Raw genomic sequence first — 133625 nt, 5'->3', positions numbered from 1 at the left:
CTATATATGTATATATATATATATATATATATATATGTATATATATATATATACACACACACACACACACATACATACATACATGTATATATATATACATATATATGTATGTATGTATATATATATGCATATATATGTATGTATGTATATATATTGGTTGTTAAAATATGAAGGAAAAACAAAATTCAGGAGAGTAGACTGCAGCTGGATAATTGCTCTTTTAAGCCTTGGAGATATAGGGCTTGCACTTTTAAAAGAAATTGTATGTTTATACTCCAAAAACATGTATTCTAATGTTATTTCTGTTCTTAAAATATTAAACATTAAAAAAAATGAACCCAGCATGCCACACAGAAAGGGCTTTTGTGGTCAGTACCAAGGAAAGATAGGAGGGGCATGAAGGGCACTCAGGTCAGTAAGGCCCAAGAAAACGAGCTCAGTGTTGGTTTGGGGGCAGTGTGGTGGCTTAAGGTGATTTGTCCCAGCAGATGTTCAACCCAACTTGCTTAGGTTCCAAGGTTCCATCATGGAGGAGAGACCCTCAGGGGTACAGAGAGACCCTCTCTCCACAGCAGGGTCTCCCATGCCCTCATGGGCCCTGGTGGCCACTCCCTAGCTTCCCATAGTGCACCCTTCACGCCTCCAAGTGCATCATGCATAGATCAGAGCTAGCTCATGCTCTCAAGTCCGGAAATTAGGATGTTGGAGGGGGAGTAGAATTGCTGGATGACCTGGTCCCAGTCTTCCATGCGTAGATCAGAAAAGAGATCCAGAGAGGGAAGGAACTGACCCTTGGTTGTAGGGTCAGGGGTAGGAATTCCCTGCTCTCCTCCTCTCACCCACTTCCCTCAGCACTGCTAGTCTTGGCTCCCCATGCCAGAGTTGCCACAGAGCACAGTGTCACCTTTTCTGTGTCACCTCTGAGGCCCTTCCTGCCTGGCTCCAGAATTCCCATGGGAGAAGCTTATCCATGTCAAACCTCCATGGCTCCAAGCAAAGTCTCCTCAGAAAAAAACCACAGCACCGACCTGGAATGACCCACACACCTCTGCCATCCTTCAGGGCTTCAGAGGTCCTGGAACAGCCCCTTTCTCTTCTCCGGATTACAGCCAGTAGCCCTACCTCGGAGTGATCACTCCATGTTCACCATGTGCTCCCCAGTCCCACTGGTCCTGTCCTTTCAAGAGCTCTGAATATCTTCTAGCTGGCAAACCAACAGGACAGGTGTTCATGGGAAAGTCCCACCAGACACTCAGGGCTCTCACATGGTTTGCCATTGTTTCTTCTTTATTTTTTCTGTACAAAAATCTTTAACCTGTAAAAGAAAGAATCATAAACATTTTACGTTATTAGATCCTCAGATCTTACCCATAGCTGTATTTTGTGCATTTTTACCAACCTCTCCCCATTTCTCCCTACACTAGCCCTCAGCAACCACTCTTAAACTCTCTGTTCCTGAGTTTGCCTTTTTTAGATTCTACATATAAGTGATAGAATCCAATATGTGTCTTTCCCCATCTGCCTTATTTCACTTAGCATAACGCTCTCAAGTTCCATCCATGGTGTCACGAATGGTAGGATTTCCTTCTTTCTCGTGGCTGAATAGTAATATTCCACTGTATATATGACTCATTTTCTTTAGCCATTCATCCACTGATGGACATTTAGGTTGTTTCCATTCCTTGGCTATTGTGAATAATGCCACTGGTTCTTCTTAATCAGTTTTAGGTTAGGGACTCTTACACATCTGGACATGTGGGTAGTTTTGCATACAATTCCACGTGCTCATCGATCCCTTAGGAATCCTCAGGTCAGAAGCTCCTGCTCAGGATGGGAGTATCTGGCCAGAGGTGGTATTGGGGGTGGAGAGGGGCAGAGAGAAGGAAGGATTCTCCTGGGCAACTGATGGCTCCCCTCCCCGCTGTCTGCAGCACTGGCCAGCGGTACAAGCTCAACAGATGCTTGTGTAACGAAGGCCTGATGGCATACACAGTTCTCAGCCTAGGATAGTCAAGAACAGTACTTTAGGCCAACTGTTGAATTATAATAATATAAAAATATACCCTATCAGAGCCCTGCCATCAGCCTTTCTGCCTTGTGCTTTGTAAATGGGAGTGAGACTAGTACCTGCCTCATGGTGTGGTGAAGGTTACATGAGTTAATACCAGAACCCATCGGGGCACCTTTGTGGCTCAGTCAGTTGAGCGTCTGACTTCAGCTTAGGTCATGATCTCACACTCCGTGAGTTCGAGCCCCGCGTCGGGTTCTGTGCTGACAGCTCGGAGCCTTGAGTCTGCTTCAGATTCTGTGTCTCCCCCTCTCTCTGCCCCTCCCCTGCTCATGCTCTGTCTCTCTTTGTCTCAAAAATAAATAAAAACATTAAAAAAAATTAAAAAAAAATACCAGAACCCATCTACGTGCTCATGGCCCTCAAGTCCCTATCTCCAACCCATATTTCTGCCTGAACCACCCCCCGCCCCCCGCTCCTGGCTCCATGTGGATGTTACTCGGGTACCTCAGACTCAGTGTATCATAAGCCACACTTAAAGTAGTTCTCCCAAAGCTCCCCACCCCCACATGTGCCCAAACTTCTGCTTCTCAGTGATCCTGGTCTCAGTGAGTTGTTGACTTGCCCTTGATTCCTCTCTCTGTCCTCCCATGTTCTATCAGTCCTCAGACCCCTGCTGGGTCTGTCTCTGAAATGCCTCCTCATTTTTGCAACTACACCCCTTGACCAAGTCAGCATCTGGCTTGACTTGCATCAGGCAGTTGCCTTCGTCAGATGAATCCATTTTCCAACTGTAGCCAGAAATGAGGTCACGCTCCTCCTCAGCACTAAAACAGTAATGGCTTCCAATTGCCCGGAACACAGCATCCAAACTCCTTTGCTGGCTTCCACAGCACGGCCTCCAGCTGTGCTGCTAGCTTCCACTCCTTTGGGTGGCCTGTACTCACTCTCATGACTGGGCCTTCCCTCCTGCTGGGAACTCCTTGGCCCCGGGCCCTGTGCCCTGAGGCTTCTCATTGAGGGCCCAGGTTGCACATCACTTCCTCCAGATGTCCAACCCCCCAACGTGTGCTCCAACATCAGCCCATCTCCACTGTCAGCACCTGTGTGAGTTACTTGTTAACTGCCTTCCTGCTAATACAAGTTCCTCCCTTGCTACATCTGGGGTACCCGGTGTGCTTCCGGGCATGCAGTTGGTGCTCAAATGTTTGTTGAATGAAAGCTGGGAACTGGGGAGATGGCCGAGACTGACCTCAAGACCGTGCGAGATCTCACCTCAATGGTGCAGATGCACTCCTGCAACAGATGCAAGATACCTTTCAGACCATGTCTGACCAGGTCATTGGAAGAATTGGTAACACGAGTAGTCACATTGACAACCTGGAGAAAAATGTTGCAGACCTCATGGCACAGGCTGGGGTGGAAGAACTGGAGGGGGAGAACAAAATTCCTGCCACACCAAAGAGCTGAAGTTTGTTAACTTGCCCTGAAACCCGGGACACCATTTTTACAAGCCAAGAGAAGAACAGATGGCTTAAAAAAAAATTTTTTTTAATGCTAATTTAGTTAGAGAGCGAGAGGGAGACAGAGGATCCAAAGTGGGCTCTGTGCTGACAGCAGTGAGCCCAACACAGGGCTGGAAGTAACAAACTGTGAGATTGTGACCTGAGCCGAAACCAAGAGTTGGACGCTTAGCCTACTGAGCCACCCAGGTGCCCCCCAAATGACTTTTTGAAGCAACTACTATATATAGACAGGATTTCTATTATAATGTGTGCATTCTTCCTGTCACATACTCTTATTAGTTTATAGAGTGATTCACACCCCCCTCCCGGTTTCTTGAACATGGTAACTTCACAACTTGGACCAAACACTACAGCAGTTCCTGCATAAAACTGTCAAAGTTTTTATTATAAAAAAAAAAAAGTCAAATGAATGCCGAACTCATTAAGCACCTACTATGTTCCATGGGCTGCACTTGATCCTTAATTCAGGTTTTCCCATTTACTCCTTACAACTTCTGTGGTCTTAGGAAGAACCAGAAGTCTGGCTTCCAGTGGGTGTTGGACCAGGACTTGAACCAGGTCTGGATGACTCTACGCCTGAATTCAGCATATCCCAAACCTCAGGCCTTCACACACAGGTCACCAATTGTCCCGGTTTGCCTGGGACAAGGGGGTTCCTGGGACATTGGACTTTCAGTGCCAAAACCAGGAAAGTCCCAGGTGCGTTGGGACAACCTATTGCTCACTGCATTAACAGACCACAATGTTGCCACATTTGTGTGTTACTTAGAACTTCCTTTAACATCATTTTTACCCACCTGCTTTTACATGGGCTTATCCTAAAATGTAAATCACACTTGTGATGGGATGGTTATTTATAGTTTTGCTAATGTGCAGTAAAACGAAAGCAGTCTATCTGCATATCACGTAAAGCTATCTCACAGAGCTCCAGGGGTGAGCGTGGCCTGCTCTGTGAAACCTTATCCAACCCTGCGCTTCCCCAGACCCAGGATCTGTCCTTCCTGCCTCTGAGCTCCCCAGGAAGCACTGAACTTGCCTTCTTGGAACTCGGTCCAAGAGTATCAGTGCTCACTAGGATGTGGAGGTTATCGCCTTTGATACACAGCCTCCTCATGAGGGCGGTCTCCCTAAGCCACCAGCGAATGAGTATCCTATTAGTGACATCTGGACGTGTGTGTGTGTGTGTGTGTGTGTGTGTGTGTGTGTGTGTGTGTTGCAGGGGTTGGTAAGCAGTGTGTCTAGGCCATAGCTGGTACACTTGTCCCAGTCAGGGTATGGACCCAGGTGTGCCGGCTTATCTCAGGCAGGGCCAGAACATAGGCCCAGCTCCTTAGGAAGACTTGGTTGATTTGGTCTTGGGACCCTCTGCTCCCTTATCAAGCTGAGGGCTGTGTCCTGAGTCCTTTGACCTCTGCCTTGACGCTTCCTGTCATTCAAGAGCTGCCTGCATCTAAATGGCTCTCCCCACCAGTTCCACAGGGGGGCGCTGCAGCACCACAGTCAAGAAATAGAACATTGGCAAACCTAGCCGGTCTGCCCAGATCCCTTCCCAGCCCCCTCCCTACCCACAAAGGTAACACATCCCTTTAGGTACACATCCCTAAATAGCAGAGTTTAGATTTGTCTGCTTTTGAATTTCACATAAATAGAATCATACTGGATGTATTCTTCTGAACTTCTCCAACTTTGTGTTCATCAGTTCACTCAACGATTATTGACTGAGCATCTACTATGTGCTAGGGTCCCTATTAGATGTTCAGTACACAGCAAAGAGCATCTTCCACAACAATTCTGCCTGCACGGAAATTCCATGCCAACAGTGCCCTCCTCAGTGGTCCCCGAGGCCATGCTGACCCAATGAGGCTGATAGTCCTGCCTCCAGATATTCTGGAGCTGCCTTCTTGGTTCTGCTCAGAGTTTTGGAACTCCCTCCTCCATTGCCCCAGATTAAGATACCACAAGAAGAGAAAATTACAGACCAATATCCCTGATGGATATAGATGCAAAATCCTCATCAAAATACTAATAAACTGAATCCAACAGCATATTAAATGGTTATACACCATGGCCAGGTGGGTTTTATCCCAGGAATACAAGGTGGTTCAACACCAAAATACCAGTGTAATACAACACATTAATAGAATGAAAGAAAAAAAAATGATCATCTCCATTAACACAGAAAGGCATTTGACAAAATCTAACACCCTTGCATGATAAAAAACACTCATAAAACTAGAAGTTCAAGGGAATTGCCTCAGTGTGATAAAGGCCATATAAGAAATAACCACGGCTAACACCAAATTCAATGGTAAAGCACTGAAAGATTTCCTCCTGACATCAGGAACGAGATAAGGATGCCCAGTTCACTACTGCTGTTCAATATATACTAAAAGTCTTAGCCAGAGAAGTTAGATAAGAAAAATAAAGGAAAGGCATCCAAGTTGAATCAGAAGAAATAAAACTATATATGCAGATGACATAATCCCATACATAGAAAATCCCAAACTGTCCACAAGAAAACTACCAGAGCTAGTAAGTGAATTCAGCAAAGTTGCAGGGTACAAGATCAAGACACAAAAATTCACTGTGGTTCTATACACTTGCAAAAGCAATTAAAAAAAAAAAAGATATTAACAAGACAATTCTGTTTACGATAGCATCTAAAAGAATAAAATAACTAGAGATATGTTTAACCAAGAATAAAAACTTCTACACTGAAAACTAAAAAAAAAAAAAAAAAAAAAAAACCAAACAAACAAACAAACAAAAAAAAACAGTTGAAAGATAAAGAAGACCTAAGTGGAAAGATGTGTTCATGGGTGGGGAGACAATATTGTTAAAATGTCAAAACCACCCCAAAAGATCTATAAATTCAATGCAATCCTCAACATTCCAACAGCTTTTTTTGCAGAAATGGAAAGTCTATGAAATTCATAAGGAATTTCAAGGGACCTTGAGTAGCCAAAACAGTCTTGAAAAAGGACAAAGTCATAGGATTCACATTTAATGACTTTAAAACTTACTACAGGGCATGTGGGTGGCTCAGTTGGTTAAGTGTCCTAGTCTTGATTTTGGCTCAGGTCATGATTTCGCAATTTGTGAATTCGAGGCCTGCTGTGAGCATGGAGCCTGCTTAGAATTCTGTCTCCCTCCCTCTTTGTCTCTGCCCCTCCACCAAGTTTTCTCTGTAAATAAATAAATAAATAAATAAATAAATAAATAAATAAATCTTACTTACTACCTACAAGGCCACAGTAATCATAGTATGGTACTGGCCTAAGGCTAGACATACAAACCATTCAAATAGAACTAAGGGTCCAGAAATAAACCCATGTGTCTATGACCAACTGATAGTTGACAAGGATGCCAAGACCATTCAATAGGGAAGGCATGGTCTCTTAAGTGATGCTGGGACAACTGAGTTTCCACTTGGAAAAGAATGACACTGGATCTCTACCTCACAGTGTGCACAAAAATGAACTCAAGTGGATCAATGACCTAAATACAAGAACTAAACCATACAGTTCCTAAAAGAAAACTCAGGTATATATTTTCATGACCTTGGATTTTGCCATGGAGTTTTAGATATAATTCCAAAAGCATGATAAACAAAAGGAAAATGGATAAATTCAACTTCATAAAAATTAAAAATTTTTTGTCTATCAAAGGACATTATCAGCAGAGTGAAAAGACAATCCAGAGACTGGGAGAAAATATTTGCAAATCACATACTTGATAGGGAATTAATATCCAGAATGTATGAAGAGCTAAAATTCAACAATAACCAGATGCATAAACCAATTAGAAGATGGGCAAAGGACCTGAATAGACATTTCTCCAAAGAAAATATACAAATGTCCAATAAGCACATGAAGAGTTGCTCAATATACTTATCATTAGGGAAGCAATCAAAACCACAAAAAGATACCATCTACTGGGATGGCTATCATAAAAAAAATAAATAAGTGTTGACAAGGATGTGGAGAAATTGGAAGCCTTTTACATTGCTTGTGGGAATGTAAAATGGTGCAGACACTGTGGGAAATAGTTTGGCAATGCCTCAAAAAGCTAAAGAGAATTATCATATGATCCAGCAATTTCCCTTCTAGGTATATACTCAAAAAAATTGAAAACAAGGACTTGAAGAGATCCCTATGTGTTGCTGTTTGTTGCAGCCTTATTCACAATAGCTAAAAGCTAGACACAACCCAAATGTCCATCAGTGTAGATGGATAAACAAAACATGATCTATCCATATGATGGACTGTTATTCAGCCACAAAAAGAGTGAAATTCCTATAGAAGCTACAACATGGAGGAAGCTTGAAAACATGCTACATGAAAGAAGCCAGATACAAAAGGATAAATGTGCTATGATTCCACTTATCTGAAATATCTAGAATTGGCAAATTCATAGAGACGGGAAGTAGAATCAGGGTTTTGGGGAGTTGCAGAGAGAAGGGAATGGGGAGTTATTGCTTGATGGCTACAGAGTTTGTGTTTGGGATAATGAAAAGGTTTTGGAAATGGATAGAATGGACGGTTGCACAACACTATGAGTACGATGAGTGCCACAGAATTGTATACTTAAAAATGGCAAAACTGGCAAATTTTGTTTTATACATTTATAGACGCAATTAAAAAAAGAATTCAGGCCAATGATGTGGAAAGAAACGTGCTGGAAAGAAACGTGCTGGAAAGCTTCTGGGAAAGGTTTCCTCATTCTCAGCAGAGAGTCAATGGATGAGATGCTCTCTCTCATTTCTCTGGACCTGCCATGGCCATCTTGCTCAGTGGACTGAGGATGAAGTCACTACGGAAGCAGATGGAAAGACGTAGGTCCTGGATGATGTCATTAAGTGACTGAACCAATGGGCTATGGAGTCAGCCAGTCCTCTCTTGGGATTCAAAATTATGTGAGATAATAACTTTCTTCTTTTTAGAAAAAGGAAACACAAACACCCAAGACAATAAAGAGCTCTTGAGCTTAAAATAGGGAATTTTCTGGGGTGCCTGGGTGGCTCAGTCGGTTGAATGTCTGACTCTTGATTTTGGCTCAGGGCATGGTCACATGGTTCATGATATCGGGCCCTACGTCATCGGGCTCTGTGCACGGAACCTGCCTGGATCCTCTCTCTGCCCCTCCTCTGCTTGTGCATGCTCTCTGTCAAAATAAATAAACTTTAAAAATAAAACAATAAAAATGAAATAGGGAGTTTTCCGAAAGACCTGGAAAATGAGAGATTGAGATATGCAGACAAGTTGGGGTAATGGCTTTGCCCCACCAGAAAGATGAAGAAGATGGATGAAAACACATCACCTTTCAAGTAGCTGCAGCCAAAACAGCTTGCACAATCCATCAAACCAAAGAACAACTGTAGAGAACAGTAGAAGATGCTTGGAGGACAGTTTTCCCCTTTGGGGAAGCAGAAGGAGCCACAGGATGGAGAGGAAGTGTGAGCAAACTCAGGACCCAGGAGGGTGAGCAGGTGGGTGTTTGGGACTGGGTGTTCCTCTGGAGACCTGGAAGGTGAACCAAAGGCAGTTTTAGAGAAATGAGTGTATGCAGCTGGGTTCAATACTTATTGGAAAATTGTTGAAAAAGGAGAAAAGGAAAGGAATGCACACAAAAGTAACTGAAGAAGATAAAATAATGGCTCACTTCAAGATTGTATTAAAAACCTCCACACTGAGAAAACTGCACTGCAGTGAGGAAAATCACAGCGAGAGCGGGACAGGCAGAAACTGCTCTGGCAGAAACCAAAGTCCTTGAACTCATTGAGTTCAGAAAGGAATTTTCATGCAGATCCTGTCTTTGCAAATCAGCAGCGCCTGCCCTCCCTGAGGCCATGGGGGAAGTTGCAGACCACAAGTGCTAATGGTAAGTGTGGGGAGTCTTTCGAAGGGAGCTCCAGGGCACGTGGGTGGAGGGAGGGAGGAGGACTTCCATCTCAGAACTGAAGGACACAGTGGGGATTGATGCAATATCGTACCTTCCTGCCTGGCACATCCTGGTCATTACCGGGGCCCCAGGCTCCGGGACGAGGCTGGTGTGGGAGGGTAGGCGCCAGGCTGTATCCCCACATAGAAATTGCCAGTAATGGGAAGTCAGCCCAGCCCCCACCTGCCCCCAGTCACTGGGGCCGAAGGAGCTGTGTGCTGACCCGTCGTACTTCCTGCCTGGGCTCGTTTGTCAGGGCAGGCTGGCCTCTCCTTCCCCTTTAAGGTGCTGGCCATCACTTTCCCACGCTCTTCCCAGGCCTTTGACTTGAGCCCAGCTGGCACATAAAGACACGGCTCAATGGGGCACCTCGGTGGCTCAGTGGGTTAAGTGTCTGACTCTTGATTTCAGCTCAGGTCATGATCTCACAGTTTGTGGGATGGAGCTCGGTGTCTCCATGCTGGGCTCCGTGTTGACAGTGTGGAGCCTGCTTGGGATTCTCTCTCTCCTTCTCTCTCTCTGCCCCTCCCCCACTTACATGCATGTGCACGTGCAGCTCTCTCTAAAAAATAAATAAGCTGAGAAAAAAACCACAAAAAACCCACAGTAGGATGGACCCTGAGCCAGAAGAGGTGCAGTGGGGCCCCTTGAGGTGGCATGGTGGCGGGGGAGGACTGCTGGGCCGGTCCAGGTCCCCGCACTCCTGCACTGAGCCCAGGCACATGGGGGTATTCTGCTGATCCTGGCGTCTCCGTGCTGCGGGGATGAGAGGACCCAAGAGGTGAAGCTGGGCCGGCTGCATGAGCCCTTGTGTCCGTCCTGGGAAAGAGGAGGGCAGAGAGGAGCTGTGGGGTGGAGGGCAGCCATGGTCCCCAGCTGAGGGGCCCAGGGCCACCCTGGGCCTGGATTGTCCAGGAGGTCTCACCATGGCCCACAGCAAGACAGGTATTCAGGAGGTGGGGACTGCCACCATCAGACTGGCTCATGGGCTCCAGCAGAGGTAGGCTGTAGTCAGAGGCCCATCCAGGCCTCGGCCCCGCCTGCACCTCCCTCTGGCTGAAAGGCTCTGTGTCCCCGAAGCAGGGGCTGCTCGGTGCAGGACACACTGACAGGGCCGGGGCCTGTTCGCCCGCTGGGGCCTGGAACGGAGCTTCTGGTCCCCGGTGGGCCCCTTGGGAGTGGAAGCTGTGGAAGCCGGGGGCCCTGAGGCACTGGGACCCCACCTGCTGCAGCTCCTGGCTGCCCTCCGACCTCAGGGTTAAAGGCATGGTGAGGTCCGCGGCTGGTGCCTGGCACATTGTGTCGGTGGCTCCAGGCTGACCTTTGCTCACCTCCTCCCGGGGCCTCGGCCCCCGAACCTTCGCCCTCCTGTTGCCACTCCCAGTGGCGGCCGTGCCCGGCTGCTGAGGCCACCTATCTGCTCAGCGGCTTGGGGTGCTTCTCACCACCTGTGCTCCCCGGCCCTCTGCCTCCCTTCTCTCCTCTCCGCTCTGCCTTCTCACTTCTTACCCCTTCAGACCTTCCAGGAGCTGGCAAGGATGTGCTCGTTCACTCGCCCGCTTATTCTTTTATTTTGGGGGTTTGATTTTTTTTTTTTTTTTTACATTTTTGTCCCCATGATCATCTCTTATTTATTTTATAACTGGAAGTTTGTACATTTTGATCCCCTTCATCCATTTCACACAACCGCACCCCACCCCCACCTCTGGCAACTACCTGTTCTCTGCATCTATGAGATGTTGTTTTTTTGTTTTTTGTTTTTTTTCGATACCACATACAAGCGAGATCACACAGTATTTTTCTCCGTTTGACTTACTTCACTTAGCATAATACCCTCAAGGTCCGGTTTATTCTCCAACTGACAACGTGCGGGACCCTCAGAGATCCAGGGATGAAGGTTCAGCCCTGGAGGAGGTCCCCACTCTGAAAGGGGTCACGTGTAGAAACTGCTGGGGATCCCGTTAATGCAGCAGAGTAAGGGGGAGGGGTGTCAAGGAAAGTGGTCTGGAGGAGGAGGGGTGAAGCTAAGACTTAAGCAGCTGCGCCTTTTCAGGGGGACCCAAAGCAGAGTGTGCTGGGGTGAGGTCTGCATGTGGGGCCTGGGCCTCAAAGGAGTGGCTGGATTTTGGAAACTTCAGCACTAGCAGAATTAGCATTATCATGAGTGGTAATACCATAGAGGAAGAGCTCTGAGGTCGCCTCCCTCACCTGCCTGGCCAACCGGATGGTGGGGTGGTGTGGGCACCCCCCCAAGGCCCTGAGCTCCAGCAGACAAGCCCGAACCTACCACCGACCACCTTCCTGGGTCACACAGAGCCCTGCCTCTCCCCTTCACTAGCTTGATCATTAGACCAGAACTTAACCCGGGGAGGATTTGAGGAGAGACTTCCTGACCCAAAATAGTTCTGCTGTGGCAGCGCGGGGCCCCAAAAGCCCCCCGCACAGAAATGTTCCTCAGGTGAAGGTGTCCCACCTGCAGGGGCCCTCAGGTAAAACGTGAAGTCTCAGAGAAGGTGACCAGTGGTGTTTGAGGCCAGCTGTGGATTCCTCTCAGTGCTCTGTGAGCAGATGCCATCCAGGGAGTCTGGGTAGCGGAAGGGCCCTGGTCACTGTAGGGCAAGCAGACCATCCCTGTCTGTCTCACCTCACCCTGACCCCAATGCCAGGGGGAGAGATCCTGAGTGGGAAGAGGCTCCCCAGACCAGACAGGTATGGAGGGAGGCTCCTCTACTTGAGAAAGTCTCCCCCACATGGCAGAAATCCAGCTGCTAACCATTTAGGCTCACTCATCCTGCAAAGAGACGAGGCCACCTACTGTGACCCTTCTTATTGGGGTCGAATTGTGTCCCCCCAAAAGAGCTCTTCAAGTCCTAATGCCCTATACCTGGGATTGTAACCTTATTTGGAAATGGGGTCTTTGCAGATGTAAGTTAGGGTGAGGTCCTACTGGATTTAGGGTGGGCCCTAATCCAGTGACTGGGGTCCTTATAAAGGAAAGCAGAGGGAGATTCAGACAGAGAGATGCAGACACACAAGGAAGAAGGCCATGCGATGATGGAGGCAGAGATTGGGGTGCCGTGCCTATAGGCCAAAGAAGGCCCAGGATTGCCTGAAGCCACCAGAAGTAAGGAGAGTGCTGAGGATAGATTCTTCCCTATAACCTTCAGAGGGAGCATGGCCATACGGATACCTTGCTTTTGGATTTCTAGCCTCCAGAACCATTAGAGGATAAATGTTTCAGGTCACCCAGTTTGGGATACCTTGTTATGGCTTCCACAAGAAACTAATACACTTACATCCAGAGCGAGCTACCTTTGGCTGTGCCTCGATCCCTTGGCCTGACAGCCAGGTTTGGGGTGTGTCTGTTGGTGAGTCACATGAGGCGGCAAGATGGGGGCCTGCACCTGGACTTCCCTTCTCTCTCTCAAGAATTATTTGTTGATCACCTACTGGGGTCCAGGCACAGTAGTGGGGGATAGACATGAACAGAGGCATGGCCCAGCTGACACTCCAGTCTGGGGAAAGAGTGTGGGAAAACCCGTAAGGTTCATGGCCTAGGCCACAGCCCACCATGTGGGATTCCTGTGAACAGTGCAGGGGTGCTGTGACCCAGGTGGTCATGGATTGCCAGAGCAGCTGAAGGCCAGCGAGCTGGGGGTGGGGGGCATGTCAGGGCCGGTGGGGTGCTTGGTGGGAAGCTTGCCGGGCTTTCCAGCCCCACTTGGGGGACACCAGAGTTGGGCTGGCTCCCTGTGTCTCAGGCCATCAGCGCTCACAGTGGTGACCACCTTGGTGACCTTACAAAGTTGACCCCAAAGGCTCAGAGAGGTCAGGAGGCTGTCTGTCTCAGGTACAGTGTGGATGACTCAGTGGTCTTCCTGCCAGAGGAAAGAAGGCCCGGCTGGGAGCCGAAGGGGAAGCCAGAGACAGGGACCCAGAGGCTCTGGGGTCTGGGCAGGGGCTCCCCCCGTCATGAGGTGGTCCCTGCCAGAAGATCCCTTTGCTTCCCACACCACGAAGTGTTTCTGAATTGTCTGCCCCACCTCACCACTTGGGTCACATCTCAAACTAAGCATGCCCTACACCCCACCCTCTCAGCACATCTTTCTCAAAGATGCCTCTCATGCCTTTCCCTTCCCCCTTTACTCATGGTCCCCGGAACAAGTGCACTTTGTCAAAATTCAAACTTGCTCCCCTTTCTGAAAGATGACAGTGAAACACGTCCATCATAAAAAAAATGATTGAATATGGAAAAGTAGAAAGGACAAAGCACCTGTACCACATGGGTTTATTTCCTTTCAGTCTTTTTTCTGTGAATTAAAGTTTTTAATGTTTTATTTTATTTTTGAGAGAGAGAGACAACACAAACAGGGGAGGGACAGAGAGAGGGGGGTGGGACACAGAATCCAAAGCAGGCTCCAGGCTGTCAGCACAGAGCCCGACGCGGGGCTCGAACCCACAAACCGCCAGATCATGAGCTGAAGTCAGATGCTTAACCGACTAAGCCACCCAGGTGCCCCTTTCCTATGAATAGTTTGACATTGTTTTTATCTTACATTTCCATCCCTGCTCTCCCGAACTCAGTATAATATTGCATTTTCTTGGACCCTGAAAATTCTTTGTAAAATATCTTTTCAAGAGACTGCTCAAAATCTGCTTAAATCCCTTGGCAGTTTCCATGGCTTTCTGGGTACTAAAATTTACTAAAATTCACCGTTCAGCTCTCAAGGTCAGTCATGACCTGACACCTGCTTCCCTCCCTCTCCTTACTCTCTCCTGAACGCCCTGGATCCCTCCCAAAGGAGCATGGACACACGGTCCCGAGTGCCCCTCTGCCCACCGTCCCCCACAGGGTACTCTGCTGTCTCCAGGGTCACCTCCGTGGCTCAGGAAGGCAATCCTCCACCCCTTGTTAGGATGGGAACTGGGGCAGGTCTGTACCCTAGTGGGGACTGCGTCCATCCTCTCCAGAGCTTCCGTTTGTGTCCAGATGCCACCCAGTGGAATGAAGGAAGGACCTTGGGATTCTGGGAAAGAAAGCCTTCCTCCCCGATGCAAAGACACATACAGGGGAACTGCTGCTCCTCTCGGGTGACCATCACTTCGGATGGATGTGACACCTGAAGCTGTGACCGGTGACCGTGGGGGCAGAGATCACGAAGAGTTGAGGATGAGAGTGGCACGGAAGCAAGACGGAAGGCTGGCCTTCCTTGATGAATTATTGAGCGGGGCACCCGGTTCGCTGCTCATTCTGCCTCTGGATTTCTTGTGATGTTGCTTATTGTTTAAGTCACTATTGATTACCACCAGGGCACCCAGACTGACCTTTCCTCCTTCTCTCCGTGGTCCCGGGCCAGCCCATGCTATGAGGCCTCCACGTCTGCCCCAGGAGGGCCCCACTCATACTCCAGCACTGCCCCAACCCCCTCTCCCGTGCCCCCTACCCCCCACCTGCGCTGAGGCCCTACTGGGTTCCCTGCCACCCCTTGCCACACCCTCCAGCACTGGTGTCACTCTATCACAGTATCTCTGTCACTGGACACTGTCAGGCCTGGGTGCCCTGGGGGTGACTGGGAATTTCTCAAGGGCAGTGGCCATGCCTCATTTGGGGTGAGCCCACTGCACTTGGTACACAGTAGGTGCTCAGGAAATGTGAGCTGAGTGAACATTAGTATTGGTCCCCTGCCTTTGAGCCTTTTGTGCTTAGTGTGTGCTATGGACTGAATTGTGCCCTGCCCCCCCCCCCCCGATTTATACATTGAAGCTCTACCTCCCGATGTGACAATATCTGGGGATGGGGCAATTAGGCTCTGATGAGGTCATGAGGATGGGGCCCCATGATAGGATTAGTGCCTTATAAGAAGAGACATGAGAGGCATCTGGGGGGCTGGGTCAGTTAAGTGTCCTACTCTCTTGATCTCGGCTCAGGTCCCGATCTCACAGTTCGTGAGATTGAATTCCACATCAGGCTCTGCGCTGACAGCATGGGATTCTCTCTCTTCCTGTCTCTCTGCCCCTCCCCTGCTTACACACACATACACACACACACACACACACACTCTCTCTCTCTCTTTCTCTTTCAAAATAAATAAACATTAAAAAAGAGAGAGAGACACAAGAGACTTGCTTCCTCTCTCTCTGCCATGTGAGGACACAACAAGAAGGTAGCCATCTGCATGCTGGGAAGAGGGTCCTCACCAGAGTCTGACCACCCTGGCACCCTGGGCTTGAACTTCCAGCCTCCAGAACCATGAGAAATAAATCTGTGTTAGGCCATCCAGTGCTTGATGTTTTGTTATGGCAGCCTGAGCTAAGACTGTGTTGTTGGCCATGGCCAGCTGTTGCTTAACATTGTGGTGTGGGAGCATGCTGTTCTCTTCAGGGCAGGGCCTGAACCTTCTTCCTTTCTAGGCCTCTCCCTCCCATGGACCCCGGGGACTGGCCCAGGCCACCGGTGGAACACTGGATGGCCCACATGGCCTGCTCTGAAATGACCCCTTTTTACCTGCTAAGGGGTCCCAAGTGGGGTGTATGGGTAGACAGGACCTCGGGGACATCCCAGGCAAGGCCCCTTGTCCCCATTCGTGACTTCTGCCCAAAGTCTTTTGGGAGGATGGTGGCCAACAGAGACAATCCCAGACTGGACGCCTGGCCCTGTTTGGACTCCTGAGGCCTGGGCCTGGGCCAAGGTGGCCACAGCCCTGATCTCCCAGCTCTTGGGAATATGCTTGATATTGTTAGAGCTCCTGTGAGTCACCGCGAGCACCCCCGGGTTAGGGCAGAGTCTGGCCCAGTCCTCAAGGTCAACCAGGAGACCAGGCTCAGGTGTCCCATGCAGAGGGACAAGAATGTGGTCAGGGACCAAGGACAGAGTGGGAGGCTAAGTGGAGGTGGAACAGAGAGAAGGCAAGCCAGGGCTTGAGCAGAGAAAGGGGCCTTAAGTAATGTTCAAATGACCAGGACAGCAAGGACAGCAAGGCCCCCTCTGTGCCAGCCAGGGAGTCCTGTCATTAAACATGCTTCACAGTGGGAGGTTGGTGTATCTGGGGTGTGGCAGGGCAGCCTGAGGGGTGGGTCAGGGGCAGCCCTAGCTGGACATCAGCACTGGCCCGGGGCAACTGCCACCAAATGTGGGAAGGCCCAGACTTTGTTCTCATTGGCAGCTGGTCACCCAGCAGGCGGGGTGGTGGGGGGCTGGCTTCCCGGAAAGGTCTAGGCTGGTGGGCAAGTCTTTGAACTTCCCACCCCACTCACTGCCCCTGGTTAAAATCTGGAAGGGCAAGGTCAAAATGCCAGGGTGGCCTTGAGGGATGAACTTTTGCCACATGTCACGTTTCAGCTCCAGAGAGTGGCTCAGGCCCCAGGGAGGCCAGAGGGGAGGGTCACAGCGTGGTGAAGAGGAAGGAGGACTGGTGTCACTCGTGGGTGGGTCGGGTGAGGCACCTGTTCAGGAGGGCAGGCCCCTGTGACAGACAGGGTGGGGGAGCCAGCAGGGCTTTGGCAGGACAAGAGTTGTGATGGACACATGGCCCCCAAGATTCTGCACAGGAGTGTTGCTCACGTCTCAGGAGAGAGCTTGAGGCCCAGGTCGGCTATGGCGGAGGCCTGGTGCAGGGTGAGAGGACACACACATGGGAGGGGAGAGGTAGGGGCTGTGGGGAGCAGAGAGCTGAGCTGCTGTGGTGGAGAAAGGCTTCAGAACCCACTTCCCCTGCCCCGCCCTTCCGCAAGCTATTTAACAAACAGGACATCCTACAAACGCAGAGAGAAGGTGGCCTGTGCGCTCTGGGGAGTGGCCGTCTATCCCCGTTTCCTCCTGGAGGTCAGGACCAACCACCCCAGCCAACACAACTGCCCTTTGGAAGGACTATCGAGGGGAAATAGCGTCGCTGCCACAAAATGGAGAGAGGCTTGTGGCCAGACTCGGGGAGGTCCCCTAGGCTCCTCTTAGTTCTAGGGAAATGAAAGCCAGCAGCAGGGACCAACAGTGGGCTCAGGTCCCACGGTGTGAATGACCCCACTGGGTTAAGTAACCCAACTAACCCAAGGGCCTGCAGAGGACAAAGGGAGTGTGGAGTCACAGAGGGGGCAAGCCGTCCCGTGATCTGTCACGGAAAGCACAGCATCTGTTCTTTTGCAACCCTGCTGCGTCATACCGATTTTGCTATACTTCACTCATTTTAATGTTCTTTCCTCTCTTTCCCCCACTATAATACAGGGCAGCTGTTCTCAAAGTTTGTGGCCACAGAACTCCTTTAACTCTTAAAAGCTGTTGAGGACCCCAAAGAGCTTTTTGTTTGGGTCCTGTCAACATTCACCAGGGAAGAAATTAAAGCCAAGAGCTTTAAAAAAATATCAATTCTATTTAAAAGCAATAAATTCACCATGCTAACTTTTTTTTGATGAAAAATAACCATATTTTCCAAAACAAAAACTTTTTTTTTTTTTTTTTGATGAGTAGGAGCGCAGTAATTGATTTTGCATTCTGCAGACGTTTAATGTCTGGCTTAACAGACTGCATTCCCACGTCTGTTTCTGCATTCAGTCTGTCTCAGTCTGTCCTCTCGGTCCAAGATAGGAGAGTTGGTTTCCCTGCCCTGGAAGGTGCAATTGGGAAAGGGAGGACCATGCTGTGGTAGTGGACTTTAATCCACACCTTCTGGAATAGATGGCAGCACAAACCAGAGGGCGGAGCGACACCTCCCAGGGTAGTTGGTAAGCAGCTTCGGATAGCTCCATGCTCCCTTGGGGGGGGGGGGGCACCGTGTGGCAACAGGCACAGTTGTGGCAGCTGGATGGCAACATGGAAAGAGGGTGGATGTCAGCCAAGGGATTGGTGGAGTGGACTTTTGTCATCATCTTTGGTGACCCAGCATCAGAGGACCCTTCCTTTTTGGGCCAAATCCTTTACTGGGTGGGTTCTGCAGAGACTGGCCTCAAGGAGCCAGATAATCTGTGAAGAGGGTGAAGGTGTGCCTGAGGGTTTACCTGATCCTCTCCCTCCTGGCACTTGAATCTTGAGCGCACGACAGAGACAGCGGAGAATTACTGTGGCAGTGGGGTGGCACGTACTATTTTGGTGGCAGTGTCATGTGGCCGACGCTGGGGCCACATGACATCCTCCCCAAATGGTCCCTGTGGCGTGTCCCGGCCTGGGTCTGGGGCAACACTCTCCTTGACCCCTGTGCGCTTGCTGACTGGACCCCAGGCCTCCTGTCAGCCCGAACTACCCGTATTCTCCTGACCGTTGTCCTTCCCAGCTCAGTCCTGTCACTGCGGACCACCCAGAAGCCTGGAGAGAGCTGGCCGCGGGGGTCTGCCTCTTCCCTCTAGTGTGCTGCCATGGTCCATCTAGACTCTGTTTCTTCCTGGGTTCCCAGCACCTCCCACCTGCCTGGGTTCCCTGTGCCCTGTTTTGACCTTTCCAAGGGATCCTGCAGAAACCCCCGGGGGAGGCCGACGGGGTACAGCACGGTCATCAAACTGTCCTGGGTGGAGACTCCAGGGACCTGCCATAGCTTAGGAGGGGTCCAACCGCAGAGTCCCCATCTCCCCTCCCCTCCACATTCCCCAATTTTTTATTACAAACAATTAACTTTTTAAAATGACAGGCTGTTTGTAAAAGAGAGGAGGAAAATGATCTACTACAAATTTTGTGATTCCTTTCCAGTCTTTGAAACTATCTTGCGACATCTGTGCAGGCTGTCATCGTTCCCTGGGCGTGTACCGGCCAACCCCCACCCCGAGCTCAGCTTTGTGCTCTGACCAACGGAACGAGTATGCCCGACACACACGTGTGGGCAGGGGCTGGGTTGTGCTTGCAGGGGTTGGCTTGGCCTCTTGTGCTTCTGCCATGAGAAAGAAGAACATGCCCCAGGGAGCGCTCCTCCTTCACCTGGGACCCAGAGCAGAATAAGGGACGCATTGTGGAACAGACCTGGATCAGACCCAGGGCCCAGCGTGGAACCGCCACAGCTGACTTGTAGACCGGAGAGCGTGAGTCTGCAAACCGCTGAGATTTCTGAGCAAAAGCTAACCCATCACCTTACAGGAGGAACTCGTTCCAGAGTTTGACACACGCTAAATATTGTGGAGAGTCCGCATTACGAGGTAGTAAGTCCCCAGGCACAGCTGAGAGAGCATATTGACTGTTACAGTCACTCCCGCTGTCTTTATCTAATGGTTTGAGGCCGGAACAGGTACCTGACAGAGGACAGGGAGAAAGCTTATCACCTTCAGACCCTGGCTCTCCAACTCCGGGAGGGAGCGGGGGTTGGGTGAGTGTGGGGAAGGTCGGAGGGATTGTACCAATTGCCAACAACCCCTAGCCTGATGCCGCCCGTAGACAGGAGGGGCTGGCCATCCCACTGCGGCCCCCAAACCCACCCCTCAATTCCTCCAGCAGCCTGCTCCTCCACTCCTGAGTCTTCCTGAAGTGCAAGTCCATGTCTTTGAGATATCATTTGAGGCTGGGAAGGGTGGTCAGGGGCTCTGTGCTCCTGAATACAAAGATGGGCCCGAAGTTCGAGGCAGCATTTTGCACACCCAGCTCTTGCTATTTGCTTGTTATCCCCCACGGCGCGTGCTATCTTGTCACTGTCACTCTTGTGTACTTTGTGCACGTGGGGAGGAAGCACAACTGAATCATGTCTGGCTCAGGGTAGGTCCTCAATAAATGTTTGAAAAAAACAAATGAATCTTTATGAAATGTTACATCTACTGCTGCTCGGGGCTGCTTCCCACATCCCGCGGGCTGGTGGAAACGGAGAAGGTGTCTGTGTGTGTGTGAGCGCACGAGCGAGCTTGGCACGGTCCTGGGTGACTGGGGTGCCCTGAGGCTTTCAGGCACGCGGACTCCCAGGACTGGCTTTTGTTGCTGGCATGCCCCCTCGCTAGGCGTTATCAAGTTGTTTACTTAATTCACATCGCTAGCAATTTAGATCATATTTACTAAGTTGCTAATGACAAAAATGGATTCCCTCCTTTCTTTTCTCCAGTAATAATATCACGACGCCTTTTTGTTTCAACCTCCTTTTCAAAGTATTCATTTGTTCAGCCGTAAGAACATTATTCTCCCAGAATCTGGTTTTTGCCTGGTTCCCTGGTCTACCGCTAGTAGTACCTCAAGAAACACTGCACTTATTGTAAAATTAACCTCTTCTTTTTCTGTTGCTGACAGATCAGTTAAGTTTGGACCTTAAAGTAATACCTGAAGGTTTTGGCTGTCTTTTGTTTAAGGCTACTCTCTCCAGCATCCTGATGATAAGTAACACTTTTTATCGTAGCCAAATAATATTCTAGGACTCTTGGCAATGAACAAATCACTTGTTGCTTAGTTTGGTTGTTCCTAAAGAGATGTTACTACCCATTTGGGAAAATTTCAGGTTTACTTCATGGCCTAGTATCACACTGGAACACCTGTTCCCAAAGACGGTGGCTCCTCCCTCTACTAAAAGAGACCTTAAAACTCTATAGACTGAGTCATCTAATACCTGAAAATTAAGACCTATGGGATTTTAATCCCATGCCTAATACTTTGAGGAGCTCCTACACTGGGTACATATTAACATTTTAAGCAATCTTTAAGCACATCTGCAATAGACGTGTATCTTCACATATAAACTTAAAAAAAATACTTTAATACGTCGTAATACACAGAACTAGAATTCAACATATCACGTTGCTAAAACATTCATATAAATTTCATATATGCGTGAATTCACTGCATTAGAAAAATTCACCGTTTATGATGTTGAAGACCAGCATCAGCAAAACCCAAAGGAAAACTATTTTAACAGTAGGAACACTAAAAATAACAACTTGAAGGCTTATAAACAAGTGGCAGGAAAAAGAATTCTTTACATTTGCTATTGATTATGTCACAACAGGTACAATCTGAAATACAACTTTAGACTAGCAGTGTATAAAAATACTTTCAAACAATACATCTGATAGGCATAGTACCATAAAAAAAAAAAACCCAAACAAAAAAACAACCCAGCTGTATAGTTACTTCACTTGAAGACCTACTATTCAACTGCCTGCTTCCAAGCTAGCTTTTAAAGCATCAGCCTGGAAAGCATATTCTCTCGCACATGTGCACACCACACCACACACACACACACACACACACACACAGCCGTATATTAAAATCACCTCCTCTATCTATGGTGCACACTGATGAGTAACTGACAGGCATTAATCTCAAGGCATGAGATGATATGGTGTTTGGAGCCTATTTTCAGTTCCAAGATTGGGATGGATGAACAAAGAGGCAAAAATAAGGTGGATTGTGTGTGTGTTTATGATTTCTGTTCCACATATGGGTGCTCTCTGGAAGAGGAGTTTAATCTGGCATATCAATATTTAACTTGGGAGGCGGGGGAACATACTTTCCAGGACTCTGGGTTATAACTACCCTGGCCTTCTTTCCAAACATCGGAGCAATTTTAGGAGCATCTGGGACTGATGTGTCTTCAGCTTCTTCACTATCTTCATGATGTAGATCATAGGAAATGTTCCCATATTCTCTTAGAAATGGGAAAATTTCAAGCAGAAACTGACAGAAATCTCTGCGAATCCCAAACCACCAATGGTTGCCTCCCTTCCGCCTAAACGTCGTGGCCATTAAAGTTATTAATGAAAGCCAAAGGGGGACAAATATGGAGATGTAAGAGAATGTATTGTGGCCGTCCAATCTGTGAACGAGCAGAACCTCAAAAGTGAGCAGGGGCACGACAATCGTTATCCAGCTGATGGCCATGGTCACATGTGTCCTTCGCTGTTCCGCAACGACATCCAAGGATCGAAGGAACAGGAGGGACCAGACGATGTAATAGAGGACGACTAGGCAGAGGAACGACATGAGAATCCACAGGGGCACGAACACCACCAGCCACGGCCAGTGGATAATCCTGTCCAGCCTTAGGGCGATGAAGATGAACTGCAGGATGTTGACAGAGCACAAGATCTCCAGCTCTAGGGACCTATCGTGTCGGAAGCCCCAGACGCAGGCGGCCACGGACACTGGGGATACGAAAAAAAGTGGCATGAAGACCAGCAGCCAGAAGTGGGTCCCCCTCTCCACCCTGTCGCAGACCAGGACTTCGAACATGAGCAGCAGCAGGTGGATAGCCACGGCGATCAACATGGCTTTGAACTCCACGCAGGCCTCCCCCTCCGTGCGGTATCGAGGGTTGCGGGCCCAAACGCCTGCGCCCACTGAGGCGCCGGCGATGACCAGGAGCTTCCACAGCCATATGGGGGCGAAGACCGCCCAGTAGCTCCACTGGATGACGCCGTCCAGGCGGAGGGGCAGCAGCACGGAGAAGAGCAGCAGGCAGGCGTAGATGAGGAACTTACTCGGGTTGAAGTCCTGGAACAGGCCCCTAGGGTTCATGGCGAAGCCGCCGCCAGCCCACCGGGCCTGCTGCTCAGCCCGGCTGGGCGGACGCCGCGTCTCCGCCGCTTCCCGGGCCCGCCGCCTCCCCTCCGGGCCTGTGGCGGCTCTAGGCTGGCAGCCGCCGGGAGACGCACCGGGAGGAGGTTCGGACCCCAGCGCCGAGTGGCCGGAACACGTGCACGCGCGGTCACGTGGCCCGGCCGGAAGCGCGACGGGGCCGAGCGTGCGCCTGCGCGCCCACGCTCTATCGGCGACCCTCGGCCGCGGGCGGCGCGGCGTCTAGGAGTGGGGCGCTGCCTCCGCCCCGCCGCCCGCCTTTACTCCGTACCCATCCGGGAAAAAGCTACCGCGTATGGCGCCGAGAGAGACGGAACCTGACGCGCCGGTGACTCCTCGGCCAGCCCGTTGTCAGACTTCGGGCGGACGCTTCCTGGCGGCGCAGGGGGGAGGCGGGAGTGAGCTCACATCCTCCCGGCCCGCTCGGGGGCAGGGCCCAGGCGGGGGCGGGGCCGTGGGCGGGGCTCGCCTGGAGTCCTCCCCTCGCTGGCAACCCGTCCCGGGACTGGGGCACCGCGGCAAGGTCCGCCCCTGGCGGCGCTGAGGGGCCACGTTGTGGGCACGAGCGAAGGCGGGTGGTCTGGACGGTGTGGGAGTTTGTGAGCGAGGTGGTGCCGGGAACCATGAATGCACAGGGGGGCGTGTATGTGTGGAAACGCGCGCGCGCGCGTGTGTGTACGTACAGTGAGGCCGGCGGTGGGCTGGTCCCTGTCCCCAGGAGGGAGCCCCGCGTGGGGTGGAGTGTGGGGTTTTGCCTGGAATAGATGACTTCCAGGACCGTCTGCCGGGTGGGGCAATGACAGTTCTGAGGCTGCCTGTGAAATGGCTGAGGCACAGTGCCTAGGGGGCGGCGGTGATCTCATACCTCCCCTTTCTCCTCGGAGGTGGAGGGCCAATGCTGGGGAGGGTGTTAGACCCACCAACGGCCCCCAGGCAAAGTCCCCAGGAGAAAGTGCTTCCCGCCCCAGGTCACCTGGCAGGTTCGGAGCAGAATGGAACTCAGATTCAGCGCTCTCCACTTTTAAGTCCCGAATCCTCAGTTTTACTTCCTTGGGCCTGCCTAACTCTGATTCTCACAGATCCATGTTGTGAAAAGGGCACTGGACCAGAGATCAAGAAATCTCAGTTCTAGTCTAGGGTCTGTACCACCCCCCACCCCCCCCCCCCCCCCCACCCCCCCCCCGCCAGCTGAGAGACCTGAGCAATTCACCCCGGTCTGTCTCAGCCTCAGTTCCCTGGGCTGTTGAGTGGTTTCCAAGGGCCAGCAGGGTTGCAGCGGCCCTGTGATTCGGAGCACTCCCCTCTCTTGCCAGCCGGGCAGGCCCTAGAGCACTCCTCCCTCTCTTCTCCACTCATCCCCGGGTTGCTTATCCTTTCTGCCTTGCAGCCCTCCACCCGTCCCATGCAGTCCGTCCCCTGCGGCAGGAATGGAATGCTGACTCCAGTAGTGGGCTCGGAGGGAAAGGTCATCAGAGGAATTGTCTGGTGGCAAGGTCTCTCCCTGGCGTAACAAGGAAGGGCTTCCTGAGAGAGGTAGGGGCCGCGGTCCAGATCTAGGAGCTGGCTTTTCCAGGTCAGCATTAACAGGATGCTCAAGTGTGGTGTGATGTGGACAATCCTGGGCCTCAAAGATCTCAACTTCACCAGCTCCCACCTCAGCTGGGGGCCATTAGGTGGTCCTGGGGGAGGGACTCCCGACCAAGTAAGCCCTGCTAGGCCTTCTAGATGTGTCTTCAGGACCCCTTATTTCTAAAGAATCCCTCAGGAGTCATTGGGGCAGGGTGGGGGGGAGGATGTTCCTTCAGTGGGGCTCTAGCCTTTCTCCGGTCCACAGTTGCTCTAATCTGTTTTTCGTGTTGGTTTTTCTTTTGCTGTTTCCTTTCAAGAAGGGATTTGTTGGTTAAAAATTTAGAATTCAAAACACCCATCCAACTATGAAATTGGCTAATAAAAACATGAAGGGTTGTTCTGAGGATCAGATGAATCAATGCATGGAAAGCACTTTGCATTTAAAGACACGTGAGCTATGAATATTACCACACTGGAGAATGGAAAGCCTGAGGAGGGGAGGGCTTGCCAGCAGCTCCGGAGCAAGGTGTGGCAGGGCCCTGTCCTCTGGTCCCTGTCAGAGCCGTCAGAAGTCCTCCGCAGCCTCCTCCCTGGAGCCAGAGGACCTCAGGGCCTCTGCTGCCAGCTTTGTAGTGAAGACAGGAGTTTGGAGTGGGTTTTCCCACGTCTGGAGCTCATGTAAGACAAGCGCCTGGTTCCTATCTGGGAAGGGAGTTTCGAGGTGGCCTGTCACACGGTGCGATGTGCCCCTGCTGCCCCAATGGATGTCAGAGCCTGCTTCTAGCTTTGTGCCAAAGCTGCGGGTGGAGGGCTGCTGTCTGCCATCCCCTCAGCTGGCTTTCCAGGGCCCACAGGCCGGGACTCCCAGTTCTGTGCCCTAGACACCCCTCCTTTGTTGTTTTCCCCGATGTGGTCAGTCTCTTAGGGCCTTGCTGTGGTCTTAATGTGTCAGGTGCTGATGACTTAGCCACCTGGGAGGCTGGTACACATACAGAGGGCATGTGGGTGTTTTAGTCCACCAGCTCAGGCCTGCCTATCCCGAGTCAGGGTGAGTGGGGTCCTGAGATGTGTCCCTACCCCACAGCCTCTCCCCTGCTTAGCCTTCTCAGTCCAACTTCCCTTTTTCACCTACAGGCCTTCCTGAGCTTGCCCTGGCCCACCTGCTGGCCATCCCCTTTCCTGTGGTCTGCCAAATCTGCTGCCCTTCCAGAATGTGCCACGCATGATCTCTTCATTCTGTGGCCTTGCTGTTCTCAGAGTGGCCCTTACCTGACCTCTTTCCCTCCTGGACCACCAAGATCCAGGATGGCTTCAGGCCTTGGGAAACCCCGATCTCTAGGGGACTGGTGACCCTTCTCTGACCTCCCATGGCCTCAGGGAATTTGTTCCTTTCACAGGACTCATTTCACTGGCTTGAGTCTGGCCCTGGCTCTCCTCATGAGATTTGAGCTGCAGACACCCTGCCAGTGCTTGTGTCCTAGCACGTGCTTGAGAAGTGCTGGTCGAGTGTGTGAGTGAACACTTTGGCTGGAACACTCCTGCCCAGACCCAGTGGTTCCTTTCCCCCGTCTCCTCTGAGCAGTGTGGAGCCAGCATCTGGAGCCCGCCCTCACTGCCAGCACCCCAGGCCCTGTGCCGTCCACTGCTGGGCCTGGGTGGTCTGTCCTCAGCTCACGTAGGAGTCATTAGTTTCCAAGGCTGCCGCAACAAATTGCCACAAACTTAGCGGCTTAAAACAGTGGCCACTTACTGCCTCACGGTTTCTGTAAGGGGTCTGGGCACAGGGTGGCTCGGGCGGCTCAGCCGGTCTCTGTTGGGGTCTCACGGGTGTCGGCAGGGCTGCTTCCCTTCCGGAGGCTCTGGCGGTCAATCTATTTCCAAGTTCGTTAAGCTTGTTGGCAGAATTTGTTCCCTTGGAGTTGTGGGACTGAGCATCCCGTGTCCTTGCTAGCTGCCAGCCGGGGTCATTCTCAGCCACCTTCACTTCCTGGCTTGTGCCCTCCCCTCCTCCCTGCCCTCAGAGCCACCTATGGCGGATGGAGTTCTCAAGCTTTCCAGTCCCCGACTGACACTTCTGCTGCATTTCTCTTCTGCCGCCCTTTTCTGTTTTTAAGGGCTCATGTGATTACATCGGACCCAGCCAGATAATCCAGGATAATCTCTCTATTTTAAGGTCAACCTATTGGTAAACTTCATTCCATCTGCAAAGTCCCTTCACAACAGCACCTCGATTAGCATTTGAATGAGCAGAGAACCCATGGGAATACTGGGGCATCTTTATTTTTTTTGTAATTTTTAAAAAAATAGGCTCCATGCCCAATGTAGGGCTTGAACTCATGACCCTGAGATCAAGAGTCACATGTTCTACTGACAGAGCTAGCCGGGGGCATCTTTAGTTCTGCTCAGTCCCAGCAATCAGGCCCAGTGTGGCTCTTCCTCCTTGGAGCTCCATGAGGGCCACTGCTCTGGGAGAGCCGGGGTTTCCACAGGGAGCACTTAGCCAAGTGCCCTCCTCACACAGACCAGGATGACAGTGCTGGGTTCCCAGGTTGCCCTTGGAGACACCTGGGTGTGCTCCCTGTCAGACTGGGCCAGTTCCCCTGAGCAGCTGGCGCCCACGCGGGAGTCAGGATTGGGCCGTGGTCCCCTGGCCCTTTGCTGAATGTCCTCTGAGTGGGTAGCTTAGGGCAGGGGAATGACAGCCTGGGGACATTTCACTTTCAGACCTATTTGTGGATTTGCTCACATCAGCTTTTTCACAGGAAAGCCCTGGCACATCTGGCCAGTTTGTGTCCACCTCAGCGCCCACCATCCCCCCTTGGCCCTCAGTCCCTAAATGCAACAGGCTTTCACCTCTGCCCCCCTCCCTCTGCCTTTCCCACTGCCAGCCACCCTTCTCCCCCCCCCCCCCCAGGGTGCTATGTGCCAGGGACACAGACTCCAGAATCCCTCAGGCCAAGGCAGGAGTTCTGCTGCTGCCTCCAAGCTCTGCGACCTTGACCATGAATGGAGCCTCTGGCCCCCATCTTTGCAATGGTGATAACCTGGCAAAGTCCTGCGGAGAAAATGAAACACTGTACAAAAACCCAGAACAGGCTCAATCCCCCCCCCCCCACCCCATTGCTGGCCATTGTTTCTGCCTTGGCAGCAGGTGGAGTGACCCTGCTTTGGCCTGTTTTCCCCGCTGTGCGGTCAGTCACACACCAGGGGATCGTGACCCTCTGCTCATCTGGCTGCCCCAGGTGCACCGTGACTCTCCCAAGGGCAGGGCCTCGTCTTTCATCTCGGGATCTGCAGCGGCCAGCACAGGCCTGCACTTAGTAAATGTATCCGGGAAAAGCACAGGCAGGCGGGAAGGTCGGGGCTGATGTGGCATCTTTTCCCCTTGCTGAGTGCAGAGCGAGGCCAGCCCTGTGAGACAAAGCAGCTTATCTAAGGCCACTGGGTGTCGGACTTGCAAGGAGCTGTCTCTGGGCTCTCACAAGGACCTCCCGGCACATGCCAGCCCCTCATGCCTGCACTGCACTCGATATTTCAAAGCACTGTGTCATCTGAAGCTAACTTCGAGGGGCTGTGGCAGCAGGGGCACTAACCTCATTTCCCCGGTGGGGGAAACTGAGGCCCAACACCGTGACCATAATTCCCTGCTAAGCCCTGTATCCCGGCCCTGTTCATCAGCCCGGTCTGGTGAGAATGGCCCCACTGAAGAGCCACACTCTGGTGGGGACCCCTTGAGATTTAGCAGCTATTCCTTAATTCCTGTATTCATTTCACAAAATGTTTCAGGTGCCTGCCCTGTGACCCAGTGGGATGCAGCAGTGAGCAGTTTCTACAGCTTCCCCCGCGCTGGCCCATCTCAGTGCAGGTATCATCTCCTCCACGGTGTCCTCCCTGATCACCCTACTTAAAGTTGCCCCTCCCTGCTTATATCACCCTGACTTATTTCTTCTCTGTTGCCTCTGTGGTCACTAAACACATGGTTACTTTAGGAAACTCTGGGAAATGTGAGTCATTTAAAGAAAAAGCTCCAGTGTTACAAGCTACAGAAAAATCCCTGTTAACATTTTAGTCTATTTCCTTCCACTTGGCCATCTCTACAAAGACCAATCGATGCCCATGTGCATTTCATTCTGCTTTTTGCTTAACACGAATCCTAAGACGGGCTTATTTTCACATGCTAGCATCTCCGGATCTTGCCCCGCACAACCGATGTTTTACCGGGACTGTCAGCCTGTTGCAATTCCCCTCTTCCAAAGTGGGTTGTTATTGCTTCTGACAGTGGGGACACTGCCAGCTTGAGAAGACTTTACATTAAACGTAAATTTAGTTTCAGCGTTTGCTTGAGGTGTTTTCAAACCATGTCTATAGTGCAAATTCCGACTCTGACCTGTGTGAGTACAGGCTTCTTTGTATCCTCAACGGTGATTTTATTCCCTCCCTGCACCCAGGGCAAGGCTGGGACATACCTTCTGCCCAACAGTGCTGTTTTTCATCACCCTTACATTTAGGGAATAGCCTTTCGGGGTCCTAGCTTTACTTAGTTGCCTCTTGTTAGGTAACCCATCCTGGGTATTTTTTCTTCCTTCCTGATACATGAAATAGTGGCATTTCTTATAATCAGTAGTTTCTTAAGTGCGATGAAATACCATCAGTAGAAACATTTCTCAGACCACCATAAACACGTTGTGAGCATCTTTTTAATGGCTCTGCAAGGTTACGTCACAGCGTAGCTCACTCGCCCGTCCCTTTGCTGTTCCTTATTGTGGATTGGGATTATTTCTGTTCTTTTCCGAGATCAGGAGCTCTGTGGGCTTTCCTACTACAAACGGCTGCTTTCTCATTCAGATGATTTCTTTAGGATAATTCCTGGAAGTCAAATAGCCAAGTGGAAGGAATGTATATTCTCACACATAAAGCCGAGTGTATTTGGAGGCTGATTTTTTTTCCCCTTTTGTCTGTATTGTCTTTGCAGAAATGGGGTCATTGCTGTCACAAGTTAGGGGTGTGAATCCACTTCTTCTGATCGTGGCTGGTCCAGTAAGGGTAAAGAATTAACTAATGTTAAAGAGGTAAAGAGGCTGAAGTTAGAAGCTTACTTGGGTATAGACGGCATAGAATTAAAAGCCAACTAAAGACCAGGGCTGGTTTTGACGTGTGAATGTGCCCATGTGGGGTCAGTGGTCTCTTTGGGGTCGATCACAGTAACCTTCAAATGTTATGAATCGATAAGCTGAGCACTGGGATAATTATTATTAATTCAAACTAACTTTGTATGTGTGTGTGTGTGTGTGTGTGTGTGTGTGTGGCTAGGGATGGGAAACTTCCTGAATTATGGAATATTGTTGAACAAATGGTGGGTAATTCATGTATCAATTGTTTGCATTTAAATTAGTGCCACTTAAATATTTTAAGCAGTTTGCACGTGTGATTTAGCCTTTCTTCTCCAGTCTCATTTGCGCTATTAATTTACTCAGAAAATATTTTTGTTTTACAAAGGCGATCCTCAGTCCTGCTCTCACCTGGTTTTGTTGTAAATTCAGAGACAGTGTGCTGTGGATGAATGATGTGTTTACTGGGACAGGAATGGACATTTGTGAAATTTCAATCCTAATTTCACTGTGGATTGCCTTTCATTCTTTCATTGACTGGTGCAGAGTAGCAAACACATGCTTCTGTACGTCATTCAGGGCCAGGCCCTGGAGTTACCCTGTGAACAGTGTGGGGCTCTTGCCTTGCAGGGGCTGTCAGTCTAGCAATGCAGAAGACAGCACAACATGGGGACACAAGACACCACAGGAGTGTGGTGCTCCCTGCGTGAAACCTTCAGTGGCTTCGTGTTTCTTGGGAAAAATCCACATGCTTTACCACACCCTTCAAGGCTCTGGTTGACCGGCCTCAGCTTATCTCTCTGGCCTCATTTTACCACTTGTTGGGCTCCGCACCAGCTTCCTTCTGTTCCTCACTCTCCCAGACCATTGCTGTCACAGGAGAAGTCATCGATTTGTGGGTGGGGCAGACACCTTCATGGAAAGATGTCACTCAGAGAGCCTGGACCCACCCATACACAAACCACCTGCTCCTCTCTCCACGACTGCTAGGTCCTGGCATGTGCTAGGCCCTGCGACCCCTGTCCCCAAGGACCGATTACTCTTCTATACAAAGGGCACAAACATGGAGCACTGAACAACCCTGAAAGAGCCAGAGTGAACCAGAGGTCACTGGGCTGAAAGCAATTGGGAGTTAGCCAGAAACTAGAAAGAAGAAGCAGTGGATATAAGCTGTAGGGTGAAGGTTGGGGGGCAGCTAGGTGATCTGGGGAGAAGGCTGTACTATTGGCTGTAACAGAACTCTAAACTAGACCAACACTGAGGCGGCCCACACTATGTTTCAGCGTAAGCCAAAGAAGGACCACCTGGATTTGAACCCCTGCTCTGTCTTTTAACCAGCTGTGTGTGAGGCCCAATGACTCAGCCTCCCTGAGACTAGGTTTTCTCATCTGCAAAGTGGGGATAATAACGCCTGCTTCACAGGACAGAGGTGAGATGGTAGAGATATGGGGCCTGGTACGTTTTGTAAATGATCAGCCTGTGAGCACTGTCCCCTGCCGTCTCCCCCCAGCCTCCCCACCCTCATGTTGCTGCTGGAGAGAAGGATGCTTGACAGAGCATGGGGCCACCCTCAGATCTTAGAGTCAGGCAGGGTATAACTAAAGGGGAACTGGGGTGCCTGGCTGGCTCAGTCAGAGAAGCCTGCGACTCTTGATCTCAGGGTCATGAGTTCAAGCCTGACGTTGGGTGTGGAGATTACTTAAATAGATAAAACTTAAAAAAATAAATAATGAAGGCGAACTTACAGAATTAAAATAAACAACCCAGGTGACTGGCACCTGAGTCACTTCACCCTGGGCCCAGTTCTGCTTTATAGATTAAGGGGGCTGGTGGGTCAGGGGTCTCCAAATGCAGCAGTGCTGGGGAAATGCAGGCAGGTCCCCAGGCCTCCACCCAGACCCACCAAATCAGAGTCCTTGAGGGTGGGCCCTGGAACCAAATTGTTTAAAAGCTCCCCAGATAATTCCAAGGTGCAACTAGGTCTCAGAACTATCAGCCAGGTGCCCCCTGAAAAGCCTTTTCAGCCGTTAGAGTCTGGGTTTCTATTCGCATCAAATGCCCTGTGCCGCCGTGGGGGTCTTCTGTCTGGCCCAGAGCTCATCTGCTGTCCTCAGAGATAGGGCAGTTCCTCTGGTGCTGCTCACTCCACAAAACCACGATTCAGGACCACTGAGTGTGGAAATAAATCTTGAGGGGTGCCTGGGTGGCCTAGTCGGATGAGCATCCAACTTTGACTCAGGTCATGATCTCAGGGTTCATGAGTTTGAGCCCCGCATCGAGCTCGCTGCTGTTAACAGAGAACCCGCTTTGGATCCTCTGTCTCCCTCTCTCTCTGCCTGTCCCCCCCTGCCCCCGCCCCATCCCTCCCTCTCTCTAAACTAAATAAACATTGAACAAAAATATATCTTGAGCACTGCCCGGTGCCTTGCTCTGAACATCATCTGCAAGGGGAGGAAACAGCTAACCTCTGAGGCCTGGGATGCTTTCTTGCCACATATCAGCTGCATATAAAGGGGAAATACATCTCTGAGGCTGGAGATACATTGCAGAGGAAAAGCTAGACCAGCAACCTTTTCTTCTGATGGAGCGGCAGCTCCCTACCAAAGAAAGAAAATGAAATTCTGCACAGTTCCTGCTGTTCTTAGATTGTCCTCCTGCAAGAACATAAAAATTATTTACCATCACTGAGGTTCTTTCCAAATTGCCCGAAACGGCTATAAACTTCCTGGCTTTATCTAGGGAGCCTTTGAGGTGGTGAGTTACTGTTCATGTAGTGAATTCTTACTGCAAATCCAACATTAACAGATTTCCCCCATGAAGGCAGGTAATTTGTTGGACTCTGAGTGCTTTTACGGAGCTGGGGTTGAGGCGGGCTTGAAGAAAGAGGTTTTACTTTACAGTTTCTAAGTGAGTGATTAAAAAAACTAGGTAAAAAAGGTTTCAGACTATTAGTACCACAGCAGCAGATGTATCAGCAAAAGCCAAAAGGGATTGTCATAAATTATATGGGGGGTGGGGTGGGGTGTGTGGGGAGCAGAGATACAAAGAACATCTAGGATTTTTTTTTTAATTGATAAAAAACCGAGGACACCGAGGACACATTTAGAAGTAAATAGAGGGTCCAATTTTCCCTTTCCGGCAAAAAGGGCCTTCCAAAGGAGGAGGCGAGAGAATGATTTTCACTGATAAATAGAATAATGTCGATAAGGGTATGATAAAAAAGCTACTGTTTATGTGGCAAGGTATACGGGTGGACAGGTTGCCCGTATTACAGGGAGGAGACTCGGGCCAGTGGAGACCAAGGGCACGGGATTTGAACCCAGGTCCCTGTTCTTTCAGCATAGAAATCTGGATGTAATCATCAGTTTGTTTCTTTCCTTCATCTCCCACCTGAACATGGGGACTGAAGGGGATATTGGGGAGAGAACAAGGGCATTAGATCCGGGGTGGGTCTGGTTCCCTGTAGACATACCTCAAGTCTGGCATCTTTTTTCTTTTTAATTTCTTTTTAATTTTTTTATTTTAGAGAGAGTGGGAGAGAGAGGCAGGGGGAGAAGGAGAGAGAGAATCCCAAGCAGGCTCCGCGCTCAGCATGGAGCCCAACATGGGGCTTGATCTCATGATCATGAGATCATGATGAGAGCAGAAATCAAGAGTTGGATGCCCAACTCATTGAGCCACCCAGGGGCCCCTCAAGTCTAACTTCTAAGCACACATGGTAAGTGGTGGCCTCAGGCTTCATTTCCTTCCCCTGGAAGCAAATGCCCCAGCAGAACTGGCAAAGGGCATAGCCTTAGGCTTTTCTTCTTCCATTGTATACTTTCTTCTTCCTTGGTACACTATTGCGTGGCCCGGGTTTTCCTGTCCTGCATTCTGTCCGCCCGCCCAGCGCCCTTGGGTATAGAGTCCCCCCTCTGTGTGCTGCACAAGGTTGTGATCTAAAGCCTGGGTTTTGTGCAAGGCAGCCCTGGATCCCACCTTTATGGCTTCCCTGATATAAGATCTTGGGCAAACAGCTCAGTCATTGCACCCATCTTTTCCTGTAAAAGGGGGTGTTGATGGAGCCCACCCTGGAGGGCTGCTGTGGGGTCGGCTGGCTGCAGGCTGGCCTGTGCCAGATCAGTACTGGTGAGCAGGAAGCCTTCCATGACGATCAGCCACTCTCCTGTTTAGAAAGGTGGTTATTTTTATAGTAGTCTTGCTATCTTCAGTCTTTACCCACTGATTCCCTTTGACAGCATTCTGGGGAATGCTGGCTGTCAGCTGCAATGCTTCCTCACCAACCTGATCCCTTTTCTGTTGGATTCGAAGGAGCTCTTCCGGAAGCCGTATTCTAACATCCGTCAAAATCAGTGTTTTGTGTGTAGCTTTGGAGAAGGGGAGATGATTTTATTGTCTCTTTGGTGGGAAAATTTACTTGAAACGTAGTCTGTGCTGAAAACCAGCCCCCATTGTGTGAGATAGGCACTCCCTGCACGGTCCACAAGGGGGAGCGGTAGTGGGGCTAACACATGGCTTGTCTATGGCTTGGACCCCATCTCTAGATGGCATATGAGAGAGCAGAGGCATTGGTCAGGGTAGGGACCCAAGGGGCCCATGTCCTTACCCCCCTAAGACTGGATTTGAGCTTTTATTTTATTTCAGTCCCTCATTTGGACACATCTGGATTCTTCTCGTAAGATAAACAATATCAAACGCTTATATGCACACACTGTGGGCCAGGCTCTGTTGCAGGCTGTCTGTACATCTTTGTGCACACAAAGCCCCTCATGCTTGCAATGGGTAGTGATTTGCTCAAGCTCAGATAGCTAGAAAGAGGCAGAGCCAGAGTGCACAGGTGGTCTGACTCCAGAGTCCAGCTCTGAACCCTCAGTACGTGGCCTCTCATCACCGACGGAGGAGAGAGTAGTTTTTATTGAGCACATACTATGTTCCAAGCATGGTGTAGGAATAACTAAAATCCCAGACACCTCCTTTCTCCCAAGGAATATTAGAGAGAGAGAGGGAGGGAGGGAGAAGGAAGGGCAGCAGACAGCTTTGCCCGCCTTTGCCTGGTTCTGCCAGGCTGGGGCTGAAAGGACAGGTTGCTGCTGAGCCCAGGCCGAGCTGGGTCATCCCAGGAGGAGGGCAAGGCAGGCAGCTTCAGGCTCTCTCAGCCCAGGTGCAGCTGTCCCCCGCCCCACCAGGGGAGACAACCCAGAACACATCCACTCATTAGTGGCCACCGGGGTGGCTGGCCCAGCGCCTGTCCCGCAGGGCCTCCCTGAGCTTGGAAGCCCGCCAGCCCGGGCATCTTGGGCACAGCCCCCAGAGCTGCTTTTCCAGGCTTGCTCCACAGGCGGGCACAGCCCAGGTGTCTGCCGGCTTTAGGCTTCAGGGTCATGGCCTCCACATCTAAGCCCTTGTGGGACACCCAGGAGCTCCGGCTCGGCAGTGTGGGTTGTGGAATCCAAAAACCAATTAATGTGGGGCTTGGGGGAAATCTGTCTGACCGGTGGTTTGGCCAGGTCTTCAATCACTTAAGACAGAAGAGCCAGGTTGTGTGCTGTAGCTGTAGTTCCAGGAGGGCTGCCGCCAAGTAGGACAGGACCCCCCGCGAGGCTTCTTGCCCCACTGAGGCACGTCCTCCCTCCTGAGTGCAGTGGGGGAGTATCCAGGGTGAGGGTCTCTTCGGACAGCCGTGTCCCCACAAGTTCCTCCAGACCCCCTTTTCTTGCACACCAAGCAACAGCCCCTGTTGAGCCCACAGGCAGTTCTAAGGATGCCGCCTCACGTGGTCCACTCAAGGGCTGCGGTGTCAGGCAGGGTCAGAGCCAAGCACCTGGAAGAGCCTTGGGGGGCAGAGGCCTCGTTACAGACAAAGAGTCTGGGATACACGGGATCCCCGGGATCCCCGGGGCTGATTTGGAACCACGGAGGCTGGGGCACAAAGCATATTTCCACTGTGATCATTCTGCAGAAAAGGCAGTGAGCATGAACTGTAACCATCTGGGGCCTTCTTCTGCCTATTAGGAGTTGTTTTCCTTTGAGTGGGGTTGGCCACCCATGTGAGACAGAAGTCCTGCATCAGTCACTGGGCTAATTAATGGTCCTGGTTTCCCTGATGACTTCTGTGCCGTTCTCCAGATTCAACAGGGGCATGTGCTCCCCCATGCTGCCTGGTGGTGCTCTGGGTGCTTTTGCTGCAGCCAGCCAGCTTATTGGGAGCCAGAGCTGTGTGCAGATCTCAGCTGGGTCTCAGAGAAAGAGGCAAACCCGTTGGTTTGCCAGGGCATGAGCACGTGTGTGCATGGGTGTACACAGAACACACACACACACACACACACACACACACACACACACACACAGTCACTTCCCTAAGAAACACTGACCCCAGTCCCCAGCGACCAGAGCAAGGGCTGAGGGAAGTTGAGCTAAGGGTCGCCCAGAACGGGAGGAGGGCCCTTGGGAGGAGGAGAAGGGAGTCACGGAAGGTGAGGACAGAGCCATCTCTGCCTCCCAGAGCCATCTCTGCAGGCTGAGTTTCAAGGGTCTCTCACGCTGGCCCCTCAACCTCCTAGGAAGAGCTTTGTACGTGGAAGTTGTCACTAGGGTTTCCCTTCTCAAAAACACTGCCGACGCACGCTCAGAAGCTTCCCCGTTTCCAGGACCAGCAGGTGTTCTCCTCATCAGTCCAGGCTTTCTGCTCCCGATAGATTTTTCTGCATACATCCCCGGTTCCTCCATTCAACAGTCATATTTATCTTTGCCAAGTCACTTCTTGGCCTTTGGGCCTTTGTTTCTCTCAGTACCCCTTGCCTTGAATGCCATCTCTGACCCCTCTCCTTTGGGTTTGCTAGAATTCTCTTCATTTTTCAAGCCCAATTCAAGCTCCACCTTGCTCTGGACACAGCCGGCTGCCTACTTCACTCTTCTGTGGTGACTCTTCACTCTGAAATCCTCTCTTCTTCTGAGGCCTCAGTTTCCTTAGCTGTAAATTGGGACACTACCATGTCATGGATTTGTTGTGAACATTATTTGAGATGGCCTTCATGACAGCGACCAGCTCACAGTGGCACTCAATAAATGCCTCAGTCTTTTCCTGCTCTATGCCAGGCCCCAGGATACAGACAGAGAGGTGTGGGGTAGCAAGGGAAGCCCCCTGCTTGGTTGAGTTTGGAGGTGGACCAGAGACCATGGAGAGCAGCAGGGGAGAAGGAGGAAGGGAGGGTGGTAGGGTAGAAGGAGGAGGAGTAGGAATGAGTGGGGGATACCTGGAGTGCTCCGTGCTGTCTGGGGAGCAGCAAGGAGGCCACGGAGGCTGTGGCAGGCTGGCTTTTGTAGCTGACAGCCCGGACTTTATAGGAGGCAGAGGCCGGGAAGTCACTGAAGGTGTTGAGGGACAATGCCCTTCCTGATGACAATGAGGTGTGGAGCGGGTTTGGGAGAGGAGGCAGGTGGGGAGGGGAGGGCGGGAGGTGGAGAGAGGCTACTGACCCCAGGGGAGGGTACATGCATGCGGAGGCCCTGACTCAGGTGTAGTCGGAGACCCTGGTCCAGGCCTCCCTGCCACCTGCAGCCTCACATTGTCGTCGCCCTTCCTGGGATAAAAGGCGGAATATTTGGATTCTCTCTCTCAAGTTGCCTTGACCTCGGCCTTGGGTAAGGAAGATGGATGGGTCTTTCCTTAGGGCGCCCAGCTTTCGTTTCCCTGTGCGCTCCCACTTCCTTGCGCTCCTGACTATGATCACGAGCTGCACGGGGCACCTTGTTTGTCTTTGGCGGGGCGGATTCCCCCTCGTGGACTTTGCTCTTCTGTTGGGGTTCCCGTGGTCTTCTCTGCTCCCGCAGTTGAGGGGGCTTCAGGGAGCACAGCGTACAGAGGCTTTGCACACCAGCGACATGGGGGGTGGGGGGAGGAGGGCGGGGCGGGACGGTGGGCAAAGATGGCCTCCCCCTCCTTCTGGCTCCCAGCCCTGCATCCTGGAGGGTCTGGTGTGCTCACTCTTGTGCCCTAATGCCCAGCACGATGCTTGGCAGGTGGTTTGCGGTCAATAAATAATGGCTAAATGGACGCTTACCGAATGCCAGAATCTCTGTCTCTCTGAGTTCCAGGTATATAGCAGGTGTCCAATACACCTCCCCACCCCGGACCCTTATGGTCTTTTTAATTAAAATTTTTTTTTACTTATTTATTTATTTATTATTATTAAATTTTTGTTAATGTTTATTTTTGAGAGAGATAGAGAAAGACAGAATGCGAGCAGGAGGGGGCAGAGAGAGAGAGAGAGAGGAAGAAACAGAATCTGAAGTAAGCCCCAGGTTTGAGCTGTCAGCACAGAGCCCTATGCGGTGCTTGAACTCACCAACTGTGAGATCACGACCTGAGCTGAAGTCGAACGCTTAACCGACTGAGCCACCCAGGCTCCCCAGTCACTTTTTTTTTTTTTTTTTAGTTTATTTGTTTAGTGAGAGAGAGAGAGTATGCGAACAGGGGAGGGGCAGAGACAGAGAGGGAGAGAGAGAAACCCAAGCAGGCTCTAAGCTGTCAGCACAGAGCCCAATGCAGGGCTTGAACTCACAAACCATGAGATCATGACCTGAGCTGATACCAAGAGTCTGATGCTTAACCAACTGAGCCCCCGGGTGCCCCCTTGACCCCTGTAGTCTTAATGCCCAGGACTTGGGGGCAGGGGCAGAAGCGACAAGCAGTGGAGGGGATGACCGTCTCATCCCTCATCAGGGCTGATCTGTCCCATGTCTCCTTGGTGCATTCCAGGAGGCCCTGTGTTGTTGCGAGTATGGCCCAGGTGACCCGGGACTGTGTATGCGGGGAGCAGGGGCGGGGTAGTCACAGGAGAGGCGTTGCCTCTGTTCCACGTCTCTGAAAAGCGCTGGCCTCTTTCTGGAAATTGCTCACTTTTCTTATCAGTGGGTTTGGCAGCTGTTGGGGAATTTCTGGAGGGAGGGGCTCCTGGAAGGAAACCACCATCGGACTGCTGTTTCCCTAGAAGCCCAAACACAAAGGGTGGTGTGGAGCCGGTGCTACAGAGGGGCTGTTTTTTGCCTTAAGAACAAGCCAGATCATGTCAGAAAAAGGAAGGCCGTTATCCCTGAATCTCATGTTTTGTTCCAAACCATGGTCTAAGTGTGTGGGGATTTCAGCAGCTGAGGTGGTGAGGCTGGACAGAGAAGGAACTCTGCATTAAATGGTGGCAGTCGGGTGGGTATGATCCCCCTGGTACAGTGAGGAGGACCCAGATTCCTCTGAAAGGCCACAGGGCAACCCTGTGATTCATTTGTTATTGTCCTCATGTACCTAGAAGTACTCAGAGAGGGAAAGAGCCTGTGTGAGGTCACACAGCATGTATTGATGGAGCTGTGCGTTGGACCGTGTCAGGTCTCTGAGTCCAGAGCCATGTTAAAGCATCCCCTTCAAAGGGAGGAACAGCAGGCCTGCCATCCCCAGTCTTGTTCTAGATCATTCCAGGCCTTCTCTCCATCAGAGCTACCCTTTTCACATGCCAGCCTCCTTGGGGGTGGCTTCTCCTTTGTGTGCTGCTGAGTCAGTGAGAGGTCGGCTTCCAGGCCCCATGTGTTGAGTGTTGGGGACTTAGAGATGTGGCCCTCATGGTGGGATTTCAGGCCACCACCCGCTCAGTCTCTGGCTAGAGCAGTGAGAGCTGGGCTCCAGGGGAGGAGGGAAGGCGTCTCTACTGGGAACTGGGAACAGGAGCAAAGTCAGTACTGGAAGCTGGAAAGGAATCAGTAGCCGCAGGACACAGGCTCCATCAGTCACAGGGCTGTGTTTGTCCTTGGCCCCATCAGAGCTGACAGGGCATGTCGCTGTGCTGCACCAGCAGACAAAGCCACCGGGGCCGTGATGACCCATGGTGAGAGAAAACCCTGCATCATGTGCTTGCCCCCTCTCCATACTCCCTGAGCCTGCCCAAGGAGGTAGACGGAGGTGGCTCTAGCTGTGCATAATCCCCCAGAGCCACAGGGCCCGAGGTCCCCCACAGGGAGAGAAACAGCCCCTGTTTGGTCCTAGGGAGGCAAAGGACCAGTGGAGAAAGCTCAGGGCAGAATCCAGTTCATAAGACAAGCATCCATGGAGTGAGTGCCTGCTGAGAGCAGGGTCCCCAAATGGAGAAAATGGCTACTTCACTCCTGTTGGAGGGGGGGGGGCTACTATCAGCAAACAGACAATAAGTGTTGGTGAGGATGTGGAGAATTTGAAAACCCTTGTGCACCATGGGTGGGAATGTAAATGGAATGGCGGTTCCTCAAGGAATTAAAAATAGACCTGCCACATGATCCAGAAATCCCACAAAAAGAATGGAAAAGCAGGGGCTCGAAGAGATATTTGCATACCCATGTTCACAGCAGCATTGTTCTCAAAAGCCAAAAGTTGGAAGCAACCCAAGGGTCCACCCGAGTGCATACACAAAGTGTGGTGCACACACAATGGAGTATTATTCAGCCTTCAAAAGGAAGGAAATTCTGACACCCGCCACAATATGGGTGAGCCTTGAGGACGTTATGCGACATTAAAATGAGCCAGTTGCCAAAAAGCAAATACTGTATGATTCTGCTTATAGGAGGTACTTAGAGTAGTCAAATTCATAGAGACAGAAAGAAGGCAGCTGCCAGGGTTTGGGGGAACGGGAAAGCGGGGAGCTTGTATTTAATGAGAGCAGGGTTTCAGTTTTGCAGGATGCTCTTTAGTTCTGGAGAAGGATGGTGTTTGCACAACAGTATGAATGTGCTTAGTGCCATTGGACTGTACCCTTTAAAAAATGGTTGAGATGGTGAATTTTATATTATGTGTATTTACCATAATTAAAGATAATGTAAGAAGTTAACTCAAAGCAAAATGAAGTAAAGGAAACCAAGGGGCTCCTACAAGGAATATAGGCACCAAGCACTTTGCTTTGTATTATTTAACCCCCAACCAACCTCCGTGGAACAGCTCTCTCCTTGCAGACAAGGAAACTAAGGCTTAAAGGCATGATAGGTAGGTCTTTTTTTTTTTTTTAACATGTATTTATTTTTGAGAGAGAGAGTGACAACGTGAGCAGGGGAGGGGCAGAGAGAGAAGGAAACCCCGAATCCAAAGCAGGCTCTAGGCTCTGACTGTCAGCACAGAGCCCGACGCAGGGCTCGAATCCACAAACCACAAGATCATGACCTGAGCTGAAGTCAGACGCTTAACCAACTGAGTTACCCAGGTGCCCCAAGGGCATGACAAGTCTTGCCCAAGGCCCCCAGCTGGGAGGTGACAGGCCAGGACTCAAATCATTCTTACATTCTGGGCAAGAGCTGTGTCATACTATAGCATTGGGCACTCTGTCTGCTGGGGTCTTAGGATTTCTGTTGGGGACCCACCCTCACGCTCATCAGACAGCAGAACAGAAGGAGCCATGTAATTGGTTGTGAAACTATATGGACAGATCAGCGAGGCCTGAGTCATCAAGGAGGCTTCTTAGAAGATGAAGTGAGGTTGGGTAAGGCTGGAGGTCATGCCTGATCTGCCTGCCACTGTTACCCTGGTCCCTAAGAGGTTCCCAGTCATTATATGCTGAGAGAATGAATGGATGCAGGTTGCCGGGGGGGGGGGGGGGGGGGGGGGGGGGGGGGGGAGGGGAGGGGGGCTTCCTTAGGAGGAAGGCTGCAGGAAGCAATGGGGAAAGAACTGGACCTGAAGGGGCAACCCCCCCTCCTCCCTGTGGCTTAGGCCTGCCACACACCATTTCATTCAAGTCCCTCAACTGTCCCCACTGGGGAGATGTTATATGCCTTGGGGGGAGTCCCTCTGTCCGGGACTCAGTTCCTCCCCTCTTGACAAGCACAGCACCTGGGGGCTTTGACCATGTTAGTGGGTGGGGCCACTGAGATTTGCCCACCCAGAGATCCCTGGGCTTGGGCTAGGTTGTCAGGTTTTGCAAGTAAAAATGCAGGATGTCCAGTTAAATTTGAATTGCAGGTCAACAATGAGTAATTTGTAGTGTAAGTATGTCCCCCATATTGCATCTATACTTGATGTGGCCACCCTAGCCTTGGGGCTTTGTTAACTGAGAAGAGGCGGAAGGATGGTCTCTCTGGGTGTCGCAGGACAGGGGCCTCCTGACCTCAGACAAAGGCCTGAGACAAAGGCCTGCCAAAGGCCTGAGTACCAGACCCAGCTTGTCACAGCTCTGCTGAGACCCACGAGGCAGACTCTGTCCAGCCACTACCCAGTGTGAGCTGACCAGGCAAACAGCAGGGGCCCTAATTACCAAGTGTGATAACACCTGTTGTGTGCCTGACACTGCTCTGTGTGCCATGCAGAGCCCACGGTGGGAGACTACACTGTCAACGTGTTGGGGTCTGTGTTCTAGATTTGCCTACTGTTTTCTGTGTGTGCCTTCCCCATCTCCTGCCTATATCCTCCAGACCCTCAGACAGCCCTCTGGCTGCCAAATTCCATCTCCTATGTCCACCATCTCATGCCTACCTTACCAGGGCACCCCAACTCATGAATAGCATGCCCTTTTCCTTGAGTCTCCCAATCAAACTTTCTCCAGCTGTTCCCTCATTCATCCATCCACCATCCACCCATCCATCATCCATCCATCCATCCATCCATCCACTCATCCATCCATCCACCCATCTACTCACCATCCATCCATCCACTCATCCATCCATCCATCCATCCATCCACTCATCCATCCATCCACTCATCCATCCATCCATTATCCATCCATCATCCATCCATCCATCCATCCACTCATCCATCCATCCATCCACTCATCCATCCATCCATTATCCATCCATCATCCATCCATCCATCCATCCATCCATAATAAGTATTTGTTGAGGCTTACTATGGGCCACCATAGCAGGCATTTTGATGTATAATACCTCAGTATGAGGAAGGATTAAAAGAATTCTATTTAAATGTGAGTGGCTGACAATAGCCAACAGCTACAATTTCTGGTTAACTGAAGGTCCCGATCTCCTATGTTTAAGCATCAAGTGATCTAGGGAGATATTTTTTAGCCTTACCTTTACATACCAGCCACTCCTCCAGGGAAGTTCCTGGAGGTGGCTTCAGGCTGTGATAAAATGGGGGTAGGAACACTGTGGGGGGCCAGGAGTTCTGTGAGACTTCAGCAGTTAGGAGCTGAGCTGGTTCTGTCAAAGGCCTCTTCCTTATCTGGGTGCCCGCTCAGGAGGCGTTAGAGCACAGACCCTAGAGGTCCCAGACAGCTGGTGCCTGGCACAGCTCCTGCCCATTGCGGGTGCTTGGTGTAGACCTGAGACTAACTGTCACTGTACAGAGAAAACCGAGGGCAGAGAGGGGAGGTATCTTGTCCAGGGTCACACAGTTTGCAATTGTTGCTGGGAAGGCGGTAGAGACTGTGATAAAGAGTATGGATTTTGTTGTCAGGCACAGTTGATTTGAGGCCTCATCTGCCTATCAACCTCACTGACCTATCTGTAAATAGGAAATCACAGCTCCCTCTTAGACTCCCTCATGAAGGATGCTATGATGAAGTTATAAAGTGCGGGGCACAGGACCTGGCACGGTGCCAGCCTGAACTCCTCAGAGGAGGGTGGACCTTGGTCTCTGTGGAGAGGCTCCCCACAGCCTCACTTGGCCCAAACATGTCCCTTCTGAGCTCTGGGCCTCTCCTCCTCCCTGTGGGAGGGGAGGGCAGGCAGGAGTGGGTCCTGAGGGACAGAGAGCAGAATTCCAACCTCTGGCCAGCTGGCCCTTCCCACGGAGCTGCTGTGGCCGGGTCTACACAACTACCCGGAGAGTAGATTGCTTCCCGCAATTTATGGCCTCGAGTGCCAGGACTGGGCTTGTCACCCGCACAGATTGTGCAATGAGGCTTCGCGTGTGCCCTTCCCCCTGCAGGGGCTTTTATCTGGTTGCCTGGAGGTCAGCACCAGATCTAAGGTGTTCACCATGCAGGTGTTCTGGAGCAGGGATCGCGTGTCTCCACGAAGATGGGAGCCGGGGAGAACATGAGCTGGCATGTCATGGGGATTAGCAAGAATGATGAAGACTTAGTCTTTAATGACAAGACAGATTCGACTTCCTTTCTGGGAGATAACTCTCTGTAAGCTATGATGGCAGAAAGATAAATCTAGCTAATTCAATAATTTAGAAACAAGTCACTCTTTTTTTTTCTAACGCATTTCCCAAGTAGATTAATTTCTTTTGGAAGAGGAAAGCTCAACTTCTAGTTAATTGCTGAGGCCTCTGCCTTTCCAGCAGAACAATTCCCAGGAACAGCTGGTTAGCTCCTGCTGACTGGCTGGGGCTGCAGCGACCACATAGAAAGATAGTAATGAGGAAAGAGAGGCTCTCAGTAAGACACATAGCAAAGAGTGGTTTTTAAACCCCTAGTAAATCTTTTATAGTGGCAATACCTAGATTGAGCAACAAAGTCAACATTTTGAATTTGTTTGGGAATAAGTAAATGCTAGGGGCTTTTCTGTAGCTTTTAGCAAACAGCTACAAAGAGAGGAAGGTTTGGGGATGGACGGTACCCAGGCTTTGGAGAGGATTCTAATCGTGTGTTACCCTTATCTGGCACCTTGAGCGAGGACTCGGGAGTCTGACCCTTTTTCTGAGGAGGGATAAATCACTCCATTCTAGTAGTTCTGAATTAAAGATCTCCAGTCCTCCCCTGAATCCTTCCCCTGGCCTAGGACTTCAGGTTTTGATCGACTGGAGACCCAAATGCTTAGGAAGGGGTGGGTATCCATTGAGCTGTCATTAGTCATTTAGTCCTACATGTGATGGAGACTGTGAGACCTGGTCCTGAGAACAGGATGAGGTCACAGGAGGTGGGGAGAAAACACACGGGCACAGAGGGGCAGAGAAGCACAGAATAGGAAGATGACCCAAGTGCTAAAGATAATCTCCATCTATTTTTGCCATTTACAGTAAGATTCTTTCCATGGCCATCAGGAGGCAAGAGCGGTTTTTGTTTTTTCATGTATAGATTAGTGGCACCCTTTGTTTTCCAGTCCAGGTAGACAACAAGTACCAAGGGTCCACAGTGATGTTAGGGCTTGTCAGACTCTGTCCAGCAACACCATCTGTTTAGATAATGCTGCAGGCTCACGAGAACAAGTGTCTGACGCTAGCTGACATGCTAGGAAATTGGTCTGCTGTCTGTTCCACATCTCTTCCTGCCTGGCTTTTGAGCACGATCTCCCTGGGGTCAGAGCACCTCTGGGGGCCCCTGACTTTCAACCCTGCCCCTGCTTCGTCTGGGATTTGGCAGGAGGAACCCCTGGTTTAGTCGTCAGCCCTCTTGCTCCCCTCCCCCTGCAATTGCCCCACGTCTCCTGTTATCTGAGGACAAGATCAGCCTTCTAGCCTCTGCTCCTGTGGAACCCCACTTTGCTTGGACTCCTGGGACAGCCTCCTAACCTCCATTCCCACATCTGTCCCTTGCAGTCCATTTTCCACACTACAGGTCTTTTTAAAACCTGAATCAAACATGTCACCTCCTGGCTTGAACCCCCTCAGTAGCTCCCCGTCACACTTGGAATAAACTCCCATCTCCTTATCATAACCTAGAAGCCGCCACCTAATCTGGCTCCTGCCTCCCTCTCTACCCTTGCGCGGTCTCACTTCTCCCTGCTTATGGTGCTCCACCGGGGCCTCCTGTCTGTTCCAAAGAGGACCCGGCTTCTTTCGGCCTTAGGAGTTTGCCCATGCTTGTTCTTCTGCCCGAGATATTCCCCTCCCCTTCCTCCAACTGCCAACCTTTTCCGAGATTGATTCCTTTCCATCCTTCAGGGCAGAGTTTAAATGTCACCTCCTAATAGAGACCTTTTTTTGCTACCCAGTCTCAAGGAACTTGTAATGACACAATTTGTAATTACTGAGTTGTTTGTCTACTGGCTTATTACCTGTCCTCTGAGCTGTTCACCACAGTGTCCCCAGCTGAGCACACCTGAGGGCCTTGTATCTGTCAGAGCAGGCTAGGCTATGTGGCAGTAAACAAACAACTTCCAAATCCTAGTGCCCTCAGACCACAAAGGTTTGTTTATCGGTCATGCTAAATGTCCACCACAGGTTGGCAGGGGGACCGCTGTGGACATTGTAGGGTCCCAGGCTGATGGAACAGCTGTGACCTGAACATTCTCAGTGGCCATACCAAAGAGACAAGAGCGATGGAGGGTCTCGCATTGGCAAATAAGTCCTCTGGTCTCCAAATAATTTATGTGTTACTTCCACTCACAAGTCATTGGTTAGAGCCTCACCCAACACAGGGAGCTAGAAAGTTCAATCCTACCTGGTGCCCAGGAAGGAGAAGTGGAAATATTTGTTAAAAGCAGTAAAGACTCATACAATACTCAGTAAATACTTTTGAATAGCAAACCTGTTTGCCAGATTATTTTTTTTAAACCATTTTTAATGTTTATTCACTTTTGAGAGACAGAGAGAGACAGAGCATGAGTGGGGAGGGGCAGAGAGAGAGGGAGACACAGAATCCGAAGCAGGCTCCAGGCTCTGAGCTGTCAGCGCAGAGCCTGACTCAGGGCTCCAGCTCACCAACCATGAGATCATGACCTGAGCTGAAGTCTGACGCTTCACTGACTGAGCCACCCAGGCGCCCCGCAGTAAATACTTTTGAAGGAGGGAGTGTCTAGAATGTTCTTTCCACAGCTTCGGCCTCTGGAGGTAATCACTAAACTAACGTTTGTTGGGGCAACTGGGTGGCTCAGTTGGTTGGGCATACAACTTCCACTCCAGTCATGATCACTCGGTTTGTGAGTTTGAGTCCCATGTCAGGCTTTGCACTGGTAGTGCGGAGCCCGCTTCAGATTCTCTGTCTCCCTCTCTCTCTGCCCCGCCCCCCCTTCAAAAATAAACACTAAAAAATATTTTTAAACGGACATTTGTTGAGCACTCACCAAGATCCTAGCACTCCCAAGTTCCTAGTGGAGCTACTGCTCCCATTGGGCAGCTGAGGAAACTGAGGCTCACAGAGGTTTAGTCACTTCCTAAAATAACTGCTAGTTATATGGTAGAGTCCTCCTTTGAACCTACGGTTCCCGATTCCAAACCTGTGCACTTAATCATTACTCCATAGGAAGAGGTTTGGGTCTGATTCCCCTTCTAGATTATAAATATTAGAGAGCTTCCTTTTTGAGACACCTCCTCCCTTTCTCCCTTTTAGTACCTAGCAGAGTTTCTCTCATATACTTAGCATGCAATAAGTCATGCAATGACGTATGAGAAAGATATGAGAAAGATAAAACAATATTTAAGATAGTGTAACACTGGGATATTCTTCTCGTTAAATGTTTTTTGGTAAGCCTGTTACTGAAGACTAAGGCAAAGCTTCTGTGCCTTTTGAGGGAGCTATTGGTGGAGGGCCTGTATGTGTTCATTGCTTTACACAGCAATCTAATCAAGGCACAAAGCCTCTCATATAATACACATGTATTCTAATGTATAATTATTAACAAGAATTAGCTAGCTGCTGTGGATATCAACTTGAACAAGAGTTTCCATTCCTAGAGATTATACAGGGGGGCATTTGAACAATTGTGATACAGTGTGATCTGCCATGAGGTTTGTGTAGGGGTCAGTGGGGCCACACATCCTGCTGAGCAGGGTTGGAGAGGATTCAGCTCTGGCGGGGGGGGGGGGGGGGGGGGGGCGGATAGTTAGGAAAATCAACCCGAGGTGAAGCCCTGTTTGGGTAGAAAACTACAAGTTCCCTGTATTATTTGGAGGACAATGAGGGGGGCAGGTTGTGGGTGAAAAACCTGTCTGTACCGAGCTAGCCCATTGCACTTCCTGCCTCCGGGAACCTGGGGTTAGGATTCGGAACCTTGTATGTGATCTGGATCAAGTTATTACTAGGCATTGGACAAGTAGCCCTATTACAGCTAATGGGATGTCATTTAGCCAAGCGAGTCGTGGCGACAGGCGGAGGTCCCGCTGTCTCAGATGCCCCAGGCCGGCGTCCGGACAGCAGCCTGGACCCTTAGACACTCCCGCGATGCATCGCGATTTTGGTTTTTCTCTATCGGTCCTCCCTACCCTTTTGCTTTCCACTAGTTTGGCCTCACTCTGACCTAAATCCACGACTGGAGCGCCCTCCACCCGCCCACGCCCAGAGTCCCCAGACCAGCTCTACTCCACTGCAGCAGCGGTCACGCGCAGCAAGTCCGGCCGGCCGCCCGCCCGCGGAAAGCAGGAGGAAGTAGAGGTGGGCGGGGCAGGCGTGCCGAGCCCGCCCCTCCCGGCTGAGGCGGCTTCTTATTGGCAGACCCTCCTCCCCAGCCTCTGAGCCTCGCTTCGGATTGGCTAATATGCTCTTAGTGGGCGTGGCCCCAGGGGGAGGGCAAGAGCGGAAGGAAAGCGCGCTCTCTCGGGAGGCGGGGTTGCCTAGGCGACGCCGGGGGCGCGCTCGGGGGGTGGGGAAGCAAGCCAGAGGCTCAATGACAAATCGGCAGGGGACTGCTGGGGTCCGGCCCCGGGTGGAGGCGAAGGAGAGGGCGGGGCAGGCTTAAGAGCTGCGGGATCAGTGCGGACGGCCGAGGCAGCGCGGGACGGGTCCCAGGTAAGGGTGCCGATGCCTCGACAGGCCCGCTCCGGGCGGGGTGGGGCGCGGGCTGGGGAAGTGGGGTGCACCGCCCTGCGCTCGGTGACCGCCTGCCCCCGCGCCCTGAGCGTAGGCTGTGGAGGGAGGCGGAGGGCGACACGGGGTTGTCGGCCCCGTTCGGCCACGGCAGGTCCCCTGGAGAGAGCCTCCCGGCTTCCCAGCCGGCCGGGGGCTGAGGAAATGGGGGCGGCGCCCCAGCCTCTCCCTTTTCGCCGCTCCTTCCCTTTTCCCACAAATGGCCTCTGCTTCCACTTCCTGCCCTTTAGGGCCTCCAGCCCGAGTATGGTCCACTTCCTCAGTCCCTTAGTTGCCGCTGTGGGCAGGGTAAGAGCTGTAGTAAGTGTTGCAAAAACTTCCTAGTACCTTAGGAACTTGGACTGAACTGGGGCGGTGCTCCAGAAGTTGTTTGGTCTGTTTTTGGTCCTGTCTTGCAAGTGAGCATAGAGCTGTTTCTTTGCCCCCCCCCCCCCCATCCTGCTCCAGTTCCTTTCTGATAGTAGGACTGCCACCGTCTGTGGCTTTCTAATAGGAAGCACCACGGACTTGAACTGTGTGGCTGGACCAGGCTTCCACTCCTCTTTTCTTGCCCTCTTGTGGGTATATGAGGTTATCCGTGTCGGGGTGGGTTTAGAACTGCTGAGGGCAGAGATAGCTGTGCCCAGGCTGCTTGTTTGAGCAGTGTCCTTTCTGTGCTAATTTACAGATGAATCTTGGAAACATTGGAACTTTGGTATTGTTATCAGGTGAGCCTTCAGGGGAGAAGTTTTTGTTTCTGGTGGACTGCTTTAGAATTGCCCATGGGCTCCTGGGTGGCTCAGATGGTTAAGCATCAGACTTCAGCTCAGGTTATGAACTCATGGTCTCTGAGTTCGAGCCCCACGTGGGGCTCTGTGCTGACAGCTCAGCAGCCTGGAGCCTGCTTCAGATTCTGTGTCTACCTCTCTTTCTGCCCGTCCCCCACTCTCTCTCTCTCAAAAATAAATATTAAAAAAAAAAATTTAGAATTGCCCATGGAAGAGTCTTGGCTGATTGTTCATTTGCGTCCCCTGTGATGTCCCTTTGTAGAACAGAGAACTTTCTGCTTTGACCTAGCTTTCTAACTTTCTTTCTTTTTAAGTTTTGGAGATGGATAGTGGGCACTGATTGTCAGAGAGTATAGCATATCTTTTAGATGTGCACATGACCTGTGTTCAGCAGAGCAACGAAGATTCTTGGAGGTCAAAGCTCAAAACAGGTGAAGGCAATATTCCCTAAACCTGGAGCAGTGGAATTAGAACGTGGAAGTTCTCAGAAAGGGAGTGACTGGGGAGGTGGTGTCGAATATTGGGAAGAAAAGGAAGGCAAGATGTGAAGACCTAGGTGTGATGCTGGTTTTGAAACTTTATTGGCGGTGGGGTCTTGAGCATGACTTTTCACCTCTGTGTGCTGGAGACCCCACGGCAGTAAAAAGGTGGTAAATAGTTATGCCACCTGTTAGGAGTACACGAAATTGGGCATGTTTAAGGTGTTCTTTGTGGTAGTGGGGGTGGAATGGAGGTAAGGGTGGGAATAAGGCCAGAGATACACATTCCTTATGTGTGGTTTTTAAAAAAAATTTTTTTTAACGTTTATTTATTTTTGAGACAGAGACAGAGCATGAACAGGGGAGGGGCAGAGAGAGAGGGAGGCACAGAATCTGAAACAGGCTCCAGGCTCTGAGCTGTCAGCACAGAGCCCGACGCGGGGCTTGAACTCACGGACTGTGAGATCATGACCTGAGCCGAAGTCAGACGCTTAACCAACCGAGCCACCCAGGCGCCCCTCCTTATGTGTGGTTTTAGTCCTGTCCCATAGACTGCTTTCTTCTGATCGCATCTGGGTCTTAACTTCCTTTTCTATTCATGGGATTTCCCACTGAAAACAGTGGGTATCTGAGATCTTGGCAAGATTTCCCTAGTGGTAGACGCTTTCCCAGGACTTTGTGAATATGGGACCCAGACACATAGGTAGGGAGACAAGAATTAGAATGTCAGATAGGATCTAAATGGGTGTTGGTGAAAGGTGGAAGAGGTAGAAAAGTTCTGAATTCTTAATTCTGCCTTCATTCTTTAAGGTTCTTGCCTTGGCTGGAGATGGCTCGGGACTCTGGAAATTTGTAAACCAGAGTTGAGGTAATCCTTTGTGCCACATCGCCCAGTCCCACAATGCCTCTTTGCATTCAGTTACTAAATCCCTCTCCACTCATGAAATTTATGGAAGTTAGAAACATTGTTGGAAACCTTTTCTGAAAGCTAGATTTGGAGACAGGATAACACCGAAGAGCTGCAGTTTTTGGAAGAGATCTTGGTGAGCTCTTCTGAGGTTCCCAATGTAACTTGTCTCAAGATGATAAGGCAAGAGTCCCACTTTTCACTGGATCCAGTTGCTTCTGAGCAAATAACTAACCCCTGCTGTTAGATATGCAAGACACTTGAAGAAAATTTATTTTTCAAGAGAATGCATGTTGTTGAGAAGTCCGAATCAAAGAAAACAGAGTGCCAGAGAAAATGCAATCTTTCCTAATCGTGGGGGAGGTGGGGAAGGAAGAGGAAGGAAATGAACATTTATAGAGTATCTGCTGTCCACTTGGCACCGACCCACTGATCTAAGCAATACCAGATACGTATCTGACCTTGGAGATTTGACCATGAGCTGGTTCCTTTAACTTCTCAGTTCTCTCGGTTACTTAAGAATACAAATATGGGCGTATATATGTACATATTCTTAGAGGTTTCAAAACGGAGAACCCAGTAGGCAAGAGGGTGTATGAGCTTTTGGACGGGTGAGAGTGGGGAGAAACATGACGAGAATGTGGACGCGGAAAGTCAAAGAGGGAAGGTATTTCAAGTTTATGTTACTCTAAAAAAAAAAAAGGGAATGCTTATAATTTTTGTGAGTGTTCCCTATGGTGGTTGTAGATGACTCTTTGAGGAGTTTGTGTGTTTTGAAAACAATTGAAATCTGAATGCAGAGAGTGGTGCCATTAATTGATAATTAATTGATAATTGATTAATTGACATTGTTGTCATTGTTGCTTTTGCCAGTGCTTTGTGGGCATCTTATATATAGTGTGTACATGTATTTTCTTCACGTAATGGCATGAGTTGAAGGAAATATAGTGGTTTGGTCATGTGTGGCTGGCTACCTCTAAAGTTCATCTGTCTTGAATGAATTTTCTACTGCTGTATAATAAATTAGCCCAAATGTAACAGCTTAAATCGACAGACATTCGTTGTCTCAAACCGTTTCTGAAATTCAGGAATCCGGGAGCAGCTTGGTTGGGTGATTCTGGCTCAGGGTCTCTTCGGAGGTTGGAGTCATCTGATGGCTTGACTGGGGTTGGAGACTCTGCTTCCAGGGTGGCTCACTCTCCTGGCTGCTGGCTGGAAGCTTGAGTGCCCCACCATGAGGGCCTCTTTGTAGGACTCTTCACAACGTGGTGACTAAGTTTCTCCCCAGAGCAAGTGATCTGAGAGAGGGAGAGAGAGAAAGAGGACAGTCAAGATGGAAGGTGTGATACCTTTGTATCTAATCTTGGAGGTGACAGACGTACCCTCACTTCTACTGACACATGGACCAAACCTGGTACAATGTGGGAGGGAACTATACAAGGAGACCTTGAGGACCCTGGACATTCTTGGAGGCTACCAGATTTCCTTTTGAAGGTTTAGACCAGACATTATTGAGCAAACCTTTGTCTCATATGCTTACGAAAGTATGTATGATGGGAGAATAAAATGCAGCCAGGGTTTTTACCATTTTAGAAACTTTTAATATTTTACTTTTAACTTTATGTTCTTTCTTCTGTTTTTTCATTATGCTAGAATTAATTAGCCAAATATGCAGTAGCTTTGGAAATTAGAAATTTAAATCTAGCTGATCCTTAAACCAAATGGAACAGCTGAGTTTTTTTTTTTAACCCTAAAACAAATTGGTAAAAAAAAAAAAATTATTGCCAAAATGATCTCCTTGATGAACAGCTTAAAATTAGTCATTAATCATCTGTGTATTTTTAAAAATAAAATTCACTGGCAAAGGAACTAAAAAAATCTTAAAAAACCTAATCTGTGCCCCTCTCTTCCAGTTATTATAAATCTTTGGGCAATATGTATTTGGCCAGCAGTTTTTCATTTCTCTTTTTAAAACCTAATACCTTTAAATTTTTTTTTTTTAATTTTTTTTTTCAACGTTTTTTCATTTATTTTTGGGACAGAGAGAGACAGAGCATGAACAGGGGAGGGGCAGAGAGAGAGGGAGACACAGAATCGGAAACAGGCTCCAGGCTCCGAGCCATCAGCCCAGAGCCTGACGCGGGGCTCGAACTCACAGACCGCGAGATCGTGACCTGGCTGAAGTCGGACGCTTAACCGACTGCGCCACCCAGGCGCCCCCCTTTAAATTTTTTTTAATGTTTATTTATTATTGAGAGATGGAGCATGAGCATGGGAGGGGCAGAGAGAGGGGGAGACAAGGAACGTGAAGCAGGCTCCAGGCTCTGAGCTGTCAGCACAGAGCCCAACGGGGGGCTTGAACTCACAAGCCACAAGATCATGACCTGAGCTGAAGTCGGGTGCTTAACTGACTATACCACCCAGGTGCCCCAAAACCTAATACCTTTTAATTATCTACCTGGATGGAAGGACTTTATTCTTTTAGCTTCTAGATGAAATCTCCCAAAGTGTCTATCGGTGGAGAGAAGAGGCATCCTGAGCCTGAAGCCTGATTCAGTGATTTCTAAGTTCCCTTCCAGCTCGAAAACGTCTCTTCTGTGATTCTAGTATTTTCATATAACAAATATCCTTTGCACAAAGCATATTTGGAATGAGGGGTTTCACAAGTCATGTTAAATTGTAACTTCAGAAACCTAAGTGTGGTGAAAATGGCTTTTGTTCAGTCCGGCCCAGTTGAAGGTTGCTCGAGTGGTCATGAGGCCGCCTGGAAACTCAGCAAAGCTGGCATTTCCTTTCTTCCTGTTTTGGCCCTTTTCCCATCCACTGCCCTAATTTGTGAGCTAGTATCTTTCTTTTCTTTCATCCTACCTCTCCTGGCATCCCCCCCTCCTTCCTTCCACCCCAGTCTGCCAGTAACAACAGGAAAGGACTGGTGGACTGTCGTCCAGTGTGGATTAGCTGATCCTGTTATCAGTAGTGGATGTAATCATTGTGGGACCTCTACTCATCCTTGTGTGTTAAGCCTTTTTAAAAATCTAAAATTACACGTGCTCATTCATTAAGTGCTGCCATTTTTAACTTCTAGAGGGGTTCTGGACCCAATTCCAAGGCTGTACGTGTGTGTGGTTCCCCCCCACACCACTGTGCAGTTCTCTGACACCAGCTGGGTGTCTACATTTTAACTCACTTCTGACACTGTCTGCGTGGAGATGGCATCAGATTCCACAGATTAAGGGTCTGGCCCCCCAGGACCACGCTCTACTTCAGATGCCAGTCACAAGCCCAGATCGTTCCCTGTGCTTCTGACCGACTCACTACAAACCAGAGGTGCCCGTGACCCCCTGCCTGGGTTTGATTAATGTGCTAGCGCGGCTCACAGAACTCAGCAAACCCATTTATTCACGAGATCAGGGATTTATTACAGGGGTATTAAAGGAGACAAATCAAGAGCCAGACGAAGAGCTACGTAGGGTGAGGCATTGAACAAAGGAGCTTCTGGCCTCATGGGGCTGGGGGCCCGCACGTGGCACGTGGTTCCCTGACCTGGAAGCTCTCCACACCTCCTTTTGGGGTTTTGTGGAGGCTTCATTACAGAGACATGATTGATGAAATCACTGCCCCGCAGCCCCTTCCCCTCCCAGCAGGCCCTTCCCTTCCCAGGAGGTCAGGGGGGTGGGACTGGAACTTCCAACCCCCTGTTCAAGGTGGGTTCCTCTGGCAACCAGCGCCCATACTTAGGTGGTCTAAAGGTCACCTCATTAGCACAAACCTAGATGTGGTGGGAAGGTCGTGTTATGAATAACACGACACCCATTCCACCTTTTTGGCTCTGAGGCTTTTCAGGAACTGAGGACAAGAAGACTTAAATATTATAACAAAAGATGTTCCTGTTGCTCTTTGCATTCAGGAAATTCCAAGGGTTTGGGGAGCTGCGAGACAGAAACTGGATGAAGACTAAATATACATGAGAAATACATTTTGGCCATCTGAAGGAGCAAGTATGTATTTCTTATAAATCACAGCGTCACAGCCTCCTAAATAGTTCTAAAGTCTAGCCACTTTCCCCGTCTCCACTGTCATCCTCTTAGGCCCCCATTGTCTCTGGTCTGGCCTGCTGGACCTCCCACATCTGCTCTTGGCCCCTCTGGTTTCCCGTACTTTAACTGGAGTGATCTTTCCAACATGCAGGACTAATTATGTCACCCCTTTGCTGGAAGCACTTCAGTGGCCTTCCATTGCCCTCATTGGAAAGTCTGCAGTCTCTACAGTGCTGGGCCTGCGGGGTCTCAAATGATCTGGCCCTTTCCTTCCCAGTGTACTATCGGCTCATACCAGACCCTACCTCTTTCTTTCCGCTCCGGGCAGCCACGGGGGTCTTCTTCGGTCACTTGACTGTGTCTTGCTTGCTTCCTGTTGCTTCAGGTCTTCCTAAAAGCAATACAAGAAGGGAGCAGAGCACGTGAAAGGAATCCTAGGTAGGAAAGCACTTGGCCTGCTCGTGGAACTGAAAGAAGGCAAAGCTGGCCAGGGAGAGGTTGGTGAATAGTGGCTTTGGATTTTATTCATGGGGCGCCATAAAGGGCTTTATGCCCACTTTTATTTGCGGTTTTGGAAAACTCACAGTAGGGGCTGTGTGAAAAATAGGTTGAAGAGGGGCTAAAGTGGCCATGATAAGCCACTTTGAAAGGGGTTTTGGAGAGGGAACCAGTAGAATTGGTCACGAACTGAGTTGGGGGAGAGGCAAAGGGAATCCAAGATGACTCTCAGGTTTTGGCTTTAGTAATAGCTTGGGCACAACTAGTCACTTGAGTTACTACTACTAATAGTGGAGATGGAAAAGGTTTGAAGCAGGGAAAGAAGAATCGAGAGTTCTATTTTGGGAATGTTAAGCTTGAGATTCTCACAGGACAGCCACGTGGGGAGAGGTGGCAGTTTGGCAGAGGGATAGGAGTCTGGAGGTCAGGAGGATTGTCTAGGCTGCATTTTAGAAGTTTGGGAGTGGCGTGTAGGGCTGCGGGAATGGATGAGGTCACTGAAGGGGAGTGTAGGGGCGGGAAGATGGAGCTCTGAGGAGGACTGACATTTAGGAGCCAGGTAGAGGGGGAAGACCTGGCCTAAGATGCCTGACAGAGAGCTGCCAGAGAAACAGCAAGCCCCGGAGGTGGGGGGTGAGGGGGAGTGTGGTGCTCTAGAGGCCAGAAGGGACAGGATCCGGAGGGAGACCCCAAGAGGGGTCTTTGAATTGGCCTGCTCCGGGCCTTCCCTTTTCCAGGCAGGGTTGGCTCGCAGTTGCCACATGCTCTTTGGTGAAAGCGGAGGGCATGGGAAAGGAGAAAGAGAACAGTTTTGTTTTTTTAAAGTTTATTTATTTTTGAGAGAGAGACAGAATGCAAGCAGGGGAGGGGCAGAGAGAGAGGGAGACACAGAATCCGAAGCAGGCTCCGAGCTGTCAGCACAGAGCCCGATGCTGAGCTCTAACCCTTGAACCGTGAGATCATGACCTGAGCTGAAGTCGGACGCTCAATGGACCGAGCCACCCAGGCGCCCCAGAAAGAGAACAGTTTTTATTGGAGTTTGCAACACGGGGTTTAGGGGTGACCCTGACCAGCCCAGTGTCTGGAAGTTATGCTGGGGGAGGGAGCCACGCTGGAAGGGAATTTGTAAATGAAGTAGGGAGGAAAGGAAACACAGGGCCTTGTTGTGCAGAGTGGGACCCTTGGGCCAGGACCGATCTGGGAGTTGGTAGGCAGTGCACTCTGGGCTCCCCTCTAGACCTATGGAATCAGAATATAAATTTTAACAAGATTCCCAGGTAATTACAAGTTTGAGAAGCATTGGTATAAATAACCAGGGCTACAGGGAAATTGTGTCACTAGCTGGGGGGGACAGATGGCGATCACAGGGGTGTGTATGTTTAAGATGAAGATTCAGTAGACCGTGTCTGTATGCTGTTGGGGGTGATCCCCTACCGAGGTAAAGACTGATTAATGAGGCAGGAAAAAGGGGACAGCGACAGGAATGCTGTTCTTGGGTAGGGGGGTAGGGACGCATGGAGCAAAGCCTGTGTGGAGTGCTTGGCTTTGCTACGAGCAGGAGTGTGCTCTTCGTGCAGCGGGAGACAGGGAGGAGGTGGGTAAGGATGCTGGTAGGTTTGCAGATTTGGCGCAGGAGCAATGAGGGAGTTTGTGCCTGATGGCTTGTGTTTGGGAAAAGTGAGGTAAGATCATCTGTAGAGCGTGAGCTTAGGGAGGGCATAGGGGAGAATCAGTAAAATTTCTAGGCAGCGAATGCCCGTTCCTGGTTTGGGATCGTAAGTGCATTTAACATGAAGTTTCGTAAGGCTGGCTGCAAGGGTCTCTTTCCCTCTCCAGCAGCGTTGATGTTGATGCATGCCGGGTGCTGGGTCTGGAAAGGAGTGAAAGGGGCCAGGGCGGGAAGGTACCAGCGAGGGGGCTTTCATAATGTGAGATCTAAGCTCCTGAAGGAGGGAGGTGGGGCCCGGGGAGGTAAGGCACAGAAAGAAAGTGCTAGAGGCCAGTGCTTGCGAGTAACCATCAGGCGGGGAACCACGGTGGTAGTAGCAGCAGCTACTGGGGTAGTGGGTATTTACGCGAGCCCGAGCCCCAGCCAGAAGGAAGGAGGCCGAGGCTGGAGACATGTTGGAGGCAGCCGCCTCTGAGGCTGACGTGCCGGGCATGAGCACAGCAGTGTTAGGTAGGAGGAAGGAAAGGGTTTTTGGAGAAGAGGAGGACAAGGACTTGGGAGAGGCCGAGCTCTGTGGCAAGTTGTCCAAATGGGCACAGGAGTCACTAAGGGGGATAACAGGAGAAAGGGGTCGAAGGGAAGTCTGTGAACCAGAAGCAAATACCACCAATAGATGAGGACAGTGAGGATGTCCATAGATGACCTGAGGGCAGCAGGGTGGGGGGGAAGCTGATCGCCAGAGCCTTGAAGATAAGGGGCTTTTGCAAGAGGAAGGAGGGGAGTATTGGAGGAAGGATGTCCTCTACTGGAAGTGACAAGTGGGAGGGAGGAAGGACACTTATTTCTTCCTGGCCCTGAGGCACATGGCAGGAGAGGAAGATAGTGTCTACTTAAGATATGGTGTCCCCAGGGCACAGCAAAGTCTCAGGGAAAGCTAAAAGCTAGCGGAAACTTCTTGGAAGAGGTGGGGGGTCTTGAGTTGGTTGGTGTTCTCCTGGTTGTGGAGGGTGGGGGAAAGGAGTCATTTCAGAGGAAGGCGGAAGTCCTGTTTTTCCTCTCTAGTTACCCCAAGATAGGCGGGGCAGGTGTTCAGGCCGGGTGGTAGAGAGACTCACCCAGTCATATCGTGATCCGGCCCTCTTCCCTCCCAGTGTGGTGTCCTGGCAGGTGTCAGCTCCGCTGGCAGAGGACTGAGTCTCTGCAAAGAAGGCTCCCCTATTCTCATCCTTCTTTAAGGACTGGTAGCTTATCCTGCCTTCGAATAGGTCTGGCTGGTAGGCCAGTTTCTTTCTCAGGACTTTCTAGACTGTCAGAATGATGTTCAAAAGTCAGTTAAGTGCCTGCTCAGAGCCGGGTATTTTCTCACGTAATGTTAACAACCCCCAGGATACAGACCCCCTGTATGTTTTACGGATGAGGGTGAGGCCGAGGAAAGCAACTTAACTAAGGGCATTAGCTTCCCACAGGCAGACTCCAAACTTCAAGTTGACTGTTTTTTCTCACACTGTAGTTGGTATATAACTACTTCAAAAAATTGTGGTAGGGGCGCTTGGGTGGCTCAGTTGGTTAAGCATCTGACTTTGGCTCAGGTCACGATCTCACCATCTGTGTGTTTGAGCCCCGCGTCGGGCTCTGTGCTGACAGCTCGGAGCCTGGAGCCTGCTTTGGATTCTGTGTCTCCCTCTCTTTGCTCCTCCCCTGCTTGTGCTCTATCTCTCTTAAAAATAAATGAACATTAAAAAAATTAAGGAATTGTGGTAAAATATACATAACATAAGATCTGTCATTTTAGCAATTATTTTAAAAGGAAGCTCTATACCCAAGGTGGGGCTCAAACTCACAACCATAAGATCAAGAGCCACATGCCCTACTGACTGAGCCAGCCAGGCACCTCTCCATCATTTTAGTGATTAAAAAATTTATTTTTGAGAGAGAGAGACAGAGACAGAGGTCAGATCATGACCTGAGCCGAAGTCAGATGCTCAACCAACAGAGCCACCCAGGTGCCCTTCCAACACATTTTTAATTATCCCATTCTGCAGCTCTGTGCTCATAAAATACTGACTTCCCTGGCTCCTGGCAACCACTATTCCTCTTTCCATCTCTATGAATTGACTCTTCTAGGTACCTCACGTAAGTGGAATCATATAGTATTTGCCCTTTCGTGTCTGGCGTATTCGACTTAGCCTAATGTCTTCCAGGTTTATCTGCATTGTAGCTTCTGTCAGGATTAAATTCCCGTTTAAGACTGAACAGTATTCTGTTGTACGGATGTACCACATTTTGTTTTCCATTCATTCATCAGTGGACACTTGGACTGCTTTCACTTTTGACTGTTGTGAATAGTGCTGCGGTGACCGTGGGCGTACAAATCTGTGCAAGTCCCTGCTTTCAGTTTCTGGGGGTATGTTCGGGGGGGTATGTAGTAAGTGTTTTCTGTCGTGTATTTCCTCCTTGAACTTGTGCTGTAGTTGCCTGTGCCTCTCTCTCCTTAATGAGCTTTCTGATCCATAGTTCTGTGTCAGTGATAAAAATTCCGGTATTTCACACCGTGTTTGAAGGTCTTCCCCACCCTACCCTAGTCTGCTGATGGAGCAGCCTAGTGTCACGGCTCCAAGAGTAGGCTCTGCAGCCAGACTGCTGGGCTTACCGTCCCAGCCCTGCCACAGACTAGTTACATGACCCAGCAAATTCTACACGCTCTGAGTGCGTGCGATACCCTAGTAGATGCCGTACAAGTGGAAATAGTAGTAGAACGTCTCTAAGCAGGATTGGTTTGGGGAGAGTAGTTCAGAACAGGGACATGTATGCTAGTTCCAAATTTGACCTTCTGCGACTGAGACATGCAGTGGTTCTAATGTCTCCGAGGCTGCCTTTGCGGGTGGAAGGAGCTGGAGTCTGGATAAATTGGTAGACCTCTCCAAGGCCAGTGCAATCCCCAGGTTCCATTGGGGATGAGTGTATAGTGGGAGAAGACTTTGTTTCAGAAATAACTGTATACTTAAAAAAAAAAAAAATCAGAGCTTACAAATTACCTGTCACTGTTCCATTGCTTTGTAGTTCAGGAAAGTCATCATATAAATGAACTAACCTTTCGAAGTTCACCAGTTACCACTTATCCTCTTGAGACCAGACCTCTCAGCCCCAATGGAGAACTTGTTTTTCTTTTATCTGCCAAGTCCTGAGTGTCTCCTAAGCACCAGGCACACTGGGCACACAAAGGTGAATGGGCAGCTCTCAATGTGGTGGGAGAGACAAACATCATCTAAGAATAAATTACTGGTTTATTTCAGTGCAACAGTAGGTGTATTGACAGGCAGGGGAACCTACTCAGGGAGGGTCAGCTCTGCTGGGGGAGACCTAAGAAGGTGGTAGAGGAAATATTTAGGCTGAGTGTTAAACTATAGGCGATCCTCCATCAGGAAGAAGGGCAATCCTGGCAGAAAGAATAACATGTACATAAGGGTACAGCCTGGAAACAGAATATTTATGATGAGTGACTTCAGAGCTTTCTGGTTTTTGTTTAAGTGACTTTAGCTTGTTTTGTTAATTTAGTTGTGGGGTTTGTTTTGTCTTGTTTTGTTTTGTTGGCGGGAGAACATATAAAGAGATATTCATCAGGGAGCAGACATACCTAAAACAAATTTCCTTAGGCACTCAGGAGGAGTACTTTAAGTTGTTTTGCAGATTTAGTTTCAGGGAGGAAAAAAAACCAGCAAAGACTGGAAAGGAACTTAGATCATTTAATTCAACTTCCTTGCTTTTTTGGACCTGGAAACTGAGTCATACATGAATGACAGCACAAAAATATTCTCTCCCCCAGTGCTAATGACAATAGCAGTTGTTCAAGGGAAGGGAAAAAGGAGTTTCCTTCTTTAAGTTAGTATGTGCAGGTGAGGCTGAGGGCGCAGAAAGACTGTCCTCTGAGAACCGTGGTGACTTCAGTTGTTTCTTGCCAGGACTGTCGCTCCTAAGAAAATCCAAACTTGCCAAACAGAGAAGTTAAGACTGTGTATCTTCCTTTCATAGAAAGATGTAGCAGAAGTTGAACAGCAGCTCAAGTGACTCGGTGTCTGTGGAGAGATCGTTAGCTGACCCATACAGATCCTTCGCTAGGTGGCCTGCCGTACCTGGAGCTGAGGTGCTCCGAGCCACGTCCACGTTATTCGGGTCGCTTAGCCATTCACGTTCCGCCCGCCCCGGCAAGGGCCTGTGGCTCTTTCTGACAGTGCAAGGCCATAGGAGAGATGGTCCGTCCGAAAAATCGCTGCCAATTGAATAACAATCAAATGATCATAAATCCTCTCAGGATTCCTTATTTAAATCAGCGGGTGAAATGATGAGACTCTTAGGAGTACTAGGTTGTTCTAATTTGTAAAGGGTGTCTCTGGTATAAGTGTAGGGAGTTTGCCTTTTGTATTGAAACACCGGACCCTAAAGCTACAGGTTTTTATTTACTCTGAAACATGTTTGCTTGATGATCTGGCAATCTCTGTTTTAAGGGCCTGGGCCATAACCAATAATGACAATCCCGTAGTAAGTTCAAATAAACACTTAAATGCCAACCTTAAGAGAGTCAAAGTCTTTAGTGACAAATTCGCAAAGCTTAAAAAATAGAAATTAATGTTACCTATCTGCCAAATTTTGCTTTTGACATTAGGAAATAATGGCTTAAATTTTTTAGGCTTTTGGCAGTAAGTAATGGAGGTAAGATATAGATGAATCCAACTGTTTAAACATTTTTTTTTATTAGTTTTCTTTATTTCTGAGAGGCAGAGTGCATGTGGGGGAGGAGCAGAGAGAGAGACGGGGGGAGACACAGAATCCGAAGCAGGCTCCAGGCTCTGAGCTGTCAGCACGGAGCCCGACGTGGGGCTCGAACTCACGAGCTGTGAGATCATCACCTGAGCTGAAGTCAGACACTCAACCGACTGAGCCACCCAGGTGCCCCAGATGAATCCAACTGTTAAGTTTACCCTGTATTCTAGATTTTATGATGACCATAATTTGGGTAAACGTTATGTTCTTCAGGTTGATTAGAACGGAAATATTCCTGTCATACAAGGGTATAAGAGGGAAAAGGGCAGGCCTGGCACCTGGCCTCATGGAGCCTTAAGAGTAGCAGAAGAAATAAGCAAAAAGCATGGAAGGAGAAAAAGAAAGGAATTACAAGTTGTGATCAGTGCAGTGAAGGGAGCCAAGAGGCTGACATGGAGACTGAGAGAGGGTCTACTTGAAGTGTGGGGGTCCTTCACTCTCTGAAGAAGTGACCTTTAAATGGAAAGTTCTAGAAGGAATTGGGTTTGTGAATGAGGAGTGTGGAAAGGCTCGGGGTTGGGAGGGTACAGAGGGGGGAGTAGTAGGCCGTGAGGTTGGAGAGGTGGAGCCTAGGGATGGCCGGGGGCTGGGGGGAGAAAGTGGGTTCTGGAGACATCATCTGAGCCCCTGAAGCAAGCTTTGTTCCTGGACACGCCATTAGGTGAGCCGATAAATAATTGTTTTGCTTAAACTATTTTCAGTTGGAGTTTCCTTCACTGTGGGCAAGAGTCCTAATCATATAAGGGACAGAATATTTGAATTCCCTGGAAACACCTTCAGCTGGAGTTGCTATATGTAGTGCTCATGCCTTATTCATTCAGAATGAAGTATTTTTGTGTCATTATATTTTCCCCCTGGCCCTGCCTGGATCTGATTCCTTGGACTTGAATTGTATGTGTACTTTCAAAGCCATTATGTACAGTCAGTTGGGACTCACTTGGTTGGAAGTGATAGAAACGTAAGGTACACGAGCTCACACCACGAAGGGGGATTTATTGGGTGGACACCAGTGTGTGTCACTGACTCAGCGGACAAATGGAAAACCAAGCCAAGGAAGGGGCCGAGGATGCGGCTGGGACTCAGGAGCAGCGGGAACCAACCCCCCGAATGCTGCCAGGACTGTCCCAGTGTTTCTTCTCCGTGTTCAGGCTCCGTCTCTCTTGCTGCTTTCACTACTTGGCAAAAAACAGCGGCCAATTTGCAAAAGTGAGCGGTCTGCAGACATGCTTTGTCTGCTCACAGTGCTTTTCAAAAGTGATTTAATTGTTAACATTGAAAAAGGGAGTTTCACATAAAATTCCAAATGTCCGACATCTCTTAAAGAAGCAGAAGTCTGACATCCCTAAATTCCAGCAACCGGCAGGCACTTCTCTTTGGAAGGGCAACACACTGTCTAAAGGACCACAGGGCTGCTACTCCTCTTACTTCTGCCCCGGGTGCTCCCTGCCCCAGCTGTAGCCAACCTGGACCCAGCTGCTGGGTTTTGTACCCAGACCCTGGCCTGGGTCAGGTGCCCTCCTTGGGATCAGTCAGTTTCTCCCAGGGGATAGGGCCACATACTGAGCTGACATGCCTTATCTCCCTCACCCCTTGTCCTGTAATAACCATGCAGATGGCAGAGCGGAGCAGTTTCTAGAAAAAGGGTGCTAGTCTGACAGTACCTGAAGTGATGTATTTGGAAAAAGTTGTATGTATGTAATTTTTTTTAAACTCCTTTTTACCAATGTCCTTTTGCCCAAAGGGCCTGTTATTCTTACACGCTTAACACTTTAAGTGGTCCTCTGCTTTTTTATTTTGGAGGAGTCCTAGAGGACTTCATAGAGGCTCTCGTGACAATTCAGTCCTGTGAATGTGGCCGTCAAAGCTAAGCATCTCACTTGGAATTTATGATGTAACATGGCTTATCTGTTTGTTTTTAATGGATGATTCAAGCTAGGATTGCAAAGGGTTGCTACAAACGTACTCCCAATCTTACAAACCTGATTTAGTAAAAATTAAAAGTTAGGTATTGATAGAATTTGGTAAAGTATATACAAAAAAACTTATCCTGGTTTCTAAAGTTTCTGTTTTGTTATGAACTGTGAAAATCCAAGAATGCATTTTCAAATCAAAATCGCTTTTTTTGTTTCTTTCCATGTGTTTCGTTATTTGAAGTTAGCACGTCAGTTTAAATCTTTATTATTTTGTCCTATCTGGTAAAATTCTATGAATTCCCAAGACAGACAGTCTTTTAAGAACTTTGTTTCTCGGGGCGCCTGGGTGGCTCAGTCGGTTAAGCATCCGACTTCAGCTCAGGTCACGATCTCGCGGTCCGCGAGTTCGAGCCCCGCGTCAGGCTCTGGGCTGATGGCTCGGAGCCTGGAGCCTGCTTTGGATTCTGTGTCTCCCTCTCTCTCTGCCCCTCCCCCGTTAATGCTGTGTCTCTCTCTGTCTCAAAAATAAATAAAAACGTTAAAAAAAAAAAATTAAAAAAAAAAAAAAGAACTTTGTTTCTCATTTACTTAGGGCTCCCCTATTTCTGAAGACTTTAAAAGTGCAGAGTGAATATACGGAAATTATTGTGCTTGAATTTGAAGAATGACAGATCAGTAGAAGACACTAGTATGATCTGGGGACTCAGGGCAGGAAGGGAGGTGCTGTCAACACACACTGGCATACTCGTGTGTACAGCCCCTCATTTTACTGGGTACAGCTGTTTACTAATTTGGCGTTAGATGCTAAGAAATAAGAAGATTCCATGTCGATTTCAACACCAATGGAAATGGCATCTACTGGGTAGACCGTGTCATGGCGTTTTCCTTTTTCATGATTCAGCATTCACAATCCCTGCAGTCCATCTGTTTCCTGTGTTACTTCATATTTGAAAGCACTGTCTTTTGGGGGAGAGTTCTTCATGACCCTAATTTAGATCAAATTGTTTCTAATCTGGATTGTAACAGGAAGTGGTATGGATTTGCCTTGACACGTAATAGTACTCTGCTTGTTAAAATGCAGATTCTGATTCGTAAGTAATGTATGGAGGCACTGTAAGACCATGCAAATACTGTGTTCCTCATCCAGATCTCCCCTGTAGATTTAGCATCTATTAATGATTCTTGCCTGAACCAATCTTTACTATGATAGTTGATTTTCCATATGAATTGTTTGAATGTAAATGAACTTTCATATGAAGTTGTTTCCATACAAATGTTGATTTTCCAACTCAGGTGCACCCTCTATAATGTGTCAGTCTGCTTTTGGTGTTCTCCTGGAAGCAAGAGTCCTCCCTCTTCCGTTGTTTATTTAATATTTATTATAGGTATGGATTCACGAATTCCTAATTTTTCAATGGTCTGTTTTCATTAGTGCCCTTAATTATTTTGGTGCTTAAATTGTCCCAGATTTAGGATTGTCCTCCTTTTTTGATTGTTATAGAGAGGATTAAAAACATGGATAATATTTTGGGAGACTCAGGTATTATGATTATGGCCTATTAGTAGTATCTAGGTTACCTTAAAGTTATACTAAAAAAGTGCTAAGTGCAATTCTTTGCATGTGGATAGTATTTGAGAGTTTCCCATGTGCTTTTGTGGACGTGTGCTACGTAGGACACTTGAATTTTATGAGGAGGACTGAGTAAGCATTCCTCTGCATTTTCAAATTGTCATTTGATTTTTTTTTTTGACATTCCCGTGATACAGACAAGGTGGCATTTTACTCTATCTACCAACTTATTTTCTCCTAGCCTCAGTTTAATAAAAGACTAATGATTATATTAGCCCAGAATATTAGTCTAGAAACTGCTCTTTTCCTCCTAACACACATTTGCGTGATTTATATATTGTGATGTGCTTTAAAAACTTCACTTCTCAAGTGAATGTGTTCTGGTCTTGAATTAATGCTGAGTGGTAGAGGGCCCTATCTCAAATTAATGTATCATAGAATATGACATAGAAAAAGCACTCCCTAACCCTTACCTGCCTGCTTTTTTTTTTTTTTTTTTTTGCCTTGCCTCATTTTTATGAATAATGCTTTTTTTAGTTTGGCATGTCTTGTTTGGCATGTCTTGTTTTTCTGTATGGGAATGTGTGTGTGTGTGTGTTTAATTTTTTTTTATGTTTATTTGTTTTTGAGAGAGAGAGAGAGAGAGCACAAGTTGGGGAGGGGCAAAGAGAAAGGGAGACACAGAATCTGAAGCAGGTTCCAGGCTCTAAGCAGTCAGCACAGAGCCCAATGTGGGGCTCGAACTTATGAACTGTGAGATTGTGACCTGAGCCGAAGTCGGATGCTTAACCGACTGAGCCACCCAAGGCGCCCCAGGGAATGTGTGTTTATTCTTACAGATTCAGTGCCTTACATGCTAACTTGGGCTGGAGGCCACACCCCACAATGGTTTCCCATTTTCTCCAGGGTATGTTTCTTAAGATAGCATCTTAGGTCCATTTGTAGGTGAACATGGGTGTCTTTGGAGACTCCTCACCTTGTCACTTCCCCACTCCATACCTTATGCTTCAATATTATGTGGTACCTGGTACTAACTGTGACGTGTGATGCCTTTGTTCCTTTGCTTGTGCTCTGAGTTATGCTTGGAAAGCGCCCCTCAATCACCCCATCTGTTGAGTGAACTCTTAGTCAGTTTTGAAGCCTTTCCTGATTTTTTCCAGAGTTCATTGTGCTTTCCATTATACTTTGCACCATCTTCATCACCGCATGTGGGAAATTATATTAACATACTTTAGTTGTATGTCTTTCCTTAGAGATTAAGTTTTCTAAGGGCAGAGGCCCGCAGCTTGGCACAAAGTAGCACTTAAAAGTTTTTTTTGCACAAAAATGGATCTAACCGCAGAACTTTTCTGTTACTAGGTAGAGACGTAGTGAAGGGTGTTCATTGGTGTGTTTCTCAAGTGCCCTGTAAGAGACTTCTGGCCCAAAGGGAGAGACATGCCAGGACGTGGTGTTATGGACCCAAATTCCCCTCTTGGAAGATCAATGTTGTGTAGCTTCATGTATTGGCTATGAACCCATGAGTTCATTGAAGTGATTTAGGAGGATTGCAAACTGCTTAGAGAGAGTTCTGAAATTATCAGTGAAGGCAGCAGTGGGGCAAGGGGTGGGGGTGGATATGATTGCTTTGTAAAAAAATGGGTGTCTACACTGAAGTCAGGGATGAAGTGTCCTGATGTCTACAGCTTACATGGAAACGCAAGGAATAAGACGGATTGACGGGTAGGGAGAGAGACGCCAGTTGACGGGGTTTGTGGTAAAGCACATGGGGCAAAACGCAAACTGGAGAATCTGGGTAGTGGGTATGTGGACTCACCCTGCGGTTCCTTTAACTTTCCTGAAAGTTTGAAACTTTTCATAACAAACTGTTGGGAAAAAGGATACTTGTATTATTTTTTAGAACACATTTATTGGCTGTGCGTATCAATCACAAACATTAAATCTTCAACACACGCTTTCTAAGCCGTGCTGATTTGTTTTCTTCCTGGCATCTCTCTTCCTCTCTTTGTCTAGTTGGTGTCTTTAAATCCCAGGTCTTGTGTTGCTCCCTTTGGGAGAATTTCCCTGACTTTCCAGGGTGATTTAGATGTCTCTCCTCAGTGTTCCCAGAGCACCCCTCGCATCTCACTTCTGCCGTGGAATTTGTTTTACCTGCGCTGTGATCTGTCTGAACCACTAGACTTGGAGTTTCTTGAGTCAATGACTCTGTTTCTGGAACACTTTTGGTAGAAGTGAAAACAAAAACGACAACAATTAGTAGACTAACAGTGGCTTAAACAAATATTATTTATTCCCAATGTCAAGAGCCCCGAGGTCAGGGGTTTGCAGTTTCCAGGATCAGTTTGGTGCTGGGCACTTGGTTGGCCCTTCTGCCTGTATCCTGTCTTTCCCTTCATCGGGTGAAGTTGACCAACGCAGTCGTGTGGATTGGAAATACCCACCATGGTTATTTCAGTTTTTGAGCTTTGATCACAGATACTCTGGCAAATATCTTTGGACCTATTGAATAGTTTTCAGCTCATTTATTATGGTTTCTTCTAGAGAGATTGACTTTGTGTTTTGAAAATAGCAGCTCAGAATTAGATAGATGTCTACATGGGTTTGAAAGCCTCCCCTACTCCAACCTGGAAAATTCTTTCTCCATTTTTTTACAACTGTAATAATTCACAGAAGCAAGGTTGCTTCGGAGCGATTGTGTGACACATGGATGGTCTGGAGGTCCCAGCCTCATGCTCCAGGATTTGCTTTCTGTGGAACACTGGTGGACCAGAAATTAGGCCAAAAGCGGTTTCACTTTGTTAAACTGAAGCCTTTAGGGGAGGCCCACGCCTTACCCCATTTATTCTATTTTAGTCACAATTCAAATGTGCTTAATTATCCAGTTAATTGCTTAGAACACTTATTAAAAGGCACATAATTAGAAAAGGAGTGGTGGAAAGAAGGCCTGGCATAGGCAATAAACTAACGGTCCGGGGGGGAAGGGGGCAGCACAAGCAGACATGTGATCCTACTCCCAGCAGCCTTGATGGTCCTTAAATCATCAAGGAAGGATTTCATTATGTTCAGTCTTCTCTAAGAAGACAGATGGAGATAATACGTGAGCGGTAACATGCCAAACTACATGACTATGATCTTAAATAGGTTTTAAATATAGGATTATATAGATTAGAATACTGGCAGGAAATCTACTGCTAATAAGCGAATATCTCTGGGTGGTGGAATCATAAGTGATTTTTTTTTTCTCTTTGAAAGATAGTTTAGATATTTCCTAAATTTTCTATTGAGCATTGAAAGGGTTTGGAGTGTGCCACCCCCAAATATGCCACTTTGACATAGGATTATTTCGAGCTGAAGACAGTTGAAAACAGACCAAAATAAAATTCTCTGCCTCCCCGCTGCGCCCCTACCAGGAAGGGCAGGGCTATTCTGAATCACCTGAGACAGCTCTAGGCTCCTACCAGCCCCGAGAGGGCACCAGAGGAACCTGCTTAGCACACTTTACTCACTAGCCCTAATCTCGTCTATCAACTTCCCTTAGATAGTGTTTGTCTTCCCACGCTTTGTTGCCCCTAGAAGTGCAAAGTCTTGTTTTTTGTTTGTTTCTTTGTTTTCTTTTGTTTTGTTCGTCTTGTCACTTCTCCGAAATGTATTATTATTTTGTTAAAATGCGATGTAAGCTGAAGTTCTGACCACCCCCTTGAGTTACTCATCACTGAATTGTGTGTGTTTGTGAGATGTACACAGTAATAAGCTTCCATTTGTTTTTCTCTTGTTACTCTGTGTTTTGTCAGATCTGCAGGGCTCCAACCAATGAGCCAAAAATAGGTGGAGAAAAAATCAATAGTTTTTTTTCCTCCTCCCCTATGGTTTTATTATTCTTCGTTTTAAATACTTAAAATACATTAGACGTTCAAAGGGGTTCTTGTTCAACTCCTGGTCTTTTGATAATGTTGTTTTTCTAGCATTTTTATTTTGCCTTTGTTAAAAATGCTCGAATTATACTTTTTATAATAGCTGTCTGAAAAGCCCTACTTGTTATGGATGTGAACTACCACGTATGGTGATTTTCTTAGGTGTTTCGTAGGTTGGAGCTGTGGGCTCCTATCTGTGGATTTTAGTTATGAGTATCCTGGTCTGTCTTACTGCATGTTGTGTCCCCAGAGAGGTTTTGTTTGTCACTCTGCCTTGTGTTCCAGCACTGCGACCAGACTCGGACTGCTTTTTATGTTAACTTCTTGGCTTTGGAGAAGTGCCATGGTCACAGATTTTCTGGGTACACTTCCATGCAGCTGGGGCTCAGTCAGATAAGCTTCTTTGTCATTGTCCCCTGTTGGTCAACAAATGTTTTTCTAGTACATCCTTTACCTGAAGGTGTGTTCCTCCAAGGGTCTTGGCTTCTCTGTTCTCAGTTGAGAAAAGGTGTCAGTTCTGACTCCCACATGGCCTGGGCAGCTGGTCCCTCAGCCCTGTGTGTTTGCTAAATCCTAAGTTACTGTGAACAGCAGCTATTCAAGACTGCGGGAACAGCAGCTCTCAGGGCCCTGATGTTTTTCACCCTACCTTGGGGATTTCTTCCTTTCTTTTGAGCTTAGCTGTACATGTAAGAGAAGTTCTCAACGTTGGGTGTCCACTGTAATCACCTGAGAAGCTTCTAGAAGTCCCCATGCCAGGCTACATGCTGGGCCAATTCCATCAGACTCTCTGGGGTGGGACCCATGCATCAGGATGTTTTGTTTTTTTGTTTTTTTTTTAATTTTTTTGATGTTTATTTATTTTTGAGAAAGAAAGACAGAAAACAAGTGGGGGAGGGACAGAAAGACGGGGAGGGACAGAGAGAGAGGGAGACACAGAATCTGAAGCAGGCTCCAGGCTCCGAGCTGTCAGCACAGAGCCCGATGTGGGGCTCGAACCCACAAACTGCAAGATCATGACCCGAGCCAAAGTCGGACACTCAACCGACTGAGCCCCCAGGCGTTGCATCAGAATGGTTTCAAGGCTCCCCAGGGGATTCCGTTGTGCAGCCAAGGATGGAAGCCACTGATTTAAACCAATGTTTTATTTATAAATCAACCAATGGATGATTTATGTGTGTACTGTGTGTATAAATTTATTGTTCTAGTGGGGATGTTGTCAAGTTCCTTTGTCAGCAGTAATGGAAATAGGAGCCTGCCATATTGGAATTGGAAATTTTTTTTTTTTAACGTTTATTTATTTTTGAGACAGAGAGAGACAGAGCATGAACGGGGGAGGGGCAGAGAGAGAGGGAGACACAGGATCAGAAGCAGGCTCCAGGCTCTGAGCCATCAGCCCAGAGCCCGACGCGGGGCTCGAACTCGCGGACCGCGAGATTGTGACCTGAGCCGAAGTCGGACGCTCAACCGACTGAGCCACCCTGGCGCCCCTGGAAAAAATTTTTAAACGTTAGGATGTTAATGGGGCGCCTGGGTGGCTCAGTCGGTTGGGCGTCCGACTTCGGCTCAGGTCGGGATTTCACGGTTCGTGAGTTCGAGCCCCGCGTGGGCTGACAGCTCAGAGCCTGGAACCTGCTTCAGATTCTGTGTCTCCCCCTCTCTCTCTGCTCCTCCCCCACTCATGCTCTGTCTTTCTCTCCTTCAAAAATAAATAAAAACATTAAAAAAGATTTTTTTTTTTTAAATGTTAGGATGTTCAAGTCTGCTGGAAAGGAAACCAACCTTTATTAAGTTCCTAGGGGGTGCCTGGCACTGTGCTTAGGTCTCTCATCCTCAGGAGAATCCTGCAAGGCAGGTGGTGTTTGGGTTTTGCGGCTTGGAGAACTCAAATAGTTCTAAGTCTCCCAGCTCACAAATGGCAGACCCTGGCTCAGGCCCAGGAGATGCCCCAGCCTGCGTCCTTTCCTTACTCTGTGGCATATGTGAACTAGGCTTTCTCATACGAATTGGTTAAAATAAAAATTGGTACTGGAGTTAAAGTAAATTCCATTTACTATTAAATTTACATATTTGGAATACTTCATCTTCCCACAGTGCCTGGGATTCCCTCCTCTTTTTATCTCACATCTGAGGAGGTTAAACTGATTTTGATCAATGGTCATTATAGGGGAACTTAACTCATTTTATTAAAAAAATTTATTTTTATTTTTATTTATTTTTATTAAAAAAACTTTTTTTTAACGTTAATTGAGAGAGAGAGACAGAGCACGAGCAGGGGAGGGACAGAGAGAGAGAGAGAGGAGACACAGAATCTGAAGCAGGCTGCAGGCTCTGAGCTGTCAGCACAGAGCCTGATGTGGGGCTTGAACTCACAAACTGCAAGATCGTGACCTGAGCTGAAGTCGGCCGCTTAACCGACTGAGCCACCCAGGCGCCCCAAAACATTTTTTTAAAGTGTATTTATTTTGAAAGAGAGAGTATGTGTGCATGTGCATGTGTGAGTGGGGGAGGGGCAGAGAGAGAGGGAGAGAGAATCCCAAGCAGGGCTCCACACTGTCAGCGCAGAGCCTGATGCAGGGCTCGAACCCATGAAGCATGAGATCATGACCTGAGCTGAAATCAAGAGCCGGATGCAACCAGCTGAGCCACCCAGGGGACCCCAGTTTAACTCATTTTGGTTCACCACTTTAAATACACTTGAAGGAAATAATTTCGTTCTCTTTCTTTTAGCTCCATCGTGTGCCACAAAGGCGTACTTACTATAAAAACTGCATTTACTGATCTCCTTCCAGAGTACCTCTGTGGCCCGCGTTGGGGGCTGTGGGAGTGTGTGTATCGGGAGGCAGAGGCACAAGGGGAAGTGAGCGGTGAGAATAAAGCGGGCGAAATTGAGGTCCCTGGGTGCTGTCTGTGGCACCAGATGACTTGGGGGGAGATCTGAAGGGTGGGACTCAGAGCTCTCTGGTCTCTCCACTTCAGAGAAGCGCCTTTGAGGATTTTTAGTGTCCGGTGTCCTCCCCACACTCCCCAGTGATCCAGGCACTGGGTGCCATTTTTTTCCTCTCTGTCTTACTTTCTCTCTGGCTCTGCTATGGTAAATGACCTCTGAGGTTGTTGGAGGGATTGTTTCATCTCTGCCCGGCACCTAGAAGCTTTGCTTCTCTGTTGGAATGTCTGGGTTAGGCTTTCCTGGCGCACACGGACTTCATTTTCTTTCAGTTGGGTAGACATCAAACTGCCTCTAAGTCTTTGTCTTGTTCCTTGGCAGCTCTTCAACTGGGTCCTCTGGTCGTGTGTTGCGACCTTAGACAACCGGCGGGATGGCCGCAAACAAGAGTAAGAGCCAGAGCTCCCTGGCCCTTCACAAGGTGATCATGGTCGGCAGTGGAGGGGTTGGCAAGTCGGCCCTGACGCTTCAGTTCATGTACGATGAGGTAAGACATGCCGGGCGCAGACGCCTTTCTTCATCGAGTCTGCTGTCATAGTGTCCCTCCTCCAGCTGTGTTCATGTGTTCAGTGCCCCATGTGCACGGAGGATCGTGGGGCGAATCTGTGTTAACATGGTTTCCGAGTAGCTTTATAGGCAGTCTAACGAGCATGAGATCTGGGCTGCTGAGTTTTGGTAAGTAATTTCAACTCTGGTGGGGATGTGAGGGGTCCCTGCTTTGCGTGACTTCCGGTGTTATCCTTTGAGCTTGCTTTCTGACAGGAGGAAGGGAAGAGGAGGGGACTCTTATACTCTTATACCGTTCTGAAGAACAGGTCAGATTTAGCTTTGTGACAGTCACTTTCAGGAGGTAGTGAAAGGGAGAGCTAAGCTGTCATAAGACAATCTTTTCTCAAGTGATAGGCATCAGGTTCTCTCTAGTTCTGCCATGCAGCAAAGTAAGGCTCACACCATCCTTGCCCCACATTTATGTCACTTAATGTGGATAATGGAACTGGTGCTGAGTCCAATGTGACAACACCGTTTTGATTCCCATGGCAACAAATGTCCCTGCCTGATGGCCGTCAGTTGGTACCATGGGCAGAGTGTTCTGACCGGCGCTCACGTCACGTTCCCATGGGTGTGTGCTTTACAGGATTTCCAAAAGGAAGATACCTGTCACCACAGTCGGTGAAGATCATTATCTGATCTTCACTAGACTTGCCCTCTGTCCAACTTATGTTGGGTGGTGTTGGAATGGCAATGGCCATTTTTGGGATCTAGCTGAGGGAAGTTGGGTTAAGGATATATTTAGCTGGGAATTAGTGGTATCTATTTATGTGGTTTGGAGTCACTTGGGCATGTGGTTAAGTTATTACTAGCCATTTCGCTGTAGGGATGGCTTCCCGGAATATTCCCACCACCCACTCTGCTGACTCACCTGGCACTGTGATGTGAGGTGCAGGGCCAGGAGGTTATCGTGGTGTGAGTGTGGTCCTGTGGCACCTGGTTCTGGAAGTGTGTGGGCTGTGGAGTTCTCGAGAAACAAGGGTCGAGACGTGGAGCTAGAAACTGGTTGGGAAAGTTCTTCCAGAGCTTATAGTCTCTTCCAGGGAAGTTTAAGAGAGGTTTCTTAAATTTGACAATAGTCCTAAAACTTCTATTACTAGTAGTGTCACATCATTGTGAAGCTGAAGAAAATCCTTCTAAACTTTCAATAAAAGAGAAACTTGGACCAATTATGCTAGAGGATAAGACTAAATTGTTTTTCATCCTCTATAGGAAATATTACACAATCGTTGGCCTGTATGACGAGATAATCAAAGAGGATGCAGTGAACAAACAAACCAGTTAAGAAGGTATTCTAGAGTTATGCCAGGCAGTTAATTAATAAAAAATATGTTATTTTGCTGGATTTTGTGATATAAGTGGTATTTGTATTGGTTTTCTATTGCCATGTAACAAATTACTAGAAATTTAGCAGCTTGAAACAACACATGTTGGTTATCTACAGTTTCCAGGGCTTGGGAGTCTGGCGTGGCTTAGCTGGCTGCTCTGCCCGGGGTCCCACAAGGCTGCAGTCAGAGTTGGCTGGGGCCGTGAGCCTGGCTGACGCTTGGGTCCTCTTCCAAGCTCTGGGTGCTGGCAGAGTTCGGTTTCATGCAGACGTAGGGTGGAGGCCCACAGGTCCTTGCCACCAGGCCCTTTCCATAGGTGGTTCATTCCGTGGCACCTTGCTTCTTCAAGGCCAGTAGGAGCGTCTCTGGTTAGCTAAGACAGATTCTTATATAAGGAAATGTAATCATGGGGTGATCTCACGATCTTTCCCATATTCTGTTGGTTAGAAGCCAGTCACAGAGTCCTCTGTATTTAAAAGGAGAGTATCATACCAGGGGCATGACTCACTGAGGGTCACCTGAGGGTATATTTGCCACAGTATTGGTCTTTTTATTTTTATTTTTTAAATGTTTATTTATTTATTTTTGAGAGAGAGAGAGACAGAGAGACAGAGAGAGACAGAGCATGAGCGGGGGAGGGGCAGAGAGAGGGAGACACAGAATCCGAAACAGGCTCCAGGCTCTGAGCTGTCAGCACAGAGCCCGACGCGGGGCTCGAACTCACGGACCGCAAGATCGTGACCTGAGCCGAAGTCGGCCGCTCAACCGACTGAGCCACCCAGGCGTCCCAACGTCTGGAGATACTTTTGAGTGTCACAACTGGAGGGCAGTTACTACTAGCACCTAGTGGGTAGGGGCCAGCAATGGTGCTAAACACCCTACAGCACACAGGAGAGATCTCACAACCAAGAGTTATCCATCCCAAATAGTCTTGTCAATAGCACAGCTGCTGACGCTGCGGGAGACTAACTAGTAGGAGAGTCGAATCTGGATTTTCATTTTTATTATGTAGGTTTGTATGTGTGCGTATGGTTAAGTGGGGGTAGGGGGTGGGGAAGATGCACACAGAAGAGTTTTGTCCCTTCTTCCTCGTATCTTCAGAGAAACAAGGGAAAACTAGGCTTGATCTTAGTCTATTTTTTCATGGGCAAACATAGTTGAGGACTGGAGAGCAGCAGTTGTTGAAGAAATGGTAAAATGAGAGCAAGGAAAGAATAGAGATGGATTAATGTACGTTTGGAGAAGTCTTTAATTGATTTCTAAAGCAACGCTGTCCAGTAGGACCTTCTGCCACGATGAAAACGTTCTGTATCTGTACTGTCTGCACATGTGACTAGAGTTCCAGCAAATGTGGCTAGTGGCTACTATATTGGACAGGAGAGTTCCAGAATCATAGTCTTGGAGCTTGAAGAGATCTTAGAGATCTTAGCAGCGATTCCCAAACTTAGCCGATCACCTTCTGAATAACATTTCTAGAGTTGAAAATGGGGACTCTCATTTTATGCGCAGCTCTCCCGGCAGTCTGATGTATGGCCAAGTGTGGTGATTCCTGCCTGAGAGATCACCTGGTCAAGCCTGATTTCACAGAAAAGGGAACAGTCCTGTGCTCCGGGATGCCAGTTACCTAAAGTCTACCCACATCCCACATTCTTTATTCTTGGTCCAGGGCTTTACCTCAAGTTAAAAAAAAAAAAAAAAAAAAAAAAAAAAAGAGCTTATATGGTGAAATTGCTATGAGGGTTGGATTATGCGAGGGGCAGTGGTCCCAGAAGTTTTTATTTTTGGCTAAGGTCTGACTTTGAGAAAAACTGGAGGGAGATCTTAATCTTTTTATCCTTGACCTAACATACTTGAAGACTTCTAAAGCTACGGACCATGTGAGGTTGGTGACCGGGGAGTTTGACAGCAACCACGGCAGACTGTCAGTGGCTGGCTAAGGCAGTTTAGACACAGATCCCTGGGGAATCTGTGTGTCTTAGGCATCTGAAACTGAATCACACACCGCCCCCCAAGGCCAGGAGTGTGGATCGTCTTAACAGATACCAAGACTCCAGGACTTTCTGTTTCTGATGGAAAAGTGGAAAATCAAGATTGTAGTCTATGTTCTAATAATCTGTACACTTTTCACTGACACAGAGGTATGCAGTCGTTATGAGGACATTCAGACATCCCGTGTCCAGCGAGTCTATGGACCTTTTTAACCTTGAAAGCTCAGAAATACGCACTTGAAATGCTTCATGGTGGTATTTACAGATTTGCACTGGGTGCTTAGGTTTTTGGGGTCATGGATTTGTCTCTTTGGAAAGGAGTTAATAGGACACTGTTGTGAAACAGGTCAATTTTCACATTTTGTCTAGTTGAAGATAACTGCTAGTACAAATGTAAGAACCTAATACTAAAAATCTTGTCGTTTTTTTATTTTGGGGCTTAAAATCAGTACAAGGCTTTTTTTAAGGGTGTTCTTCAAAGGGCCCACTAAGTTCACACTGATAATCTCAATTCTTTTTAAATGTTTTATTTATTTTTGAGAGAGAAAGAGAGAGAGAATGAGCAGGGAAGGGGCAGAGAGAGAGGGAGACAGAGGATCCGAAGCTGGCTCACTGCTGACAGCAGAGAGCCCAATGTGGGGCTCGAACCCACGAACTGTGAGATTGTTACCTGAGCCAAAGTTGGACACTTAACCGACTGAGCCACCCAGGCGCCCCTCAATTCAATTTTTAAATTTTTAAAAATTTAAATTGGTTTCTTAAGATGTAATTCATACACCATGGTATTCATCCTTTTGAAGTGTACAATTCAATCATTTTTTTTTTAGCATATTCACACAGGCATGCAACCATCACTATTATATAATGTTAGAACAATTTTCTGCCTCCACAAAAGAGAAGAAAACACCCTAATATCAGCAGTCTTTCCTCATTTCTGCCTCCCCTTCTTCAACACTTCGGGTTCTTGGCAACCATTTTGTTTTTATGGATTTACCTGTTCTGGACATTTCAAATAAATGGAATCGTACATTATGTGATCGTGATATCAGGCTTCTTTCACGTTGTATCAGGCTTTCTTTCAATGTCTTGGAAGCTCATCCATGTTGTAACCTGCATCAGGTTTTTTCACGGAATAATATTCCATTGTCTGGATATGCTGTGTTTTGTTTATCCGTTCATCAAGTGATGGACTTTTGGATTGTTTCTACTTTTTTGCTATTTTGAATAATGTTGCTGTGAACACATGTGCATAAATTTTTGTGTAGACTTAAGTCTTAAATTCTCTTGCGTAAATATACCGAGGCATGAAACTTGCCAGGTCATATGGTAACTCTATGTATAACTTTTTGAGAAGTGCAAAACTTTTTTCCATAGCACCTGTACCATCTTATAACCCCACAAGCAATGTGTGAGGGTCCCGATTTCTCTGTATCCTTGCCAATGCTTGTTATTGTCTCTTTTTGATTATACATCCTGGTGAGTATGAAGCAGTATCTCACTGTGGTTCTGATTGGCAGTTCCCTAGTGACTGATGATGTTGCACCTTGTTTCACGTGCCTGTTGGCCACCTGTGTATCTTCTTTGGAGAAATGTTCCTTCAGGTCTTTTGTCTATTTTTTTTTAATTTTTTCAAAATGTTTATTATTTGAGAGAGAAAGAGAGAGACAGAGAGCAAGCAGGGACAGAGAGAGAGGGAGACACAGAATCCAGAGCAGGCTCCAGGCTCCAGGCTCCGAGCTGCCAGCACAGAGCCTGACGTGGGGCTCGAACCCACAGACGGCGAGATCATGACTTGAGCTGAAGTCGGCCTCTTAACCGACTGAGCCAGGCAGGCGCCCCTCTCTTGTCTATTTTTAAATTGGGTTGTCTTTTTATTGTTGAACTTTAAGAGTGTTTTGTGTATTCTGAATATAAGTCTCCTATTAGATATATGATTTACAAATATTTTCTCTCATTTTATGGGTTATCTTTTCACTTTCTTGATGATGTCCTTCGAAGCATGAAAGTTTTACATTTTGATGAAGTTCAGTTTATCTACTTTTTCTTTTGTTGCCTGTGCTTTTGATGTCCTATCTAAGAATGCATTGCCATATCCAAGGTAATAAAGATTTACACCTGTTTCCTTCTTAGAGTTTATAGTTTCAGTTTTTACAATTTGGTCTCGATCCATTTTGAGTTAATTTTTGTGTGTGATATGAAGTAGGGGTCCCACTTCATTCTTTCGCATCTAGATATCTGCTTAAACCAGCACCAATTCTTTTTTTTTAATTTTTAAAAAATGTTTTATTACTTATTTTTGAAAGTGAGAGAGACAGAGCACAAGCAGGGGAGGGGCAGAAAGAGAGGGAGACGCGGAATCTGAAGCAGGCTCCAGGTTCCGAGCTGTCAGCACAGAGCCTGACACAGGGCTTGAACCCACGAACTGTGAGATGGTGACCCGAGCCGAAGTTGGCTGCTTAACCAACTGAGCCACCCAGTCCACCCGTACCGATTCTATTTTAATGGTTCATTGCTGTCATTAATTTAGTTTTTTTCCTGAATATCTGTACTTCTGACATCATTAAAATAATTACTTATTTGATGTATACCACGATATAAAGAAAATAGCTTTGAATTACTAATATCATTATTACTCAATAATACAAGCCAAGAGAAGTTTAGCAGTTTTTGAAACTTTTTGTCCTTTGTCTCTTTTACTGGGATGCATGCTATCAAAATATTCTGTACTAAAGTCTCTTGAATTAGTTCTCTGTGTGGCTCTATTACCAATTTAACATTCATTCAGGTTCATTTGCTTCTGTTTTCTGTTTCACAGCTTTTAAATTTGTTTTGTTTGTCTTTTCAGGGAATCTCTTTGGCAAATACATGCATAAATACATACATACCTCTGCATATATGTGCCTATTAAGATATACACACACACATACATATATATACATACACACAAAAACAGCTATACATACTCATACACGCCTATCTTATTCTTTATTCTCCTTCGTTTCCTTATGCAAAAGGTAGACTGTTATCTGCCGGAGATCGCTGTGTATCTGTACTGGTTCTCTTTGTCGTTTTTTTATAGCTGCGTAGTATTCCGTTGATGGGTGCCTGTTGTTGGGCGTTTGGGTGGTTATTGACCATTTGCTGTTACACACAGTGCCACAGTGATCACCTTGTGTGTTGCTGTAGATTAGATTCCTAGAAGCAGGGTGGCTGGGAGATGAACGCTTCTCCACTGCTGTTAGATGTTGCCGTGTTCATCCCCGTGAAGGCTGTGCTGTTCTCTACTCCCACCAGCCATGTGCAAGAGGGCCTTTTCCCCAGAGTATGTTGTCCGACGTTGGGTTTTTTGCCGGTCTGGTAGGTGAAAAACGGTATCTCTGTGTTGTCAATAATTTCCATTCTCTATATTAGTGAGGATGAACATCTTTTTGTATGATTAGCATCATAGGTATGTATTTTTCTGTCAATTGTTTATGTCTGTTGCCACTTTTCCCCGTTGGATTATTGATGTTTTTTTCTCCCTGTTTCTAGGAACTGTTTAAATATAGCTCTTTGTGATATGGGTTCAAATACTTTTTCCCTGTTTGTCATTTGTCTTTTTTTAAATAGTGTGTTGTGCCATATGGAAGTTTAAAAAAATTTTATGTAGTCTAATTTATCAATTTTTTCTTACATGGCTTCTGGATTTTGAGTCATAGTTAAAAAGGCCTTCCCTACTTCAAGGTAATAAAAGGATTTCACCCATGTTTTCTTCTGATACTTGATGGGCTTATTTTTTATATTTAATTTTTGACCCATTTGAAGTTTATCATGTTGCCTGTTTAATCCCCTTAGTCCCTCTTGTCAAATCACTTTTCAGATGAGTTTTATACTTCTGTTGATTGTGTGTAAGAGCTTCTGTTTCTCACCCTTGCCAGTGTTTATAATTTTATACTGTGAATAATATCACCAAGTGTTCTTTCTGCCCTATGCTTGGTCTCCTCATCTACAAAATGGGAATATTGGCTCTTGTCTACCCCCAAAACCAAGAGCACACTGTACATAGTGTATGTGAGCCAATTTGACAATACATTATATTAAAACCATGAAAACAAAAATAAAAACAAAAAGCAGTAGAACCAAGAGCAATAAAGAAGTGTTAAAGAAGGAGTTATTTTTTTATAGTGCCTTAAACATAGTGTGATAATTGTGAATACTCAATAAATATTCAGTTGATTATAGGCCAGGTGCCCATATATTGAAATTTATTTCTTTGGCAAATTTTCTTTCCCTTAATATGTTGTTAATTACTGATAATGTTGTTTATTCCCGCAGTTTGTAGAAGACTATGAACCTACCAAAGCTGACAGTTACAGAAAGAAAGTGGTTCTTGATGGAGAAGAAGTCCAGATAGATATTCTGGACACGGCTGGACAAGAGGACTATGCAGCCATTCGAGACAACTACTTTCGCAGTGGGGAAGGTTTTCTCCTCGTGTTCTCGATCACAGAACATGAATCATTTACAGCAACTGCCGAATTCAGGTATGTGTGAAACGAAAGAGACTCCAGCCTCCAGGAGACTTTCTGCCTGTCTTTCTCACGTGGTCAGCTTGGCAGGAATCTGTGGCTGAGCATAATAACAGAGGGTTGGGCTTGTTATTAAGAATTCCGCTAACGGATTTTCTGGGGCTTTTTGAATCTTGGCACATGAGAGCCCCCCATTTGTTATCATCTCTTTGGGCTTCCCCATTTTTATAATTTTTGAATGTAAATTACCTTACGAATCTTCAGAGGTGGCTCAGTTGATTAAGCGTCGGACTCTTGATGTCAGCTTGGGTCATGATCTCATGGTTTATGAGATGCCCAGCGTCGGGCTCTGCACTGACAGCGTGGAGCCTGCTTGGGATTCTCTCTCTCCCTTTCTCTCTGCCCCTCCCCCACTAATGTGTGCACATGCGTGCTCTCTCTCAAAATAAATAAACATTAAAGAAAAAAAAGGAATCTTAAGAGGACGAAGCCATTCCATACACTCAAGAACTTCTAATTTTGTTTTCATATAAATCCTAAGAGACAGTGATCGATGGGTTAACTATCTTTATCCTTTTTATAATTTTGCTGGAAAAGTCATCATTTTGATCTGTTTTGAGGTTGATGAAACATTGTCAGGAGAGTGAAAGATGTCAGTTAGAGTGACCGTTTGTGGCACCTGTAGGACTTTTAACATAGGTGAGTGAAAAGAGCCCAGCTTTAGAATTAGGCAGACCTGGGTTTGAATCCTTGCCCTGCCACCTAGCAGTTTGGGGACCCTGAGCAGGTTTACTTGGCATTGGAGATTCTGTTTCTCTGTCTGAAAGTGTACTTGTTACTTGATGAGATGAAATGAAATGATGCTTTAGGCTGTACACATGTAAGGGCAGGAGCCACGGCCATCCTGTACCGTGCTGTGTCCCCAGGCCCTCTCACAGCATGGGCACATGGTGCTTACACAGTGAGTAGAATGTGAACCGCTGTTACTCATTTTAAGTGCAGTGGTTAAAGATACCTGAAGTTCATTGTTACCAAGAAATCGTGAGCTGTTAGGCATAATTCTTAGAGGAATTCCAATGGGGATGGCGTCTTTCTCTTTACCCTACATGCTTGTTTTGTTTCTCTTATCTACTCCCCTTATAAACATATCTGTCCAGATGACTTTTGATTTTAAGAAGCAAATCTAGAGTCTAACAGGGAACTAAAAAGGGAAGAAAATCCATAATTTTTTTTTCCATTCTTTAGCAAGTTCTGGTCAGAAGTTAAGGGGTCAGCCAAAGGTGAAAATGAGGAAACTAAATTTCCCCCCACAAGATTTGGAAGGAAGCATCAGTGAGCCAGGGGGCCCTCAAGGGGTAAACCCAGGTGAACACAGTGGTCGTCACTTGCTGGGCTTCATAGTGTCAAGTCTTCAAAGGTGGCACATCTAAATTCTCTGGTACTATAGTACGTGCATGGTGGCGATCAGTTAAATGACCAGGACTCTTAGGAGAAGTCCTATGAGTTTTCAGACTTTCCCGACATGCCTAGGGTTTTCTCTATGTGGGTACAGTCGATGTATTCATAATTGTGAGTGCATCCTTGATAAAACAGGACGGATGCACACACTTCCTTATTATCTTGAATGTCCGAGCCTTTTGATTTCCCATTACCCCATGACTCCCCAAGAAAGGACTTGGTGGGCAGAGGGAGAGTCACATCCAGAGGAGACACGGTGCCAGCCTCATCCAGTCGCCCCGCACCACGCACACAGAGCCATGTGTTCTCAGGGATTTGGAGCAGTCTCATCTCGTCTTGGGAGGTGGGTTTCGGTCATTATGTGAGAACAGAGGTCCTTAGGAGAAAAAGGACAGATGACTACCTAAAAGAAAAAGGGAGGGCAGGTTAGCTCTTCTGACTTGAGCTCCGGACATTCAGAGAAAAGTCACGAGGCTGTCCAGGTTTCTCACGGCATCAGAAATGGAAAATGGAAGTAGGGCATCTGAGTCTTTGTGGTTAAACTCCTTTATGCCTGTTAACAGATTTCAAACATAGCATTTCTGTATTTATGGAAAGGTCCCAACATAAAACAAAATGTTAACATGCTCCATCTTCCTTGAAATTTGCCCTGGACAATATGCAATAAGCTCGAAAACTAGGTTTTTTTTTTTTTATAAGAGACCAGAATCAGTACTTCTATTTTTGCATGAATATGTTTATTAATGAGGTCATTTTACAAACCTCTGCATGACTAATGAGCCAGAGAGCTATCAGTTTTTCTTGTCATAATTTGTGCTGATCATGTAACTTCTAAATGTAGCATGTTCTATGACCCCTGTTGAAATGTAGGCTATAGCAAAGCTACTTAGAGGCAATTTATAAGCATCTCCTTATCTTCTTTTTCGTTTTTCTTAGAATATTTGATATCTGATACTTAAATTGACTCTAATGGAAAAATTTTTTTTAAATTTTCATTATTCTGAAACGTTACCCTATATCATAGAGAAATCAATACAGATCCCCACAAAATACACTTTTGAGGTGGTCTATTTTGGGAATATATTGGAATGTGAAAGTAGAAATGTCTTCACTGGACCAAAATACTGGAAATAAAATATTTATTTTTTTAATATTTGGTATTGATTAGTAATTTAGGTAGCTGATAGCTTTAGGAGAGGTAAAATTTAAGGTGTTACAGTTAATGTTTTTTTTTTTTTTTAAGGAGATGTTTTTGAAGTACTTTTCCATAGATATTGGATTCTTTCCTTTTTTTTTTTTTTTTTTTTTTTTTTTTACTTTGTAGTAGAAAAATGACACACAATAAAACATGATTACTGCCTAACTTAACTGACCTCATTCCATTGCTTGTAACATTTACTATATCTAAATGGAAACTGTGGCGGGGAGAGGTGCGGGGAGTCCGGCAGGGGGCAGGTGCATATACGCATACAGATGAAATCGAAACAGAAGTTTCACAAAACATACTTCATGTCATACTTGAGATCCCCTCTGATGTTTCTGCCCTGGTCTATGGTGTTCTGTTTCACTGAGGGGAAAAAAACGTTACTGGTTGTGACCCATTAAACTGATTTCATGATCTAATAGACTGCCACCTTCCGTATGAAAAACACTGATTTCACAGCTGTTAGTGTCACAAAGAAATCATACCATGTTTTCAGGAGAATTATTACGCATTTTATGTATGAAGATACTTCTTTTAATATTTAATTAATTAATTAATTAGAGAGACAGAGAGCAAGGGAGGGCCAGAGAGAGAAGGGGAGAGAAAGAATCCCAAGCAGGCTCCATGCTGCCAGCTCAGAGCCTGATGCGGGGCTCGAACTCATGAACTGTGAGATCTTGACCTGAGACGAAATCAAGGGTTGGATGCTTAACCGACCGAGCCACCCAGGCGCCCCTGAAGATACTTCTTTTAGCTTGTTTTTATCCCAGAGTTCCTAAGTTGTTCTTTTTGTTAAGAAGTTTTGGTGCCTAAGCATCAGTTGGGGACCCTGTTGAAATGCAGAATCCTGGGCTCCTATTCAGACATTCCTTCTGTGGGCCTCCTGTTGGGCCCAGAAACCCGTGTTTGTGACGAGCACCCCAGGTCCTCCTGATGTAGGCAAACTGAGAACCAGGCTTTGAAACCACTTGTCTTGTTTGTGACAGGATCTAGGGAATGCTGCCTTGGGACACGTCCGAGCATAACAATTTTTTCTGCTGTAGGAAAGCCGTTCATTTTAGATGCATCAGTGAAATTGAGTTCTCATTCTAGCTTTCTTAGCTGCTTTATTTTGATGCAATGCCTTAGGGAACAGATCCTCCGCGTTAAGGCCGAAGAAGATAAAATCCCATTGCTGGTCGTGGGAAACAAGTCCGACCTAGAGGAGCGGAGGCAGGTGCCTTTCGAGGAGGCCAGGACGAACGCAGAGGAGTGGGGTGTGCAGTACGTGGAGACGTCGGCTAAAACGCGGGCCAACGTGGACAAGGTAGGTGTGCGCTCTTTGTGTGTTTCTTGGGAAACTGCAGCACGTAGACGTCTCATCTGTTTGGTTTTGAGGGAACCATTTGTGGAAAGTAGGGGAGAACTGACTTTTCCAGATGTCTCAGCCAGTACAGTGAGAAGCCCTGGGAGGGTTTGACCGTGGATTTAAAACAGTCGAGAGCAGAGTCCCCTCACTTTGTCTTGAGCCTTTGTTAGAGCATGCTTAAGGTTGGCCCCTGGAAGTATGGCCCCGGGGTCAGTGAAGGCAGTGCTGGAAGGACGGCCACAGTAGCACCTCTGTGCTCTCATCTGCTGCGGCCTGTTGTTCTCCAGGAGCCAAGTCCATCAGCGGGTTCTTAGGGGCTTCCCCAGGGAAACATGTACCTTGATTTTGTTGTCAGTGACTTATCGGTTAGATTTATTCTTTTCCCCTTACTGTCCACCGGCAGAGCCAATGTGTTCTGTGTTTATAACTTAGTCTCCAAATACTGTTTGCTCTCAGGAATCAACTCTCCCATCCCCTCCCCTTCCCTTTCCCCTTTCCCTTCCCCTTCCCCTTCCCTTCTCTTCTCTCTTTTAGCGATGCCCAGTGTACTTTCTCATTCAAATCTGACGCTGGTGAAAGGGGGACCTTGACAATGCTGCAAATCTTTTTTTTTTTTTAAATAATTTTTTAAAGTTTATTTACTTATTTTGAGAGAGACAGAGACAGCACAAGTGGGGGAAGGGCAGAGGGAGAGGGCGAGAGAAACCCAAGCAGGCTCCGTGCTGTCAGCTTAGGGCCTGATGTGGGGCTCGAACTCACAAAACGTGAGATCATGACCTGAGCTGAAACCGAGAGTCAGACGCTAATCAACTGAGCCACCCAGGCGCCCCGACGATGCTGAACATTGACAGTTGGAAAATCCACCTACTAGTGATCGCTATTGTTAGGTTTTGGGTTTTTTTCTAAAGAACTAAGGTTCAGAGCGGTTGCCACACAGTTAAAGTGAACAGCCTTATAGATGAGGCTTTCCCTTCTGCCTTCACCTTGTTTGTTAGCTCTTACTTCATGATCTGTGCTCTTGTAACATCTAAACCCACCTCATTTTGGCAGCCGAGCAGTGGATATGTCTGCTTTGTATTATGCGGCGTCAGCATCTGAAGCCCCCAGATTGCATCTCATGTTGCTCCTTCTTATGGGGAAATAATTCTCCTTTACTTCTTACCTGAGAGGGACAGATTTGTGACCAAGCTTTACTTTAGCTTGAAATGAGTCTAGAAGAACATTGGTGTTTAGGATGTTGGTATTAAAAGGGGCTCCCTTTATTTTTTAAACAATTTTTATTTATTGTTCAAGTATAATCGACATACAATGTTACCTTCAGGCACACAACAAATTGATTTAACAATTGTGTATATTACTCAGTGCTCACTATGGTAGATGTAATCATGGTCTGTCACTGTACAATGTTATTACAGTGTTACTGACTATATTCCCTAGGCTGTACTTTTCATCCCTGTGACTTATTTATTTTATAACCAGAAGTTTGTATCTCAAATCCCCTTTATCTTTTACACCCATCCTCCCACCTTCCTCCCCTTTGGCAATCACCAGTTTGTTCTCTGTATTTGAGTCTGTTTTTGTTTGTTTTGTTTTTTTAGATTCCACATGTAAGTGAAATAATACGGCATTTGTCTTTCTCTGTCTTATTAGGGGAGCCAAATACCCCCTAGGTCCATCCATGTTGTTGCAAATGGCAAGATTTCCTTCTTCATACATGCCTGAGTGGTATCATTCCACTGTATATATGTTCCACATCTTCTTTATCCATTCTATTGATGGATTGTTTCCATAATTTGGCTGTTGTAAATCATGCTGCTATATACATCAGAGTGCGTATATCTTTTCAAATTAGTGTTTTCATCTTCTTTTGGTAAATGCCCAGTAGTGCAATTACTGGATCATACGGTTTTCCTGTTTTTCATTTTTTGAGGAACCTCCATACTGTTTTCCACAGTGACTGCACCAGTTTGCATTCCCACCAGCAGGGCAGGGAGCGGTCCCTTTTCTCCACATCATTGTCAACACTTCTTTTCTTTTCTTTTTGACAAAATACTAGCCTGACTGGTGTGAGAGGTGATTATCTCATTATGGTTTTGATTTGCATTTCCCTGAGGATTACTGATGTGTCTTTTCCTGTGCCTGCTGGCCGTCCTTGTGTCTCCCTGGCTAAAATGTCTATTCAGGTCCTCTGTGTATTTTTAAATCAGATTATTTGGTTTTTAGGTATTGAGTTGTAGAAGTTCTTTATATACTGGATATTAACCCCTTATCGGATATATGATTTGCAAGTATCTTCTCCCATTTGGTGAGTGGTCTTTTTCTTTTGTTGATGGTTTCCTTCCCTGTGCAAAGGCTTTTTATTTCAGTATAGTCCCAGTAGTTTATTTTTGCTTTTGTCTCCCTTGCCTGAAGAGACAGATCCATAAATATGTTGCTCAGGCTGATGTCCAAAAAATGACTGCCTGTGTTTTCTTTTTATTTTCCCTCAAGTTTTTATTTAAATTCCAGTTAGTTAACATACAGTATAATAATAGTTTCAGATGTACAATATAGTGATTCATTGTTTCCATGCAACACCCAATGCTCATGCCTCTGTTTCTTTTATGAGTTTTATGGTTTTAGGTCTCACATCTAGGCCTTTAATCTATTTTGAGTTTATTTTTGTGTGTGGTGTAAGAAAGTGGTCCAGTTCCATTCTTTTGCATGTGGCTGTCTAGTTTTCCCAGCACCATTTATTGAAAAGACTAACCCGCCCCCCCGCTCCATGCATATTCTTGCCTCCTTTGTCTTAGATTAATTGACCATATAATCATGGGTTTATTTCTTTGCCCTCTCTCCTATTCTGTTGATCCTTGTATCTGTTTTTGAGCCAGTACCATACTGTTTGGATTACTAAAGCTTTGGAGAAGTATATGTTGAAATCTGGGATTATGATACCTCCTTCTTTCTTTTTTTTTTTAATTTTTTTTTTAACGTTTATTTATTTTTGAGACAGAGCATGAATGGGGGAGGGTCAGAGAGAGAGGGAGACACAGAATCAGAAGCAGGCTCCAGGCTCTGAGCTGTCAGCACAGACCCCGACGCGGGGCTCGAACTCACGGACTGTGAGATCATGACCTGAGCCGAAGTCGGACGCTTAACCGACCAAGCCACCCAGGCGCCCCATACCTCCTTCTTTCTTAAGATTGATTGGCTTTTCAAAGTCTTTTGTGGTTCCATACAAATTTTATGATTATTGTTCTAGTTTTGTGAAAAATACTATTGGTATTTTGATAGGGATTGCACTGAATCTCTAGATTGCTCTGAGGAGGATGGACACTTTAACAATATTAATTCTTCCAGTCTGTGAACATGAAATATCTTTCTATTTGTTTGTGTCATCTTTAATTTCTTTTATCAGTGTCTTACAGTTTTCAGAGTTTAGGTCTTTCACATCTTGGTAGAGTTTATTCCTACCAAGGTGTTTTATTCTTTTTGGTGCAATTGTAATTGGAATTGTTTTCTTAATTCTTCTTTCTGCTACTTCAGTTTTGGTATATAGAAACACAACAGATAGATTTTTGTATATTAATTTTGTATCCTACAACTTTATTGAATTTATTTATCTCTTCTAATAGTCTTTGTGTGTGTGTGGTATCTTTAGGGTTTTCTATATATAGTATCATGTCATCTGCAAATAGTGACAGTTTTACTTCTTCCCTTTTAATTTGTATGCCTTTTATTTCTTTTTCTTGTCTTATTGCTGTGGCCAGGACTTCAGTACTATTTTGAATAAATGTGGTGAGAGTGGACATCTTTTCTTGTTCTTGATCATAGAAGAAAAGCTCTCAGTTTTTCACCATTGAGTATGATGTTAGCTGTGGGTTTTTCATATATGGCTTTTATTATATTGAGGTATATTCCCTCTAAATCCACTTTGTTGGGAGTTTTTATCATGAATGGATGTTGTATTTTGTCACATGCTTTTTCTGTGTCTATCGAGATGATCATATGGTTTTTATCCTTTCTGTTTTTAATGTGATATATCACATTGATTTGCAAATATTGAATCACTCCTGTATCTCTGGAATAAATCCCACCTGATTGTAGTGAATGATACTTCTAATTATTGTGAATTTAGCTTGCTGATATTTTGCTGAGGATTTTTGCATCTGTGTTCATCAGAGATATTGGCCTGTAGCTTTCTTTTTTTGTGGTGTCTTTCTCTGGTTTTGGTATTAGGGTAATGCTGGTCTCCTAGAATGAATTTGGAAGTTTTCCTTCCTATTCTTTTTTTTGGAATAGTTTGAGAAGAATAGGTATTAGTTCTTCTTTAATGTTTGGTGCAATTTACCCTTGAAGCCATCTGGTCATTGACTTTTATTTGTTGGGAGGTTTTCTTTTTTTTTTTTTTTTTTTTTTTTTTTTTTTACCAGTTCAATTTTGTTACTAGTAACCGGTCTGTTCAAATTTTCTATTTCTTCCTAATTTCGTTTGGGAAGATTATATGTTTCTAGGACTTTATCCATTTCTTCCAGGTTGTCCAGTTTGTTGGCATATAATTTTTTAATATTCTCTTATAATTCTTTTTATTTCTGTGGTGTCAGTCATTATTTCTCCTCAGAAAGGGTTGGCTTTATTTTACTTATTTTTTAAATGTTTATTTATTTTGAGAGAGAGAGAGAAAGAGAGAGAACATGAGTGAGCGTGAGTGGGGGAGGGGCAGAGAGAGACCGGGAGAGAGAATCCCAGCAGCATTCTGACAGCGCAGAGTCTGACGTGGGGCTCGAACTCATAAACTGTGAGATCGTGACCTGAGCCGAAATCGAGAGTCAGATGCTTCACTGACTGAGCCACCCAGGCAGCCCAGAAAGGGTTCACTTTAGAAGCATTTTGGTAGCGTCTGCAATATAAATCTGTCTGTAATGTGAAGTATGTTCACTCGCTATTTTTTCCCTCTATTATTTCTCAGCTCTTATGCTGATTGCTGTGCCGTTCCAAATCTCTTTCTTTGTATCAAATTGTTTCCTAGTTGTAGAAAACACACAGAAAATCCAGACATGTATTTCATTTAAAAAACACCGGGAAGGCTTTCTTGGCCTGGAACCCGGGATGTGTAGTTTTTGACAGGCTGGTGGGGGTTGGGGCTGTTGCAGGCTAGCTTGTATCTCCTTCCTCCGCTGGACCAGCTTGACCTGCCAAACAGGACCCAGCAGAAACTTATGACTGGCAGCATTGTATTCGCTTGTACACAGTTTACACGAAAGGTTGATAAGATCAGCCCGTGAACAACTTTGTCATCATTTTAAATTGGACACATTCCATCCTCCTCCTGCCTTCGCTGTTAGAACAAAACGAAAAAGCCGTAACATTTGAAGTTGTTCACTGCTGCTCTTGTGGGTGGGGTGCTTAGGTCATTTTGTGGGGAGGAGGGTGCCTTTTTGTGCCTGGAGCTGGTGGTAAATGCATGTGGAGTCCCCCACTCAGAAAGCTCCATCTTCCTTTTCACCAAGAAGAAAGTATGTCTATGGAAATAAAAGGAGGTTGTCGTTTTGTGTGAACATCTGAAGATTAAAGCCTGCACTCAGCCTCTTGCTTCCAGTCTCTATCACTCCCTCTGAGAAATCTGAAATGTTTCTTTGTCTCAGGCTTATTTTGTCTGCTTGGGTATCATGGGCACTTTGGCATGATTGCTGGAGGCAGAGGGCAAAACCCAAACTATTTGACAGATGATAATTTGTATCTGAATAGTACATTGCTTTCAGAGGACAAGTCATATCAGTTCTTGATAAAGTTCCTTTCAGCTAACGTCTCAAGGAACAGTGGCTGTTCCTGAGAATGAGGGTAGGGGCTGCTTGTGGAGCGGTGGTGGGACGGCACATTTCTCCTCTCCTGTCCCCAGTTTCCTAGTGCAGGAGCCTTAGTTTGTTTATGCTTTATTTCCTCTTCTCTCAACCCCACCATGTTCCAAGTCGCTAGTCTTGCTGGAGAAGCCGTCAGGCATAATGATGTTCCTACCTGTACAGGGTCGTGATTAGGATTCCATAAGGTGTGGTGGTATATAAGAAAGCACCCAGTAGCAGGTACTCATGTTCTTAACCTTTCCTGGTGGTTGCAAATGCTAGAAAGTCTAATGCAAAATTTGGCTCAGGGTTTATAAAAACAAATTTGCTTTATGCTTTAAAATGTGACTACATATCCTGCTTAGTGGAATTGCTTCATGAAATCATTAAATGGCTTTTTCCTCCCTATTCTTTTCGTTCCTTCCTCCGCACCCCAGGTGTTCTTTGACCTAATGAGAGAAATCAGAGCCAAAAAGATGTCAGAGAACAAAGACAAGAACGGCAAGAAAAGCAGCAAGAACAAGAAAAGTTTTAAAGAAAGATGTTGCTTACTGTGAATGCCAAGATGGCGGATGAAGCAATCACCGCTAAGGACATAGGGTGGGCTCGTTAAGGGAAGCGTATAGTCGACTTCTTGGTGTATTCCCTGCTCTCCCAACCTCATTCACGCACACTTCTTTAAATGGGGAAAATATTTGTGAACCAGTGGCTGGCAGAAGAAATAACCCCTTGTCTATGCATCGGAATGGCTACTTTGTCAGGAGGTTTTGGAGTTTCCTTCTCTCTCCCTCTCTCCCTCCCAAAAGTTTAATCACGTGCGTAGTGCTATAGGTAGGAAATAGTCAAGTGTTAATTAAAGAGAAATACACTGTCGTAGCATCTTCTTCCCCACCCCCCTAGTTTTGTAACGTTACCATCTTTTATTTCGGAATAAAAATGTCCTATTTTATTAGGTTTGGGGAGAGGTGGGTAGGATAAGACTCTCCCCAACTCTTATCAGCTTAACAGAAGTATTCAAAAAAATCCATTAAGTTCTAAGGACACTGAAAAATTCAGAGATTTTTTTTGCGTGTGATAAGTTTCTTGGCAATACCCTGCAGATCTGAAGCACCGTGAAAAAATAAAATAAATATGAATCGGGCCAGATGGGTCAGTAACAAGCTCATAAATCCTTCTTAGATATGAAAAATGAAAATCAAATTCTTCATATGTAAAAATTAGCCAATTACAGCCTGTATTGGCTATTTCTCTCCTATAGGATCCTGAATTTTGTGTAGAAGCTTCTTTTTAGCAGATTAAGTGAAGACTCCAGAGTAGTATGCTTTATACATGGCATACTTTTCTTATCAGAGCAAAAAATCTATCTTTGGTTGCATCCTTCCCTAACTGCCAGCCAAGGTGAGACCCCTCCTTCTCCACTGGTAACCGATGTCTGTCCTTCTGGTCGACCTCTCTGCATGCAGAGGTTGAGAAAGCCTCTTCCTTTGTTTCTTTTCAGTATAATGAGTTCTTCTGAAGAATGTGATGAGTTCAAATTGTATCCTCAAATCATGAAGCCAGCGCCAGTGTCAGACATTCTGCTACCTCTCATAGAATTGCTCTGTAATTCTAAATTTAAAATTAGAAGACATGGGAAAGGATAGGATAAGCCATTGCTCTTTCACCTCTGAGAATTGGCTGCTGTTTCTAATATAATTTTCTTCTGAGACAGCCATAGAGTTGGTTCGAAAAAGGCTCTTATTGATGAGATATGGTAAGCTTTTTTGTATATCAATATTCTAAATTTAGCAACCAGAAAATTTTTCCTCAGGAAAGGAGTACTGTGATGAAAACCCAGTATTCAGCACATTTCCCCCCATTTTTTGGAAGTGACATTTCACATATAGGTGCCAAAAGGGAACTGGAGTGGGGAGAGTGGGAACCTTTCAAATTTATGGTTATTACGGAAATTGTGGAAATTATGATCTGACTGGGAAGCAATCTTGTATCACCTCCCAAAGAATCATGGGTCTTTTTTAAATAAAAAAAGAAGACAAATATACTTTTTCAGGGCCTCAAGCTTTTTATTTTACCCTTTTGTCATACATGTAAAATGCAAGTATTAAAGAAACTGACAGTAACTCGTTCATTATTGATTATGTTAGGTTTTCTGTGATATCAGACAAACTTTATTTCTATTAATCCTTTGAACTGGACTGTGGGAAATAAAATTTAAATATAAATAGTATTTTAACTTCATCTTTCCTTTGGGAGAGAGGACTACTCTTCTTAAAATTTCCTTCTAATGTGTATTTATTTATTTTGAGAGAGAGAGAGAGCGAGTGAGTGGGAGAGGGGGAGAAGGAGAGAGAGAATCTCAAGCAGGCTCCATGCTGTGAGCACAGAGCCTGACGCGGGGCTCGATCCCATGTGCCGTGAGATCATGACCTGAGCTGAAATCAAGAATCGAATGCTTGACCGACTGAGCCACCCAGGCACCCCTCTTAAAATTTGAAAACTTGAAGGTAATCACACACTTGAGGTTTTTCAAACAACCTTTTTTCTTTTCATCCTGGTTTGCTACCCGTTTGATATCAGTTCTGGTCAGTAGTAGGTAGATTTGGAGTATGTACAAATATATTAAAAGATGGTATGAATTATTTCATGCTATAGAAATTATTCTTGGTAGGTGCTATCAGTATATTTCTAAAATTATATTTAACTGGATAGCAATCAGAAATGCATCTTCTTAAAGAATTTATACATATGAAAACCTTTTCCATAGAAAAATAAGGGGGTGGTGCTATTTAGAAATTGCAAACATAGTTACTTGCTAAATGATCTATATTGTGTCCAGGGCCTACCTTTATCTTCCTAAAGTATTCGTTCTAGAACTATTTAAGCACCTACTTGATGTCAGCCTGCATTCTAGGTGCTGGGGTACAGTATTGAACCAGGTAGGCAAGAGCTCTGCTCTCCTGGAGCTTATATTCCAGTGGGGAAAGAGACAAATAAGTGAAAACATCAGGGTAAGTATTTTGATGAAAATAAAACTGGGTAATATGACAGGAAGTTTCTGGGCTGTAGAGCGGATTTTGATTGCGTGGTCAACAAGCTTCTCCAGGGAAGTGACATTTAAGCTGAGACTGCAGATGTGAAGGAGCAACCATGTGCCAAGCCACTTGGGTGGGTGCAGGGAGCTTCCCAGGCTAGGTGGGGAACTGCAGGTCCAAAGGCCCTAAGGTGTTCTGGAAAAGACCCCAAGGACCATATGGCTGGAGTATAATGACGGTGGGCAGAGTAGTAGAAAAAGATGTAGCAGTTCACGATGACATGAAGTGATGTGGGGGGAAAATACCTAGACACATAATTTGCTACAAGTATCCGATTTTGTCAAATCCAAGGCACCATTAATTGTAAGAAGTCACCGTAATTTATACACCACAAAGGAAAAACCCTGCTAATTAAGTGAACCCATCCTGATTCCAGTGACATAAAAGTGTGGGGAAAACTGCATGTTTTAGATGCGGCCAAGTACAATACGTACGTTTAAGTGACAGCTGAAATACAGAATTCACCTCTGTTGGTCTAGAAGCTACATTATAATGAAATACAATAGAAGCTTGAACTGTAGGTAAGTATTAACCCTGGGAGAGTATACATAGGTAGATACAGTTAATGTTATAGTAGTAAACTTAACTTGGATGTTTTTGTTTTAAAAATTTGTTAAAACTGGGGCACCTGGGTGGCTCAGTCGGTTAAGCATCCGACTTCGGCTCAGGTCACGATCTCGCGGTCCGTGAGTTCGAGCCCTGCGTCAGGCTCTGGGCTGATGGCTCAGAGCCTGGAGCCTGCTTCGGATTCTGTGTCTCCCTCTCTCTGACCCTCCCCCGTTCATGCTCTGTCTCTCTCTGTCTCAAAAATAAATAAACGTTAAAATAAATAAATAAATAAATAAATAAATAAAAATAAAAATTTGTTAAAACTAATCAAAATTGTAACTGCATGTGTTTTAAAATTCCGACGGTCTAGAAGTGTCTGGGATGGAAGGTCTCTGGTCCTGCTCTTCCTACTCCTGCCCTGCTCCCTGAAAGTCATAGTCAACCATTTCTGTTCTGAGATCATTCGGTACGTGCTCCTGAGTTTCTCAATACTGTTCTTACGCCATGATTTCTTGATTTTTCCACCTCAGACATCCCCAGTGACAGCTTGCTGTGGTAGATGAGAGTGTAGCTCACTGTGTTCCTTACCCCTACCCCAGTTTTGACCATAACAGGATGGTTTTAATTCCTCTTTTGGTGACCGTTAACACCATTTATTTATTTACTTATTTATTTATTAAACTTTTTATTTTGTTATTTTTTTATATTTATTCATTTTTGAGAGAGAGAGAGAGGGGAGACATAGAGCGCAAGTGGGGGAGGAGCAGAGAGAGAGGGAGACACAGGATCCAAAGCAGATTCCAGGCTCCGAGCCGTCAGCACAGAGCCCGATGCGGGGCTTGAACTCATGAACGGTGAGATCATGGCCCTGGGCCAAAGTTGGACACTTAACTGCCTGAGCCACCCAGGTGCCCCTAAACTTTTTGTTTAATGTTTTTTATTTTAGAGAGAGAGAGAACAAGAACGAGCAGGGGAGGGGAAGAAAAAGAGGGGATCAGAGGGTCTGAAGTGGGCTCTGTGCTGACAGCAGAAAGCCCCATACAGGGCTCGAACTCACAAACCATGAGATCATGACCTGAGCCGAAGCTGGACGTTTAACCGACTGAGCCACCCAGGCACCCCTTAAAACTATGTGTAAACTTCTTGTTTGTTATTCATGCAACTCTTGGCTCCCCACTCTGAAAGGTGAGGATATTAACATTCCTGCCCTTTGTCTCTTGACTCCCTCCTTTCTCTTTCTCTGTGACACCTTTCACCTGTATATTATCAAGGTCGATGACATGAACATTCTATTCTGTGACTGTCACTCAAGCCTCCCTGCTTTATCTGCAGATTAATTTTAAAGGTGGACTACCACTCAACAACAATTAGATTATGAGGCCAACATAACTTTGACTCACTGCCGAGCTGAGTGCCGTGTGCTAATGGTGTCCCCTTCAGGCGTCGCCGTTCTGGCCACACCCCACCAAGGAGAGCGGCCGGAGCGTCCAGTCACGTGGGCTCTTCCATCAATGGCCTGAGTCACTCCCACTTCAGCTCACTTCCACTGGAGACCGTCTCCTGGGCAGGGTCCCCTCCTTCCTCCCATTTTTCCTGAAGTTTGATTGCTTTTTTGTTGTTGAGAAGATAATGATGTGTCCTCTTTTCCCAAGGCCACTTTCTTTCTGTCGCTTGGGATCTGCTTCCATTCTTTGGAAAACGTCAGAGCTCAACGATCGCCTGATCGTTGGACTCCTGACTTCCTAGGTCTTCTGTGAACCGCCGTGCTGAGATTTGTTTCATTGGGCCGTTGGGTCAGTTCTAGCTTCCTCGGTCTCCCATATCTTCCTTTACTGGTTTTCAGCCTTGTCTTGCTGGAATACGTTTTCGGAAAGGGTGCACTGGAGGTAAGCTTTCAGAGTCTCTCGGTCCGTCTGAAATACTGTTACCTTTGCCTGCCTTCAGCTGCTGGCTTGGCTTGGCAGGGAATTCTACGTTCAAAATAACTTTCCCTTAGAACTTAGAGGCTTTGCCCCATTGTCTTCAAGCACCTGCCGCTGCTGCTAAGGCTGGTGTTACTCTGCTTGCAACCCCTTGTTACGGGTGCCCGGCTTCCCCTCCGCCCATGGACTCGTAGAGAATCTTCTCTTCATCTGCACTGTCCAGATGACACAGTGGCTGATCTAAATGCGGGTCTTCCCTATTCCTCCGGCCCGGCACTCGGTGGTGCCTTTCAGTGAACAATGACACCTCTTCAGCTCTAGAATAATGCGTTTCTGAATTTGGGGGGCGGATAATTCCTCTCTTCCATTTTCTGTGCTTTCTTTCCAAAACCTCTGCTCTCTGCTTTTGGAGCTCTTAGATTCGTATCTGCGTCGTCTCTTCCTGTATGTTCCAGGTTTATTTTTTCTCGGAACCACCCTCACCCTCCCTCCCTCCCTCCCTCTCTCTCTCTCTCTCTCTCGCTCTCTCTTTCTGTCTCCCCATCTCCTTTCATCACCTGTGATTTGCCAAACACTGTTGGAGGTCCTCAAGATCCAGCAGTGACCAAACATGAAATTCTTTGCTCTCCTGGAGCTTAACACTAGTGGAATCAGCTTTTATTGTCTAACTCATTGTTTACGTCTGTGTGTGTGTGAACCACAGCTTTCTTTGTATCTAATTGTTCCTTTCTCAGAGCAACTGTTGTTGGCCTCCTGGATGCAACAGCATGGCTTTCTGAGCATATTAGATCTTTGGAAAGTTCTGTATCCAGAGTTACCTTTGTTTAATTTTTATGCAGTTTTTCTCTTCATTCTGTTCCTTATTTTCTTTAAGCTGCAGTTTTCCTCAAACATCTGGTGACCTGGTTGTCCAGCCAGCCCTTTACTTACGAGGGACTGCAGAGACGGGCCAGGAGCTCCGTGTACACGGGCGGGGCCTGTGATGCAGCAGGCTTGACTTGGGGTGAATGTGGGGCACACCAGTCATGGTGCCCCAGGCCCCTAACATCCACAGCAGGGAAGGTGTACTCTGGGGTGGGGGGCAGCTGCCGGGCTGGCCTCCTTGGTTCTCCCCGCGTACTCTTTTTCTCTCAAAAGCAGAGCCCTTGGGGACAGATGCAGTGTTGGCTGCCGGAGCGGGGTGCACTGTTTCCCAGCAGACCTCTGACTAACCTCGCTGTTTCCAGCCCCGCTCCATACCCCGGCTGCTCGGTCTGCAGATTTGGGGTTCCTGCTGGGCAACCCACTCCTCCCCTCCACAGCCCCTTCTTTCCTTTCTTTTTTGTCTCCCAGTGCCCTTCTGGAGGGCAGCTTTGTCAAACTCCTGCATCGACTGGTGGCCCTCTCGTTCTCTTGGCTGTTGGACTTTTGCTTGACTAGGACTTGAACAGAGGCGTCAGGAAACAGGAGGGACTGACATTTGAGCTCACTCTTCCATTTTGACCTGCTCCCATTTTCACAAGTACTTACTATGTCCTTTTGTTGCAGACCAGTGTTGAATAGAAGGTAGAGTGAAACCATTGATCTGACCTTCTGCAGAGGTCCTCTTGAACTTGGGGGCCTGTGGCAATCCCTGTTCTATAGTAGTGTGGACTTCATCATTTGGGGTCGGACCTGGGTCTGGCCAGTTGTCTTCTGCCATCAACTTTATTTTGTTTTTATTTAACAATTGTTTAACATTCGTTTATTTCTGAGAGAGAGGGAGAGACAGAGCATGATGGGGGGAGGGGCACAGAGAGAAGGGTATAGAGTATTCAAAGCAGGCTCCAGGCTCCGAGCTGTCAGTACAGAGCCCGATGTGGGGCTGGAACTCGTGAACCGCGACATCATGACCTGAGCCGAAGTCGGATGCTTCACCGACTGAGCCACCCACGCGCCCGGGGGATGTAAAGATTTTAAAACTAATCTGGGCCCTTGGGTTTATGACTCTCACTATGAAGAAAGATACTTCCTCTAATACCGCTCCCCTCCTCCTGTCTTTGTCTAATTTAAATGCTAGAGCGTGTTCGGACATAGTATAGCCAACTATTAATTTCTACTCATTCAGATGCGTGCCACCAAGCTAGATGCTCTCAGTTATACTGATAGAATTGTCAGAAGTATCGCTAGAAGGACTCACGCATGCGTTCCTCATGGTAGAACACAGCTTTTGATTGTGTCTGAGAAACTCCGTAATATGGCCGAGCTGGGGGCTATTATCTCCCCGCCCAGGCCGTGAAGAGAGCTTGTGTGCTCAGCCTTGAGGGGAATGAAGGCCCAGCTGCCACGAGGGCAAAGCTGCTTTTCTGTAGCATCTCATCTCCATGCTCTGACTGAAACATCTTCATTTTTTTTTTTAATGTTTATTTTTGAGAGAGAGAGAGAGAGAGAGTGTGAGTCGGGGAGGGGCAGAAAGAGAGGGAGACACAGAATCGGAAGCAGGCTCCAGGCTCTGAGCCATCAGCCCAGAGCCCGACGCGGGGCTCGAACTCACGGACCGTGAGATCGTGACCTGAGCTGAAGTCAGACGCCCAACCGACTGAGCCACCCAGGCGCCCCTATCAACTTTATATTTTAAAAACAAGCTTAATTATTTCTAGTAGTTAAACCACATGTATCTCAAGGTGAGTGTACCACAGGAATCAAAAGCGTACCTTGGTCTCCTTCTTTTTTTTTTTTTTTTTTAATTTTTTTTTTTTAACGTTTATTTATTTTTGAGACAGAGAGAGACAGAGCATGAACAGGGGAGGGGCAGAGAGAGAGGGAGACACAGAATCCGAAACGGGCTCCAGGCTCTGAGCTGTCAGCACAGAGCCCGACGCGGGGCTCGAACCCACGGACCGTGAGATCATGACCTGAGCCAAAGTTGGCTGCTTAACCGACTGAGCCACCCAGGCGCCCCTTGGTCGCCTTCTTAAGGGCTGTCACCAAATAGCCCCTGTGTATTTTCAGTAGTTACGACTGGAAAAGCTTTCCTACCATCTGATTTACCTGGTGAAAACAAACGTATGGTATCATTCTTTTCAATCTGTGGTAACATATGTAAATGTGGACTGGGACTTACGTTCGTGAGCCCCACGCTGGCTTTGGCGAGAAGGCGCAGGCAAGATGGTTTATCGGCCCGCGAAGCTTCCTCACCTCATCACCGCCAGGCACCTAGCTCCGGCCGTGGTTCTCCGCTGGTGGGCCAGGGGCGGGCGGCCAGTGGACTGTGTGACGTGCAGGGGACGGTGTCCTGGCTGTGGAGACTCTGGGCTGTAGCTTCCTAAAGGGCTCTGGTCACCGGCAGCACCTCCCAAGGCAGTCGGCCATCGCTCAGGTCATGCTGTGCGGATCGTGTCGTCTGTTGGGAATAAATTGCGTTTGGGCTGTGTACAGGTGTTGTTGTTGTTGTTGTTGTTGTTGCTACAGAGATGCTTGAACTGTGTAAGTATAGGAACATAGTACCTAGGAAATTTTTTTTTCTTTTTGTCTTTAATGGTGAAGCCAATTATTATTTACCTCATGCCCGGGAGAGGGATCCTCGTGTCCCAGGAACATGAACCCGATGCCTGTCGTGAGCTCCATTTCCGCCAGTGTGTTTGGGGCAAAGATGCCAGGGACTTCCTATGAAGAATAGGAATTTCTCGGGGCGCCTGGGTGGCTCAGTTGGTCGAGCGTCCGACTTCGGCTCAGGTCAGGATCTCACAGTTTGTGAGATCTCACAGCTCGGAGCCTGGAACCTGTTTCGGATTCTGTGTCTCCCTCTCTCTGCCCCTTCCCCGTTCATGCTCTCTCTCTCTGTCTCTCAAAAATGAATAAACTTAAAAAAAAATTTTTAAAAAAGAAAAAAAAATAGAAATTTCTGATTTCCTGAAAAATCTGAGGCCTTTTTCAATTTTCGCTCCTGTTTTCCCGTCTTTGTTTTTCTCCTCATTCTCCTTGTACCTCTGACTGTTCTGGGTCCTGTGCCGTTACTGACTTTACTCTTGCCCACTCTATTTTTTTTAAATGATCTTTTGAAAAAAGTATTTATTTATTTTTTAAAGTTATTTATTTTGAGAGAGAGAGAGAGAGAGAGAGAGAGAGAGAGAGAACCAGTGGGGGAGGGGCAGAGAGAGAGAGAGGGGACAGAGGATCCAAAGCAAGCTCTGTGCTGACAGCAGAGAGCCTGATTCAGGGCTCAAACTCACGAACCGTGAGATCATGTCCTCAGCCAAAGTCAGACGTTTAACCAAATGGCCAACGTTTTTCTTTTTCTTTCTTTCTTTCTTTCTTTCTTTCTTTCTTTCTTTCTTTCTTTCTTTCCTTCCTTCCTTCCTTCCTCCCTCCTCCTCCTTCTTCCTTCCTTCCTTCCTTCCTTCCTTCCTTCCTTCCTTCCTCTTTCTTTCTTTCTTTCCTTCCTTCCTTCCTTCCTTCCTTCCTTCTTCCTTCCTTCTTCCTTCCTTCCTTCCTTCCTTCCTTCCTTCCTTCCTTCCTTCCTCCTTCTTTCCTTCTTCCTTCCTTTTCTTTCTTTCTTTCTTTCTTTCTTTCTTTCTTTCTTTCTTTTTTCAGTTTATTTAATTTGAGAGGGTGGGGGGAGGGGAGAGAGAGAGAGAGAGAGACAGAGAGAATCCTAAGGCTCTGTGTTGCCAGCAGAGCCTGATGGGCTTGAGCTCAGGAACCACAAAATCATGACCTGAGCCAAAATGAAGAGCTCCACCGAGGGAGCCATCCAAGTGCCCCACATTGTCTTTCTAAAGCTCAGATCTGACCATCCCTTCACCCTGACTGTCCTATGGCCTAGACCTAGCACACTGGCTGCCCTCGGCCTTCCCCGTCACTCGCTGCCCTCCCTCCCTCCATGCCGCCTGACTGCCACCTCGTCCCAGAACATGCCAAGGGCTTTCCAGTCACATCCACTTGTTACGGCTCTCCTGGCCATTCCTTAGCACCCCCTCATACAGGTGCTTGCTGCTTCTCTGTGTGCTCTTTGTCCCTGTTGTCACAGAGGGCCTAGTGAGCCCCGTGAGCACATGCCCCGTGGGCTCTTCAACTCTGTCTCGGCCTCAAACTGTATTTGGCTCATTGCCACATCTTAAGTGTTGGCTGAATGGAACAAAATAGCTCAAATATAAAGTCTTATATGCAGCCTTGATGACATACTTAACTAAAGTTTCTTTATAAGGCGGTGGCTGTCTGAAGGACCGCTACCAAGAGGCAAAGCAAGTAAGAGCTAACGCTGTTGCCTTGGAAAGTCTGGAAGACGGGTTTCTCCAACCCCGGATCTGAAGGCTGATTTGTGTCTCCGCCCGCACGGGGGAGGAACCTGCCACACCGGCTGGCGGCCCGAGTGCTCCCCACCTTAGCTGTTGTGCTGAGCCAGACCGCCCGTCCTTTTCTGCCCTGTCCTTCCTAGGAACGTTGGCTGGCTCTCCTTCCTCCTCCATGGCGGCCTCCAAAGCGTGCAAGTGTTCGTCTGTGTGACTCTCCTCTTCTCCTCCCCTCCCGTTTCTTACCCTGGACTGCATGTGCTTTGGGGATGACCAGGCATCGGTGGTCTGGTGGCCATGGTGGCCTTCCCACTACGGCCTCTCCACATCTCAGCCCACGGTGTGCACCCTGCCTTGGCAGCTGGGCTAAAAGCGCCCCCGGACGGTGCCGCTGCCCACCATCCAGGGAAGTACAAATGATTTGGCGCACTCCAGGCCATCGATGGGACTGCCTCAGATAAGCACTCGAGCCAAGTTCCAGTCGTGGTGCACCAGGGCTGCGGAGACGCGGCCCTGGGACAGGCCCGCCTGCAGCGCCCCAGCTATGAGACCAAACCTCTTCTCTGGAGGGATTCTGGAGCTGCTCCCGGCAAAGCCCCAGGGATCTCACCCTTGCTTGCCCTCTGATGCTGGCTCGCCCAGTGTCCTAGGAGCCTGGCACTCTCTCTTTTGTAGAGCAGGCCCCATGCTCAGCATGAGGGACATTGCCCTGGCCCTGCAGCTGGACAGACCTCCGTTTGAATTCTGGCTCTGCCCTACGTTAGCTATGTGACTGGGGCGCATCCGTAAAATGGCCTGGTAAGGGGACCACGAAGGTCACTGCTTTGCGAGTGCTTTCCCCCATCTCGCTATGAACCCATCCTGCCTGGAATCTTCTCTGCCCCCACTTCTCCTGAAGTCCTACCCATCCTTGCAGGGCCACCGCCCTAGAAAGGTGGTCCTCGGGTGGCAGTGGACACTGTCCCACAGGGAGCATGGAAGCCCTGACCCCTTCACAGCCACCCGAGTACCCACCTTCTCAGAAACCTTTCTTGAGGGACAGAAACAGAGAGAGTGCGCATGCATGAGCGGGGGAGGGGCAGAGAGAGAGTCCCAAGCGGGCTCCTCACTGTCCCCACAGAGCCCAACATGGGGCTTGAACCCATGAACCGTGAGATCATGACCTGAGTCGAAATCAAGTGCTGGACGCTCAGGGGAGCCTGGGTGGCTCAGTCAGTTAAGCGACCAACTTTTGATTTAGGCTCAGGTCATGATCTCACAGTAGTGAGATCGAGCTCTGTGTCAGACCGAGTGCTGGTCATGGAGCCTGCTTTGTCTCTTTCTCCCCATTCCCTCTCCCCTGCTCACTCTTCTCTCTCTCTCTCTCTCAAGAAAAAAAAAAGCTGGACATTCCACTGACTGAGCCACTCAGGTGCCCCTCAGAAGGCTTCTCACATTTACCTGCTCTATCATGTGTCTTTCCTTAGAATCCTGTCAGATCTTCCTTACCATCTGCCTTCACTGTCTGTGCTCCTCTTTCCCCCCCCCCCCACCCTCTCGGGCAGGGTTAGGGTCTCCCCCTGCTTCCTGTGGCACCTGACTCAGTGCCTTCCATGGAGAAGCCCCGCTGGTCCTTTGTCTTTGGAAGGGGACACCAGTGTCACAGCTTCTTTCATAGGACATTGATTAAAACCGTGGCAGAGAGCCATGGCTTCCCTAACCTGGATGCTTTTTGTAAAAGATTTCTAGAGATCTTTCCATGTTATGGGATGAAGAAACTTACGTAGCAAAGAGGGAAGAGACGACTCAGTTGTGATTCAAAAGCAGTTTTAAAAACTGAAATTTCCAGGGTGCCTGGGTGGCTCTGTCTGTTGAGTGTCCCACTCTTGATTTCCATTCAAGTCATGATCCCAGGGTCGTGGGATCAGGCCCCACATCAGACTCCATGCTGAGTGTGGAGCCTGCTTGGGATTCTCTCTCTCTCATTGTCTCTCTCTCTCTCTCTCTCTCTCTCTCTTCCTCTGCCCCTCTCCCCTGCCCATGCATGCTCTCTCCTTCTAAAAAAAAAAGATAGAAATTTCCTTCAAGTCCTTTCTTGAACTGTGTGTGTAATGTACACGTAAGAGTAAACCAGCCGAGAGCCTGCAAGAAAGACCTGCTGACTATGTGAAACTCATACCTTGTGTCAGCCTGAAACTTACAATCGTTATTCCTGGAGCATGGCATGCTTTATTGCTTTTCATGTTGGCGGTGTAGACTTCGTGGGTGTCCAATCCAGAGGGAGGTAGGGTTTGCTCTGCAGTTCCTTGATTGCAGAAGGCTAAGAGCACTTTCCCTAAGGTTTTACGTTTGGCGGGTCCAAGATCTCATCGCGGCTGGGTATGCAGTAGAACAGCTAGGTCAGGGTGGCACCAAGCATGTTAGCACCTGAACGTGAGTCTCTAGGTCATGGTCAAGGGAATATTTCAGCATATTTCAGAGGCCCTGGGTTTATAAGCACACAGTTCAGCAAACACCCAAAGGAAACTGTAGGTTTCCTGCAAGGTTACATGTTCCTGTAACCACGCACGATTGTTATGAACTTTGTTTCTGAGCTGAATCAGGGAGAAGATTCTGGTAGAATTCCTGTTTAACAAAAGGAACTAAGGTGTTTCTTCCCCACTACTCTATGTGTTCATCAGAGAGAGAAGTACCACCCAAGGAAACAAAGACAATCAAATCAGAAAACGAGCATAGTAAGACTGGGTTCATCCATTCTGAACTTCTGCTGTAACAAATTGCCATAGGGGAAATGACACAATGGAGTATGTTAAAAATTTATATTTAGAGAGGACATATGCCAGGATGTACAGACCCCCCCGGATGGTTTTTGTAGAACTGGAGCCCCGGTTTGAATAGCTATTTCTTTCAAATTCTCGGATTGCAAAATGATAGTAATTCCCGAGGAGGACTTTTTTTTTTTTTTTTTTTTAAGGATTAGAGTCCTTTAAAACTTGCCTTTTGAGAAATAATACACTGTGATGTACCTGTTGCCTGTATACGATGTTTAGAATATTCATCAGGGCTTCTCAAAGCAGTTTTTAAATTGAAAATTTCATAGACGTTAAAAACATGGATAAAATACGTTTTAGTCACTCTGCCTTCGATGGGTAGTTTAACACTAATAAAAAGGTATGCTTAAAATTTACCGTGCAGTTCTGTGTCCGTTTATTCTGTTGTGATCGCCAGAATCCTCACATGCTCTTGTAAACGGTCGAGTCCTTCAATGTCTGCCTCTTCCCCCACTGGACACGTTCCTCTATGGCCCCAGTGCTTTGCACGTTAACAAAGCCATCGAAGACCTCTAGGGGTCATTCTTCTGCCTCCGTCTGGTGCACTGTAAATGCTCCCAGACACGCTTGTTTGTATCCAGAGGCTTCTAAATGGCCACCAGGAGGCACAACCCAACAGTCAATGTTGGGGGGCGGGATATGAACCAGCCTGTCAGGGACAATTGAGGGGGGGCCATGGCGATGCTGGGACGGGGCAAGGATGTCCAGGAAACATCAGGCCAAATCCGTTCTTCATCTCCTCTGTCTTCGGGACCCCTTCCTTCGTGCTGTTTGCAGCCAGGGGACAGCTTGTGGAAAGAACGTGGGTTTTGAATAGAGCAGCTTCCGGTCTTGGCTTAGCAATGAAGCTCTGTGCCCACTGATGTATTCCTCGATCTCTCCAAGCATCATTTTCTCATCTCTAAAGTGGGGATAATGACACTCTTCTTGTTAGGGTCTTTGCAAAAGACTTAATGAGTGTGTGTGTGTGTGTACAAATCTGTGTGCTGTGCTTGGGTGACAGTAGCTGCAGAGTAAAACGGTACGTGATGACCCTCGTCTCCATTAGCGGTATTTTACAAGGGGTATAACCCTGGAGAAAGTCTGATGGGTTAGCTTCTTGCCGTTGACTAGTTGAGATATTTGAAGAGGAGGGTTTGAACTGGGGAGCGGCCGAGGAGAAACAGGGAAGGGTTTGGAGTGAAGATGTTTTTCAGAGGTAGAATCAGAACGACTTTGTGATGGGTCGGGGATAGAGGCCGAATCCACAAGGACTTCCGGCTTTCCGCTGGCGGGGGGACCGGAAGGCTGACATCGTACCTTCTGAGACACAAACCATAGTTGTGGGAAAGACAGGAGAACATGGTAGAGAGAGCCAGCCCCATGCAGAACTGGCGTCCTCACTCTGGCGAGCAGGCTGTCATGACCGACACCTGGTGCTCCCGTCCCTGCCCGCAGCCCCTCTCCATGACTCAGCTCCTCTGTGCCCATGTTTGCTGTATCTGCTCTGTCGCTGCTGGCACTGACTTTGTGCAGCCCAGCTTCAGACTTTAATGCCAGACACCCTTGATGGGTGGGTATGCGAGGTATCTATCGCTGTGCAAACAGTGGCTTGAAAAACATACGTTTGTTATCTCAGAAATCCTGTGAGTGGGGTACAGGTGCAGCTCGGCTGGGGCCTCTGTTCGGGTCCGGATGCCAGCTGACTGTGTTTTCATCTGGAGGCTCGACAGAGGAAGACTCCACTTCCCAGCTTCCTCAGGTTGTTGGCACAATTCGTTTCCTTGCAGCTGTAGAAGTGAGAGTTTTGTTTCTTCGCTGGCTGTTGACGGAAGGCTCCCCTCGGTTCCTAGGGCCTCCAGTGGCCCTCCCCATAGGCATTCACAACGTGACAGCCAGGTTCTTCAAGGCCAGCAAATCATAAGGCGGTATAAATCACAACGTAATGTCATCACAGGAGTGACATCCCATCACACTGGCCGTATTCTGTTGGCTAGAAGAAAGTCACAGCACCTGTCCACACTCGAGGGGAGGGGACTACAGGTGGGGACGGCAGGAGGTGGGGATCATGGGGGCCACCTCAGGCTTCGCAACCACAGTGGGCTGGTCACCCTCAGGTCAGAGCAGACCTTGCAGGCCAGGAAGTCTTCCTTGGGTCAGTTCTCGACCACACTGCCGTGGCCAGAAGTGGGCATGTTTTACTTAGCTTAGAGCACAGTGGCCTCTATACGCTGACCGCCTCTGGGCACATGCTCCACAGACTCAGTGACATTGCAGGCTTAAGGCATCATAATTGAAACCTGAGACTCAGAGCAGCAAAAATCAGAGCAGTGGAGTCCGTAAGCTACTCATAAGATTCACTTCCTCTAGTTCAGGAAGTACTTTGGATAATTTTTTAATTAATTAATTGACATTCTTTGGATGTCTCTTTCAACTTTTCTCATGTTCCATCTCCTCGGAATGGAAAATAGCACACTTACTGACTTTTCTATACTGGTTTTAATACTTAGGGTAAATCCACTTTTCAGTAGCTCGCGCTTAAGTACCCAGCTCTTTGTTTTCTGAGCCCACAAAAAGTTTTGACATATATAATTCGCCATAGCTTGGTGAAAATAGTGAACCTGTTGCATTTGAGAACATTGTCTCTCTAATTTAAGAGGGAAGTGTTCTTTAGTTTTGATTCGTCCATTTCCTCATCTGGAAACCAGGGCAGGCAGCAAGCCTGTGTGTAAGGCTCTGAGCCTGAGAGCTTCCCACCCCTCAGCCTTGTGGTCAGGATCAAAGGACCAAAGCCCATGAAGGTGCCGGCTGCCCAAACAAACCAGGGCTGAAGTAACACCACAGAGAGTTCCATTGTGTTGCTGTAGCTGTTTTAAATTTCTCCTCTAGTATTCTAGACTTATTTGTGTGTAATGCTTCAGTTTGTACAACTCTTCGGAAGCTTGGTGCATAAAGTGAGATTCAAACGATTTACGGAAGTCTAGCTAGACCGTTCAAAATGTTTTATCAGGAATTTTGCATCTCTGCATTGCTGACTGTGCACCTTTGATTGAACGTCTGCATCCCTCTTTTCTCCTCCAGCATGTCTTTGACTTGTTGCTACTGTTTTGACCAAACTCTATTGGGTATTTTGACTCGAGCACCAGGAGGGAAGTCGGTACCAACCTGACTTCCGGTCAGCACCGGCCTGAATGTGCCGTTCATTTGGGTTGGTGTTCCTCGAGAAATCCTGCACAAAATACTAGTTCTCAGAAGGCCTGATTGGCTTTTAAGTAAAGAAAGGTTCTGTGAGCAAATAGGTTCACAAAATACTGCGTATCAGCTTCCACCTTTTAGGGGTTCAAAGTCCTTATTAGAACACTTCATTCCTTTTTTTTTTTGTCTTTAAAGTTTATTCATTTGTTTTGAGAGGGAACACGTACATGTGTGAGTGTGGGAGGGGAAGAGAGAGAGGGAGAGAGAGAGAGAATCCCAAGCAGGCTTCACGCTCTCAGTGCAGAGCCCAATGCAGGGCTCGATCTCACGAACCATGCACGAGACCATGACCCGAGCTGAAATCAACAGTGGGATGCTTAACTGAGCCACCCAGGCACCCCTTATTTCTAATCCAATACCTTCTGGATTTATTTAGACAGGGGGCACTATTTTTTTTTTAATTATTAACAAAATTAAAACAAAAGACTTTTTGCTATCCAAGAGACCAGAACCATAGTTTTGCAAATGCTATCTAATGTGCCCAGAAACTCTCTCTTGCTGGCTCACGTAAGCTCTGGAAGACCTTGGAGCTAAATGCTCCTGCCCAGATCCAGTGATCTTATTCCTTTAAAATTCTACTGCTTTTAAAAACTATATATGTCGCTTTAATCAACTTCTCATTGCTCATACTTTATGGTTTGTGTAGAACTTAACAACCAGCTTTCCTCTTTCAGTGTATGATTGATTTGCCACGAACTGAGCCGGGGATTCCTAAGTTGGACACTGTTTTGAGGTGAGCTAGCGTTTCTGTGGACCGCCGGCAGACAGAAGCCCCACAGCCATGCCGCCACGGTCCCCTTGCCTGGGTCTTGGGGCACAGGGTTTTCTCAGCGCTGCTTACCTCCTGGACTGGATCACCACACACTGATGCCCCTCGCCATGATTCATTTTTTTTAAAGGTTACCTAAGAAATGAATTTGATCAAAGAGAAGGCATACTGAGCATCAGATAGCCGAGTTTGCAAAACGGCCTGTCTCGCACAGCCAATGCCTTAGGCCCCCCTCTTCGGCTTATCAGTCTGGTTTCTGATAATAAATAACAAGATAATAGTATATGTTTGAGGAATGTTTTATCTTTTCAGAGGCTGTCACTTTCGTTGGGTTGTTGGGTTCTCCCAGCAGCCCCATCCCCGGGGCCAGGCCGTTGTCAGTACAGTTTCTTCGTACTTGGGAACGTGGGCACGGTGACCGGGCAGAGCCAGGGCTGGGACACGGCGGGCGAGACTCCCAGAGGGCTTGGGTTAGGAGAAGGCTGACCGGGTGCGGGGGGAGAGGGGGCGGGCCAGCAGGCAAGTGAGGGTCCCCAGGGCCTCCTCCACACCCCCTCCTTCCTGGCTCCTCAAAGTGAGGCGTGGAGTCCTCTCCGACCACATCTGGGGGCATCCTCCGGGATAAAACTTGCAGATGCGTCTCCTAATATGGTCCTCTCCGTCCCGTTTACATTTAGGTGCACAGAGGGACACTTGCCCAAGTCCAGAGCAGCGCCGAGGCCTGAACTGACCCGCTTTGGTAAACAGCGCCACCTGGTGGCCACGGAAATGTCCATTTCCCCAAGAAGACACCGCGGGGCTGGTCTTTGCCCACTTCTCCGTGGAGGGTAGCGTCTGATAACGCCCCGTACGTAAACCGATTCTGTGCGGAGAGCGCTTGCCTGAATCACTCCCTTGAAAAAGGTCCAAGTGCAGTTGTTTGGTTTAATGACCTGCATTATTATAGGCTTTGGAGCTTGTGTGTGTGCCAAGTAAAAGGGTGAACAATACCCAAACTCTTCAGGGCAATGTTCCTCCAGAGAGCTGAACAGACAACATAAGCCCTACTGTTCGTAAGGGCCGGTGGTTGCAGTCACATTTTTATGGCATTAATCAATTTGTATCGTAATTTATAGGAATACTGTTCCCACACTGGGTTTTGTTGACTGAGGAAAGATCGGGGCAGCAGAGGGAAGGAAGCCCTTAACCCTGGGCAGAATCTTCCTCCTCGGGAAATGGAAGCGGAGCCGTGAGGCGGCCGCGTGGGAAGGAATGTGTGCTCCTTTGCCTGTCCCCGAAGGGCACCTTGAGTTTAAGAAACATCCCAGCCCGCTGTCAGCAGCAGCCCGGCTCTGGGAGCGGCTGCGCCCTGCCGTTTTGGCCGTGCTCACATACGATGGCCTTTACTTCAAGGACTTCTTCCCTTAGCCCAAACAAGCCGACCTCAGAGGTCTGAGACAGCAGGCAGCAGACACAAGACTGCCACGTGCGGGCGGTCATGGAGTTCTGACCGTGGGCTGTGAGCTGAAGCCCATGGCAGTTTTTGTACACTCTGCTCAGGTGGGTAGGAGGTGGCAGAATGCGGGAGGCGCATCCCGTCCTTGAACCGTAGTGCGGCTACGTGCGCGTGCCTTGGTCGTGAGGTGCCTGGCTGTCCCTGACAGTGGTGGCTGGGCAGTGGGTCTACCACCCTCCAGGCCCTGCCACGCAGCCTTGCCTTGGGTGGTTCAGGAGTCAGCAGGCAGAGGAAACCCGCTTGCACACAACGATGCCGTGACCATATGCGGCTTGAAATTTCAGAGCAGACTTTTCAGAGCAGTCTCTCGTTACCTAGCTAAAAGTAGCTGTGTGCTTCTTGCCGTATACTTTCACACCTCTTCTCCCTTGCTCCCGGACCGCTCCTTCTGCACGCCCTAAATTACAGATCCTCGCTGGGGCTGAGCATTGAAAGACATCCATTGGCTTCTCCCGTTCGTTAATAGAGGTGCTTAAGTCAGCCGGATGGCCTGCCCCGGCGCTCGGGCCCCCCTCCGCCCTCCTCCCCTCAATCATCCCCGGCCCTCCTCTATCCCCACCTGTATGCAATGGTTCCCTGGACCAGCTCCAGAGCACTTTCTTTCATCCCTTGATTGGGCTTTTATTTTTAAGAAGAAAGCCAAGCACATTTTTAACAGCCGCGACCAGATGGAGCGAGCTCTTCTGAGGCAACGTAAAGGTAATAAAACAGAGCAAGCTGGTGTGGCTAACCTAATGAAAGATCCTGGGGCTTTGTGCCAGCTCTCACTAACCTTGGAGAATACTTGGGTTGTGTGGGAGGCAAATAACCCAGGGCAGTGTTTTCCTGACTTTTTCTGTCCTTAAACAACTGACCGAAGTCTGCGCCTTTCCTTATCCTCAAGCCTTTTCCACCTTGGTCTTGAACATTCTTCACTCCTCGTGCTTCACGGTGATTCGTACTTCTTGGTGTCCCTCGTCCTTGGTACCGGCCACCTGCCCCTGTACCCCCCGCAGACACACGCATCATCACAAAGCTTGTTTCTCCATCATTAAGTCATTTCCTTTGAACCACAATCCTTTCCTTCTGGTCCTTTAGCCCAGCTTCTGGAATGGGCCCTCTCCCTCTCTCTGTCTCTGTGTCTGCGTGTGTGTGTGTGTGTGTGTGTGTCTTGTCTGTCTGTCCCTGACTCAGTCTGTCTCTCCATGTGACCCTCTCTCTGTCTGTCGGTCTGTCTGTCTTGTCTTGGTGTCTTCCCCCGCCCCCCCCCCCCACTCTCCTGCTAGCTTAGAGCAGACTGTGGCCCTGACATCCGAGCGATGAGGACTGGCCCTGCAGGGTGGACAGCACGGGCATCCTCACCCCTCCCCTGGCCTGGACCTGCTGACTGGTCCTGACTTGCTGGGTCCTTCCTTGTCATCTCTCACGTGTGCCACTGTTGGACGGCCTCCACTGCCCCTGGCTCCCGGCTTACACGGCTTCAACCCTAGTCACTGCCTCAGCCTTTTACACGGATGCCACGCCATGCTCCCGCGTGCACGGGACTGGTTGTTCCACTCCTGGGGCTGGCGGTCTTCAGAGGTAGAAAAGCACCGGTGACAGCACAGCCTCCAGCCCCCAGTCCCCAGCCCCCAGCCCAGGGCCGGGCGGAGCCCGTGGCGCCTTCTCCAGCAGCAGGAGGTGCATCCTTTGTGTCCCCAAGAGCCATGCACACGGCATCATTCTCGGAGTCCGTAGCAGGGAAGGTGGGCTAGCCCTCCACCCGGCTCGAGACCCTTTTGGCGCCCCTGTCTTGCAGCCACATGCCCGGGAGCCGTTACATGAGCAGGGGCCCTTCTGCAGGTGTGGGGCTACTGGGCTCGGCTGAGCCAGCCTTCAGCCTGAACCACGCTCCTTTCCACCCGCCCCACACATCATCCCAATGCCCCTTCTCTTTTCCCTGGGTGGAACCAGACCCCAAGTGCCACTGGGGCCTTATCACCATGTAAGGTGACTGTTACCTTAAGTTGTTTCTCCACCTGAGTCCCTGCAGGGCTTGCCTTGGTTGCTCAGTGCACGTTAATGCAACGGAATCTGAGTGAGCGCAGGGACGTGAGTGGGGAGTGATCAAACATTTACAGCACTGTGGGCCCCTCACTCCCATCAATCCTCATGGCAGCCTTGGGTATGGGCTGTACTGTTACATTTCAGGGATGAGTCGCTGAGGCCCTGAGAGGCTAGACAATTTGCCTGAGTTCACACAGCTGCCACATGGTGGAGTCTCGCCCCCCCGCCCCCAGCCTCTTCTGGAACATTCTGCAGAATGTGGGCAAGATGGGGGAGTGGGGGAACCTAACTGCCGAGGTTGGGGAGCTGGGCCTGGTGGGAGGGGCGAGGGACCAGCTGCTGGTTTAGTGGATTGTGGTCGGCAGGAGGGAGGAGGGTCTCATGGGGGCCTGGAGGGGCGTGGAGGGTGACTGACGTGAGGTGGAGGAGGAGAAGGAAGTTTCAGGAGGCTAGTGCTTCTGACCGGGGGAGACTAGGTGGATGGGTCCCCTTACCGGGGAGGGGGAACAGGAGACTGGTCCTGCCTGGCAGGTGGGGGACCTGGCGTGGGGAGGCTGCGGGCCCAACAGGTTTGCTGGCACCACGGGGTCCTGATGGCAGAGGCTGGAACAGCAATGGCATCTGGGTCCTGGGTCTGTTGTCCCTCCTCCGCCATCACTCTGCCTTTCAGCCTGTCTCCTGGGCCTGAGAAGGACGGGCTCAGAGCCACGCCCCAATCTTGGCACTTCCCCTCCACTCCGCCCTGGGGGAACTTGTTCTTACTGTGCTTAAAAGTAGGCTGAGAAATCAGTGCAAAGATGGGAAACTTAGTTTTCACATATAATGGGAGGGGTGTGTGGACTGGGAAAACAAGGGCCGATTGGATTTTATTTTTCGGGGAATCCGCTGCCGAGATGGGATGTCAGCAGGTGCATGGGGCGCTGGTTTCCCCAAATGGCGGGGCGACTCTCTCAGGAGCCAGTTCAAGTGTGACCCCGGGCTGCGCGGCACCTCCGGGCCCCGGCCCTGCCCTCTGGGGAGCGCCCCCGCCCTCTCATGGCTGGAGACATGCTCTTCCCACTCCCTCTGTGCCCCCTGAGGCCAGGGAACTGTCCCCTCACGTCTGTGCTCTGGCGACAGGGCATGGTGGAGTGTGGGTTGGACTTGATAGGAGGGGTGTGGTGGGGGTTCAGACAGGTAAGAGCAATGGCTGGGAACGTGGCCTGGGTCTCTGAGGTCACTGTGCTGTCTGGGTTCACCATGGTGACACCCAGTGGCCCTAGCACTTGAGGTACCTCACATACATTGTTACCTTGCTGGGTCCTAGCTCTTGTTTCCAATTTGTCGATAAGGAAGCAGAACCATGGAAAAGTTACCTAGGTCTTCTAGAGTCACAGAGACAGGGAGTGGCAAAGTCAGGCGGAATCGGGATGGGGAGGATGCTGGTGACCACACAGCCAGCTGGCCTGGCCTCCTCCAGGATGTGACCCCCCCCCCCCTGCCGGGGGACAGGAGCTCGGCCTGGTGTGGTGTCCAGCCGGGTGCTGTGTGGATGCCCACCAACTCTGGTGAGGCCAGAAGTATCTCCCGAAGTCTTTACAGATCACACTGAAGAAGAGGCACTTGTGTTCCAGATCCTCTGGCCGCTTCTGACTAACCGACGGAGGTCGAAGCCATCAGGGTGGTAACGGCTTCCTGCACATCTCTGACCTGCCGTTTACGGCCTCCTCAGATTCCCCGGGACCGCCAGGACTCAGCCGCCTGACTCTGCAGCTCCGAACCAACCTTGTCGATATCCCCGTTGGGGGCCTTTGCTTGGGCTTTAGGAAGGGTCGGTGGTGGATGTTTTTGGTGGAATTTTGCGGTCCGATGTCAGAGATGGCTGAAACGTGGCGGCGAGAGCGGGCCCTGGGCGTGTCTCCAGGATTGTATTTTTCTCTGCTCCAGGGCCTATCCCCTGGATGGTACCTATCCCCGAAAGGGGTCTGTGTTGGAGCCCAGCGCCCCTCGACCCTTGCTGAGTAGGAGTCATTAACTCCAGGGAACTAAAGGCGGAAGGAAGGGTTAGGCTTTGGGGCAAATCGGCAATGAATGAGCTTCTGTTCTCTAACCTGACCACATGTGTTGGAGGCAAATAGACACCTTGCTCTGCTCCTGTAAACACACCTTGTGCAGGTAGATGCTTGTCGGCTCACCCCTCTCATGGGAGAGATGCCCTTCTCATGCCCTGGCATTGTTGGCTCTTTGCTGCTCAAAGGACACTGCAACCTTGAACCAGCTCCCTGTGTTCCTTCCAGCGGGGATGAAACGAGCCTTCAGCAGGGCCTCATCCTTTACCAGGGCCTGGCAAGGGCCCTGGGAAGGGAGGTCACCGTTGAGCAACGCCCAGACATAGTCTACCATTCATTTCCAGATGCCTCTGGGCCTCAATTGTTTTCTTCCTCTCTTCCCATAGTTACAGATTTTGCAAGATCCGTTCAACACGTGTTCATGGGTCCATCCCCCCCTAAGCCATTTAGATCCATCAGTCCAGTGTTCCCTTTGCTCTTTTCATGCTGACGGTTTTCAACGGCTGTTGACAAAGCTGCTAAAGGAACAGGTTATTAAGAGCGCTCACGCGGTCGCCCCTGCGGGCTTAAATAAGCCCCTAAGGTTTCCCAGAATGGGTAGGACGGAGCCTCCCAAGCTTCCCAGAACAGGCCCAGGGATGCGTTTTGCTTTTTGCTTTTTTTTTTTTTCCCTAAGTGGAGGGCACCATCTTTGCGTTGAAGGGAAGGTGCACGGGAGCCGGGGGTTCCTACGGAAAAAGCCAATTCCTGGCGTAAGACTCAAAGGCGAAAGCCCTCAGCTTTCCCTGAGCTGTACTGATCTGCACAAGGCCTTCTTTACATCTGTATCTTTCTTAGCCGTGTTGGCTGTGAAGGGCCATCGGGGCTGCCTCCATCTGTCTGGCGGGGTGAGTGAGGGCAGGGGTGATGCCCGGCTGTGGAACTCTGGGCCCAGGGGGACTATCTGAGCTGCGATTATGAGGGCTTCGTTCCTCGGACGCGTGGAAGACAGCTTGCTGCAGATGCCACACGTTGGCGGTGCTGGTTGTCAACAACCAGCTAGAGCCCGGAGGCCGTCTTACGGCAGAGCCGAGAGGCAGAGTCCCGGTGGCCACGTGTTACAAGTGTGGGGACGATACACCCGGTGTCTTCGGAATTTTGCCCAAGCGTGAGGGGCCCTTCGTGTTCCATCGCCCCCGGTTCCCACCCGAGCACCCAGACCTTTGGAATGTTCTCTTCTTTCCTGGAGCCCTCACCCAGTGGCAGACGTGGCGGGGGTTTCCATCCACACCTGTTTCCTTCTCGTCCTGGGCACCCAGCTAGACGACTTCTTCCAGCCTCCCGTTGGGCGTGGCTGTGCGATTGGGTCTGGCCAGCGCAGCGTGGCTGGAAGTGGGGTGGGCCTCTTCCAGGCCCTTCGAGGAAGCTTCCCACGTGGCTCCCCGTGTGCTGGCTTCCGCTGCGGAAGCTGGAGCACACGCCAGAGGGACCGGCCCGGGCTCCTGAATGACCTCGTGGAGGACTGCCACCACCCAGCCCTGGCATTGGGCTTGGCGTGAGTGAGAAATCAGCCCTCACTGGCTCTCGGCCGGTGCCCCCGTCGCTTGCTTTCTGGATTGTTCCGTGTCCTCTGGGTGAGTGTCAGCCCCTTCCCCTTGGCATTTCTGCATTTCCAGCTCCCTTCTCTCCCATCCTAGAGGAGACAGCATCTTTTCCTTTCGCATCTACACTCATCCGAGTGCCCTCCATTGTGACTCCCCCCGCTCGAGTCCCCCTTCAGCTTTGCCCCGCGAATCCTTTCTCTTCCTTGAGCTCCAATCTTATCTTTCACGGGCCCCATTCCTTCTTGGTCGCGACTATGTTTAGCCCCCGCCCCCACCTTGTTACGCATGTCTCTATTTCTCGTCACCGTCGGGATCTGTGAACGGTCCCCTCCGCTGGGGCTTTCAGTCCCCCTCCTCCTCACTCAGCTGCAGAATCTGCCTTCTGCTCCCACCGCCTTTGGGCGGTGACCGACCCCAAGGCCCCGTTGGCTGCTACATTTGCAGTGTCTCCACAGTTCCCACGCTTTATCATTTCTGTGGCACCCTTGCCAGGCTCTCCCTCTTGAGCCGACTGGCCTTTGTCGCTGGGCTTTGCCGGTTCCCCCACAGCTCGCCTCTCTCCACCACAGGCTGGTTGGTGTCCACGCAGGGACGGAAGGAAGGGGAGGGTATTCCTGGGGTTCCGGACTGCACCTCTCCTCTTTCCCCATGGTGCCACCGTTTGTAATCTGCATCATTGACTCCCTTAGCATCGGCCGCCAGCTTCATGCATGATGACATCCCGGTCCCCATCCTCCTTCAGGATGCCACGACCCTCCATCCCAGTGGTGGGACTCCCCCAGGACCTTCCACCGAACACGCATCCGGCAGACCCATCTGCTGCCCCACACCCCCCACAACTATTCCCGCCTCCCCCTCATGCTCCCCCTCAGGCTCCCCAGCCTGCCGTTTTTGGGGGTTACAGGGATGACAGTTCTACGTCAGCCAGCTGCCCAGCCCCAGTAGTTCTGAGCGCACCCTCTTACGTATATGGTTCCAGCCTTTGTTGTCTTTGCTTAATTAGACTTCCCCAGGGGCCGGTGCGCCGCCCCCCTGCCCCCCACCTCCCGTCCAGCCCATCTCTCACTCCTGCCATCCCAGCAGTCAGAGCCAGCTGGCTGGGGTGGTGGTGAGCATTCCTGGACAAGGCGTCCAGAGTGGGTAGAGCATGGGCCGTGGGCTTGGGCAGACCTGGATTCCTGTCCTGGCCCTGTCACCTAGAAGCTGTTGACTTTGGCAATCACTTAATCCTTGTGAGGCTGAGTTTTTGCGTGTAAAATTGTGATAACACCTACTTCAACAGGGGTGCTGTGAGGCGCGTGAAGGCCCCAGGGCACACGGCAGGTGTCCAGTGACTCCCCCCACCCCAGGAGTGCTCCTGGGGACTGCTGGGGGGAGGCCGGCCCGGGCGTGCGTCTGTGCTGGGTCCAGGGCTTGTGGACACCCGGAGTGCGGAAAGCCATCGTGGACCTGAAGGACCCTTCAGGTCAGCTGCAGTTTCTACCCCCGGGCCGTGCGGGTCTGATGAAGAATCTCAAGGCATTGAATCATTTTTTAATGCCTCATATTTAAGCTTTTTTTTATTTCTAGAACATACACAAACGGCAAACTCTTCCTCCGACACTTGTCTTACTCCCCGGGAGAAAATTAGGCCACTGGAAACTCGTTTCATCTGCTGCAGAGGTGGAGGCCGGCGGGAGCCTCGAGAGCGGGATGTGCCTCGCCAAGAAGGCTGTCAGTGCTGGGGACACCGCCGGGGGGCCACAGTGGGGTGCTGGTGCCTGAGGAAGCCACCCAGAGCCGTGTCCAGACCCAGGATATGAGAGGGGGAAGCCCCACACAGCTCGTAGGGCTTCTGCAGGTAAACCGAATTGCCCCAGGTAGCCTGAGGTCTGAAGGATGAGCCCTCAGAGTGACGCTAGCAGGCCAGTGCTGGCCCCGTTGTCACCCTGTCACCAGTGTGGGGTTGGGGCAGCGGAGCATACGTTTCCAACGTGTTGCCAGTGCTCGGTGAAAGCCTGGAGCCAAGTCTGTGGAAAAGATAAAGTAACAAATATAAGAAGTCATTGAGATGCGTCCTAGGGAAGAGAGCCAGCTTGTGCTGAAAGTCCTGTCTCTGTCTGAGAGCTGTCACCTGCAGTGACTCACCTCCCACTGACCAGAAGTCAAGGTCGGTCTGGCCTGTGGAGTGATACACCCTGGAGGGGGACTGTGGGTACTCCCCTCTGCTGCCGGGGCGACCAGACTCCCGAACCCCGGACCCCGCAGTGTCCGCGCAGGTCACGGCCGCTCGGCCCTGTGGGGCACATGGCATGCTTCGCCAGCTGGGCCCCACAACAGCCTTGTGCAGGCGGAAGGACTAGCTCGAGCCTTGACGCGCAGATGCGCAAATTGAGGCCCGGGAGGAGCCCACAGGCGGGCCGTGCCAAGTAGGGCAGCCCCTTGTGCCGAGTGCCTGGGCTGCCCTACTCCTCCCCATCTTTCCGAGGGTGGGTGAGGCCTGATGATATAATTGATATTAATCCCCGTGTTACCAGGTGGACAGGACACAGCCCCGTCTGCCAGAAACACCCCGGAAACACTCCCAGCTTTGGATTTCTATGAAAAACTCTTTAAAAATAAAAAAAAACCCAAACCCACGGAGGACGGAGAGTTGAGGGGCCGTTGCTCCGGCGGAATGTTTGGTCTTCACGGGACTTTTGTCCTTCCTTCACACAGAGCACAGGTCATGCCGACCTAGACTCAACTTCTTACAGACTCGTTCCGCTCAGACCCGACCCAAACTCAGGAACCGTCGCAAGTGACAGACGCCCGAGGGTCCCGATGACCGGGGACAAGGGCAAGGAGAGGAAGCCTTGCCAAAATGAAAGCAAAGAGGCTTTAGAAGCCATGGGAAAAGGCTCCCTACAGGCAGCAGTCAAGAGAAATTCGCCTGGAACAGCCAGGTACCCAAGGTTGTCTACACCTTGTTAATTACTGACTTAAAACAAAACCTTTAGGTTTGGTGTCCCCTGGAGCTAAGTTCCTGCCACCCCGTTGCCAGCCACCATTTCTGTCAACGCAAAGAGCCACAGCTGTGGGGACAGGCTGGCGCTTGTGGGGGAGCAGCCTTTTCCCTCGTCGTTGCCCTCAGCTGTGGCCTCTGGAACGTTCCGTGGCAGCACGGAGGAGAAATGATACCTTAATACTTTTTGTTACAAGAGCTCTTCTGAAAAACATTCTACAAACAGGTATATTAGAGTAGTGGGTGTGGTTAATGTTACATCAGGGACAAGTCTGAACACAGACCTCGGTCATGGTTTTGGGTCTCGCGTTTCATTTTTATGTGAGGACGAAGTGAAGTAAGGGACTCATGTTAAATTACCTGGAAATGAGTTTGGTCAGGTTGGTGTCGTCATGGGAACTCCTGACGGCTCTTTCCTTCTTCGTTCTTTTTTTTTTTTTTTAAGTTTATTTATGTATTATGAGAGAGACAGAGACAGCACAAGTAGGGGAGGGGCAGAGAGAGGGAGAGAGAGGATCCCAAGCAGGCTCTGCGCTGTCAGTGTGGAGCCCGATGTGGGGCTCCAACTCAGGGAACCGTGAGATCATGACCTGAGCCGCAACCAAGAGTAGGATGCTTAAGTGCCTGAGCCACCCGGGCACCCCAGCTCTATCTGTCTCTGGATTCCTCAGGATGCAGCCACAGGGCCTTGCGAGGGAGGTGAGGGGGGCTGGGGGACCTGTGTGTAACGAGTTCCCCACACGAGGGTCTCCTGAAGCCCAGGTGTGCCCTGACACCCGGTCATGGGAGCTTCAGGCAGGTAGCCGGCTCCCCAGCTGCCCCTGCAGAGCTGGGTTTGCCCGGGGAAGGGGCCAGAGGCGAGGGGCAGCGAGTGGGAGTGGAGGCTAGCTGATGCAAGCCATGCGTTTGTTCAGCAAGGAGGATCCGTGGGAGGCCTGTGCACCAGGTCGGGGCAGGGCACTGGCTGAGGGGCTGCATGCGGCTCTCTGGGAGGTGGTGACCTCGGGCAGGGTGCTGGCCTGCTCTGGGCCTGTTTCTCCTGCTCAAAAATGAGGACTCCAGTGCCCTCCTCCTAGGGCAGGTATGAGGACTCACGGTGTCACCATGGGGAAACACTCAGTGGGGTCCCTGGCACGGAGCAGTGAACTGTGTTTGCTCTCTGGTTATGACAGCAGCCAGCCCTTGCCCAGGGTGGGCCCCAAGACAGGGGGAAGGCCATGATGCAGACAAGGGCAGAAGAGGAGGTTGAAGGAGAGCCTTTGCTGAGCACTTGACATTGAGTCTGGGCTAGACAAATGAGTAGAAATGTACCAAGAGCAAAGGACGTGCCAGGTAGAGGGACCAACAAAAGCACAGGGTCGGAAGGGACGTGATGTGTTTGGGGAACAGCAGGACTTGGTGTGGCTGGGTGCCAGATGGTGTTGGTGAGTCCCCAAGGGGGCAAGGCTGGCCCGGCAGTTTGGTTGCACAAGCCTTAGATTGTGTCTTCAAAGCAGTGGGGTCTGGGGTGGGGGACTTTAAAACATATACAGATTAGATGGATTGTAGAATCTGTTAACAGGGATGGATCTTCCTGTTGAGTGTTTAATACTTAGCCAAATGTGCAAAACCCAGAAAGCAGGGGCACCTGAGTGGCTCAGTGGGTTAAGCATCTGACTTCGGCTCAGGTCATGATCTCAAGGTCCGTGAGTTCGAGCCCCGCATTGGGCTCTGTGCTGACAGCTCGGAGCCTGGAGCCTGCTTTGGATTCTGTGTCTCCCTCTCTCCCTGCCCCTCCCCCACTTGCTCTCTGTCTCTCTCTCTCTCTCTCAAAAATAAAAAAGTAAACATTAAAAAAAAAAACAAAAAAAACAAAGCACCTTTCTTTGAGGCCAAGACTGCCTGGGTATGAGGAGGGTGTTTGTTGTTTCGTTTTGTAATTTTAAACATGTAGAAGAGTGTATTTGTGTCCATCAGCCGGCTTCAACAGCGGCCAACTAGGACGTGGATTTTCGGTGGGAGCAGTGCCATAGGATGTGGTTTAGGAAGCTGACTGGTGGCACCTAGGAGCCCCCGTGCAAGGGTCCGGGCTGGTGGCCAAGAGAGATGGCTGGGCTTGTAGCCTTGTTTAGCCGAGTGTTGGTGAGGACCCAGACTAAGGCAGGGGGGTGAGAAGAGAGCAGATAGTTGGAAGAGATTTTGAAATAGAACCAGTAGGATTTGGCAACCAACTGGATGTGAGAGGGGAGGGCATTGGAGGGGCTTTGTGGGATTCTACTGCCCGTGAGCGATCCTAGAGGAAGGAAAGGGTTTGAGGCAGGACAGAGGTCCAACCACAGTCCTTGAAGCCCAGTGTGGCCTCGATCACCATGCTGCAGCCCCCTTAGTTGTCTCCCAGTTCCTTGACTGCACCAAACTCTTTTCACCCCAGGACCTTTGTACATGCTGCTCCCTCTCTCTAGGTTGCTTCCGTCCTCACATGTCACCTCCACAACTCCCTCTCATCCTTTCAGTCTCAGCTCACATGGCACCTCCATCGGGAGACTCATTTATTCCTGCTCTGTCTCTCGTTTGTGTCCTTACTGATCCTTATTGATCACAACATGTAAATCTGTTGCTTGATGACAGGCATTCCTCGGATATAGTCTGAGTTCGGTTCCAGGCCACCGCAATAAACCAAGTATCACAATCAAGTGAGTCAAATGAAGTTTTTGGTGTCCCACTACGTATAAAGGTTATGTTGACCCTCTCCCATAATCTATTAAGTGTGCAATTGCATTATGTCTAAAAGCAACAACGTACATACCTTAATTGAAAGACTTTATCGCTAAAAAATTCTAACCATCATCTGAGCTTTCCGCGAGTCGTAATCACTGATCACAGATCATCGTAACAAATACAATAATGGTTAAAAAGTTTTGAAATATTATGAGCCTTACCAAACGTGACACAGAGACGCAAAGCGAGCAGGTGCTTGTTGGACAAATAGTGCTGATAGATTTGCTCGACGCACGGTTGCCCCAAACCTTCAGTTTGTAAAAAAAATGCGATATCCTCAAAGTGCAATAGAACAAGGAATCCCTTCCCTTTCATGTGGATTTTCCATCTGCCTCTATATAACGTAAGCACCATGTGGGCCCACGGTAAGGACTCAGTGGGGGAGGGGATGAGTGAGTGACTCTGGATGGAGACCTTGGTGGAGGGGCTGGGGCTCGGGGCTGTGGTCAGCAGGGAGCCATGGACAGGGAGCTCCTGAGCAGAGGAGGGCATGGTGGAAGGCAGGTGGAGTAGGTCAGGCGGTGAGACCAGCGAGACTTGTGTGAGTGTATGCGTGTGTGTGTGTGTGTGTTTGTGATATGTGCTGAGAAAGTCACAGGAGCTAACTGACCTGAGAGGCGCAGGGGTTTGGAGGGGATCCTCCTGGGGCCCTCAGCACCAAGGCACCGTGGAAAAACACCGTGCAGATTCTGGCAGCATCAGAAGGATGCCATCAATGTCGCCACCGGCAGTGTGACAGGTCGGTGGGAAAGCCTACCCAGTGCTCGGGGAACGACACACGTGGTCTGGTCTGCAGGTGACAGCCACTGCAGAAATGCTGTCAGGAAGCTTTTCTCAGGGCAGGAACCTGCCATAGCTCACAGCTCACTGGGGCACCTAGCCCAGCTCCTCTTCCTGGCCCTGGAGGCCTGCTCCCCACCCGTCAGGCCTGTGTCCCACGGGAGGCTCTTGGCTCTTAGCTCTGCCGCACCCTCGTTCATGGGTCACTTGGCCTGGGAGGTCTTCTGTCTCCAACGCTTCAAAATCCAAGGCTTTCTCAAGGCCTTGCCCATGTCCATCTCTTCCACGAAGCCCACCCTGACTGCCCTGCCCTCAGGGGCATCCCCCTCGTCTGAGTGCCCAGCTGGCTTCTAGCCTTTATTATGTGCTCTCTCCCCATGCCTCTTGCTTCTCTGGTATTCAGCTTGTGTTCCCAACGCTAAGCACTTCAAAAGAAGGTATCACCTTTTCCACATCGTCTGGGTTCTTAACTCAAGCAGAGACCCTCAAAAATGTGTGTCGGTTGGTTAGTTGATGGACTGATTGATAAGGTTAGTGGGTGATGGCTAATGATAGGAGCCAGACTTAAAAAGAAAAAAAAAAAAAGGCCATGTGATTTCAGAGGTGGCTAACACACAAGTTACTTAGAAAGGCCTAGGGACCATAGCACTGGATTTAGGGCAACTTTGATGTGATCTCGACCGTCTCTTAGTGTTTCTTGTCTTTCGAGGGGAAACCGAGAGGGTCTCCCCAGCCCTTTGCTTCTTGGGGGCTGTGGCGAGGGAAACGAGGCCTTAAAGCAAAGATGTGGACAACTCTCGCTTGGGAGCCGTGATTCTTATCAGGCCTTTCAGGATCCAAGAGGGAGACCTCCCAAGCAGGCCTTCCCATCACATTTGGATAAATACGTTCTGTGTATGTGTGCCCGTGACACTGGTGTGGACACACGCCCAGGCCATGCTGCTGTTGCCTCTGCGATCAAGCAGTTCCAGCCACGGTTCTCGCTCTGCCTCGTGGGTAATCCTGGCAACTGCCAGACTTGTTGCTCTTTGCAACTCCACCGGTGGTTAGCTCCAGGTGGATGGCCCAGACCGGGCCACCCTGTTACTGCTGGCCTCGGGCCACCGGGATCTCTCAGCTACTGTCACTCCCCAGATGTTAATGTCTGCCTAAAATCCCAGGGCAGGAAGGGACCCAAAGAGGTCATCTGGTTCTCCTTCTTGCCTTGAGGCGAGACCACACCTAAACTTATCCAGACAGCCAAGGATCAGGCCTGTTGGTAAAGCCTATAGAGAAGTCTCCCCCAGGTAACTTACTCCAGCATTTAACGAGCCCTTCCAACAGGAAGCACGGGGCGTCGGGTCAAGTCCTGCCCATCTTGTCCCCAGAGGGAGGATGCTCACCTCTTGAGCACCTGCTGGCGTGTTTGAAATCCCACATGTGCCATTCTGGCCGCAAGGGCAAAGAGAGGCAGCAACTCCGAGTGTGGATGGGGTGTTGGAGGTTTTGCCGTCTACCTGTGAGCTGGCTGACACTCCAGGGTCAGCCCCAGCTCCGGGGTCCCCAGTCCAGCTGGTGGACGGTGGGTCTGGTCCAGAATGGGAACAAAGTCTCAGCAGGAGAGAAATGAGGGCAGACCAGGAGGACCAAGTCAGTCGGAACTCTCACGTATGCATTCACTCGTTCAAGCCAGTTCTGGTAGAACTGACACTCCTCGCTCGGCCATGTGCGGGGAGAAAGTGGAACCAGAAACCCTCAGGTTCCTTTGGCTGGCTGAGCATGGTGCCCTCCTCCTGCACGGCCCCCGCGGCTGCAGGACGCTGGGAGGGTCTTTGCAGACCCTCCCTGCAACAGTGCAGTTGGCAGAGGTGTTTCGAATGTATTTGCAGAGCCTCATGTGCATGCTCTCTGCTTTCTAGGGTGACTCAGTGGCCTGCTGGGATCAGCTGCCCCTTATGCCGTGTTCTCTCGGTGGCATCCGGGCCCATCTCACTCCCAGCCCAGCCTGGTGGGCGGCTGGCACCCAGTGAAAACCAGTGATGGTTCTTAGAGCCGATCACTCCCCCTGCTCACCCCTGCCCCTGAGTGAGCCCACCCAGGGCCACCTGCTGGTACAGGCACTTAACCACGTCATCCCCTCTACTCTGAGCTGAGTTGCGTCCTCAAACTCCTATGTGAGAGCCCGAGCCACTGCCCCCCATACCTCAGAATGGGGTCCCGTTTGGAGACAGGGTCTTTAAGGAGGTAATTAAGGTAAAATGAGGTCATACGGGTGAACTCTAATCCAATATGACGGATGTCCTTATAAACAGAGGAGATTGGGACACAGACACACATAAAGGGAAGACCACGTGAAGACACAGGAAGGAGACTGTCTTTAAGCCAAGGAGAGAGTCCTCAGAAGGAACCAAGACTGCTGACATGATCTTAGACCCCCAACCTCCAGAACTGTGAGACCATGAACTTCTGCTGTGGAAGCCACTCATCGGTGGTACTTCGTTACGGCAGTGCGAGCAAACAAACACCCATCCGTGGAGTGGGCTGCTGTTCCCCTCTCGTAGATGAGGCCTGTAGCTCCCCCCGACCCCACACGTGAAGTGCCTGGCCACTTCCCGAGCCTCCCTGAGCCTCTGTTGCCTCATCTGCAAAATGGGAATAACGATAGATTTGTGGAAGGGATTCACTGAGCTATGACACAATGAATGTTTGTCCCCACGCATGCCTCAGCCTGATTTGACTAAGGAGCCCATGGACCTAGGGCGGAGGCTGGCTCTGAGCTCTGCATGTGGCTGGCAGTTGATGTTGATGACTGATAGGTTAGAAAAAAAAAAAAAAAAAAAACACCACCCAACCAAACAAAAAACAAACAAAAACAGAAACAAACCCAAAACAAAACCGTTCGCATTCTAGGTAGAACCCGGAGTGGGAAGGGCTCCGACTCCAGCAGTTGCCAGATTTCTCTGACTTGGGAACTTGAACGGACGCCCTTTGCACGGGTTTTGCACCCAGGCATGGACCGAGGGGGCCCGCACAGGGAAGGCGCGAGTTAGAGACCTGCCATTGCGCGGATGGGGAGTTTGCAACGCGGACTGTGCGAGGAAACAGAGGCTCCGTGTTTGCACCATGTGACTCTTTATGTCAAAGTCCTTCTATGGCAAGCCGGAGGAGAGGCGGGAGAACATGCCTGCCGGGTGCTGCCTGCCTGCCTGGCCTGCTCGTGGTGAGGGTGCAGGAGCCCCGGTACCCAGGGCCCAAGCCCTCCAGGCCCGGGGGCAGGACAGCACGAGCTTGGGGACCATGGGCCTAAGTCAGAAGTGCAGACAGTGCCAGCCAAGTGGCCCATCCTTGTTTAGCACGGGTCCCTCTCAGCCTGGCTTGGCTGTGGGAGCCCTGTTGTCAGCCATGTGCAGATTCCCTGAGTGGGTGCAGGTAGCTTCGAGGGGCCAGGGGATGCTTCCTTTTTTATTTGGAAGATGTTTCCTGCACTGAATTAGCCTTTAGCCATCTTGATCTTTCTCCACCCCTTGAACCGTGACCTCCGAGAGGGCCATCGGAATCTTAAATGTAACCCTGTGAGAAGCCGGGAGGGGCTCCCGAGGTGCGGCAGGTCGGGGATGATGACTCTGGAACTCTTCTTTGGGTCGGTCCAAGGATGTGCTCTGCACCCCTCAATTATATTTTAATATCTATCTATACTCTGTAACACCACAATTACTAAAACATCGTTAATTAGGTTACACACACACACACATACACACACCCAGCTTAACAATGATAGAAAACGCCAGATTCCAGTTGACAAGAAGCCAGCAGCCCAGCCTTTCCTCTGGCTAAACAGAGGGACCCATTATGCTGGAATATTATTTTCTCATGGTTTGGAACCATTACATCAGCCTTGATGTAATAACATTGTTTAACTTCAGAGGTGTATTTATTTTGGTTTGGAGTTCAGATGGTTTAGCCGTTAGCCCGGGATTGAGCAAAACCTGGCCAAAGCCGCTCAAGTTTGAAACGAACCATTTTGCCACTCCCCTTGTCCCCTCCCCAAACAAACACACTTCAGACGTTATCTTCATGTCATGGCCCAGGTGGTGACCTCGGTGCTGATGGGTTTCGGAGGCAATTTTACTCTTTTTTTTTTTAAGGAAACCGGCCGATGCAGTATGGACCGGCAGGGTGCTGGGTGGGTAAGCAGTAAGGATTCAGAAATCCCACCAGCCGCTGGTCTGGAGACACACTGGGATGTGTCCGCAGCTCTTCTCCTGAAATAAGCTGGTATAGGTGAGGTGCCCCGATCGCTGCCGGGCACACGAGGAGGTGGTCCACATGTCACTCTCGTTGGTGTCTCAGCCCAGGGGGCAGGTCTCCACATCAGAGTTCTTAGTGTCCCAGGGAGGTTACTACTGGAAGCTTCTCATCGTTTCCTTCTGAATGCAATCCTTGAAGGATGCACACAGCGGGAAAGAGCTATGATACTGGGGTGGTCATATCCTCCTTGTAGGAACGCAAGCAGACAAGGACCATCGAAACTGGGTGAGGGGTGCACGGGGGCTCAGTGTACTATTCTCTCCATTTGTGTGCGTGTGTGTGTGTGTGTGTGTGGATGTTTCTCCAAGCAAGTCAAAACCAAATTCCTGGTCCTGGCCATCTTTAGAGAGCCCCCTTTCTCCTGTAATAGAGAGAGGGAAACAGAGGACAGGCACCCAAAGGAGAGAAAAAGGGCAGGAGAGCTTGGGGAGGAGCAGACCTCTGAAGAACACATACTGCCTGTAGCCCGGGAAGATGTGTGTATTGTAAATGTGCGTAATGTTAGAGAAAGGTCAGGGAAGCATGGTTGATGGGAACTAGCTCCCTGCTGATCCCTGCCCAGAGCCGACACGCTGGTGGGGTGTTTTCACTCCAAACAATGCCATTGGGTTTCTGGGGCGTGAGGCAGGGAGGGCTGAACAGGCAGCCTGACTGTGACCTCTTGGATGGCTTGCATTATAATTAGCGTCAAAGCCTCCCCACGCCCAGACAGCATCCCTTCCCAATTACATCAGGGTCTTTGGGAGAGGGATTCGCCAGGTGCTTCTAACACACAGCCAGGTTGGGAACCACCTGCCCATCCACCTGACGGGTCTCGGCTGGGCTGTCGGCTTCAGTGTCCGCTCAGCAGGGTGGAAGACCCCAAGAAGCACCTTTCCACAGTAACGTTAGGTTGTGTTCAGTGGTATTAGATGTAGCTCCAGATAACTGCAGGTTGGGTAACCCCAGCCTGGATACGCTCTTTTTCCAACGTGCCATCCAAGATGGCGGACAGGATGTCGCCTCTGGGGGTGGGAGGCAGGCAAGGAGCTCTTCTAGAGGCCGGTGGTTTTCGCCCTCTTTTGACCTTAAACACAACGTAACAAATCTGCTTGACGTCACAGCTCAGAACACACATGCACGTGTACCAATATATGAACAGATATCACGGACACTTTATCATGGAAACAGGTGTCACGAAATGGTATTCACCTTTTGTTGTGTGATTTCCTGTTATTTCCTATTCTATTCCTTTTCATTGCATTAAGTTGAAGGTCCTCACCCACTACATTTGGAACGCATGACCCACTTGTGTTTGACAACCCGTAGTTTTTCGTTTGTGTAAGTAGCCTTCACGCCCAACATAGAGCCCAAAGGAGGGCTTGAACTCATGACCCTGAGATCAAGACCTGAGCTGAGATCAAGAGTCGGACGCTTAGGGGCGGCTGGGTGGTTCGGTCGGTTGAGCGGCCGACTTCGGCTCAGGTCATGATCTCGCGGTCCGTGAGTTCGAGCCCCGCATCGGGCTCTGTGCTGACAGCTCGGAGCCTGGAGCCTGCTTCGGATTCTGTGTCTCCCCCTCTCTCTGACCCTCCCCCATTCATGCTCTGTCTCTCTCTGTCTCAGAAATAAATAAACGTTAAAAAATTAAAAAAAAAAAATTAGAGTCGGACGCTTAACAAACTGAGCTACCCAGGTGCCCTGGCGACCTACGGTTTTGAAAGTGCTGCTGTGGTCAGTTGGCGAAACTGACTCCAGGGTCAAAGGACCGCCTTCCTCCTCCACTGATTGCTCTATGCGGTCATCATGACACTTCTCTGTCTAGTCTCGTCTGTATTTGGGAATCTCTATAAATAACTTAGGGCCAATCCAATCCCCTCAGCTGGTCCCTGTTTTCCTCTAATACCCAGAGAGACAGGCACCAGAAGGGGGTAGACGACCCCGGGGAAACCCAGCTGAGGATGTGGCACAGCACCTGGTCAACTCCCCAATCCAGGGGCATCTGATTCAGAGCCAGAAGGAGCCAAGGGGGTGGGGTCCAAGTTCTCCCCCGAACAACAGTGAGTGGCTTCGGAAGAACTGACATGACTCAAGTGGCTATGCCCGGCACAGGGACTTCTGCTGAGTGGGGATCCGCTGTAGCTTTGCTGGCCCGGAACTGACATCTATGACCAGAGACTGAGAACTGGCATCCAAGATCTTTACAATGACGGTCTGACCCTCTAGACCCCAAACCGAACCTAACCTGTTTGGTGCCCGCCCTCTCTGGGGGCTCTTGTAGAGCAGGGGTGACCCCCCTCGTTAGGCACTGGGGCTTGAAGGTGGGGCGCCCTCCTGTGGCCTCCTGTCCCCTCCGAGCCTGCCCCATTCTTTTGCTCTCCTCCATGCTGGGAAGAATTTCCTGGCTGGCCCATATCCTCATCAGCTATACTTTCCAGGGCCTTCCTCCCCACCACTCTACTGAAATGGCCGTTGGGTCTAATCAGGGTCACTAACGAGTGGCACATTGTCAAACCCCAGGGTGGATTCTCCGGGCATTGGGCACCTGGCCCTCGGTCCTCCTCTGGCCACCACTCTGGCCTGCTTTTTCTCCTCCATCGCTGGGGTTCCTTTTCAGCATCTCTGCTAGCTCTCCCAGCTCTAAAGGTGAAGCGCCCCGGCCCCCATCCTTGGACATCTCTTCTCCGTCGACACCTCTTGCTGCATGAACTCATCTTGCCCTGGCTTTCAGTACCGTCTATACGCCTGCGGCTCCCAAATTCGTTTGACCCGTGCCCTGAACCCCAAACTTCCTCCAACCACCTACTGAGCAGCCCCTCAACATCAGTACATTCAAGCAAAACATTTTATTGCCCCCTCCTCCTCTCCCATCTCCCCACCGCCATTAATGGCCCATATCTTCTTGGTTGCTCAACCCCTGAACCTGGGCTCCGTCCTCAGTTCTGTCTTCCCTTCACACCCCACACCCAATCCATGAGCAAGTCCCGGCAGCATTAGCCCCCAAACAGAGGCCAGGTCCAGCCACTTCTCACCACCTCCAGCTGAAACGCTAACCCCAGCACCGTCATCTCCCACCTGGATGATTGCAACGGTGCCTAACTCGTCTTCCTGCTCCCCACTCCTCACCTATGGTTCCTACTCCACCTGCTGCCTGGGTACTTCTCACTGGGTAAATCCGATCACAGCAGCACTGACAAAAACCCTCTAAAACTTTCCACCACACTTAGAACAAACCCTGGGCTCCTGGACCACACCCAGTATTTATTCTGTGTTTCTTATTTTCTGATTGAACCCTTGTTTAATTTGGAGCTGTGTAGTACCCAGCTAAGTGTCTGTGTTTTTCAACCTCCTTTACATCTAGGCCAAGGAGATGGCTCAGCTAAGAGGATGCAAGGCTTTGCTCTTCCACTTTCCTCTTTCACACTGCTTGAAATAGAGATGTGATGGATGGTGCTCCAGCAGTCGTGTTGTGGTTGTGAGGTAACCTTCATGGAAAACTTATGGAAACTTCATGATAAGAGAGATGGAAGGAGCATGAGTTCTTAATGACCATGGAGCCTTCATATTCCTGGTTTGGAACTCCTAATTCTGAGCTTTTCCTTGATGAGTTATATCTTGTGTTAGCCAAGGAGGTAAAATCTAATATTAAGGAGTAAAATTGCAAAGCTCGATGTGATCCGACCCCTCTTTGTACTTCCTTCAAATCTTCTCCTCTTGCTTGACCATGTTCCAATCACACTAGCTTTCTTCCTGTTCCTTGAAGATTCTAAGCTTAGTCTCACGCTGGAGCCCCTCCCCCAGATCTCTGTGCCAGCCTCTTTCTTATCTTTTGCTCACTCCTCAGAGAGGGTTTCCTGACTTACATAGCCACCTTTGTTAAAGTCTGCTTCCCATTAACCTCTTTTATTAAAATTCATGACACATGTCACTCTTTGAAATTATTACTTTTAAAAAACATATTTAGTTGTCTGTTACTCCCTTAGTTAAGTTCTAGGAGGACAGAGATTTTTACTCTTGTTCACTGTAGGTTTTTTTTTCAGTTTATTTATTTATTTTGAGAGAGACAGAGAGCACACAGTGCAAGCTAGGGAGGGGCGGGGCGGGGGGAGAGAGAGAACCCCAAGTAGGCTCCGCACTGTCAGTGCAGAGCCCGATGCGGGGCTCGAACCCACGAACGCTGAGATCACGACCTAAGCTGAAACTGAGAGTCTGACGCTTAACCGACTGAGCCGCCCAGGCGCCCCTCTTGCTCACTGCTATGTCTCCTGGCCTTGGCATATGAAAGGTGCTTAATAAATATTTGTTAAATGCATCAGTGGACTACAATGGCTTTTCAGAATTTTTGAAAGAAATTCATCGTGGTTGTCGCCATACGTCACAGAAGCCTTCCCTATATATTTCAGCACAATAGTTCAGCAAACGCCTGTGGCTCACCCATGATGGCTGGGCCTTAGAGACAGCCGCGGAAACATGAAGACGGCATAGCGCCTTGTCCTCCAGACGCTCCGAGTCTAGCGGGCAGGACAGATAATTCAGCTCCTGTAATGGCAAAGTGGGACCCTGTACAAAGCTGCAAGGAGGGTACCAAGGACAGTGTGGCTGTCCAGTTTCAAAGGGGACAGGTTCTCTGGTTTTAAGGGAGACGGAAGCTGACTAAGAGAGGCTTCCTGGAGGCAGAGGTGTTTGAGCCCAGTGTGGAGAGAGTGTTTCCTGGCAGACAAGGCTGTGCAGGCTGGGCTAATCACATAAGATAAGAAGGGGTGAGGCATGCAGTGTGACCAACTATCCTGGTTTGTCTGGGACCATCCCAGTTTTACCATGGAAAGTCCCACGTCCCGGGAAACACCTTTGCCCCAGGAAAGCCAGGATGACTGGTTATCCCAGAGAGACACAGGGCCGATCAGGGTCCCTGGAAGTAGCTCCCAGTGGCCGGAGGAGAGAGAGGGGGAGCGAGCAAGTGAACGGGGCCGCGGAAGGGGCGTTCTTCGTGGGAGAGGCGGCAGGAGCTGGATGAGGGGCCCCGGGGGCTCCACGAGGAAACCGAACTTTGCCGTGGCAGCAGAAAGTCCTGGGAAAAGACGTGCAGTCGTAGAAAAGAGTTAACGCTTTTCTGGTTGAAGAATGGTTTTTCGCACAGGAACACACAAGGGGCTAATGTTCTGGGTGGCGGGCTTGGCGGCCACCTCGTCTCGTACCCCCCCCCCCGGCGGACCGGGGATGGGCTCCGGCCTGTGGCAGCGGCCCACATGCTGGCCCCAGCTCCCCAGCAGCCCGCCTGGAGGGGTGCCGTCCACCCAGCGCCGCCCCCCCCCCTCCCCAGGGTAGATGCTCGCTCGGGGGCCGTTGTGGGAGTCACCCCGCTTCTCAGCTGCTCCTCTGGAACTTGCGCTGGAGGACCGGGCTGCCTTCCTCCTCCTGGCCAGTCTCATCCTGCAGACCACGCATTCTCCGTGCTTCCAGGGAAAGTCATTCCAGGGGAATTGGGGGAATGTTTTCCTTTCGGTGGTTGTGGTGATGTGGGGGAAGCAAGTGTGCCCGGGCAAGTAGCTCTCTAGTCCGATGGGTCCACTGAGGACCCGTCCTAATGTCTGACACGCCCAAGGGGACGCATGGCCCCAGCACCAGATGACTACCCTTCTCCCTTCTCCTTCTCATCCTCACCCAGCCACAAACCCCTATGAATTCTGCCCTCTAAGCCTCTCTTGAAGTCAGCAGTAAAATTTTATAGGGCAGAAAACATCCTTAATATTGTTTTGCTTGCCGTTCCTTTTATTGGCAAAGGCATCCTGAGACTGGTGCCTACATACCACACACACACACACACACACACACACACACACAGGCCCATACCATGGGCAGGGCTCCAGTTTGGGTCCCCATTTCCATCTCTCAGTCTAAGATGCCCCAGGCAATCCTTTCCCCCCCTGGAGGACTCCCCGCTACAGATCTCTGCCTAGGGTCTGCTCGCCTCTGCTTCTGGGTGTCAGCCAGCCCTGCCACCCACTTTGCAAGGCTGCCCCACTGTAGAGACCCGCCCCCTACTTCTGGCCTCAAAGCTCTGTGCCCCACTGGCCTGGACCGGGTGGGAAGATGGTACCCTTTTGTGTGCACATGCTTCCCTTCCCCTGAGCAGTTTGCTCGTTCAGAGACCACCCACCCCTGGCCACATCTGCCAAGAGCAGAGCCTTCTCCAGGCCTCCTTTGGGTCACTCTGCCACACTGGGCATATTTGGTCACCTCTGCCCCCATAGCCCCCCACCCCCCCAGGTGACACCACCCTGTCCCGGCTTTTCTTCCGTCTCCCAGACCCCTCCTTTTCTGCTTTCTTCTTCCTCCTCCTGCTCCCTACCTGGGGGTCACCCCATCTCAGCAGTAAGTCTCCTGGGTCAGTTCACTTTAAGTTTGGCTGCAAAGAAAAAAAATCCCCCAGATAATGGTGGCTTAAACTCCCAGGGTTTTCTTCTCCTGTGTAAGAAGAAGACACAGGAGGCAGCGCAGAGCTGGCGTGGCTGGTGTGGCCTCAGGAAGTCACCATGACCCTGCTCTGGTCCCTCTGTTCCGCCATCCTTAATTTGCGAGGAGTCTGTTGTCTGACCCTGACCGGCTCTGCCCTGCCTCCTCCAGGGTCACTCCAACCCTCAACACCAGCCCCAGTGAATTCTCCAAGTTCCCCTCTTCCCTCCTCCCTCTGCAAATCCCACAGTGCCGGGCCTCTCCTGACATACCGCCTTCTGTGTGGCCCAGGGGCCTGCCCCTCCCTGTCCCTGGAGCCTAGTCCTGTCATTGCCTGGTGCAGTGCCCTGCTCCTACTAGGTCCTCTGAACAAATGCATTGCACAGAGAACGAAAGAACACGTTTTGAACAATAGATGGAGGCATCAGGAAGGGTTGGAGATGATGCTGAGGGGCCCCGAACCCAGAATACACCCTTGTGGCTGGAGAGGGTCAGTCATCGCCCCTTTGCGCAAGATAAGTAAGTGTGCAAGAGTGTGTCCATATTTAACTAACAAAAGATTCTTGGTTGGCTGAGCTCAGGTAGATAACGGTTTGACCACATTATTTACAGGTACAAACGATGTCATAAAGGGATTTTATAATAATGCATATTCTTAGCTTCTTTTGATGAGTGATAGTGAATGTCAGTTGATGAGTATTTTAGTATCTGTGTCCCTGATGAAAGCCAAGGCACTGGCAGCTTCTTCTTTTTATTTTTAATTAAGTTCCTTGCTCTGTGCTGTTATTTCTGAATCAGTAGGAAGTTGTGGGGGTATGAGAAGTGTTAGGTGCTCTCAGAGAGATGAAGGTCAAATGAAAACTTAACATTTGTATTTTTTCATCCTAAAGATGCTTGTTCCTTTATCATCTATCTATCTATCATCTATCAATCATCTATCAATCATCTGGCTATATCTAACTGTATCTATCATTTTGCCTTTTTTGGAAATGTGGAGAAGGGCAAATCCCCTCACATCCCTGGCTTAAGACCAGCTTGCATGAAAAAACTAGGCAGACAGACTCCGCTGGCAGGGGGGCGCCCCCCCCCCCGCCCCGGCTACTGCTGCCCGTCAGCCTGAGCTCTGCTCACGGTTCTACTGGCACCACCAATGTGGACCGACTCTGGGCATCTTTTACCAACCTGGAGAATGACTGCATAGTACGTACTTGCCCTTCAATAGGCCGGAACTAAAACACTTTACCCCTTTCGAATTGAGGTGTCCTCATTAGATGTAAATACGTTTCCCCATCAACAAAACTCTGATCACTCCCTTTTCATTCTTTTTGTTTTTCCTCCAGCATTTCAATCCATAATCTAACCTACGGGAAAGGAAAGGCAGGGAAGGAGCTGAATGTGCTTGAGCTCAGGGAGATGGGTGAGAGAGCCCTCCTTTCTCGGATTAGCACCTGACTCCCAGGGGCCTGGGGCCAGGGTTGGGGGAGGATAAGGGGAGGGTGAGAAACAACGAAGGCAAGACTGGGGAGACCAGCACAATCGAGCATGCCCGCCCACTGCCCAGGCTCCAAGGCTGCTCAGTGCTGGACTGGGGGGAAAGGGCTCAAAGTTTGGAGCACTTGAAATTAACACAGC

The 133625-nt window shown here is 48.9% G+C and overlaps 2 protein-coding genes and 1 pseudogene across 3 annotated transcripts; 2 read left to right on the top strand and 1 right to left on the bottom strand.

Moving 5' to 3' along the window:
- The first annotated feature begins 3245 nt into the window (after positions 1–3245).
- On the top strand, positions 3246–3478 carry LOC102967811 (annotated as a pseudogene).
- Positions 3479–21092: 17614 nt separating this feature from the next.
- Positions 21093–23358, bottom strand: TMEM185B (transmembrane protein 185B). Its single transcript, XM_007091165.2, has one exon. It carries the CDS (start codon positions 22871–22873, stop codon positions 21821–21823), a length of 1053 nt encoding a protein of 350 aa, XP_007091227.2. The 5' UTR covers positions 22874–23358; the 3' UTR covers positions 21093–21820.
- A 24653-nt stretch (positions 23359–48011) lies between these two features.
- Positions 48012–92017, top strand: RALB (RAS like proto-oncogene B). 2 transcript variants are annotated; one of them, XM_042994250.1, is made up of 6 exons: positions 48012–48179; positions 54318–54408; positions 72095–72260; positions 79953–80161; positions 83937–84114; positions 90416–92017. In XM_042994250.1, the coding sequence occupies exons 3-6, from the start codon at positions 72147–72149 to the stop codon at positions 90533–90535; spliced, it is 621 nt and encodes a 206-aa protein (XP_042850184.1). In that variant the 5' UTR covers positions 48012–48179; positions 54318–54408; positions 72095–72146; the 3' UTR covers positions 90536–92017. The 2 variants fall into 2 exon arrangements, with proteins under 2 accessions (XP_042850184.1, XP_042850183.1); XM_042994249.1 differs by lacking the exon at positions 54318–54408.
- The last annotated feature ends 41608 nt before the right edge of the window (positions 92018–133625 follow it).

The sequence above is a fragment of the Panthera tigris genome, chromosome C1 (genome assembly GCF_018350195.1).
Source record: "Panthera tigris isolate Pti1 chromosome C1, P.tigris_Pti1_mat1.1, whole genome shotgun sequence".
In the NCBI taxonomy this organism is placed as follows: domain Eukaryota; kingdom Metazoa; phylum Chordata; class Mammalia; order Carnivora; family Felidae; genus Panthera; species Panthera tigris.
The sequence above is the reverse complement of the archived record's forward strand: the minus strand, read 5'-3'. Positions and strand labels throughout refer to the sequence as shown.

Bases quoted from the DNA above. Each gene is read 5' to 3' on its own strand.
- TMEM185B (XM_007091165.2), bottom strand. From the start codon at position 22,873: ATGAACCCTAGGGGCCTGTTCCAGGACTTCAACCCGAGTAAGTTCCTC.
- RALB (XM_042994249.1), top strand. From the start codon at position 72,147: ATGGCCGCAAACAAGAGTAAGAGCCAGAGCTCCCTGGCCCTTCACAAG. The intron at 72,261-79,952 runs GTAAGACATGCC...TTATTCCCGCAG, and splicing joins TTCAGTTCATGTACGATGAG to TTTGTAGAAGACTATGAACC. The intron at 80,162-83,936 runs GTATGTGTGAAA...GCAATGCCTTAG, and splicing joins ACAGCAACTGCCGAATTCAG to GGAACAGATCCTCCGCGTTA.